The sequence below is a fragment of the Carcharodon carcharias genome, chromosome 5 (genome assembly GCF_017639515.1).
Source record: "Carcharodon carcharias isolate sCarCar2 chromosome 5, sCarCar2.pri, whole genome shotgun sequence".
Lineage (NCBI taxonomy): Eukaryota > Metazoa > Chordata > Chondrichthyes > Lamniformes > Lamnidae > Carcharodon > Carcharodon carcharias.
Genome location: NC_054471.1, coordinates 7,438,004 through 7,579,841, shown reverse-complemented (window position 1 = coordinate 7,579,841; position 141,838 = coordinate 7,438,004).

Below are 141,838 nucleotides of genomic sequence, written 5' to 3'. Positions count from 1 at the left end.
ACTATCTCCCATTGAACCCCATCCCTCTAGATCACTAACTCTCCCATTTAAACCCATCCCTCTAGATCACTAACTCTCCCATTGTGAACAATCCCTCTAGATCACTAACTCCCATTGAATTCATCACTCTAGATCACTAACTCTCCCTTCGAAACCCATCCCTCTAGATCGCTAACTCTCCCATTGTAACCCATCCCTTTAGATCACTAACTCCCTTTGAACAACATCCCTCTAGATCACTAACTCCCCCTTTGAAAGCCATCCCCCTAGATCACTAACTCTCCCATTGTAACCCATCCCTCTAGATCACTAACTCCAATTGAACGCCATCCCTCTAGATCACTAACTCTCCTTTTGAGACCCATCCCTCTAGATCACTAACTCTCCCATTGAAACCCATCCCTCTAGAACACTAACTCTCACATTGTAACCCATCACTCTAGACCACTAACTCCCATTGTGAACCATCCCTCTAGATCACTAACTCTCCCATTGAAACCCGTCCCTCTAGATCACTAACTCCCATTGAAACCCATCCCTCTAGATCACTAACTCTCCCATTGAAACCCATCCCTTTAAATCACTAACTCTCCCATTGAAACCTATCTCTCTAGATCTCTAACTTTCCCATTGAAACCTGTCTCTCTAGATGACTAACTTTCCAATTGAAAACCATCCCTCTAGATCACTAACTCTCCCATTGAAACCCAGCCCTCTAGATCACTAACTCTCCCACTGAAACCCATCACTCTAGATCACTAACTCACATTGAAACCCATCCCTCTAGATCATTAAGTCTCCCATTGAAACCCATCCCTCTAGATCACTAACTCTTCCCTTGGAACCCATCCCTCCATACAACTAAATCTCCCATTTAAACATTTTCTTCTAGATCACTAACTCACATTGAAACCCATCCCTTTAGATGACTAACTCCCATTGAAACACATCCCTATAGATCACTAACTCTCCTATTGTGAACCGTCCCTCTAGATCACTAACTCTCCTATTGTGAACCATCCCTCTAGATCACTAACTCTCCCATTGAAACCCATTCCTCTAGATCATTAACTCTCCCATTGTGAACCATCCCTCTAGATCACTATTCTCCAATTGTGAACCATCCCTCTAGATCACTAACTCTCCCATTGTGAACCATCCCTCTAGCTCACTATCTCCCATTGAACCCCATCCCTCTAGATCACTAACTCTCCCATTTAAACCCATCCCTCTAGATCACTAACTCTCCCATTGTGAACAATCCCTCTAGATCACTAACTCCCATTGAATCACATCACTCTAGATCACTAACTCCCATTGAAACCCATCCCTCTAGATCACTAACTCCCATTGAATCCCATCCCTCTAGATCACTAACTCTTCCCTTGAAACCCATCCCTCTAGACAACTAAATCTCTAATTTAAACCTATTCCTCTAGATCACTAACTCACATTGAAACCCATCCCTTTAGATGACTATCTCCCATTGAAGCACATCCCTCTAGATCACTAGCTCTCCCATTGTGAACCATCCCTCTAGATCACTAACTCTCCCATTGTGAACCCTCCCTCTAGAACACTAACTCTCCTATTGTGAACCATCCCTCTAAATCACTAACTCTCCCATTGAAACCCATCCCGCTAGATCACTAACTCTCCCATTGAATGCCATCCCTCTAGATCACTAACTCTCCCTTTGAAACACATCCCTCTAGATCACTAACTCTCCCATTGTAACCCATCCCTTTAGATCACTAACTCACATTGAACAACATCCCTCTAGATCACTAACTCCCCCTTTGAAACCCATCCCTCTAGATCACTAACTCTCCCATTGTAACCCATCCCTCTAGATCACTAACTACCATTGAACGCCATCCCTCTAGATCAGTAACTCTCCCTTTGAGACCCATCCCTCTAGATCACTAACTCTCCCATTGTAACCCATCCCTCTAGATCAATAACTCTCCCATTGAAACCCATCCCTCTAGATCACTAACTCTACCACTGAAACCAGTCCCTCTTGATCACTAACTCTCCCATTGTAACCCATCCCTCTAGATCAATAATTCCCATTGTGAACCATCCCGCTAGATCACTAACTCCCATTATAAACCATCCCTCTAGATCACTAACTCTCCCATTGAATCCCATCCCTCTAGATCACTAACTCCCCCTTTGAAACCCATCCCTCTAGATCACTAACTCTCCCATTGTAACCCATCCCTCTAGATCACTAACTCCCATTGAACGCCACCCCTCTAGATCAGTAACTCTCCCTTTGAGACCCATCCCTCTAGATCACTAACTCTCCCATTGTAACCCATCCCTCTAGATCACTAACTCTCCCATTGAAACCCATCCCTCTAGATCACTAACTCTACCACTGAAACCAGTCCCTCTTGACCACTAACTCTCCCATTGTAACCCATCCCTCTAGATCAATAATTCCCATTGTGAACCGTCCCGCTAGATCACTAACTCCCATTATATACCATCCCTCTAGATCACTAACTCTCCCATTGAAACCCATCCCTCTAGATCACTAACTCTACCACTGAAACCGATCCCTCTAGATCACTAAATCTCCTTTGGAACCCATCCCTCTAGATCACTAACTCCCATTGAAACCCATCCCTCTAGATCACTAAGTCTCCCATTGAAACCCATCCCTCTAGATCACTAACTCTCCCATTGAAACCCATCCCTCCAGATCACTTACTCTCCCATTGAAACCCATCACTCTAGATCACTAACTCTTCCCTTGGAACCCATCCCTCTATACAACTAAATCTCCCATTTAAACCTTTTCTTCTAGATCACTAACTCACATTGAAACCCATCCCTTTAGATGACTAACTCCCATTGAAACACATCCCTTTAAATCACTAACTCTCCTATTGTGAACCCTCCTTCTAGATCACTAACTCTCCTATTGTGAACCATCCCTCTAGAACACTAACTCTCCTATTGTGAACCATCCCTCTAGATCACTAACTCTCCCAGTGAAACCCATCCCTCTAGATCACTTACTTTCCCATTGAATCCCATCCCTCTAAATCACTAACTCTCCCATTGTGAACCATCCCTCTAGATCACTATCTCCCATTGAACCCCATCCCTCTAGATCACTAACTCTCCCATTTAAACCCATCCCTCTAGATCACTAACTCTCCCATTGTGAACAATCCCTCTAGATCACTAACTCCCATTGAATTCATCCCTCTAGATCACTAACTCTCCCTTCGAAACCCATCCCTCTAGATCGCTAACTCTCCCATTGTAACCCATCCCTTTAGATCACTAACTCCCTTTGAACAACATCCCTCTAGATCACTAACTCCCCCTTTGAAAGCCATCCCTCTAGATCACTAACTCTCCCATTGTAACCCATCCCTCTAGATCACTAACTCCCATTGAACGCCACCCCTCTAGATCAGTAACTCTCCCTTTGAGACCCATCCCTCTAGATCACTAACTCTCCCATTGTAACCCATCACTCTAGATCACTAACTCTCCCATTGAAACCCATCCCTCTAGATCACTAACTCTACCACTGAAACCAGTCCCTCTTGATCACTAACTCTCCCATTGTAACCCATCCCTCTAGATCAATAATTCCCATTGTGAACCATCCCGCTAGATCACTAACTCCCATTATATACCATCCCTCTAGATCACTAACTCTCCCATTGAAACCCATCCCTCTAGATCACTAACTCTACCGCTGAAACCGATCCCTCTAGATCACTAAATCTCCTTTGGAACCCATCCCTCTAGATCACTAACTCCCATTGAAACCCATCCCTCTAGATCACTAAGTGTCCCATTGAAACCCATCCGTCTAGATCACTAACTCTCCCATTGAAACCCAACCCTCCAGATCACTTACTCTCCCATTGAAACCCATCACTCTAGATCACTAACTCTTCCCTTGGAACCCATCCCTCTATACAACTAAATCTCCCATTTAAACCTTTTCTTCTAGATCACTAACTCACATTGAAACCCATCCCTTTAGATGACTAACTCCCATTGAAACACATCCCTTTAAATCACTAACTCTCCTATTGTGAACCCTCCCTCTAGATCACTAACTCTCCTATTGTGAACCATCCCTCTAGAACACTAACTCTCCTAATGTGAACCATCCCTCTAGATCACTAACTCTCCCATTGTGAACCATCCCTCTAGAATACTAACTCTCCTATTGTGAACCATCGCTCTAGATCACTAACTCTCCCATTGAAACCCATCCCTCTAGATCACTAACTTTCCCATTGAATCCCATCCCTCTAAATCACTAACTCTCCCATTGTGAACCATCCCTCTAGATCACTATCTCCCATTGAACCCCATCCCTCTAGATCACTAACTCTCCCATTTAAACCCTTCCCTCTAGATCACTAACTCTCCCATTGTGAACAATCCCTCTAGAACACTAACTCCCATTGAATTCATCACTCTAGATCACTAACTCTCCCTTCGAAACCCATCCCTCTAGATCGCTAACTCTCCCATTGTAACCCATCCCTTTAGATCACTAACTCCCTTTGAACAACATCCCTCTAGATCACTAACTCCCCCTTTGAAAGCCATCCCTCTCTATCACTAACTCTCCCATTGTAACCCATCCCTCTAGATCACTAACTCCAATTGAACGCCATCCCTCTAGATCACTAACTCTCCCTTTGAGTCCCATCCCTCTAGATCACTAACTCTCCCATTGTAACCCATCCCTCTAGATCACTAACTCTCCCATTGAAACCCATCCCTCTAGATCACTAACTCTAACACTGAAACCAGTCCCTCTTGATCACTAACTCTCCCATTGTAACCCATCCCTCTAGGTCATTAATGCCCATTGTGAACCATCCCTATAGGTCACTAACTCTCCCATTGAAACCCATCCATCTAGAACACTAACTCTCACATTGTAACCCATCACTCTAGACCACTAACTCCCATTGTGAACCATCCCTCTAGATCACTAACTCTCCCTTTGAAACCTATCAATCTAGATCACTAACTCTCCCACTGAAACCCATCCCTCTAGATCACTAACTCTCCCATTGAAACCCATCACTCTAGATCACTAAATCCCATTGAAACCCATCCCTCTAGATAACCAGCTCTCCCATTGAAACCCTTCCCTCTAGATCATTAACTCCCATTGAAACCCATCCCTCTAGATCACTAACTCTCCCATTGAAACCCATCCCTTTAAATCACTAACTCTCCCATTGAAACCCATCTCTCTAGATCTCTAACTTTCCCATTGAAACCTGTTTCTCTAGATGACTAACTTTCCAATTGAAAACCATCCCTCTAGATCACTAACTCTCCCATTGAAACCCAGCCCTCTAGATCACTAACTCTCCCACTGAAACCCATCACTCTAGATCACTAACTCACATTGAAACCCATCCCCCTAGATCACTAAGTCTCCGTTTGAAACCCATCCCTCTAGATCACTAACTCTTCCCTTGGAACCCATCCCTCTATACAACTAAATCTCCCATTTAAACCTTTTCTTCTAGATCACTAACTCACATTGAAAACCATCCCTTTAGATGACTAACTCCCATTGAAACACATCCCTATAGATCACTAACTCTCCTATTGTGAACCGTCCCTCTAGATCACTAACTCTCCTATTGTGAACCATCCCTCTAGATCACTAACTCTCCCATTGAAACCCATTCCTCTAGATCATTAACTCTCCAATTGTGAACCATCCCTCTAGATCACTATTCTCCAATTGTGAACCATCCCTCTAGATCACTAACTCTCCCATTGTGAACCATCCCTCTAGCTCATTATCTCCCATTGAACCCCATCCCTCTAGATCACTAACTCTCCCATCTAAACCCATCCCTCTAGATCACTAACTCTCCCATTGTGAACAATCCCTCTAGATCACTAACTCCCATTGAATCACATCACTGTAGATCACTAACTCCCATTGAAACCCATCCCTGTAGATCACTAACTCCCATTGAATCCCATCCCTCTAGATCACTAACTCTTCCCTTGAAACCCATCCCTCTAGACAACTAAATCTCTAATTTAAACCTATTCCTCTAGATCACTAACTCACATTGAAACCCATCCCTTTAGATGATTATCTCCCATTGAAGCACATCCCTCTAGATCACTAGCTCTCCCATTGTGAACCATCCCTCTAGATCACTAACTCTCCCATTGTGAACCCTCCCTCTAGAACACTAACTCTCCTATTGTGAACCATCCCTCTAAATCACTAACTCTCCCATTGAAAACCATCCCGCTAGATCACTAACTCTCCCATTGAATCCCATCCCTCTAGATCACTAACTCTCCCTTTGAAACACATCCCTCTAGATCACTAACTCTCCCATTGTAAACAATCCCTTTAGATCACTAACTCACATTGAACAACATCCCTCTAGATCACTAACTCCCCCTTTGAAACCCATCCCTCTAGATCACTAACTCTCCCATTGTAACCCATCCCTCTAGATCACTAACTCCCATTGAACGCCATCCCTCTAGATCAGTAACTCTCCCTTTGAGACCCATCCCTCTAGATCACTAACTCTCCCATTGTAACCCATCCCTCTAGATCACTAACTCTCCCATTGAAACCCATCCCTCTAGATCACTAACTCTACCACTGAAACCAGTCCCTCTTGATCACTAACTCTCCCATTGTAACCCATCCCTCTAGATCACTAACTCCCATTGAAACACATCCCTATAGATCACTAACTCTCCTATTGTGAACCGTCCCTCTAGATCACTAACTCTCCTATTGTGAACCATCCCTCTAGATCACTAACGCTCCCATTGAAACCCATTCCTCTAGATCATTAACTCTCCCATTGTGAACCATCCCTCTAGATCACTATTCTCCAATTGTGAACCATCCCTCTAGATCACTAACTCTCCCATTGTGAACCACCCCTCTAGCTCACTATCTCCCATTGAACCCCATCCCTCTAGATCACTAACTCTGCCATTTAAACCCATCCCTCTAGATCACTAACTCTCCCATTGTGAACAATCCCTCTAGATCACTAACTCCCATTGAATCACATCACTCTAGATCACTAACTCCCATTGAAACCCATCCCTCTAGATCACTAACTCCCATTGAATCCCATCCCTCTAGATCACTAACTCTTCCCTTGAAACCCATCCCTCTAGACAACTAAATCTCTAATTTAAACCTATTCCTCTAGATCACTAACTCACATTGAAACCCATCCCTTTAGATGACTATCTCCCATTGAAGCACATCCCTCTAGATCACTAGCTCTCCCATTGTGAACCCTCCCTCTAGAACACTAACTCTCCTATTGTGAACCATCCCTCTAAATCACTAACTCTCCCATTGAAACCCATCCCGCTAGATCACTAACTCTCCCATTGAATCCCATCCCTCTAGATCACTAACTCTCCCTTTGAAACACATCCCTCTAGATCACTAACTCTCCCATTGTAACCCATCCCTTTAGATCACTAACTCCCATTGAACAACATCCCTCTAGATCACTAACTCCCCCTTCGAAACCCATCCCTCTAGATCACTAACTCTCCCATTGTAACCCATCCCTCTAATTCACTAACTCCCATTGAACGCCATCCCTCTAGATCAGTAACACTCCCTTTGAGACCCATCCCTCTAGATCACTAACTCTCCCATTGTAACCCATCCCTCTAGATCACTAACTCTCCCATTGAAACCCATCCCTCTAGATCACTAACTCTACCACTGAAACCAGTCCCTCTTGATCACTAACTCTCCCATTGTAACCCATCCCTCTAGATCAATAATTCCCATTGTGAACCATCCTGCTAGATCACTAACTCCCATTATAAACCATCCCTCTAGATCACTAACTCTCCCATTGAAACCCATCCCTCTAGATCACTAACTCTCCCACTGAAACCCATCCCTCTAGATCACTAAATCTCCCATTGGAACCCATCCCTCTAGATCACTAACTCCCATTGAAACCCATCCCTCTAGATCACTAAGTCTCCCATTGAAACCCATCCGTCTAGATCACTAACTATCCCATTGAAACCCATCACTCCAGATCACTTACTCTCCCATTGAAACCCATCACTCTAGATCACTAACTCTTCCCTTGGAACCCATCCCTCTATACAACTAAATCTCCCATTTAAACCTTTTCTTCTAGATCACTAACTCACATTGAAACCCATCCCTTTAGATGACTAACTCCCGTTGAAACACATCCCTTTAAATCACTAACTCTCCTATTGTGAACCCTCCCTCTAGATCACTAACTCTCCTATTGTGAACCCTCCCTCTAGATCACTAACTCTCCTATTGTGAACCATCCCTCTAGAACACTAACTCTCCTATTGTGAACCATCCCTCTAGAACACTAACGCTACTATTGTGAACCATCCCTCTAGATCACTAACTCTCCCATTGAAACCCATCCCTCTAGATCACTAACTTTCCCATTGAATCCCATCCATCTAAATCACTAACTCTCCCATTGTTAACCATCACTCTAGATCACTATCTCCCATTGAACCCCATCCCTCTAGATCACTAACTCTCCCATTTAAACCCATCCCTCTAGATCACTAACTCTCCCATTGTGAACCATCACTCTAGATCACTATCTCCCATTGAACCCCATCCCTCTAGATCACTAACTCTCCCTTTGAAACCCATCCCTCTAGATCACTAACTCTCCCATTGTAACCCATCCCTTTAGATCACTAACTCCCTTTGAACAACATCCCTCTAGATCACTAACTCCCCCTTTGAAAGCCATCCCTCTAGATCACTAACTCTCCCATTGTAACCCATCCCTCTAGATCAATAACTCCAATTGAACGCCATCCCTCTAGATCACTAACTCTCCCTTTGTAACCCACCCCTATGATCACTAACTCTCCCATTGAAACCCATCCCTCTAGATCACTAACTCTACCACTGAAACCAATCCCTCTTGATCACAAACTCTCCCATTGTAACCCATCCCTCTAAATCACTAACTATCCCATTGTGAACCATCCCTCTAGATCACTAACTCCCATTGAACCCCATCCCTCTAGATCACTAACTCTCCCATTTAAACCCATCCATCTAGATCATTAACTCTCCCATTGTGAACAATCCCTCTGGATCACTAACTCTCTTTGAAACCCATCCCTCTAGATGACTAACTCTTCCATTATAACCCATCCCTTTAGATCACTAACTCCCATTGTACACCATCCCTCTAGATCACTAACTCCCATTATGAAACAAAGCCCTATAGATCACTATCTCTCCAATTGTAACCCATCCCTCTAGATCACTAACTCCAATTGAACGCCATCCCTCTAGATCAATAACTCTCCCTTTGAAAACCATCCCTCTAAATCAATAACTCCCCCATTGTAACCCATCCCTCCAGATCAATAATTCCCATTTGGAACCATCCCTCTAGATCACTAACTCTCCCATTGAAACCCATCCCTCTAGAACACTAACTCTCCCATTGTAACAGATCACTCTAGACCACTAACTCCCATTGTGAACCATCCCTCTAGATCACTAACTCCCATTGTTTTCCATCCCTCTAGATCACTAACTCTCCCATTGAAACCTATCACTCTAGATCACTAACTCTCCCACTGAAACCCATCCCTCTAGATCACTAACTCTCCCATTGAAACCCATCCCGCTAGATCACTAACTCTCCCATTGAATCCCATCCCTCTAGATCACTAACTCTCCCTTTGAAACACATCCCTCTAGATCACTAACTCTCCCATTGTAACCCATCCCTTTAGATCACTAACTCCCATTGAACAACATCCCTCTAGATCACTAACTCCCCCTTTGAAACCCATCCCTCTAGATCACTAGCTCTCCCATTGTAACCCATCCCTCTAATTCACTAACTCCCATTGAACGCCATCCCTCTAGATCAGTAACTCTCCCTTTGAGACCCATCCCTCTAGATCACTAACTCTCCCATTGTAACCCATCCCTCTAGATCACTAACTCTCCCATTGAAACCCATCCCTCTAGATCACTAACTCTACCACTGAAACCAGTCCCTCTTGATCACTAACTCTCCCATTGTAACCCATCCCTCTAGATCAATAATTCCCATTGTGAACCATCCTGCTAGATCACTATCTCCCATTATAAACCATCCCTCTAGATCACTAACTCTCCCATTGAAACCCATCCCTCTAGATCACTAACTCTCCCACTGAAACCCATCCCTCTAGATCACTAAATCTCCCATTGGAACCCATCCCTCTAGATCACTAACTCCCATTGAAACCCATCCCTCTAGATCACTAAGTCTCCCATTGAAACCCATCCGTCTAGATCACTAACTATCCCATTGAAACCCATCACTCCAGATCACTTACTCTCCCATTGAAACCCATCACTCTAGATCACTAACTCTTCCCTTGGAACCCATCCCTCTATACAACTAAATCTCCCATTTAAACCTTTTCTTCTAGATCGCTAACTCACATTGAAACCCATCCCTTTAGATGACTAACTCCCATTGAAACACATCCCTTTAAATCACTAACTCTCCTATTGTGAACCCTCCCTCTAGATCACTAACTCTCCTATTGTGAACCATCCCTCTAGAACACTAACTCTCCTATTGTGAACCATCCCTCTAGATCACTAACTCTCCCATTGAAACCCATCCCTCTAGATCACTAACTTTCCCATTGAATCCCATCCATCTAAATCACTAACTCTCCCATTGTTAACCATCACTCTAGATCACTATCTCCCATTGAACCCCATCCCTCTAGATCACTAACTCTCCCATTTAAACCCATCCCTCTAGATCACTAACTCTCCCATTGTGAACCATCACTCTAGATCACTATCTCCCATTGAACCCCATCCCTCTAGATCACTAACTCTCCCTTTGAAACCCATCCCTCTAGATCACTAACTCTCCCATTGTAACCCATCCCTTTAGATCACTAACTCCCTTTGAACAACATCCCTCTAGATCACTAACTCCCCCTTTGAAAGCCATCCCTCTAGATCACTAACTCTCCCATTGTAACCCATCCCTCTAGATCAATAACTCCAATTGAACGCCATCCCTCTAGATCACTAACTCTCCCTTTGTAACCCACCCCTATGATCACTAACTCTCCCATTGAAACCCATCCCTCTAGATCACTAACTCTACCACTGAAACCAATCCCTCTTGATCACAAACTCTCCCATTGTAACCCATCCCTCTAAATCACTAACTATCCCATTGTGAACCATCCCTCTAGATCACTAACTCCCATTGAACCCCATCCCTCTAGATCACTAACTCTCCCATTTAAACCCATCCATCTAGATCATTAACTCTCCCATTGTGAACAATCCCTCTGGATCACTAACTCTCTTTGAAACCCATCCCTCTAGATGACTAACTCTTCCATTATAACCCATCCCTTTAGATCACTAACTCCCATTGTACACCATCCCTCTAGATCACTAACTCCCATTATGAAACAAAGCCCTATAGATCACTATCTCTCCAATTGTAACCCATCCCTCTAGATCACTAACTCAAATTGAACGCCATCCCTCTAGATCAATAACTCTCCCTTTGAAAACCATCCCTCTAAATCAATAACTCCCCCATTGTAACCCATCCCTCCAGATCAATAATTCCCATTTGGAACCATCCCTCTAGATCACTAACTCTCCCATTGAAACCCATCCCTCTAGAACACTAACTCTCCCATTGTAACAGATCACTCTAGACCACTAACTCCCATTGTGAACCATCCCTCTAGATCACTAACTCCCATTGTTTTCCATCCCTCTAGATCACTAACTCTCCCATTGAAACCTATCACTCTAGATCACTAACTCTCCCACTGAAACCCATCCCTCTAGATCACTAACTCTCCCATTGAAACCCATCACTCTAGATCACTAACTCCCAATGAAACCCATCCCTCTAGATCACTAACTCCCATTGAATCCCATCCCTCTAGATCACTAACTCTTCCCTTGAAACCCATCCCTCTAGACAACTAAATCTCTAATTTAAAGCTATTCCTCTAGATCACTAACTCACATTGAAACCCATCCCTTTAGATGACTATCTCCCATTGAAACACATCCCTCTAGATCACTAGCTCGCCCATTGTGAACCATCCCTCTAGATCACTAACTCTCCCATTGTGAACCCTCCCTCTAGAACACTAACTCTCCTATTGTGAACCATCCCTCTAAATCACTAACTCTCCCATTGAAACCCATCCCGCTAGATCACTAACTCTCCCATTGAATCCCATCCCTCTAGATCACTAACTCTCCCTTTGAAACACATCCCTCTAGATCACTAACTCTCCCATTGTAACCCATCCCTTTAGATCACTAACTCCCATTGAACAACATCCCTCTAGATCACTAACTCCCCCTTTGAAACCCATCGCTCTAGATCACTAACTCTCCCATTGTAACGCATCCCTCTAGATCACTAACTACCATTGAACGCCATCCCTCTAGATCAGTAACTCTCTCTTTGAGACCCATCCCTGTAGATCACTAACTCTCCCATTGTAACCCATCCCTCTAGATCACTAACTCTCCCATTGAAACCCATCCCTCTAGATCACTAACTCTACCACTGAAACCAGTCCCTCTTGATCACTAACTCTCCCATTGTAACCCATCCCTCTAGATCAATAATTCCCATTGTGAACCATCCCGCTAGATCACTAACTCCCATTATAAACCATCCCTCTAGATCACTAACTCTCCCATTGAAACCCATCCCTCTAGATCACTAAATCTCCCACTGAAACCGATCCCTCTAGATCACTAAATCTCCTTTGGAACCCATCCCTCTAGATCACTAACTCCAATTGAATGCCATCCCTCTAGATCACTAACTCTCCCTTTGAGACCCATCCCTCTAGATCACTTACTCTCCCATTGTAACCCATTCCTCTAGATCACTAACTCTCCCATTGAAAACCATCCCTCTAGATCACTAACTCTACCACTGAAACCAGTCCCTCTTGATCACAAACTCTCCCATTGTAACCCATTCCTCTAGATCAATAATGCCCATTGTGAACCATCCCTATAGGTCACTAACTCTCCCATTGAAACCCATCCCTCTAGAACACTAACTCTCACATTGTAACCCATCACTTTAGACCACTAACTCCCATTGTGAACCATCCCTCTAGATCACTAACTCCCATTGTGAACCATCCCTCTAGATCACTAACTCTCCCTTTGAAACCTATCACTCTAGATCACTAACTCTCCCACTGAAACCCATCCCTCTAGATCACGAACTCTCCCTTTGAAACCTATCACTCTAGATCACTAAATCGCATTGAAACCCATCCCTCTAGATCACTAAGTCTCCCATTGAAACCCATCCGTCTAGATCACTAACTCTCCCATTGAAACCCATCCCTCCAGATCACTTACTCTCCCATTGAAACCCATCAATCTAGATCACTAACTCTTCCCTTGGAACCCATCCCTCTATACAACTAAATCTCCCATTTAAACCTTTTCTTCTAGATCACTAACTCACATTGAAACCCATCCCTTTAGATGACTAACTCCCATTGAAACACATCCCTTTAAATCACTAACTCTCCTATTGTGAACCTCCCTCTAGATCACTAACTCTCCTATTGTGAACCATCCCTCTAGAACACTAACTCTCCTATTGTGAAACATCCCTCTAGATCACTAACTCTCCCATTGTGAACCATCCCTCTAGAACACTAACTCTCCTATTGTGAACCATCCCTCTAGATCACTGACTCTCCCATTGAAACCCATCCCTCTATATCACTAACTTTCCAATTGAATCCCAACCCTCTAAATCACTAACTCTCCAATTGTGAACCATCCCTCTAGATCACTATCTCCCATTGAACCCCATCCCTCTAGATCACTAACTCTCCCATTTAAACCCATCCCTCTAGATCACTAACTCTCCCATTGTGAACAATCCCTCTAGATCACTAACTCCCATTGAATCCCATCACTCTAGATCACTAACTCTCCCTTTGAAACCCATCCCTCTAGATCACTAACTCTCCCATTGTAACCCATCCCTCTAGATCACTAACTCCAATTGAACGCCATCCCTCTAGATCACTAACTCTCCCTTTGAGACCCATCCCTCTAGATCACTAACTCTCCCATTGTAACCCATTCCTCGAGATCACTAACTCTCCCATTGAAACCCATCCCTCTAGATCACTAACTCTACCACTGAAACCAGTCCCTCCTGATCACAAACTCTCCCATTGTAACCCATCCCTCTAGATCAATAATGCCCATTGTGAACCATCCCTATAGGTCCCTAACTCTCCCATTGAAACCCATCCCTCTATAACACTAACTCTCACATTGTAACCCATCACTCTAGACCACTAACTCCCATTGTGAACTATCCCTCTAGATCACTAACTCCCATTGTGAACCATCCCTCTAGATCACTAACTCTCCCTTTGAAACCTATCAAACTAGATCACTAACTCTCCCACTGAAACCCATCCCTCTAGATCACTAACTCTCCCTTTGAAACCCATCAATCTAGATCACTAAATCCCATTGAAACCCATCCCTCTAGATCACTAGGTCTCCCATTGAAACCCATCCGTCTAGATCACTAACTCTCCCATTGAAACCCATCCCTCCAGATCACTTACTCTCCCATTGAAACCCATCACTCTAGATCACTAACTCTTCCCTTGGAACCCATCCCTCTATACAACTAAATCTCCCATTTAAACCTTTTCTTCTAGATCACTAACTCACATTGAAACCCATCCCTTTAGATGACTAACTCCCATTGAATCACATCCCTTTAAATCACTAACTCTCCTATTGTGAACCCTCCCTCTAGATCACTAACTCTCCTATTGTGAACCATCCCTCTAGAACACTAACTCTCCTATTGTGAACCATCCCTCTAGATCACTAACTCTCCCATTGTGAACCATCCCTCTAGAACACTAACTCTCCTATTGTGAACCATCCCTCTAGATCACTGACTCTCCCATTGAAACCCATCCCTCTAGATCACTAACTTTCCCATTGAATCCCAACCCTCTAAATCACTAACTCTCCAATTGTGAACCATCCCTCTAGATCACTATCTCCCATTGAACCCCATCCCTCTAGATCACTAACTCTCCCATTGTGAACAATCCCTCTAGATCACTAACTCCCATTGAATCCCATCACTCTAGATCACTAACTCTCCCTTTGAAACCCATCCCTCTAGATCACTAACTCTCCCATTGTAACCCATCCCTTTAGATCACTAACTCCCTTTGAACAACATCCCTCTAGATCACTAATTCCCCCTTTGAAACCCATCCCTCTAGATCACTAACTCTCCCATTGTAACCCATCCCTCTAGATCACTAACTCCAATTGAACGCCATCCCTCTAGATCACTAACTCTCCCTTTGAGACCCATCCCTCTAGATCACTAACTCTCCCATTGTAACCCATTCCTCGAGATCACTAACTCTCCCATTGAAACCCATCCCTCTAGATCACTAACTCTACCACTGAAACCATTCCCTCTTGATCACAAACTCTCCCATTGTAACCCATCCCTCTAGATCAATAATGCCCATTGTGAACCATCCCTATAGGTCACTAACTCTCCCATTGAAACCCATCCCTCTATAACACTAACTCTCACATTGTAACCCATCACTCTAGACCACTAACTCCCATTGTGAACCATCCCTCTAGATCACTAACTCCCATTGTGAACCATCCCTCTAGATCACTAACTCTCCCTTTGAAACCTATCACTCTAGATCACTAACTCTCCCACTGAAACCCATCCCTCTAGATCACTAACTCTCCCATTGAAACCCATCACTCTAGATCACTAAATCCCATTGAAACCCATCCCTCTAGATCACTAACTCTCCCATTGAAACCCTTCCCTCTAGATCACTAACTCCCATTGAAACCCATCCCTCTAGATCACTAACTCTCCCATTGAAACCCATCCCTCTAGATCACTAACTCTCCCATTGAAACCCATCCCTTTAAATCACTAACTCTCCCATTGAAACCCAGCCCTCTAGATCACTAACTCTCCCAGTGAAACCCATCACTCTAGATCACTAACTCCAATTGAAACCCATCCCTCTAGATCACTAAGTCTCCCATTGAAACCCATCCGTCTAGATCACTAACTCTTCCCTTGGAACCCATCCCTCTATACAACTAAATCTCCCATTTAAACCTTTTCTTCTAGATCACTAACTCACATTGAAAACCATCCCTTTAGATGACTAACTCCCATTGAAACACATCCCTATAGATCACTAACTCTCCTATTGTGAACCATCCCTCTAGATCACTAACTCTCCCATTGAAACCCATTCCTCTAGATCATTAACTCTCCCATTGTGAACCATCCCTCTAGATCACTATTCTCCCATTGTGAACCATCCCTCTAGATCACTAACTCTCCCATTGTGAACCATCCCTCTAGATCACTATCTCCCATTGCACCCCATCCCTCTAGGTCACTAACTCTCCCATTTAAACCCATCCCTCTAGATCACTAACTTTCCCATTGTGAACCATCCCTCTAGATCACTAACTCCCATTGAATCCCATCACTCTAGATCACTAACTCTCCCTTTGAAACCCATCCCTCTAGATCACTAACTCTCCCATTGTAACCCATCCCTTTAGATCACTAACTCCCTTTGAACAACATCCCTCTAGATCACTAATTCCCCCTTTGAAACCCATCCCTCTAGATCACTAACTCTCCCATTGTAACCCATCCCTCTAGATCACTAACTCCAATTGAACGCCATCCCTCTAGATCACTAACTCTCCCTTTGAGACCCATCCCTCTAGATCACTAACTCTCCCATTGTAACCCATTCCTCGAGATCACTAACTCTCCCATTGAAACCCATCCCTCTAGATCACTAACTCTACCACTGAAACCATTCCCTCTTGATCACAAACTCTCCCATTGTAACCCATCCCTCTAGATCAATAATGCCCATTGTGAACCATCCCTATAGGTCACTAACTCTCCCATTGAAACCCATCCCTCTATAACACTAACTCTCACATTGTAACCCATCACTCTAGAACACTAACTCCCATTGTGAACCATCCCTCTAGATCACTAACTCCCATTGTGAACCATCCCTCTAGATCACTAACTCTCCCTTTGAAACCTATCACTCTAGATCACTAACTCTCCCACTGAAACCCATCCCTCTAGATCACTAACTCTCCCATTGAAACCCATCACTCTAGATCACTAAATCCCATTGAAACCCATCCCTCTAGATCACTAACTCTCCCATTGAAACCCTTCCCTCTAGATCACTAACTCCCATAGAAACCCATCCCTCTAGATCACTAACTCTCCCATTGAAACCCATCCCTCTAGATCACTAACTCTCCCATTGAAACCCATCCCTTTAAATCACTAACTCTCCCATTGAAACCCAGCCCTCTAGATCACTAACTCTCCCAGTGAAACCCATCACTCTAGATCACTAACTCCAATTGAAACCCATCCCTCTAGATCACTAAGTCTCCCATTGAAACCCATCCCTCTAGATCACTAACTCTTCCCTTGGAACCCATCCCTCTATACAACTAAATCTCCCATTTAAACCTTTTCTTCTAGATCACTAACTCACATTGAAAACCATCCCTTTAGATGACTAACTCCCATTGAAACACATCCCTATAGATCACTAACTCTCCTATTGTGAACCATCCCTCTAGATCACTAACTCTCCCATTGAAACCCATTCCTCTAGATCATTAACTCTCCCATTGTGAACCATCCCTCTAGATCACTATTCTCCCATTGTGAACCATCCCTCTAGATCACTAACTCTCCCATTGTGAACCATCCCTCTAGATCACTATCTCCCATTGCACCCCATCCCTCTAGGTCACTAACTCTCCCATTTAAACCCATCCCTCTAGATCACTAACTTTCCCATTGTGAACCATCCCTCTAGATCACTAACTCACATTGAATCCCATCCCTCAAGATCACTAACTCTCCCTTTGAAACCCATCCCTCTAGATCACTAACTCTCCCATTGTAACCCATCCCTTTAGATCACTAACTCCCAATGAACAACATCCCTCTAGATCACAAACTCCCCCTTTGAAACCCATCCCTCTAGATCACTAATTCTCCCATTGTAACCCATCCCTCTAGATCACTAACTCCCATTGAACGCCATCCCTCTAGATCACTAACTCTCCCTTTGAAACCCATCCCTCTAGATCACTAACTCTCCCATTGTAACCCATCCCTCTAGATCACTAACTCTCCCATTGAAACCAATCCCTCTAGATCACTAACTCTCCCATTGAAACCAGTCCCTCTTGATCACTAACTCTCCCATTGTAACCCATCCCTCTAGATCAATAACTCCCATTGTGAACCATCCCTCTAGATCACTAACTCTCCCATTGAACCCCATCCCTCTAGATCACAAACTCTCCCATTGAAACCCATCACTCTAGACCACTAACTCTCATTGTGAACCATTCCTCTAGATCACTAACTCCCATTGTGAACCATCCCTCTAGATCACCTGCTCTCCCATTGAAACCTATCACTCTAGATCACTAACTCTCCCACTGAAACCCATCCCTCTAGATCACTAACTCTCCCATTGAAACCCATTACTCTAGATCACTAACTCCCATTGAAACCCATCCCTCTAGATCACTAACTCTCCCATTGAATCCCATCCCTCTAGATCACTAACTCCCATTGAAACCCATCCCTCTAGATCACTAACTCTCCCATTGAAACCCATCCCTTTAAATCACTAACTCTCCCATTGAAACCCTTCCTTCTAGATCACTAACTCTCCCATTGAAACCCATCTCTCTAGATCTCTAACTTTCCCATTGAAACCTGTCCCTCTAGATGACTAACTGTCCCATTGAAAACCATCCCTCTAGATCACTAAATCTCCCATTGAAACCCAGCCCTCTAGATCATTATCTCTCCCTCTGAAACCCATCACTCTAGATCACTAACTCCCATTGAAACCCATCCCTCTAGATCACTAACTCTCCCATTGTAACCCACCACTCTAGACCACTATCTCCCATTGTGAACCATCCCTCTAGGTCACTAACTCCCATTGTGAACCATCCCTCTAGATCACTAACTCTCCCATTGAAACCCATCCCTCTAGATCACTAACTCTCACATTGAAACCCACCCCTCTAGATCACTAACTCTCCCATTGTGAACCATCCCTCTAGATCACTAACTCTCCCATTGTCAACCATCCCTCCAACTTTTGATCTCTCTCTCGTTCACCTGTCTTGATGCCTATCTCTGCCTGTTTCTCTTCTGATTTACTCTGTGCCTTGTTTGGAGCCTTCCCTCAGATGATCGCTCCTGTTTCTACCATGGGCAGAGGTGTCGACAGTTCGAAGTCTCCCAGCTCTTACTCTGTCACTTTGTACCTTGGGGACCTTCCTCCAGCTGCCACCAGGAGCAGGAGCCAGTCATTGAGCAGCGGGCTTTCAGGATCACACCAGGGACATAACCATATTGTACATCCAACACAAATCCTTCCATTTGGACATCAGGATCTCGAGAGTCTTCCCAGGGCAAGGAATAAATCCATCTTCAAAAAATTCTTTGGGAAGAAGCAGTAAACGCTCTATCTCCCAATGTGGAGTTGAGTGGTGGAACACTTTGTCAGAGATGGAACTTGCGGTGGACAGTGTGAATGGGGTGACAGGTTCTCCTGGAGATGGCAGGGATCGTGTGAGGTGATTTGGGAGGAAGGTGTGAATGAAGGAGGGATTCCCACCTTCCTTAATTCCAGCCCAGATTCTCCCCAGAGTTGTTGGGATCTTGGCACAGTGTTCCACTCCCCCCATACCCAGGGTGTTGAGCCAGGCTGACACTCTCAATGGGATTGTGTTCTTTGCTCTCACCACTGCCCTTGTACCTTCCCTGGTTCCCACCAGCATTGGGGAAGGGGGCTGGAATGACACGGTGGCTCTTTCATCTGTCCTCACTTTCCACTCGCAGTGCCTCCTTCCACTTGGAGACACCTTTCCCTGTTACATTCCCTGAAGCATCTTGGGAAGATTGCCTGAGGCATAAATGCATGTCCGCCTCGCTCCTTAGACAGCTCTCAACCAAAACACTGAACTGGATTAAAACTAAACTCGGACTGTTTACACAGTGGTCTAGTCCAGACTGACCTGTGCTAGCTGTCCTGAATCATGGACTGGGACCAATCTGAGACCATTCCAGACTGACCTGTGCTAGCTGTCCTGAATCATGGACTAGGACCAATCTGAGACCATTCCAGACTGACCTGTGCTAGCTGTCCTGAATCATGGACTGGGACCAATCTGAGACCATTCTAGACTGACCTGTGCTAGCTGTCCTGAATCATGGACTGGGACCAATCTGAGACCATTCCAGACTGACCTGTGCTAGCTGTCCTGAATCATGGATTGGGACCAATCTGAGACCATTCCAGACTGACCTGTGCTAGCTGTCCTGAATCATGGACTGGGACCAATCTGAGACCATTCCAGACTGACCTGTGCTAGCTGTCCTGAATCATGGACTGGGACCAATCTGAAACCATTCCAGACTGACCTGTGCTAGCTGTCCTGAATCATGGACTGTGATCAATTTGGGACCAGCCTAGACTGGGGCCACTTTGGACTAACCCCTGCCAACTGCCCTAACTCCAGATGTTGTGGTAACAGCACCGCTGTGATTTGAACCCTGCCAGATGTGGTGGTAACAGCACCGCTGTGATATGAACCCTGCCGGATGTGGTGATATGAACCCTGTCGGATGTGGTGGTAACAGCACCGCTGTGATATGAACCCTGCCGGATGTTGTGGTAACAGCACCGCTGTGATATGAACCCTGCCGGATGTGGTGGTAACAGCACCGCTGTGATATGAACCCTGCCGGATGTGGTGATATGAACCCTGCCGGATGTGGTGGTAACAGCACCGCTGTGATATGAACCCTGCCGGATGTTGTGGTAACAGCACCGCTGTGATATGAACCCTGCCGGATGTGGTGGTAACAGCACCGCTGTGATATGAACCCTGCCGGATGTTGTGGTAACAGCACCGCTGTGATATGAACCCTGCCGGATGTGGTGGTAACAGCACCGCTGTGATATGAACCCTGCCGGATGTTGTGGTAACAGCACCGCTGTGATATGAACCCTGCCGGATGTTGTGGTAACAGCACCGCTGTGATATGAACCCTGCCGGATGTGGTGGTAACAGCACCGCTGTGATATGAACCCTGCCGGATGTGGTGGTAACAGCACCGCTGTGATATGAACCCTGCCGGATGTGGTGGTAACAGCACCGCTGTGATATGAACCCTGCCGGATGTGGTGGTAACAGCACCGCTGTGATATGAACCCTGCCGGATGTTGTGGTAACAGCACCGCTGTGATATGAACCCTGCCGGATGTTGTGGTAACAGCACCGCTGTGATATGAACCCTGCCGGATGTGGTGGTAACAGCACCGCTGTGATATGAACCCTGCCGGATGTGGTGGTAACAGCACCGCTGTGATATGAACCCTGCCGGATGTGGTGGTAACAGCACCGCTGTGATATGAACCCTGCCACATGTGGAAGTCCCTATTACAAGCTCCACTCTGGAGTGAGTCACCTTCTGCAGCATCAGTCACTTGGGATGGGGAAACGGCTAAATTTCCCACTTCTGTCCAGAGACTGTGACTGGGAAGTAGATACAAACATACACATTAGGAGCAGGGTTAGGCCATTCAGCCCCTCAAGTCTCCTCTGCCATGCAATAGCATCATGACTGATCTGTTTGTGTTCCGATTTCCACATTCCCATCTAACCCCGATAACCTTCGATTCCTTTCCTAACATCAATCTATCTACCTCTGCCTTAAAAGTATTCACTGACCCTGCCTCCTCCACCTCCTGAGGCAGAGAGTTCCAATGTCGCACAAAATTCCTCCTCATCTCAGTCCTAAAAGTGTGACCCCTGATTTTAAACAGTGTCCCCGAGTTCTGGACTCACCCACAAGAGGAAATATCCTTTCCACATCCACCTTGTCAAGGCCGTTTGGGATCTTGTAAACTTCAATCAAATCACCCCTCACTCTTCTAAACTCCAGTGGAAACAAGCCCAGTCTGTCCAACCTTTCCTCATAAGACAACCCACTCATTCCAGCTATCAATCTAGTAAACCTCCTCTGAACCGCCTCCAATGCATTTACATCCTTCCTTAAATAAGATCAAAACTGCACACAATATTCGAGGTCTCACCAATGCCCTGTATAACTGAAGCTTAACATCCTTACTTTTATGTTCAATCCCTCTCATAATAAAGGATTACATTCCATTAATCTTCTTAATTACTTGCTGTACCTGCATACTAACTTATTGTGACTCATGGACTAGAATTTAGCACCCATTCTCCATTTAAATAATACTCTGCTTTTTTGTTCTTCCTGCCAAAGTGAACAACTTCACATTTTCCCACATTACACTCCAATTGTCAGATCTTTGCCCCCTCACTCAACCTATCTATGTCCATCTGCAACTTCCTCATATCCTCTTCACAACATACTTATCTACTTATCTTTGTGTCATCTGCAAATTTAGCTACCATGTCTTCACTCCCCTCATCTAAGTCATTGATGTAAATCGTAAAAAGTTGAGGTCCCATTACAGACCCCTGTGGGACTCCATACATCACATCCTGCCCATCAGGTAAAGACCCATTTATACATACTCTCTGCTTTCTGCCAGCCAGCCAATCTTCTATCCATGCTAACATGACCTGGAGACTTGCCAGCCCACAGCTCCATCAATTTGCCCAGTACCATTTCCTTGGTGACTTCAATTTCACCAAGTTCCTTTCTCCCGTTCACCTCCTGATTTGCAACTATTACTGGAATGTTTTTTGTATCCTCTATAGTGAACACAGAAGCAAAATACTTGTTCATTTCTTCTGCCATTTCCTTATTATCTACTATTAACTCCCCACTGTCACTCTCTAAAGGACCAACACTCACTTTACTTACTCTTTTCCATTTTAAATACCTGTAGAAACACTTGCTATCCACTTTTACATTTCTAGCTAGCTTCCTCTCATACTCTAATTTCTTTCTCCTGATTAACCCTTTAGCCATTCTCTGCCATTCTTTATATTCTGTCCCATCATCTATCCTGCCACTCATCTTTGCAGAGTTTGTATGCTTTTTCCTTAAGTTTGATGTTTTCCTTAACATCTCTAGTTAACCACAAATGGTGGGTCCTCCCCTTAGAATTTTTATTTACAGTAGGAAAGTACTTATTCTGAGTATTCTGGAATAATTTAATAATCTTTCAATGTTCCCTAGATTCGGGGGAGGTGCCAGGGGACTGGAGAATTGTTCAAAATATGTTGTAAAGATCTGCCCTGCAATTACAGACCAATCAGTTTAACTTTGGTGGTGGGGAAACTTCTAGAAACAATTATTCGGGATAGAATCAATAGTCACATGGAAAAATGTGGATTGATTCAGAAGAGTCAGCACGGATTTGTTGTCGGAAAATTGTGTTTAACTAACTTGCTGGAGTTTTTTGAAGAGGTAACAGAGATGGTTAGTGAGGGAAAGCCCGTTGATGTGGTGTATATGGACTTCCAAAAGGCTGTCGATACAGTCCACACAACAGACTTGTGAGGAAAGTTATAGGTCATGGAATAAAAGGGACAGTAGCAATGTGGTTACAAAATTGACTGAGGGACAGGAAACAGAGTAATGGTTATTTTTTCGGGCTGGAGGAAGGTTTGTAGTGGAGTTCCCCAGGAGTCAGTATTGGGACCCTTGCTCTTCCTAATATATATAAATGATCTAGATCTTGGTGTGCGGGGACAATTTCAAAGTTTGCGAATCTCACAAAAGTTGGGAGAATTGTAAACTGTGAGGAGGACAGTGTGGAACTTCAAAAGGACGTAGAGACATTGGTGGAGTGGGCAGATAGGTGGCAGATGAAGTTCAGTGTGGAGAAGTGTGAGGTACAAAGAACATGAAGAGACAGTATAAAATAATGGATATTATTGTAAAGGGTGTACAGGAGCAGAGAGACCTGGGTGTATCTGTAAATAAGTCATTAAAGGTGGCAGGACAGGTAGAGAGCTGTTTCTAAAGCATGCAGTATTCTAGGCTTCATTAATAGGGGCATAGAGTATAAAGGCAGGGAGGGTATGATGAACTTACATAAGACACTGGTTAGACCTCAGCTGGAATATTGCGTACAGTTCTGGGTGCCACGCTATAGGAAGGATGTGAACACATTGGAGGGAGTGCAGAAGAGGTTTACGAGAATGGTTCCAGGGATGAGAAACTTCAGTTATGAGGAAAGATTGGAGAGGTTGGGACTGTTTTCCTTGGAGAGGAGAAGGCTGAGAGGGGACTTGATAGAAGTTTTCAAAATAATGCAGAGTCTGGACAGAGTGGATAGGGAGAAACTGTTCCTGCTTGTAAACAGATCGAGAACCAGAGGGGACAGATTAAAAGCGCTTTGCAAAAGAAGCAAATGAAAGGTGAGAAAATTTTTATTCACACAGCGAGTAGTTAGGATTTGGAATGCATTCCCTGGAAGTGTGGTGGAGGCAGTTCGATTGAGGCATTCAAGAGGGCATTGGATGGTTATTTAAACAGAAACAATATGCAGGGTTATGGGGAAAAGGCAGGAGATTGGCACTAAGTTAAAATGGTCAGCGAGCCGGTGCAGACATGATGGGCTGAATGGCTTCCTTCTACACCGTAGCAATTCTGTGATATCCCCTTAAATGTCTGGCACTGCTTCTCTATTGATCTATCCTCTAATCTGGTATCCCAGTTCACATCAGTTCACTCAGCTTTCATCCCCACATAGCTCCCCTTATTTAAGTTTAAGATACTAGTCTTAGACCCACTCTTCTCCCTCCCAAACGGGATGTAGTAAAATTCAATCAGGTGGAGGGAGTCCAGAGGCCACCGACCTTAAGGGGACAGGAGTTTCCCAACTTCAGAAGGGGGCTGAAGACATAACCCTGTTATTTTTCAGGCTTCCCCACGGATGTTCTATCTACCCACCAAGCTAAAAATTGAGCCTGGGCAGGAAATGGCCCTTAAGAAGCTAATAATTGGGGTAAGGGGGAGCTTTCCATCCAAGGCCCTGCCCGCCCAGTGTAACATGGCTGTGTGATTGGGGCGGGCAGGAACACAGAGGGCATCCCACCCCTTCCATTTCATGCTGCCCCCACCATGCCCCCCCCCCCCCCACCACCACCACCACCCCCCACCCCCCACCCCCCCCCCCCCCCCCCCCCCCCACCCCCCACACCCAGCCTGATCAGCCACCAGCAGGGTAGTGTAAAATTCTGGCCCATACTGTGGTTGCTGCTGCCTGGGGGGTGGGTGCCTTTACTCGGAGGTTATTAATTAATCCTGGCACGTTACACAATCACAAGTCTAATCTAACCTGCTCTCTGGTTGGTTCCCGAACATGCTGCTCTGAGAAACTATCTCGAAAGCATTCTAAGAACTCCTCAACCAGGCTATTACTGCCAATCTGATTTTTCCAGTTTATGTGTAGATTAAAATCACCCATGATTATTGCCATCCCTTTATCACAAGCACACAATATTTTCTCTTGAATACTTTGTACTACATTGTGGCCACTGTTAGAGGGCCTGTAGAACACTCCCACTAATGACTTCTATCCCCTGCTATTCCTCATTTCCACCCAAACCCATTCTACATCCTGATCTCCTGAACCAAGATCATCTCTAACTAATAAACCAACGCCCTCTTTGATTAACAATGCTACCCCTCCACCTTTACCAAGCTTCCTATTCTTCTTGAATGTCATGTACCCTTCAATATTATGGACCCAATCTTTGTTGTCCTGCAGCTACATCTCCATAATGCCTATCAGATTATATTGATTTACTTCAATGTGCGCAATCGATTCATTTACTTTATTATGAGTGCGATGTGCATTCAGATAGAGAGCCTTCAGTTTTGTCACTTTGTTACCTTTGTAACATCTAGCCTTGACTGTTGATGTATTCTTAGTTTTTTTTCTCTGTCCCTTCCTGCTATTCTCTGACCCTCATTTCTCATATTACTGTTCTGCTCTCCTGTCTTGACTCTACACCTTGAATTGCTACCTCTACCCAAGCTTGATCCCTCACTCCTCTTGTTTAGTTTAAAGCCCCTCTCTACTTCCCTAGTTATGCAGTTCACAAGAACACTCATCCCAGCACAGTTCAGGTGTAAACCGTCCCAATGGTACAGCCCCCACTTTCCCCAATACTGATGCCAGTGACCCATGAACCGGAACCCACTTCTCCCACACCAGCCTTTGAGCCACACGTTCATCTCTCTAAGCTTCTTTGTCCTATGCTGATTTGTGAGGAGTGTTGGCTGAGAGCAAGTTAGGGCTCAGCTGTGACACTCTTCATAGTCAATTATTCCCTCACCATTCCCTCCCTATGCTCAGGCCTAAAGAGTGGGTACATGGGGATAGGTACCGGAGAGTGGCTGGTACTTGTGAAATTTCAAATGAAACCAGAAAATGCTCAGTGTCTTCAGGGGTGGAGAAAGGGTTAATGTTTCAGATCAATGGCTTTTCATCAGAACTGCAGTTTCGAATACGATTGGCTACCAATGCCCCTCCAGATCCTTCTTCCCCTTGACTTTGCTCTGACACATCTCTCCTACAAACCTCACCCTTGTTGTGATTTCACTGTCCCCTCTGACATTCCCTTTCCTGACCCCTGAACAAACAGCCCTCAGGAAGGGCTCAGCTTCATCCCCTGACGCTCCCCCCCCGCCTCATGCTGCTGATATCTTCTAGTATCAAACTCACCTCCCTGTCCACTTCTTTGGCTAGGAGTTTTTGCCACCTCAGCAGCCGTGTTGACATGACTCCAGTATTCACCCTCCACCTGGAGCCCTCCCTCTAGTTTCGCCCCCTCCCTTGATCAAACCTGCTGCTGGTGTAGTTATCGTCGGGGAAACCGATCTCCACCTTGCATAGGCCTGACGCTAACCCTCTGACACTCCTTCCTACCTCCCCCTTGGACCATGACCCCACCGCCAAACATCAAGCCAACACCTCCACTACAGCTGCCTGGAGATGTTACCTCTGTGGCCTCCATCCTCAGTTCCCTAACCTCCAGCAGTCCACTCCTACCTTCCTCCCAAGGTCCAGAAACAAAGCTGCTCCGGCGGGCCCATTGTTTCAGCCTATTCCTGCTGCGCTGAACTGAGTTCTTCCTATCTCACCCCTTTGTCCCCCTTTTCCAGTCTCTCCACATCTCCATCCATGACTCTCCCAATGCCGTCCGCCACTTTAATGATTCCAGCTCCCTCGCCCTGACGGATCTTCTCTCCATCATGGACATCCAATCGCTCTACACCTCCCCTCCCCCACCCAGACCAGCCTGAGGGCCCTCCACCTCTCCCTTGATTGGAGACTCAGTCAATTCTCTATCTATCACCATCTCCTCTGCTTGGCTGGACTTATTCTCGCACTGGGCAAGTTTTTACACCCAGTGTCTTCAAATAGAAGGTGTTGCCATGGGAACCCATGTGGGCCAGAGCGAGGCCTGCCACTTTGATGGGCTATATGAAACATTCTTTATGAAACATCCAGTCCGACTCAGCCCTCGCCTCTTCTCCTGGTCTTGGAATGGAGCCATCATTGATTCGAATACAATCCTGGGAGCGAGAAGAGTTTAAGTTGAGTTAGCAGAAGTCGGAGAGTGGATTCTCAGGTGGGACAACGCTTATTTAGCTTTCTGATCAAACGAAAGAAAGATCAGCAGGTTCTCCTTCTTCAGAAAGGTGATTCCCGTCTCATGAGGTTTGTGCTGAGCCCTGGAGGTAACCAGAGACCCTGATTTCTCTAACAACACTGCAAAAAACCCAGGAGGAAGATCATTTCTGTCACCGCTCACTCAGCCACTCCCCTCCCAGAAGCACTGATCCGCTTCTTTATCCTGAACCCGTCCCCTAATCATGGTCCCCATTCCCTCATCCGACTCTGTCACCCCACATCCCTCTCCCCCATGCCCCGCGCCCCTGCTTCTCTCAGCCTGTTAGTTTTCTGTGGGACGTGCAAGGGTGAGAGGTAGATGTCAGCCCTGCAGCAAGGGCCTTGGAGAACCTTCACTGTCTCCAAACATGAACTAGGTTCAGACATATTTTTCGAATTGCCTGTCTGTTGAATTATTCTTTCCTTAATCGAGAGTGGTGTGAAAAATATAAGGATTAAATAAAGCCCTTTCCATTTACCAACACAATGTGTAAATAAAGTTCTGTTGCATTGATTTAAAATCGCTTTGACTGCTGGGGGTGTTGGAAGAGTTGATGGGTTTGGAGTGAAATTGAGAAAATGGGTTTGATGTGTAATCAGCTATCATCCGATGGGGCAGCCTTGATGGGCTGAATGGACTCTTCCTGTTCCTGTGTAACAGGCTCGAGGGGGCTGAATGGCCTCTTCCTGTGTAGCAGGCTGGAGGGGCTGAATGGCCTCCTCCAGTTCCTGTGTAACAGTTTCAATGGGCTGAATGGCCTCCTCCAGTTCCTGTATAACTGTTTCAATGGGCTGACTGGCCTCCGTTCTCTCCTGTGCAGGAATGTGGAAGGGGTTTACAGGAGCCTGATAGTTAATGGGCTCAGGGTTGGATTGTTGGATGTCCTCAGGTCCACACGGAGTTCACAGCAGCCAAGGAACCAGACGGTGATACGGAGGTTCTGAACGTGTGTCCTGCAGGTTAGCTGTTCTCTGCCGACAGTGCGGACAGAGCACACCCTGGTTACCTCCCAGGCGAAACATTAATCAACTTGGACGCTCTCCGAGGGTTGAACTGAGAATAGAGAGGTTTGTTTAAAAACTCCCATCCCTGTTTAGAAATCCCTCCGTGGTCTCACCTCTTCCTTTTCTCTGTCGTCTCCTCCAAACTCACAACCTGCTGAAACACCAGCATCCTCAAACCCTGCCCTCCTCAACATTCCCAGGTTTCAATTATTCCACCATGCCTGCAGCTACCCGAGTCTTCAGCTCTGGAATGACTTCCCTAATACTCTCCGTCCTTCTCTCCTCTAAGGTATTCCTTAAAAACTATCCAGTATTGTTTTTCCTTCATGGGATGTGGGTGTCACTGGCTGGACCAGCATTTATTGCCCATCCCTAGTTGCCCATTGAGAAGGTGGTGGTGAGCTGCCTTCTTGAACAGCTGCAGTCCATGTGGTGTAGGTACACCCACTGTGCTGTTAGGGACTGGGCCAGAGACAGGGAAGGAACAGTAATATCATAGGATGAAAGAATGACAGGTTGGTTACAGCACATAGGGAGGATATTAAGACTATCATGGCCCTAACAGACATCTGAGGCAGCTATTCACCTCTTACCTCCCCGCAAGCTTTTCCCTGCAGCACTCCAAATGGTTCCTTTTCTGATAAAGTTCCAAACCCCTCTGTAATGTCTCCACCACACTCTCAGACAGTGCATTCCAGATCCTAACCACTCGATTGACCCTGTCTCCACCACACTCTCAGACAGTGTGTTCCAGATCCTAACCAGTCGATTGACCCTGTCTCCACCACACTCTCAGACAGTGTATTCCAGATCCTAACCACTCGATTGACCCTGTCTCCACCACACTCTCAGACAGTGTATTCCAGGTACTAACCACTCGATTGACCCTGTCTCCACCATACTCTCAGACAGTGCATTCCAGATCCTAACCACTCGATTGACCCTGTCTCCAGCAGACTCACAGACAGCGCGTTCCAGATCCTAACCACTCGATTGACCCTGTCTCCACCACACTCTCAGACAGTGCATTCCAGATCCTAACCACTCGATTGACCCTGTCTCCACCACACTCTCAGACAGTGTATTCCAGGTACTAACCACTCGATTGACCCTGTCTCCACCATACTCTCAGACAGTGCATTCCAGATCCTAACCACTCGCTATGTGATGATGTTTTTCCCCTTGTTTCCCTTGTGTCTGCTACCCTTACTGAAAATCTCTTCCCTCTGCTTCTCATTCCTTCCACCAATGGGCACTGTTTGTGCCTATAGTCTCTGCCCATACCTCTTGTGATCTATCGAACCTATCAAATATCCTCTCAACCTCCTCTTCTCCAAGGAGAACAGTTCCAACTTCTCCAATCTATCTACATAACTCAATATTCTCATCCTAGGAGCCATTCTCGAAATCTTTCCTCTACTCTCTCTAAAGCTTTCACAGTCTTCCTAACATGTCATGCCCAGAAATGGACACAATACTCTTGCTGAAGTTGAAGCAGTGTTTTAGAAAGGTTTATCACAACTTCCTTGCTCTCGTTCTTTATATCTCTGTATGTGTTATTAACTACTCTCTCAGCCTGTCCTGCCTCCTTCAATGATTCATGTGTATGTACACCCAGGTGCCTCTGCTCCTGCACCCCCTTTCGATTTGCACCTCTCATTTTACAGTGCCTCTCTCCATTCTTCCCACCAAAGTGAATCACCACAAACTCCGTTGTCTTCAATTTAACCTGCCACCTGTCCACCCATCACACCAGCCTTTCAATGTTCTTATGAAGCTGTGCACTATGCTCCTCGCAGTTCACAATACTTCTCAATTTTACATCATCTACAATTTTTGAAATTGCGCACCAAGGTCTTTAATATATTAGAGGATGAGTAGGGCTCGGAAGACTGGTCCCTGGGGAATTCCACAATATATCTTTCTCCAGTCCGAGAAACACCCATTAACCACCACTCTCTGTTTCCTGTCTCGTTCACATCCCTAAAATTTCATATCCATGTCCCTACAGTCCCTCTTACTCCGGAAGTTCTAACTGTTCTCACTAGTCTGTTGTGCAGCACCTTATCAAATGCCTTTTGGAAGCCCATGTACATCAACAGTCAGAACGGCCAGTGACTTGCAGACGGTGGTGTCCCTGTGCCTCTGCTCTCTTTGACCTTCGAGGTGGGAGAGGTTGTGGGTTTGGAAGGTGCTGTTGAAGGGCCCTTAATGAGTTACCCAAGCTCTGGTTACTTGTCTTATAATCAACACTACTATAAACAGGTTATGCTGTCATTATCACCCTGTTGAATGTGGGAGCTGGCTGAATGCAAATTGGCTGCCAAGTATCCTATATTACAGCAGCAGCAACAGTTCCAAAGTAATTCATTAATCGTAAAGAGTTTTGAGATGTGCTGAGATTGTGAAAGGCACTGTGTCGAACTGCAAGTCTTTCTTTGAATGGCTCTGGGACAAATGTTGGTGTTGTTCCTGTGAGGCATTTTGATCCATTTTACTAGATTAAGGACTTGGTATAAATGCAAGTTGTCGTTGAGGTGTGAGAGAGAATGAGAGTTTGGGCAGACAGGGTTAGGGAGTGAGATAGGGAGAGGATTGGAGGAGAGGGGGATGTTTAGGAGTGAGGGTTTGAGAGAGGTTTAGGGAGTGAGGGTTTGAGAAAGAGGGTGGGGAAGAGGTGAGTTGGCTCCCATGCGTTTGCTGTCCTTCTCCCTTCAAGAGCCCCTGTAATAATGGGCCAGTCCGGGTGAGGCCTTCCCATAGTCCTAAGCCTTACCCCTGAGGGCTGAAACCCAGAGCAGACAACTCAGCACAGGAAACACCCACAGCAGGGATCACTGACCCCACCGGCAGCATCGCCCCAGCCAAGGATTCTGTGGAATTGGATGGCCATGGGAAACATGGAAAAATATCCAGGACCTTTGACAAAAAAAATCTTTGTTCCAACTTCTTCAAGGTGGTCTCTTTATCTTATTTTCTTTAGAAGTGTTTGTCAAACAAAATGTGTCAGGCAATATGTCAAAGTTGAAGGCTGTGTCAAAATCAGCCCACCCAGACACCATGGAATGTGCAGCTTTCCCCTTTGGACAGGTGAGGAGCAGTTCAGATTCACGCTCCTGTAACAGCGTTCATGCAAAACTCACCCCTTCCACCAGCCCCAATACAGATTTACAGTCCTGAGGAACTGCAAACAAACACCAGATTGAAAAAATCTGACCCCCTTTCATCGATCAAATCCACCAACTCCCCGAGTCACTCCATCCCACGGACCCGTCTTCTCCCCATATCCCTCAATCCCACTGACTCGTCTTCTCCCCATATCCCTCAATCCCACTGACCCGGCTTCTCCACATATCCCTCAATCCCACTGACCCGGCTTCTCCACATATCCCTTAATCCCACTGACCCGGCTTCTCCCTATATCCCTCACTCCCATTGACCAGCCTTCTCCCCATATCCCTCAATCCCACTGACCCATCACCTCCCCATATCCCTCATTCCCACTGACCCACCATCGCCCCATATCCCTCACTCCCACTGACCAACAATCTCCCACTTCCCTCAATCCCACTGACCAACAATCTCCCCATATCCGTCAATCCCACTGACCAACAATCTCCCCATATCCCTCAATCCCGCTGACCAACAATCTCCCCATATCCCTCAATCCCGCTGACCAACAATCTCCCCATATGCCTCAATCTCACTGACCCACCTTCTCCCCATATCCCTCAATCCCACTGACCTACCATCTCTCCATATCCCTCACTCCCACTGACCAACAATCTCCTCATATCCCTCAATCCCACTGACCAACAATCTCCCCATATCCCTCAATCCCACTGACCAACAATCTCCCCATATCCCTCAACCCCACTGACTCACCTTCTCCCTCCATATCACTCAATCTCATTGATTTACCATATCCAAATATCCCACAAAACCACTGACCCAGTATCTCCATATATCCCTCAATCCCATTAACCCACCTTCTCCCCCCATATCCCACAATCCCACATTAACCACCGTCTCCACATATCTTTAGATTCCGCTGACCTGTTTTCTTCCCAATCCCTCATCCCCACTAACAAACAATCTTCCCATTTCCCTCAATCCCACTGATCCTCCATCTCCCCATACCCCTCAATCCCACTGACCCTCCATCTCCCCATATCCCTCAATCCCACTGACCCACCATCTCCCTATATCCTTCAATCACACTGATCCACCATTTCCCCATATCCCTCAATCCCACTGACCCACCATCTCCCCATATCCCTCAATCCCACTGACCTACCATCTCTCCATATCCCACAATCTCACTCACCCACCATTTCCCCATTTCCCTCAATCCCACTGACCCACCATCTCCCCATATCCCTCAATCCGACTGACCTACCATCTCAACATATCCCTCAATCCCACTGAACTACCATCTCCCCATATCCCTCAATCCCACTGACCTACCATCTCTCCATATCCCACAATCTCACTCACCCACCATCTCCCCATATCCATCAATCCCACTGACCTACCATCTCTCCATATCCCACAATCTCACTCACCCACCATCTCCCCATATCTCTCAATCCCACTGACCCTCCATCTCCCCATATCCCCCAATCCACACCCCCACCATCTCCCAATATTACTGAATCCAATTTACCCATCTTTTGGCCATATCGCTCAATCCCACTGTCCCACCATTTTTCCATATCCCTCAATCGCACTGACCAACAATCTCCCCACATCCTTCGATCCCACTGACCTACCAGCTCCCCATATGCCTCAATCTTTCTGACCAGCATGGCCCCATATCCCTCAGAATCACTGAATCACACAGTGCAGAAGAGGCCCTTCAGCCCATCGGGTCTGCACCGGCACGTGAGAAACACCTGACCTACCTACCTAATCCCATTTACCAGCACTTGGCCCATAGCCTTGAATGTTATGAGGTGCCAAGTGCTCATCCAGGTACTTTTTAAAGGATGTGAGGCAACCCGCCTCCACCACCCCCCCAGGCAGTGCATTCCAGACTGTCACCACCCTCTGGGTAAAAAAGTTTTTCCTCACATCCCCCCTAAACCTCCTGCCTCTCACCTGGAACTTATGCCCCCTTGTGACTGACCCTTCAACTAAGGGGAACAGCTGCTCCCTATCCACCCTGTCCATGCCCCTCATAATCTTGTACACCTCGATCAGGTCACCCCTCAGTCTTCTCTGCTCCAACGAAAACAATCCAAGTCTATCCAACCTCTCTTCATAACTTAAATGTTTCATCCCAGGCAACATCCTGGTGAATCTCCTCTGCACCCCCTCCAGTGCAATCACATCCTTCCTATAATGTGGTGACCAGAACTGCACACAGTACTCCAGCTGTGGCCTCACCAAGGTTCTATACAACTCCAACATGATCTCCCTACTTTTGTAATCTATGCCTCGATTGATAAAGGCAAGTGTCCCATATGCCTTTTTCACCACCCCACAAACATGCCTCTCCGCCTTCAGAGATCTATGGACACACACGCCAAGGTCCCTTTGTTCCTCACAACTTCCTAGTGTCATGCCGTTCATTGAATACTTCCTTGTCAAATTACTCCTTCCAAAGTGTATCACCTCACACTTTTCAGGGTTAAATTCCATCTGCCACTTATCTGCCCATTTGACCATCCCGTCTATAACTTCCTGTAGCCCAAGACACTCAACCTCACTGTTAACCACCCGGCCAATCTTTGTGTCACCGCCTACATAGTCATCCATGTTGTTTATACATCTGACATGATCCAAATTCTCCACATATCCCAAAATCCCACCGATCTGCCTTCTCCCCAATCCCTCATTTTGACTAACACACAACCTTCCCAAATCCCTCAATCTCACTGACCCACCATAGCCAAATATCCCACAAACCCACTGACCCAGCATTTCCATACATCCCTCAATCCCACTAACCCACCATCTCCCCATATACCCCAATCCCTCTCACCCATTGTCTCTCCCAATCCTCAATCCCACTAACCCACCATCTCCCCATATACCCCAATCCCTCTCACCCATTGTCTCTCCCAATCCTCAATCCCACTAATCCACCATCTCCCCATATACCCCAATCCCTCTCACCCATTGTCTCTCCCAATCCTCAATCCCACTAACCCATCATCTCCCCCATCCCTCAATCCAACTAACATGCCATCTCCAAATAATCCTCCATCCCTCTGACTCCCTTATTCATCAATCCCACGTGACCCACCACTTCCCATAACACTCAATCCCACGTGACCCACCACTTCCCATAACACTCAATCCCATGTGACCCTCCTTCTCTGCATATGCCACATTTTCCACTGACCCTCCATCTCCCCATATCCCTCAATCCCTCTCACCCACCATCTCCCCGTAAACTGGTTACAATCCGATCAGACATGATTTTATTGAAGGGGCTGAGTGGCCTAATCGTGCTCCTAATTCTTATGTTCTTATTTATATCCCTCAATCCCACTCACCTGCCTCCTACGCATATCCTTTAATCTCACTGACCCACCTTCTCCCCATATCCCTAAATCCCACTGACCCATCTTCTCCCCATGTGCCTCAACCCCTCCATGCAGCCTCTTTCCTATAACTGTCTTTACCAACTACACACCTACTCCCCAAATCATCCAAACTCACCCAACCACCTTCTCCCCATTACGCTCCATCCAACCTTTTCCCCACATTCATCAATCCCCACCTAAATACCTTCTCCCCATATCCCCCAACACCACCCACTAACCTCCCAATATAGCCCAATCCCACCTACCCCATATCTTCATGTTCCTCAACCCACCTTCTACCCATATGCCACAACCTGATCTACAAATTATCTCCCTAATCCCACCTATCCCCTTCTCCCCATATCCCTCCAGCCCCATCAACCCACCAGTCCCACATATCCATTAATCTTCCCTACCCACCATCCCTCCATATCTGTCAATCCCACCTAACCATCATCTCTCCATATCTGTCAATCCCACCTACCCATCATCTCCCCATATCTGTCAATCCCACCTACCCATCATCTCCCTATATCTGTCAATCCCACCTACCCACCATACCTCCATATCTGTCAATCCCACCTACCCACCATCTCCCCATAAAACTCAACCCCACTTACGCACCATATCCCCATAATCCCTAAATCTCACCTACCCACATTCTCCACATATCTCTCAATCCCACCGAAACACCCTTTCCCCATATTGCTCAATCACACCTTTTTAAAGCTCATTCACAGGATGTGGGCTTCGCTGGTTGGACCAGCATTTATTGCCCATCCCTAGTTGCCCTTGAGAAGGTGGTGGTGAGCTGCCTTCTTGAACCACTGCAGTCCATGTGGTGTAGGTACACCCAGAGTGCTGTTAGGGAGGGAGTTCCAGGAATTTGACCCAGCGACAGGGAAGGAACGGCGATATATTCCCAAGTCAGGATGGTGAGTGACTTGGAGGGGAACTTCCAGGTGGTGATGTTCCCATCTGTCTGCTGCCCTTGTCCTTCTCGATAATTGTGGTTGTGGGTTTGGAAGGTGCTGTCTAAGGATCCTTGGTGAGTTCCTGCAGTGCATCTTGTAGATGGTACACACACTGCTGCTACTGTGCGTTGGTGGTGGAGGGAGTGAATGTTTGTGAATGTGGTGCCAATCAAGCGGGGCTGCTTTGTCCTGGAGGGTGTTAAGCTTCTTGAGTGTTGTGGGAGCTGCACTCATCCAGGCAAGTGGAGAGTATTCCATCACACCCCTGACTTGTGCCTTGTAGATGGTGGACAGGCTTTGGGGAGTCAGGAGGTGAGTTACTCACTGCAGGATTCCCAGACTCTGATCTGCTTTTATAGCCACAATATTTATATGGCTGGTCCAGTTCAGTTTCTGGTCAATGGTAATCCCCAGGATGTTGATAGTGGGGGATTCATTGATGGTAATGCCATTGAACATCAAGGGGTAATGGTTGGATTCTCTCTTGTTGGAGATGGTCATTGACTGACACTTGTGTGGTGTGAATGTTACTTGCCACTTGTCAGCCCAAGCCTGAATATTGTCCAGGTCTTGCTGCATTTGGACATGGACTGCTTCAGTATCTGAGGAGTCATGAATGGTGCTGAACATTGTGCAATCATCAGCGAACATACCCACTTCTGACCTTATGATGGAAGGAAGGTCATTGATGAAGCAGCTGAAGATGGTTGGGCCGAGGACACTACCCTGAGGAGCTCCTGCAGTGATGTCCTGGAGCTGAGATGACTGACCTCCAACAACCACAACCATCTTCCTTTGTGCTAGGTATGACCCCAACCAGCGGAGAGTTTTCCCCCTGATACCCACTGACTCCAGTTTTGCTGGTGCTCCTTGATGTCACACCTACCCACCTTCTCCCGATATCCCTCAACCCCCACCCTACCCACAATCTCCACATATGCTTCAACACATCTCCCATCCCACACACACTGAACCCCAGAATACATACCGAGCACAATTACACACACAATTTAGCAGTGTTTGATTCTCACTTATCTGCCTGTGATTGTCCTCTTTATCAGTGTCCTTGCAAACATTTACCTTGAGTGTGTAAAGGAACTGAAATGGCACTGAGCTAGGCATGCTCGGGTGTGGGTGGGAACTCCAGCGCTCTGGGCCATATTTCTGAACTAGTGGGATGAAAGGGAGGATCTGTATCAAAGTGCTGGAAGCTGACTGCTGACTCACCTCAAGGGAGCTGTATGTTGGGAACTTGCACAAGCAAATGTCAGGGAGGGAAGGGTTAAGGACAGAAAATGAAGTGAGCAATAGGATAGACGGCAGGATGTTGCAGCAGCTGGAACAGAGCAGGAGAAAATGTAGAAGAACAGATCTTTGTAAACTGCAGGAGACAGTGAGGTGCAGATTTAAAAATTCACGGGATTTTGGGAATAAGGGAGTTGGAGTTGGAGATGCAATGGGAGTCTCAGTTAAACACCGGGATAAGAGGGAGTTGTATGGCTTGCGATCTGGAAGAGATAAAGAAGGACAAAGTTTAAATTGAACGAATGAAGCCACACATGGAGAAAGGCATCCAGGGGTAGAGAAGGCTGATCTGAGGGAGTTCAGTCCAGGGTTAGAGAAGGCTGATCTGAGGGAGTCCAGTCCAGGGTTAGAGAAGGCTAATCTGACGGAGGTCAGTCCTGGGGTAGAGAAGGCTGATCTGAGGGAGTTCAGTCCAGGGTTAGAGAAGGATAATCTGAGGGAGGTCACTCCTGGAGTAGAGAAGGCTGATCTGAAGGAGTTCAGTCGAGGGTTAGAGAAGGCTAATTTGAGGGAGGTCACTCCTGGGGAAGAGAAGGCGGATTGGAGGGAGGTGACTCCTGGGGTAGAGAAGGCTGATCTGAGGAAGGTCAGACCTGGTTTAGAGAAGACTGATCTGAGAGAAGTCAATCCTGGGTTAGAGAAGGCAGATCTGAGGGAGGTCAGACCTGGGTTAGAGAAGCCTGATCTGAGGGAGGTCATTCGTGAGTTAGAGCAGGCTGATCTGAGGGAGATCAGTCCTGGGTGAGAGAAGGCTGATCTGAATGCGGTGACTCCTGGGTTAGAGAGTCTGATCTGAGGGAGCACAGTCTTGAGTTAGATAAGGCTGATCTGAGGAAGTTCAGTCGTGGGTTAGAGAAGGCTGATCTGAGGGAGGTCACCTCTAGGGTAGAGAAGGCTGATCTGAGGGAGGTCACACCTGGGTTAGAGAAAGTTGATCTGAGGGAGGTCAGTCCTAGGGTAGAGAAGGCTGATCTGAGGGAGGTCAGTCCTGGAATAGAGAAGGCTATTGTGAGGGAGGTCACTACTGGGTTAGAGCAGAATGATCTGAGGAAGGTGTCTCCTGGGTTAGAGAAGGCTGATCTGAGGGAGGCCACGCCTGGGTTAGAGAAGGCTGATCTGAGGGAGGTCAGTCCTGGGTTAGGGAAGGCTGATCTGGGAGAATTCAGTATTGAGTTAGAGAAGGCTGATCTGAGGGAGGTCACTCCTGGGTTAGAGAAGACAGATCTGAGGGAGGTCACGCCTGAGATAGAGAAGAATGATCTGAGGCATGTCACTCCTGGGAAAGAGAAGGCTGATCTGAGGGAGGTCACACCTGGGTTAGCGAAGGCGGATCTGAGGGATGTCAGTCCTGGTGTAGAAAAGGCTGACCTGAGGGAGGTCACTCCTGTGTTAGAGAAGACTGATCTGAGGAAGGTCACTCCAGGGTTAGAGAAGGCTAATCTGAGGGAGTTCAGTCCTAGGTTAGAGAAGGCTGATCTGAGGGAGGTCATTCATGGGGTAGAGAAGGCTGATCTGAAGGAGGTGACTCCTGGGTTAGAGAAGGCATATCTGAGGGAGTTCAGTCCTGGGATAGAGAAGACAGATCTGAGGGAGGTCACTCCAGGGTTAGAGAAGAATGATCTGAGGGAGGTCACTCCTGGGATAGAGATGGCTGATCTGAGGGAGGTGTGTCCTGGATTAGAGAAGGCTGATCTGAGGAAGTTCAGTCGTGGGTTAGAGAAGGCTGATCTGAGGGAGGTCACCTCTAGGGTAGAGAAAGCTGATCTGAGGGAGGTCACTCCTGGGTTAGAGAAGACTGATCTGAGGGAGGTCACACCTGGGGTAGAAAAGGTTGATCTGAGGGAGGTCAGTCCTTGGGTAGAGAAGGCTGATCTGAGGGAGGTCACTTCTGGGAATGAGATGGCTGATATGAGGCCGGTCAATCCTAGGTTAGAGAAGGCAGATCTGAGGGAGTTCAGTCGTAGGTTAGAGAGGACTGATCTGAGTTAGGACACTCCAGGGTTAGAGAAGGCTGATCTGAGAGAGAACAATCATGGGTTAGAGAAGCCTGATCTGAGGGAGGTCACTTCTGGGATAGAGAAGGCTGATCTGAGGCCGGTCAATCCTGGGTGAGAAAAGGCTGATCTGAGGGAGGTCAGTCCTGGGTTAGAGAAGGCAGATCTGAGGGAGGTCAGTCCTGGGAGAGAGAAGACTGATCTGAGGGAGGTCACTACTGGGTTAGAGAAGAATGCTCTGAGGGAGGTCTGTCCTGGATTAGAGAAGGCTGATCTGAGGGAGGTTACTCCTGGGTTAGCGAAGGCTGATCTGAGGAAGGTCACTCCTGGGTTAGAGAAGGCTGATTTGAGGGAGATCACTCCTGGGATAGAGAAGACTGATCTGAGGGAGGTTAGTCCGTGGGTAGAGAAGACTGATCTGAGGGAGGTCACTCCTGGGTTAGTGAAGACTGATCTGAGGGAGCTCAGTCCTGGGTTAGAAAAGGCTGATCTGAGGGAATTCAGTCCTGGGTTAGAGCAGGCTGATATGAAGGAGTTCAGTCCTGGGTTAGAGAAGGCTGATCTGAAGGAGGTCACTCCTGGGTTAGAGAAGGCTGGTCTGAGGGAATTCAGCCCTGGGTTAGATAAGGCTGATCTGAGAGAATTCAGTATTGAGCTGGAGAACGCTGATCTGAGGGAGTTCAGTCCTGAGTTAGAGAAGGCCGATCTGAGGCTGTTCTGTCATGGGTTAGAGATGGCTGGTCTGAGGGAGGTCACTCCTGGGTTAGAGAAGGCTGATCTGAGGGAGGTCAGTCCTGGGTTAGAGAAGGCTGATCTGAAGGAGGTCAGACCTTGGTTAGAGAAATCTGATCTGAGGGATGTCAGTTCTGGGTTAGAGAAGACTGATCTGTGGGACTTCATTCCTGGGGTAGAAAAGGCTGATCTGAGGGAGGTAACCTCTGGGGTAGGGAAGGCTGATCTGAGGGAAGTCACTAATGGGTTAGAGAAGACAGATCTGAGGGAGGTCACTCCTGGGTTAGAGAAGGCTGATCTGAGGGAGGTCAGTCCTAGGATAGAGAAGACTGATCTGAGGGAGGTCACTACTGGGTTAGAGAAGAATGCTCTGAGGGAGGTCTGTCCTGGATTAGAGAAGGCTGATCTGAGGGAGGTCACTCCTGGGTTAGCGAAGTCTGATCTGAGGGAGGTCACTCCTGGGTTAGAGAAGGCTGATCTGAGGGAGATCCCTCCTGTGATAGAGGAGACTGATCTGAGGGAGGTCACTCCTGGGTTAGAAAAGGCTGATCCGAGGGAGTTCAGTCCTGGGTTAGAGTAAGCTGATATGAGGGAGTTCAATCCTGGCTCAGAGAAGGCTGATCTGAGGGAGCTCAGTCCGGGGTTAGAGAAGGCTGGTCTGAGGGCGTTCAGTCCTGGGTTAGATAAGGCTGATGTGAGAGAATTCAGTATTGAGCTGGAGATGGCTGCTCTGAGGGAGTAGAGTCCTGAGTTAGAGAAGGCTGATCTGAGGGAGTTCAGTCATCAGTTAGAGAAGGCCGATCTGAGGGTGATCTGTCATGGGTTAGAGATGGCTGGTCTGAGGGAGGTCAGTCCTGGGTTAGAAAAACCTGATCTGAGGGATGTCTGTCCTGGGTTAGTGCAGGCTGATCTGAGGGATGTCAGTTCTGGGTTAGAGAAGAAGGATCTGAGGGAGTTCATTCCGGGGGTAGAAAAGGCTGATCTGATGGAGGTCACCTCTGGGGTAGGGAAGGATGATCTGAGGGAAGTCACTCCTGGGTTAGAGAAGAAGATCTGAGGGAGGTCACTCCTGGCTTTGAGAAGGCTGATCTGAGGGTGGTCTGTCCTGGATTAGAGAAAACTGATCTGAAGGAGGTTAGTCCTGTGTTAGAGAAGGCTGATCTGAGAGAGTACTTTCCTGGATTAGGGAAGACTGATCTGAGGCAGATCAGTCCAGGGTTAGAGTAGGCTGATCTGAGGGAGGTCACTCCAGGGTTAGAGAAGGCTAATCTGAGGGAGTTCAGTCCTAGGTTAGAGAAGGATGTTCTGAGGGAGGTCAGTCCTGGGTTAAAGAAGGCATATCTGAGGAAGGTCAGACCTGGTTTAGAGAAGGCTGATGGGAGGGAGGTCACTCCAGGGTTAGAGAAGAATGATCTGAGAGAGGTCAATCCTGGGTTATAGAAGGCTGATCTGAGGGAGGTCAGTCCTGGGATAGAGAAGACTGATCTGAGGGAGATCACTAATGGGTTAGAGAAGAATGCTCTGAGGAAGGTCTGTCCTGGATTAGAGAAGGCTGATATGAGGGGGGTCACTCCTGGGTTAGGGAAGGCTGATCTGAAGGAGATCACTCCTGGGTTAGAGAAAGCTGATCTTGGGACTTCACTCCTGGGTTAGAGAAGGCTGATCTGAGGGAGTTCACTCCTGGGATAGAGAAAGCTGATCTGCGGGAGCTCAGTTCTGGGTTAGAGAAGGCTGATCTGAAAGAGGTGACTCCTGGGTTAGAGAATGCATATCTGAGGGAGTTCAGTCCTGGTTTAGAGAAGACTGATCTGAGGGAGGTCAGGTGTGTGTTAGAGAAGGCTGATCTGAGGGAGTTCACTCCTGGTTTAGAGAATGCTGATCTGAGGGAGGTCAGTCCTGGGTTAGAGAAGGCTGATCTAATGGAGATCACTCCTGGGATAGAGAAGGCTGAACTGAGGGAGGTCAGCATGTGTTAGCGAAGACTGATCTGAGGGAGGTCACTCCAGGGTTAGAGAACGATAATCTGAGGGATTTCATTGAGAGGTTAGAGAAGGCTGATCTGAGGGAGTGCACTCCTGTGTTAGAGAAGGCGGATTTGAGGGAGGTCACTCCTGGTTTAGAGAAGGCTGATCTGTGGGAGTTCACTACTGGGTTAGAGAAGGCTGATCTGTGGGTGCTCAGTCCTGGGTTAGAGAAGGCTGATCTGAAGGAGGTGAATCCTGGGTTAGAGAAGGCTGATCTGAGGGAGGTCACTCCTGGGTTAGAGAAGGCTGATCTGAGGGAGGTCAGTCCTGGTATAGAGAAGAATGATCTGAGGGAGGGCACTCCTGGGATAGAGATGGCTGATCTGAGGGAGGTCTGTCCTGGATTGGGAAGACTGATCTGAGGAAGTTCAGTCGTGGGTTAGAGAAGGCTGATCTGAGGGAGGTCACTCATGGGTTAGAGAAGACTGATCTGAGGGAGGTCACACCTGTGGTAGAGAAGGTTGATCTGAGGGAGGTCAGTCCTGGGATAGAGAAGGCTATTCTGAGGGAGGTCACCATGTGTTAGAGAAGACTGATCTGAGGGAGGTCACTCCAGGGTTAGAGAATGCTAATCTGAGGGAGTTCAGTCCTAGGTTAGAGAAGGCTGATTTGAGGGAGGTCAGTCCTGGGTTAGAGAAGGCAGCTCAGAGGGAGGTCATTCCTGGGGTACAGAAGGCAGATCTGAGGGAGGTCACTCCTGGGTTAGAGAAGGCTGATCTGAGGGTGCTCAATCCTTTGTAAGAGAAGGCTGATCTGAAGGAGGTGACTCCTGGGTTAGATAAGGCTAATCTGAGGGAGTTCAGTCGTGGGTTAGAGAGGACTGGTCTGAGGGAGGTCACTCCAGGGTTAGAGAAGGCTGATCTGAGAGAGGACAATCCTGGGTTAGAGAAGCCTGATCTGAGGGAGGTCATTCCTGGGAGAGAGATGGCTGATATGAGCAAGGCCAGTCCTGGGTTACAGAAGACTGATCTGAGGGAGGTCACTCCGGGTTAAAGAAGGCTGATCTGAGGCCGGTCAATCCTGGGTTAGAAAAGGCTGATCTGAGGGAGGTCAGTCCTGGGTTAGAGAAGGCTGATCTCAGGGAGGTCAGTCCTGGGTTAAAGAAGGTAGATCTGAGGAAGGTCAGACCAGGGTTAGAGAAGGTTGATCTGAGGGAGGTCACTCCAGGGTTAGAGAAGGCGAATCTGGGAGAAGTCAATCCTGGGTTAGAGAAGGCTTATCTGAGGGAGGTTAGTCCTGGGAGAGAGAAGACTGATCTGAGGGAGGTCACTACTGGGTTAGAGAAGAATGCTCTGAGGGAGGTCTGTCATGGATTAGAGAAGGCTGATCTGAGGGAGGTTACTCCTGGGTTAGCGAAAGCTGCTCTGAGGGAGGTCAATCCTGGGTTAGAGAAGGCTGATTTGAGGAAGATCACTCCTGGGATAGAGAAGACTGATCTGAGGGAGGTCACTCCTGGGGTAGAGAAGGCTGATCTGAGGGAGATCAGTCCTGGGGTAGAGAAGGCTGATCTGAGGGAGGTCAGTCCTTGGGTAGAGAAGGCTGATCTGAAGGAGGTCAGTCCTGGGATAGAGAAGGCTGAACTGAGGGAGGTCAGCATGTGTTAGCGAAGACTGATCTGAGGGAGGTCACTCCAGGGTTAGAGAACGATAATCTGAGGGATTTCATTCCTAGGTTAGAGAAGGCTGATCTGAGGGAGGTCACTCCTGTGTTAGGGAAGGCTGATCTGAGGGAGCTCAGTCCTGTGTTAGAAAAGGCTGATCTGAAGGAGTTCAGTCCTGTGTTAGAGAAGGCTTATCTGAGGGATTCAGTCTTGGGTTAGATAAGGATGATCTGAGAGAATTCAGTATTGAGCTGGAGAAGGCTTATCTGAGGGAGTACAGTCCTACGTTAGAGAAGGTCGATCTGAGGGTGTTCTGTCATGGGTTAGAGATGGCTGGTCTGAGGGAGGTCAGTCCTGGGTTAGAGAAGGCTGATCTGAGGGAGGTCAGCCCGTGGGTAGAGAAGGCTGATGTGAAGGAGGTCAGACCTTGGTTAGAGAAACCTGATCTGGGGGAAATCTGTCCTGGGTTAGAGAAGGGAGATCTGAGGGAGCTCAGTCCTGAGTTAGAGAAGGCTGATCTGAGGGATGTCAGTTCTGGGTTAGAGAAGACTGATGTGAGGGAGTTCATTCCTGGGGATGAAAAGGCTGATCTGAGGGAAGTCACTCCGGGGTTAGAGAAGACACATCTGAGGGAGGTCACTCCTGGCTTAGAGAAGGCTGATCTGAGGGTGGTCTGTCCTGGATGAGAGAAGACAGATCTGAAGGAGGTCAGTCCAGTGTTAGAGAAGGCTGATCTGAGGGAGATCAGTCCTGGATTAGGGAAGACTGATCTGAGGGAGATCAGTCCTGGGTTAGAGAACAATGATCTGAGGGAGATCACTCCTGGGATAGAGATGGCTAATCTGAGGGATTTCATTCCTGGGTTAGAGAAGGCTGATCTGAGGGAGTTCAGTCCTGGGTTAGAGAAGGCTGATCTGAGAGAATTCAGTATTGAGCTGGAGAAGGCTGATCTGAGGGAGTTCTGTCCTGAGTTAGAGAAGGCCGATCTGAGGGTGTTCTGTCATGGGTTAGAGATGGCTGTTCTGAGGGAGGTTAATCCAGGGTTAGAGAAGGCTGATCTGAGGGAGGTCAGTCCTGGGAGAAATAAAACTGATCTGAGGGAGGTCACTACTCTGTTAGAGAAGAATTCTCTGAGGGACGTCTGTCCTGGATTAAAGAAGGCTGATCTGAGGGAGGTCTGTCCTGGATTAGAGAAGGCTGATCTGAGGGAGGTTACTCCTGGGTTAGCAAAGGATGATCTGAGGGAGGTCACTCCTGGTTTAGAGAAGGCTGATAGGAGGGAGATCATTCCTGTGATAGAGAAGACTTATCTGAGGGAGGTCACTCCTGGGTGAGGGAAGGCTGATCTGAGGGAGCTCAGTCCTGGTTTAGAAAAGCCTGATCTGAGGGAGTTCAGTCCTGGGTTAGAGCTGGCTGATATGAGGGAGTTCAGTCCTGGGTTAGAGAAAGCTGATCTGAGGGAGCTCAGTCCTGGGTTAGAGAAGGCGGATCTGAGGGAGGTCACTCCTGGGTTAGAGAAGTCTGGTCTGAGGGAGTTCAGTCCTGGGTTAGATAAGGCTGATCTGAGAGAATTCAGTATTGAGCTGGAGAAGGCTGGTCTAAGGGAGTTCAGTCCTGGGTTAGATAAGGCTGATCTCAGAGAATTCAGTATTGAGCTGGAGAAGGCTGATCTGAGGGTGGTCACTCCTGGGTTAGAGAACGCTGGTCTAAGGGAGTTCAGTCCTAGGTTAGATAAGGCTGATCTGAGAGAATTCACTACTGAGCTGGAGAAGGCTGATCTGAGGGAGTTCAGTCCTGAGTTAGAGAAGGCCGATCTGAGGGTGTTCTGTCATGGGTTAGATATGGCTGGTCTGAGGGAGGTCACTCCTGGGTTAGCGAAGGCTGATCTGAGGGAGGTCAGTCCGTGGGTAGAGAAGGCTGATCTGAAGGAGGTCAGACCTTGGTTCGAGTAACCTGATATGAGGGATGTCAATTCTGGGTTAGAGAAGACTGATCTGAGGGAATTCATTCCTGGGTTAGAGAAGGCTGATTTGAGGGAGGTCAGTCCTGGGTTAAAGAAGGCAGATCTGAGGAAGGTCAGACCTGGGTTAGAGAAGGCTAATCTGAGGGAGGTCACTCAAGGGTTAGAGAAGGATGATCTGAAAGAGGTCAATCCTAGGTTAGAGAAGACTGGTCTGAGGGAGGTCAGTCCTGGGATAGAGAAGACTGATCTGAGGGTCGTCACTACTGGGTTAGAGAAGAATGCTCTAAGGGAGGTTGTCCTGGATTAGAGAAGGCTGATCTGAGGGAGGTCACTACTGGGTTAGCGATGGCTGATCTGAGGGAGGTCACTCCTGGGTTAGAGAAGGCTGATTTGAGGGAGATCACTCCTGGGTTAGAAAAGGCTGATCCGAGGGAGTTCAGTCCTGGGTTAGAGAAGGCTGATCTGAGGGAGGTCACTCCTGGGTTAGAGAAGGCTGGTCTGAGGGACTTCAGTCCTGGGTTAGATAAGGTGGATCTGAGAGAATTCAGTATTGAGCTGGAGAAGGTTGATCTGAGGGAGTTCAGTCCTGAATTAGAGAAGGACGATCTGAGGGTGTTCTGTCATGGGTTAGAGATGGCTGGTCTGAGGGAGGTCACTCCTGGTTTAGAGAAGGCTGATATGAGGGAGGTCAGTGATGGGTTATTGAAGGCTGATCTGAGGGAGGTCAGTCCGTGGGTAGAGAAGGCTGACCTGAGGGAGTTCATTCCTGGGGTAGAAAAGGCTGATCTGATGGAGGTCACCTCTGGGGTAGGGAAGGCTGATCTGAGGGAGGTCACTCCTGTGTTAGAGAAGACAGATCTGAGGGAGGTCACTCCTGGCTTAGAGAAGGCAGATCTGAGGGTTGGTCTGTCCTGGATTAGAGAAGACTGATCTGAAGGAGGTTAGTCCTGTGTTAGAGAAGGCTGATCTGAGGGAGTTCTTTCCCGGATTAGGGAAGACTGATCTGAGGCAGCTGAGTCCTGTGTTAGTTAAGGCTGATCTGAGGGAGGTCACCCCAAGGTTAGAGAAGGCTAATCTGAGGGAGTTCAGTCCTGGGTTAGAGAAGGCTGATCTGAGGAAGGTCAGACCTGGGTTAGAGAAGGCTGATCTGAGGAAAGTCACTTCAGGGTTAGAGAAGGATGATCTGAAAGAGGTCAATCATGGGTTAGAGAAGGCTGATCTGAGGGCGGTCACGAATGGGTTAGAGAAGAATGCTCTGAGGGAGGTCTGTCCTGGATTAGAGAAGGCTGATCTGAGGGAGGACACTCCTGGGTTAGGGAAGGCTGATTTGAGGGAGGTCATTCCTGGGGTAGAGAAGGGTGATCTGAGGGAGGTCACTGCTGGGTTAGAGAAAGCTGATCTTAGGGACTTCACTCCTGGTTTAGAGTAGGCTGATCTGAGGGAGTTCACTCCTGGGATAGAGAAGGCTGATCTGCGGGAGCACAGTCCTGGGTTAGAGAAGGCTGATCTGAAGGAGGTGACTCCTGGGTTAGAGAAGGCATATCTGAGGGAGTTCAGTCCTGGTTTAGAGAAGACTGATCTGAGGGAGGTCACTCCAGGGTTAGAGAAGGCTGATCTGAGAGAGGTCAATCCTGGGTTAGAGAAGGCTGATCTGAGAGAGTTCAGGTGTGTGTTAGAGAAAGCTGATCTGAGGGAGTCCACTCCTGGGTTAGAGAAGACTGATCTGAGGGAGGTCAGTCCTGGGGTAGAGAAGAATGATCTGAGGGAGGTCACTCATGGGATAGAGATGGCTGATCTGAGGGATGTCTGTCCTGGATTAGAGAAGGCTAATCTGAGGGCGGACAGTCCTGGGATAGAGATGGCTATTCTGAGGGAGGTCACAATGTGTTAGCGAAGACTGATCTGAGGGAGGTCACTCCAGGGTTAGAGAAGTCTGATCTGAGAGAGGTCAATCCTGGGTAAGAGAAGGCTGATCTGAGGGAGGTCAGTCTTTGGTTAGGGAATGCTGATCTGAGGGAGTTCAGGTGTGTGTTAGAGAAGGCTGATCTGAGGGAGTTAACTCCTGGTTTAGAGACGGCTTATCTGAGGGAGGTCAGTCCTGGGGTAGAGAAGATTGATCTGAGGGAGGTCACTCCTGGGATAGAGATGGCTGATCTGAGGGATGTCTGTCCTGGATTAGAGAAGGCTGATCTGAGGGAGTTCAGTCCTTGGGTAGAGAAGGTTGATCTGAGGGAGGTCAGTCCTGGGATAGAGAACGCTATTCTGAGGGAGGTCACCATGTGTTAGCGAAGACTGATCTGAATGAGGTCACTCCAGGGTTAGAGAACGATAATCTGAGGCAGTTCATTCCTAGGTTAGAGCAGGCTGATCTGAGGGAGTTCACTCCTGTGTTAGAGAAGGCTGATCTGAGGGAGGTCAATCCTGGGTTAGAGAAGGCTGATCTGTGGGAGTTCACTACTGGGTTAGAGAAGGCTGATCTGAGGGTGCTCAGTCCTGGGTTAGAGAAGGCTGATCTGAAGGAGGTGACTCCTGGGATAGAGAAGGCTGATCTGAGGGAGTTCAGTCGTGCATTAGAGAGGTCTGATCTGAGGGAGGTCACTCCAGGGTTAAAGAAGGCTGATCTGAGTGAGGTAAATCCTGGGTTAGAGAAGGCTGATCTGAGGGAGTTCACTCCTGGGTTAGAGAAGGCTGATCTGAGGGAGGTCAGTCCTGGTATAGAGAAGAATGATCTGAGGGAGGTCACTCCTGGGATAGAGATGGCTGATCTGAGGGAGGTCTGTCCTGGATTAGAGAAGACTGATCTGAGGAAGTTCAGTCGTGGGTTAGAGAAGGCTGATCTGAGGGAGGTCACCTCTAGGGTAGAGAAGGCTGATCTGAGGGAGGTCACTCCTGGGTTAGAGAAGACTGATCTGAGGGAGGTCACACCTGGGGTAGAGAAGGTTGATCTCAGGGAGGTCAGTCCTGGAATAGAGAAGGCTTTTCTGAGGGAGGTCACTATGTTTTAGAGAAGACTGATCTGAGGGAGGTCACTCCAGGGTTAGTGAACGCTAATCTGAGGGAATTCAGTCCTAGGTTAGAGAAGGCTGATCTGAAGGAGGTCAGTCCTGGGTTAGAGAAGGCAGCTCAGAGGGAGGTCATTCCTGGGGTAGAGAAGGCTGATCTGAGGGAGGTCACACCTAGCTTAGAGAAGGCTGATTTGAGGGAGGTCACTCCTGGGTTAGAGAAGGCTGATCTGTGGGAGGTCACTCCTGGGATAGAGATGGCTGATATGAGGGAGGTCAGTCCTGGGTTAGAGAAAACTGATCTGAGGGAGGTCACACCAGTGTTAAAGAAGGCTGATCTGAGGCCGATCAATCCTGGGTTAGGGAATACTGATCTGAGGGAGGTCAGTCCTGGGTTAAAGAAGGCAGATCTGAGGAAGGTCAGACCTGGGTTAGAGAAGGCTGATCTGAGGGAGGTCACTCCTGGGTTAGAGAAGGCTGATCTGAGAGAGGTCAATCCTGGGTTAGAGAAGGCTGATCTGAGGGAGGTCAGTCCTGGGAGAGAGAATACTGATCTGAGGGAGGTCACTACTGGGTTAGAGAAGGCTGATCTGAGGGAGGTTACTCCTGGGTTAGCGAAGGCTGATTTGAGGGAGGTCACTCCTGGGTTAGAGAAGGCTGATTTGAGGGAGATCACGCCTGGGATAGAGAAGACTGATCTGAGGGAGGTCAATCCAGGGTGAGGGAAGGCTGATCTGAGGGAGCTCAGTCCTGGGTTAGAAAAGGCTGAACTGAGGGAGATCAGTCCTGGGTTAGAGCTGGCTGATATGAGGGAGTTCAGTCCTGAGTTAGAGAAGGCCGATCTGAGGGTGTTCTGTCATGGGTTAGAGATGGCTGGTCTGAGGGAGGTCACTCCTGGGTTAGAGAAGGCTGTTCTGAGGGAGGTCAGTCCTGGTTTAGAGAAGGCTGATATGAGGGAGGTCAGTCCGTGGGTAGAGAGGGTTGATATGAAGGAGGTGAGACCTTGGTTAGAGAAACCTGATCTGAGTGATGTCTATCCTGAGTTAGAGAAGGCTGATCTGAGGGAGATCAGTCCTGATTTAGAGAAGGCCTATCTGAGGGATGTCAGTTCTGGGTTAGATAAGACTGATCTGAGGGAGTTCATTCCTGGGGAAGAAAAGGCTGATCTGAGGGAGGTTACCTCTGGGGTAGGGAAGGCTGATCTGAGGTAAGTCACTCCTGGGTTAGAGAAGACAGATCTGAGGGAGGTCACTCCTGGCTTAGAGAAGGCTGATCTGAGGGTGGTCTGTGCTGGATTAGAGAAGACTTATCTGAAAAAGTTCAGTCCTGTTTTAGAGAAGGCTAATCTGAGGGAGGTCACTCCAGGGTTAGAGAAGGCTGATCTGAGGGAGCTCAGTCCTGGGTTAGAGAAGGCCGATCTGAAGGCGGTGACTACTGGGTTAGAGAAGGCTGATCTGAGTGAGGGCACTCCAGGGTTAGAGAAGGCTGATCTGAGGGAGGTCAGTCCTGGGAGAGAGAAGACTGATCTGGGGGAGGTCAATACTGGGTTAGAGAAGAATGCTCTGAGGAAGGTCTGTCCTGCATTAGAGAAGGCTGATCTGAGGGAGGTCTGTCCTGGATTAGAGAAGGCTGATCTGAGGGAGGTTACTCCTGGGTTAGCGAATGTTTATCTGAGGGAGGTCACTCCTGGGTTAGAGAAGGCTGATTTGATTGAGATCACTCCTGGGATAGAGAAGACTGATCTGAGGGAGGTCACTCCTGGGTAAGGGATGGCTGATCTGAGGGAGCTCAGTCCTGGGTTAGAAAAGGCTGATCTGAGGGAGTTCAGTCCTGTGTTAGAGGAGGCTGATATGAGGGAGTTCAGTCCTGGGTTAGAGAAGGCTGATCTGAGGGAGGTCACTCCTGGGTTAGAGAAGGCGGATCTGAGGAAGGTCACTCCTGGGTTAGAGAAGGCTGGTCTGAGGGAGTTCAGTCCTGGGTTAGAAAAGGCTGATCTGAGGGAGTTCAGTCCTGTGTTAGAGGAGGCTGATATGAGGGAGTTCAGTCCTGGGTTAGAGAAGGCTGATCTGAGGGAGGTCACTCCTGGGTTAGAGAAGGCGGATCTGAGGAAGGTCACTCCTGGGTTAGAGAAGGCTGGTCTGAGGGAGTTCAGTCCTGGGTTAGATAAGGCTGATCTGAGAGAATTCAGTATTGAGCTGGAGAAGGCTGGTCTAAGGGAGTTCAGTCCTGGGTTAGATAAGGCTGATCTGAGAGAATTCAGTATTGAGCTGGAGAAGGCTGATCTGAGGGAGTTCAATCCTGAGTTAGAGGAGGCCGATCTGAGGGTGTTCTGTCATGGGTTAGAGATGGCTGTTCTGAGGGAGGTCACTCCTGGGTTAGAGAAGGCTGATCTGAGGGAGGTCAGTCCTGGGTTAGAGAAGGCTGATCTGAGGGAGGTTAGTCCTGGGTTAGAGAAGGCTGATTTGAGGGAGGTCACAACTGGGTTAGAGAAGGCTGGTCTGAGGGAGCTAAGTCCTGAGTTAGAGAAGGCTGATCTGAAGGAGGTTACTCCTGGGTTAGAGAAGCCTGGTCTGAGGGAGTTCAGTCCTGGGTTAGAGAAGGCCGATCTGAGGCTGTTCTGTCATGGGTTAGAGAAGGCTGATCTAAGGGAGGTCAGTCCTGGGTTAGAGAAGGCTGATCTGAGGGAGGTTAGTCCGTGGGTAGAGAAGTCTGATCTGAGGGAGGTCACTCCAGCATTAGAGAAGGCGGATTTGAGGGAGGTCACAACTGGGTTAGAGAAGGCTGATCTGAGGTTGCTCAGTCCTGGGTAAGGGAAGGCTGATCTGGAAGTAGGTGACTCCTGGGTTAGAGAAGGCTGATCTGAGGGAGTTCAGTCGTGGGTTAGACAGGACTGATCTGAGGGAGGTCCCTCCAGGGTTAGAGAAGGCTGATCTGAGAGAGGACAATCCTGGGTTAGAGAAGCCTGATCTGAGGGAGGTCACTCCTGGGATAGAGATGGCTGATATGAGGTAGGTCAGTCCTGGGTTAGAGAAGACTGATCTGAGGGTGGTCACTCCAGGGTTAAAAAAGGCTGATCTGAGGCCGGTCAATCCTGGGTTAGATAAGGCTGATCTGAGAGAATTCAGTATTGAGCTGGAGAAGGCTGATCTGAGGGAGTTCAGTCCTGAGTTAGAGAAGGCCGATCTGAGGGAGTTCTGTCATGGGTTAGAGATGGCTGTTCTGAGGGAGGTCACTCCTGGGTTAGAGAAGGCTGATCTGAGGGAGGTCAGTCCTGGGTTAGAGAAGGCTGATCTGAGGGAGGTCACAACTGGGTTAGAGAAGGCTGGTCTGAGGGAGCTAAGTCCTGAGTTAGAGAAGGCTGATCTGAAGGAGGTTACTCCTGGGTTAGAGAAGGCTTGTCTGAGGGAGTTCAGTCCTGGGTTAGAGAAGGCCGATCTGAGGCTGTTCTGTCATGGGTTAGAGATGGCTGTTCTGAGGGAGGTCACTCCTGGGTTAGAGAAGGCTGATCTAAGGGAGGTCAGTCCTGGGTTAGAGAAGGCTGATCTGAGGGAGGTTAGTCCGTGGGTAGAGAAGTCTGATCTGAGGGAGGTCACTCCTGGGTTAGAGAAGGCTGATTTGAGGGAGGTCACAACTGGGTTAGAGAAGGCTGATCTGAGGTTGCTCAGTCCTGGGTAAGGGAAGGCTGATCTGGAAGTAGGTGACTCCTGGGTTAGAGAAGGCTGATCTGAGGGAGTTCAGTCGTGGGTTAGACAGGACTGATCTGAGGGAGGTCCCTCCAGGGTTAGAGAAGGCTGATCTGAGAGAGGACAATCCTGGGTTAGAGAAGCCTGATCTGAGGGAGGTCACTCCTGGGATAGAGATGGCTGATATGAGGTAGGTCAGTCCTGGGTTAGAGAAGACTGATCTGAGGGTGATCACTCCATGGTTAAAAAAGGCTGATCTGAGGCCGGTCAATCCTGGGTTAGAGAAGGCTGATCTGGGGGAGGTCAGTCCTGGGTTGAAGAAGGCAGATCTGAGGAAGGTCAGACCTGGGTTAGAGAAGGCTGATCTGAGGGAGGTCAGTCCAGGGAGAGAGAAGACTGATCTGAGGGAGGTCACTCCTGGGTTAGAGAAGGCTGATTTGAGGGAGATCACTCCTGGGATAGAGAAGACTGATCTGAGGGAGTTCACTCCTGGGTGAGGGAAGGCTGATCTGAGGGAGCTCAGTCCTGGGTTAGAGATGGCTGGTCTGAGGGAGGTCACTCCTGGGTTAGAGAAGGCTGATCTGAGGGCGGTCAGTCCGTGGGTAGAGAGGGCTGATCTGAAGGAGGTCAGACCTTGGTTAGAGAAACCTGATCTGAGAATTGTCTATCCGGGGTTAGAGAAGGCTGATCTGACGGAGCTCAGTCCTGAGTTAGAGAAGGCTGATCTGAGGGATGTCAGTTCTGGGTTAGAGAAGACTGATCTGAGGGAGCTCCGTCCTGAGTTAGAGAAGATTAATCTGTGGGATGTCAGTTCTGGGTTAGAGAAGACTGATCTGAGGGAGTTCATTCCAGGGGAAGAAAAGGCTGGTCTGAGGGAGGTTACCTCTGGGGTAGGGAACGCTGATCTGAGGGAAGTCACTCCTGGGTTAGAGAAGACAGTTCTGAGGGAGGTCACTCCTGGCTTAGAGAAGGCTGATCTGAGGGTGGTCTGTCCTGGATTAGAGAAGACTGATCTGAAGGAGGTCAGTCCTGTGTTAGAGAAGGCTGATCTGAGGGTATTCAGTCCTGGATTAGGGAAGACTGATCTGAGGGAGATCAGTCCTGGGTTAGAGAAGGCTGATCTGAGTGAGGTCACTCCAGGGTTAGAGAAGGCTGATCTGAAGGAGGTGACTCCTGGCTTAGAGAAGGCTGATCTGAGGGAGGTCAGTCCTGGGTTAGAGAAGGCTGATCAGAAGGAGGTGACTCCTGGGTTAGAGAAGGATGATCTGAGTGAGGTCACTCCAGGGTTAGAGAAGGCTGATCTGATGGAGGTCAGTCGTGGGAGAGAGAAGACTGATCTGAGGGAGGTCACTAATGGGTTAGAGAAGAATGCTCTGAGGGAGGTCTGTCCTGGATTAGAGAAGGCTGATCTGAGGGAGGTCTGTCCTGGATTAGAGAAAGCTGATCTGAGGGAAGTTACTCCTGGGTTAGCGAAGGCTGATCTGAGGGACGTCACTCCTGGGTTAGAGAAGGCTGATCTGAGGGAGGTCACTCCTGGGTTAGGGAAGGCTGATCTGAGGGAGTGAAGTCCTGTTTTAGAGCAGGCTGATATGCGGGAGTTCAGTCCTGGGTTAGAGAAGGCTGATCTGAGGGAGCTCAGTCCTGGGTTAGAGAAGGCTGATTTGAGGGAGATCACTCCTGGGATAGAGAAGACTGATCTGAGGGTGGTCACTCCTGGGTTAGAGAAGGCTGGTCTAAGGGAGTTCAGTCCTGGCTTAGATAAGGCTGATCTGAGAAATTCAGTATTGAGCTGGAGAAGGCCGATCTGAGGGAGTTCAGTCCTGAGTTAGAGAAGGCCGATCTGAGGGTGTTCTGTCATGGGTTAGAGATGGCTGTTCTGAGGGAGGTCACTCCTGGGTTAGAGATGGCTGTTCTGAGGGAGGTCACTCCTGGGTTAGAGAAGGCTGATCTGAGGGAGGTCAGTCCTGGGTTAGAGAAGTCTGATCTGAGGGAGGTCAGTCCGTAGGTAGAGAAGGCTGATCTGAGGGAGGTCAGACCTTGGTTAGAGAAACCTGATCTGACGGTAGTCTGTCCTAGGTTAGAGAAGGCTGATCTGAGGGAGTTCAGTCGTGGGTTAGAGGGGACTGATCTGAGGGAGGTCACTCCAGGGTTAGAGATGGCTGATATGAGGTAGGTCAGTCCTGGGTTAGAGAAGACTGATCTGAGGGAGGTCACTCCAGGGTTAAAAAAGGCTGTACTGAGGCCGGTCAATCCTGGGTTAGAGAAGGCTGATCTGGGGGAGGTCAGTCCTGGGTTAAAGAAGGCAGATCTGAGGAAGGTCAGACCTGGGTTAGAGAAGGCTGATCTGAGGGAGGTCACTCCAGGGTTAGAGAAGGCTGATCTGAGAGAGGTCAATCCTGGTTTAGAGAAGGCTGATCTGAGGGAGGTCAGTCCAGGGAGAGAGAAGACTGATCTGAGGGAGGTCACTCCTGGGTTAGAGAAGAATGCTCTGAGGGAGGTCTGTCCTGGATTAGAGAAGGCTGATCGAAGGGAGGTTACTCCTGGGTCAGCGAAGTCTGATCTGAGGGAGGTCACTCCTGGGTTAGAGAAGGCTGATTTGAGGGAGATCACTCCTGGGATAGAGAAGACTGATCTGAGGGAGTTCACTCCTGGGTGAGGGAAGGCTGTTCTGAGGGAGCTCAGTCCTGGTTTAGAAAAGGCTGATCTGAGGGAGTTCAGTCCTGGGTTAGAGCTGGCTGGTCTGAGGGACTTCAGTCCTGGGTTAGATTACGCTGATCAGAGAAATTCAGTATTGAGCTGGAGAAGGCCGATCTGAGGGAGTTCAGTCCTGAGTTAGAGAAGGCCGATCTGAGGGTGTTCTGTCATGGGTTAGAGATGGCTGTTCTGAGGGAGGTCACTCCTGGGATAGAGAAGGCTGATCTGAGGGAGGTCAGTCCTGGGTTAGAGAAGGCTGATCTGAGCGAGGTCACTACTGGGTTAGGGAAGGCTGATCTGAGGGATGTCAGACCTTGGTTAGAGAAGGCTGATCTGAGGGAGGTCAGTCCTGGGTTAGAGAAGGCTGATCTGAGCGAGGTCACTACTGGGTTAGAGATGGCTGATCTGTGGGAGGTTAGTCCGTGGGTAGAGAAGGCTGATCTGAGGGAGGTCACTCCTGGGTTAGGGAAGGCTGATCTGAGGGAGGTCAGTCCTGGGTTAGAGAAACCTGATCTGAGGGAAGTCTGTCCTGGGTTAGAGAAGGCTGAACGGAGGGAGCTCAGTCCTCAGTTAGAGAAGGCTGATCTGAGGGATGTCAGTTCTGGGTTAGAGAAGACGGATCTGAGAAAGGTCACTCCTGGGTTAGAGAAGGCTGGTCTGAGGGAGTTCAGTCCTGGGTTAGATAAGGCTGATCTGAGAGAATTCAGTATTGAGCTGGAGAAGGCTGATCTGAGGGAGTTCAGTCCTGAGTTAGAGAAGGCCGATCTGAGGGTGTTCTGTCATGGGTTAGAGATGGCTGTTCTGAGGGAGGTCAGTCCTGGGTTAGAGAAGGCTGATCTGAGGGAGGTTAGTCCGTGGTTAGAGAAGGCTGATCTGAGGGAGGTCACTCCTGGGTTAGGGAAGGCTGATTTGAGGGAAGTCACTACTGGGTTAGAGAAGGCTGATCTGAGGTTGCTCAGTCCTGGGTTAGAGAAGAATGCTCTGAGGGAGGTCTGTCCTGGATTAGAGAAGGCTGATCTAAGGGAGGTTACTCCTGGGTCAGCGAAGTCTGATCTGAGGGAGGTCACTCCTGGGTTAGAGAAGGCTGATGCGAGGGAGATCACTCCTGGGATAGAGAAGACTGATCTGAGGGAGGTCACACCTGGGTTAGAGAAGGCTGAACGGAGGGAGCTCAGTCCTCAGTTAGAGAAGGCTGATCTGAGGGATGTCAGTTCTGGGTTAGAGAAGACGGATCTGAGAAAGGTCACTCCTGGGTTAGAGAAGGCTGGTCTGAGGGAGTTCAGTCCTGGGTTAGATAAGGCTGATCTGAGAGAATTCAGTATTGAGCTGGAGAAGGCTGATCTGAGGGAGTTCAGTCCTGAGTTAGAGAAGGCCGATCTGAGGGTGTTCTGTCATGGGTTAGAGATGGCTGTTCTGAGGGAGGTCAGTCCTGGGTTAGAGAAGGCTGATCTGAGGGAGGTTAGTCCGTGGTTAGAGAAGGCTGATCTGAGGGAGGTCACTCCTGGGTTAGGGAAGGCTGATTTGAGGGAAGTCACTACTGGGTTAGAGAAGGCTGATCTGAGGTTGCTCAGTCCTGGGTTAGAGAAGAATGCTCTGAGGGAGGTCTGTCCTGGATTAGAGAAGGCTGATCTAAGGGAGGTTACTCCTGGGTCAGCGAAGTCTGATCTGAGGGAGGTCACTCCTGGGTTAGAGAAGGCTGATGCGAGGGAGATCACTCCTGGGATAGAGAAGACTGATCTGAGGGAGGTCACACCTGGGTGAGGGAAGGCTGATCTGAGGGAGCTCAGTCCTGTGTTAGAAAAGGCTGATCTGAGGGAGCTCAGTCCTGGTTTAGAGAAGGCTGATATGAGGGAGTTCCGTCCTGGGTTAGAGAAGGCTGATCTGAGGGAGCTAAGTCCTGAGTTAGAGAAGGCTGATCTGAAGGAGGTTACTCCTGGGTTAGAGAAGGCTGGTCTGAGGGAGTTCAGTCCTGGGTTAGAGAAGGCCGATCTGAGGCTGTTCTGTCGTGGGTTAGAGATGGCTGGTCTGAGGGAGGTCAGTCCTGGGTTAGAGAAGGCTGATTTGAGGGAGATCACTCCTGGGATAGAGAAGGCTGATCTGAGGGAGGTCAGTCCTGGGTTAGAGAAGGCTGATCTGAGGGAGGTCAGTCCGTGGGTAGAGAAGGCTGATCTGAGGGACATCAGACCTTGGTTAGAGAAACCTGATCTGAGAATTGTCTATCCGGGGTTAGAGAAGGCTGATCTGAGGGAGCTCAGTCCTGAGTTAGAGAAGACTGATCTGAGGGATGTCAGTTCTGGGTTAGAGAAGACTGATCTGAAGGAGTTCATTCCTGGGGAAGGAAAGGCTGGTCTGAGGGAGGTTACCTCTGGGGTAGGGAACGCTGATCTGAGGGAGGTCACTCCTGGGTTAGAGAGGACAGATCTGAGGAAGTTCACTCCTGGCTTAGAGAAGGCTGATCTGAGGGTGTTCTGTCATGGGTTAGAGATGGCTGTTCTGAGGGAGGTCACTCCTGGGATAGAGAAGGCTGATCTGAGGGAGGTCAGTCCTGGGTTAGAGAAGGCTGATCTGAGCGAGGTCACTACTGGGTTAGGGAAGGCTGATCTGAGGGATGTCAGACCTTGGTTAGAGAAGGCTGATCTGAGGGAGGTCAGTCCTGGGTTAGAGAAGGCTGATCTGAGCGAGGTCACTACTGGGTTAGAGATGGCTGATCTGTGGGAGGTTAGTCCGTGGGTAGAGAAGGCTGATCTGAGGGAGGTCACTCCTGGGTTAGGGAAGGCTGATCTGAGGGAGGTCAGTCCTGGGTTAGAGAAACCTGATCTGAGGGAAGTCTGTCCTGGGTTAGAGAAGGCTGAACGGAGGGAGCTCAGTCCTCAGTTAGAGAAGGCTGATCTGAGGGATGTCAGTTCTGGGTTAGAGAAGACGGATCTGAGAAAGGTCACTCCTGGGTTAGAGAAGGCTGGTCTGAGGGAGTTCAGTCCTGGGTTAGATAAGGCTGATCTGAGAGAATTCAGTATTGAGCTGGAGAAGGCTGATCTGAGGGAGTTCAGTCCTGAGTTAGAGAAGGCCGATCTGAGGGTGTTCTGTCATGGGTTAGAGATGGCTGTTCTGAGGGAGGTCAGTCCTGGGTTAGAGAAGGCTGATCTGAGGGAGGTTAGTCCGTGGTTAGAGAAGGCTGATCTGAGGGAGGTCACTCCTGGGTTAGGGAAGGCTGATTTGAGGGAAGTCACTACTGGGTTAGAGAAGGCTGATCTGAGGTTGCTCAGTCCTGGGTTAGAGAAGAATGCTCTGAGGGAGGTCTGTCCTGGATTAGAGAAGGCTGATCTAAGGGAGGTTACTCCTGGGTCAGCGAAGTCTGATCTGAGGGAGGTCACTCCTGGGTTAGAGAAGGCTGATGCGAGGGAGATCACTCCTGGGATAGAGAAGACTGATCTGAGGGAGGTCACACCTGGGTTAGAGAAGGCTGAACGGAGGGAGCTCAGTCCTCAGTTAGAGAAGGCTGATCTGAGGGATGTCAGTTCTGGGTTAGAGAAGACGGATCTGAGAAAGGTCACTCCTGGGTTAGAGAAGGCTGGTCTGAGGGAGTTCAGTCCTGGGTTAGATAAGGCTGATCTGAGAGAATTCAGTATTGAGCTGGAGAAGGCTGATCTGAGGGAGTTCAGTCCTGAGTTAGAGAAGGCCGATCTGAGGGTGTTCTGTCATGGGTTAGAGATGGCTGTTCTGAGGGAGGTCAGTCCTGGGTTAGAGAAGGCTGATCTGAGGGAGGTTAGTCCGTGGTTAGAGAAGGCTGATCTGAGGGAGGTCACTCCTGGGTTAGGGAAGGCTGATTTGAGGGAAGTCACTACTGGGTTAGAGAAGGCTGATCTGAGGTTGCTCAGTCCTGGGTTAGAGAAGAATGCTCTGAGGGAGGTCTGTCCTGGATTAGAGAAGGCTGATCTAAGGGAGGTTACTCCTGGGTCAGCGAAGTCTGATCTGAGGGAGGTCACTCCTGGGTTAGAGAAGGCTGATGCGAGGGAGATCACTCCTGGGATAGAGAAGACTGATCTGAGGGAGGTCACACCTGGGTGAGGGAAGGCTGATCTGAGGGAGCTCAGTCCTGTGTTAGAAAAGGCTGATCTGAGGGAGCTCAGTCCTGGTTTAGAGAAGGCTGATATGAGGGAGTTCCGTCCTGGGTTAGAGAAGGCTGATCTGAGGGAGCTAAGTCCTGAGTTAGAGAAGGCTGATCTGAAGGAGGTTACTCCTGGGTTAGAGAAGGCTGGTCTGAGGGAGTTCAGTCCTGGGTTAGAGAAGGCCGATCTGAGGCTGTTCTGTCGTGGGTTAGAGATGGCTGGTCTGAGGGAGGTCAGTCCTGGGTTAGAGAAGGCTGATTTGAGGGAGATCACTCCTGGGATAGAGAAGGCTGATCTGAGGGAGGTCAGTCCTGGGTTAGAGAAGGCTGATCTGAGGGAGGTCAGTCCGTGGGTAGAGAAGGCTGATCTGAGGGACATCAGACCTTGGTTAGAGAAACCTGATCTGAGAATTGTCTATCCGGGGTTAGAGAAGGCTGATCTGAGGGAGCTCAGTCCTGAGTTAGAGAAGACTGATCTGAGGGATGTCAGTTCTGGGTTAGAGAAGACTGATCTGAAGGAGTTCATTCCTGGGGAAGAAAAGGCTGGTCTGAGGGAGGTTACCTCTGGGGTAGGGAACGCTGATCTGAGGGAGGTCACTCCTGGGTTAGAGAGGACAGATCTGAGGAAGTTCACTCCTGGCTTAGAGAAGGCTGATCTGAGGGTGGTCTGTCCTGGATTAGAGAAGACTGATCTGAAGGAGGTCAGTCCTGTGTTAGAGAAGGCTGGTCTGAGGGAAATCAGTCCTGGATTAGGGAAGACTGATCTGAGCAAGATCAGTCCTGGGTTAGAGAAGGCTGATCTGAGGGAGGTCACTACTGGCTTAGAGAAGACTGATCTGAGGGAGGTCAGTCCTGGGTTAGAGAAGGCTGATCTGAGGGAGGTCACTCCAGGGTTAGAGAAGGCTGATCTGAGGGAGGTCAGTCCTGGGAGAGAGAAGACTGATCTGAGGGAGGTCACTAATGAGTTAGAGAAGAATGCTCTGAGGGAGGACTGTCCTGGATTAGAGAAGGCTGATTGGAGGGAGGTCTGTCCTGTGTTAGGGAAGGCTGATCTGAGGGAGTGAAGTCCTGTTTTAGAGCAGGCTGATATGACGGAGTTCAGTCCTGGTTTAGAGAAGGCTGATCTGAGGGAGCTCAGTCCTGGGTTAGAGAAGGCAGATCTGATGGAATTCAGTCCTGGATTAGGGAAGACTGATCTGAGGGAGCTCAGTCCTGGGTTAGAGAAGGCTGATTTGAGGGAGATCACTCCTGGGATAGAGAAGACTGATCTGAGGGAGGTCACTCCTGGGTTAGAGAACGCTGGTCTAAGGGAGTTCAGTCCTGGGTTAGATAAGGCTGATCTGAGAAATTCAGTATTGAGCTGGAGAAGGCCGATCGAGGGAGTTCTGTCCTGAGTTAGAGAAGGCCGATCTGAGGGTGTTCTGTCATGGGTTAGAGATGGCTGATCTGAGGGAGGTCAGTCCTGGGTTAGAGAAGGCTGATCTGAGGGAGGTCAGTCCGTGGGTAGCGAAGGCTGATCTGAGGGAGGTCAGACCTTGGTTAGAGAAACCTGATCTGAGGGAAGTCTGTCCTGGGTTAGAGAAGGCTGAACGGAGAGAGCTCAGTCCTCAGTTAGAAAAGGCTGATCTGAGGGATGTCAGTTCTGGGTTAGAGAAGACTGATTTGAGGGAGTTCATTCCTGGGGAAGAAAAGGCTGATCTGAGGGATGTCACCTCTTGGTTAGGGAAGGCTGATCTGAGGGAAGTTACTCCTGGGTTATAGAAGACAGATCTGAGGGAGATCAGTCTTGGGATAGAGAAGGCTGATCTGAGGGAGGTCACTCCAGGGTTAGAGAAGGCTGTTCTGAGGGAGGTCAGTCCTGGGTTAAAGAAGGTAGATCTGAGGAAGGACAGACCTGGGTTAGAGAAGGCTGATCTGAGGGAGGTCAGTCCTGGGATAGAGAAGACTGATCTGAGGAACGTCACTACTGGTTTAGAGAAGAATGCTCTGAGGGAGGTCACTCCTGGGTTAGGGAAAGCTCATCTGAGGGAGGTCACTCCTGGGTTAGAGAAGGCTGATTTGAGGGAGATCACTCCTGGGATAGAGAAGGCTGATATGAGGGAGGTCAGTCCGTGGGTAGAGAAGGCTGATCTGAGGGAATCCACTCCAGGTTTAGAGAAGGCTCATCTGATGGCGTTCAGTCCTAGGTTAGAGAAGGCTGATCTGAGGGAGGTCAATCCTGGGTTAAAGAAGGCAGATCTGAGGAAGGTCAGACCTGGGTTAGAGAAGGCTGATCTGAGGGAGGTCACTCCAGCGTTAGAGAAGGATGATCTGAAAGAGGTCAATCCTGGGTTAGAGAAGGCTGATCTGACGGAGGTCAGTCCTGGGATAGAGAGGACTGATCTGAGGGAAGTAACTAATGGGTTAGAGAAGAATGCTCTGAGGGAGGTCAGTCCTGGATTAGAGAAGGCTGATCTGTGGGAGGTCAGTCCTCGGTAAGGGAAGGCTGTTCTGAGGGAGGTCATTCCTGGGGCAGAGAAGGCTGATCTGAGGGAGGTCACTGCTGGGTTAGAGAAAGCTGATCTGAAGGAGTTCACTCCTGGGATAGAGAAGGCTGATCTACGGGTGCTCAGTCCTGGGTTAGAGAAGTGTGATCTGAAGGAGGTGACTCCTGGGATAGAGAAGGCATATCTGAGGGAGTTCAGTCCTGGTTTAGAGAAGGCTGATCTGAGGGAGGTCACTCCAGGGTTGGAGAAGGCTGATCTGAGGGAGGTCAGTCTTTGGTTAGAGAAAGCTGATCTTAGGAAGGTCAGGTGTGTGTTAGGGAAGCCTGATCTGAGGGAGTTCACTCCTGGGTTAGAGAAAACTGATTTGAGGGAGGTCAGTCCTGGGGTAGAGAAGAATGATCTGAGGGAGGTCACTCCTGGGATAGAGATGGCTGATCTGAGGGATGTCTGTCCAAGATTAGAGAAGGCTGATCTGAGGGAGGTCAGTCCTTGGGTAGAGAAGGCTGATCTGAGGGAGGTCAGTCCTGGGATAGAGAAGACTGATCTGAGGAACGTCACTACTGGTTTAGAGAAGAATGCTCTGAGGGAGGTCACTCCTGGGTTAGGGAAAGCTCATCTGAGGGAGGTCACTCCTGGGATAGAGAAGGCTGATTTGAGGGAGATCACTCCTGGGATAGAGAAGGCTGATCTGAGGGAGGTCAGTCCTGGGTTAGAGAAGGCTGATCTGAGGGAGGTCAGTCCGTGGGTAGAGAAGGCTGATCTGAGGGACATCAGACCTTGGTTAGAGAAACCTGATCTGAGGGAAGTCTGTCCTGGGTTAGAGAAGGCTGAACGGAGGGAGTTCAGTCCTCAGTTAGAGAAGGCCGATCTGAGGGATGTCAGTCCTGGGTTAGAGAAGAATGTTCTGAGGGAGGTCACTCCAGAAATAAAGAAGGCTGATCTGAGGGCGGTCAATCCTGGGTTAGAGAAGTCTGATCTGAGGGACATCACTACAGGGTTAGAGAAGAATGCTCTGAGGGAGGTCTGTCCTGGATTAGAGAAGGCTGATCTGAGGGAGGTCACTCCTGGGTTAGGGAAGGCTGATCTGAGGGAGGTCACTCCTAGGTTAGAGAAGGCTGATCTGAGGGAGATCGCTCCTGTGACAGAGAAGGCTGATCTGAGGGTGGTCTCTCCTGGGTTAGGGAAGGCTGATTTGAGGGAGATCACTACTGGGTTAGAAAAGGCTGATCTGAGGGAGTTCAGTCCTGGGTTAGAGAAGGGTGATCTGAGGGAGGTCACTCCTTGTTTAGAGAAGGCTGGTCTGAGGGAATTCAGTCCTGGGTTAGATAAGGCTAATCTGAGAGAATTCAGTATTGAGCTGGAGATGGCGGATCTGAGGGAGTTCAGTCCTGAGTTAGAGAAGTCCGATCTGAGGGTGTTCTGTCATGGGTTAGAGATGGCTGGTCTGAGGGAGGTCAGTCCTGGGTTAGAGAAGGCTGATCTGAGGGATGTCAGACCTTGGATAGAGAAACCTCATCTGAGGGAGCTCAGTCCTGAGTTAGAGAAGGCTGATCTGAGGGATGTCAGTTCTGGGTTAGAGAAGACGGATCTGAGGGAGTTAATTCCTGGGGTAGAAAAGGCTGATCTGATGGAGGTCACCTCTGGGGTATGGAGGGCTGATCTGAGTGAAGTCACTCCTGGGTTAGAGAAGACTGATCTGAGGGAGGTCACTCCTCGCTTAGAGAAGGCTGATCTAAGGGTGGTCTGTCCTGGATTAGAGAAGACTGATCTGAAGGAGGCCAGTCCTGTGTTAGAGAAGGCTGATCTGAGGGAGGTCACACCTGGGGTAGAGAAGGTTGATCTGAGGGAGGTCAGTCCTTGGGTAGAAAAACTGATCTGAGTAAGGTCAGTCCTGGGATAGAGAATGCTATTCTGAGGGAGGTCTTTCCCGGATTAGGGAAGACTGATCTGAGGGAGATCAGTCCTGTGTTAGAGAAGGATGATCTGAGGGAATCCACTCCAGGTTTAGAGAAGGCTCATCTGATGGCGTTCAGTCCTAGGTTAGAGAAGGCTGATCTGAGGGAGGTCAATCCTGGGTTAAAGAAGGCAGATCTGAGGAAGGTCAGACCTGGGTTAGAGAAGGCTGATCTGAGGGAGGTCACTCCAGCGTTAGAGAAGGATGATCTGAAAGAGGTCAATCCTGGGTTAGAGAAGGCTGATCTGACGGAGGTCAGTCCTGGGATAGAGAAGACTGATCTGAGGGAAGTAACTAATGGGTTAGAGAAGAATGCTCTGAGGGAGGTCAGTCCTGGATTAGAGAAGGCTGATCTGTGGGAGGTCAGTCCTCGGTTAGGGAAGGCTGATCTGAGGGAGGTCATTCCTGGGGCAGAGAAGGCTGATCTGAGGGAGGTCACTGCTGGGTTAGAGAAAGCTGATCTGAAGGAGTTCACTCCTGGGATAGAGAAGGCTGATCTACGGGTGCTCAGTCCTGGGTTAGAGAAGTGTGATCTGAAGGAGGTGACTCCTGGGATAGAGAAGGCATATCTGAGGGAGTTCAGTCCTGGTTTAGAGAAGACTGATCTGAGGGAGGTCACTCCAGGGTTGGAGAAGGCTGATCTGAGGGAGGTCAGTCTTTGGTTAGAGAAAGCTGATCTTAGGAAGGTCAGGTGTGTGTTAGGGAAGCCTGATCTGAGGGAGTTCACTCCTGGGTTAGAGAAAACTGATTTGAGGGAGGTCAGTCCTGGGGTAGAGAAGAATGATCTGAGGGAGGTCACTCCTGGGATAGAGATGGCTGATCTGAGGGATGTCTGTCCAAGATTAGAGAAGGCTGATCTGAGGGAGGTCAGTCCTGGGATAGAGAAGACTGATCTGAGGAACGTCACTACTGGTTTAGAGAAGAATGCTCTGAGGGAGGTCACTCCTGGGTTAGGGAAAGCTCATCTGAGGGAGGTCACTCCTGGGTTAAAGAAGGCTGATTTGAGGGAGATCACTCCTGGGATAGAGAAGGCTGATCTGAGGGAGGTCAGTCCTGGGTTAGAGAAGGCTGATCTGAGGGAGGTCAGTCCGTGGGTAGAGAAGGCTGATCTGAGGGACATCAGACCTTGGTTAGAGAAACCTGATCTGAGGGAAGTCTGTCCTGGGTTAGAGAAGGCTGAACGGAGGGAGTTCAGTCCTCAGTTAGAGAAGGCCGATCTGAGGGATGTCAGTCCTGGGTTAGAGAAGAATGTTCTGAGGGAGGTCACTCCAGAAATAAAGAAGGCTGATCTGAGGGCGGTCAATCCTGGGTTAGAGAAGTCTGATCTGAGGGACATCACTACAGGGTTAGAGAAGAATGCTCTGAGGGAGGTCTGTCCTGGATTAGAGAAGGCTGATCTGAGGGAGGTCACTCCTGGGTTAGGGAAGGCTGATCTGAGGGAGGTCACTCCTAGGTTAGAGAAGGCTGATCTGAGGGAGATCGCTCCTGTGACAGAGAAGACTGATCTGAGGGTGGTCTCTCCTGGGTTAGGGAAGGCTGATTTGAGGGAGATCACTACTGGGTTAGAAAAGGCTGATCTGAGGGAGTTCAGTCCTGGGTTAGAGAAGGGTGATCTGAGGGAGGTCACTCCTTGTTTAGAGAAGGCTGGTCTGAGGGAATTCAGTCCTGGGTTAGATAAGGCTAATCTGAGAGAATTCAGTATTGAGCTGGAGATGGCTGATCTGAGGGAGTTCAGTCCTGAGTTAGAGAAGTCCGATCTGAGGGTGTTCTGTCATGGGTTAGAGATGGCTGGTCTGAGGGAGGTCAGTCCTGGGTTAGAGAAGGCTGATCTGAGGGATGTCAGACCTTGGATAGAGAAACCTCATCTGAGGGAGCTCAGTCCTGAGTTAGAGAAGGCTGATCTGAGGGATGTCAGTTCTGGGTTAGAGAAGACGGATCTGAGGGAGATAATTCCTGGGGTAGAAAAGGCTGATCTGATGGAGGTCACCTCTGGGGTATGGAGGGCTGATCTGAGTGAAGTCACTCCTGGAATAGAGAAGACTGATCTGAGGGAGGTCACTCCTCGCTTAGAGAAGGCTGATCTAAGGGTGGTCTGTCCTGGATTAGAGAAGACTGATCTGAAGGAGGCCAGTCCTGTGTTAGAGAAGGCTGATCTGAGGGAGGTCACACCTGGGGTAGAGAAGGTTGATCTGAGGGAGGTCAGTCCTTGGGTAGAAAAACTGATCTGAGTAAGGTCAGTCCTGGGATAGAGAATGCTATTCTGAGGGAGGTCTTTCCCGGATTAGGGAAGACTGATCTGAGGGAGATCAGTCCTGTGTTAGAGAAGGCTGATCTGAGGGAGGTCACTCCAGCTTTAGAGAAGGCTCATCTGATGGCGTTCAGTCCTAGGTTAGAGAAGGCTGATCTGAGGGAGGTCAATCCTGGGTTAAAGAAGGCAGATCTGAGGAAGGTCAGACCTGGGTTAGAGAAGGCTGATCTGAGGGAGGTCACTCCAGCGTTAGAGAAGGATGATCTGAAAGAGGTCAATCCTGGGTTAGAGAAGGCTGATCTGACGGAGGTCAGTCCTGGGATAGAGAAGACTGATCTGAGGGAAGTAACTAATGGGTTAGAGAAGAATGCTCTGAGGGAGGTCAGTCCTGGATTAGAGAAGGCTGATCTGTTGGAGGTCAGTCCTCGGTTAGGGAAGGCTGATCTGAGGGAGGTCATTCCTGGGGCAGAGAAGGCTGATCTGAGGGAGGTCACTGCTGGGTTAGAGAAAGCTGATCTGAAGGAGTTCATTCCTGGGATAGAGAAGGCTGATCTGCGGGTGCTCAGTCCTGCGTTAGAGAAGGGTGATCTGAAGGAGGTGACTCCTGGGTTAGAGAAGGCATATCTGAGGGAGTTCAGTCCTGGTTTAGAGAAGACTGATCTGAGGGAGGTCACTCCAGGGTTGGAGAAGGCTGATCTGAGGGAGGTCAGTCTTTGGTTAGAGAAAGCTGATCTTAGGAAGGTCAGGTGTGTGTTAGGGAAGCCTGACCTGAGGGAGTTCACTCCTGGGTTAGAGAAAACTGATGTGAGGGAGGTCAGCCCTGGGGTAGAGAAGAATGATCTGAGGGAGGTCACTCCTGGGATAGAGATGGCTGATCTGAGGGATGTCTGTCCAAGATTAGAGAAGGCTGATCTGAGGGAGGTCAGTCCTTGGGTAGAGAAGGCTGATCTGAGGGAGGTCAGTCCTGGGATAGAGAAGACTGATCTGAGGGAAGTAACTAATGGGTTAGAGAAGAATGCTCTGAGGGAGGTCAGTCCTGGATTAGAGAAGGCTGATCTGTGGGAGGTCAGTCCTCGGTTAGGGAAGGCTGATCTGAGGGAGGTCATTCCTGGGGCAGAGAAGGCTGATCTGAGGGAGGTCACTGCTGGGTTAGAGAAAGCTGATCTGAAGGAGTTCATTCCTGGGATAGAGAAGGCTGATCTGCGGGTGCTCAGTCCTGCGTTAGAGAAGGGTGATCTGAAGGAGGTGACTCCTGGGTTAGAGAAGGCATATCTGAGGGAGTTCAGTCCTGGTTTAGAGAAGACTGATCTGAGGGAGGTCACTCCAGGGTTGGAGAAGGCTGATCTGAGGGAGGTCAATCTTTGGTTAGAGAAAGCTGATCTTAGGAAGGTCAGGTGTGTGTTAGGGAAGCCTGATCTGAGGGAGTTCACTCCTGGGTTAGAGAAAACTGATGTGAGGGAGGTCAGCCCTGGGGTAGAGAAGAATGATCTGAGGGAGGTCACTCCTGGGATAGAGATGGCTGATCTGAGGGATGTCTGTCCAAGATTAGAGAAGGCTGATCTGAGGGAGGTCAGTCCTTGGGTAGAGAAGGCTGATCTGAGGGAGGTCAGTCCTGGGATAGAGAAGGCTATTCTGAGGGAGTTCACCATGTGTTAGCGAAGACGTATCTGAGGGAGGTCACTCCAGGGTTAGAGAATGATAATCTGAGGGAGTTCATTCCTAGGTTAGAGAATGCTGATCTGAGGGTGCTCAGTCCTGGGCTAGAGAAGGCTGATCTGAGGGTGCTCAGTCCTGGGTTAGAGAAGGCTGATCTGAGGTCGGTCACTCGAGGGTTAGAGAAGGCTGATCTGAGAAAGTTCAATCCTGCGTTAGAGAAGGCTGATCTGACGGAGTTCAGTCCTGGGTTAGAGAATGCTGATCTGAGGTAGGTCAGTCCTGGTATAGAGAAGAATAATCTGAGGGAGGTAACTCCTGGGATATAGATGGCTGATCTGAGGGAGGTCTGTCCTGCATTGGGGAAGACTGATCTGAGGAAGTTCAGTCGTGGGTTAAAGAAGGCTGATCTGAGGGAGGTCACTCCTGGGTTAGAGAAGGGTGATCGAGGGAGGTCAGTCCTGGGATAGAGAAGGCTGATCTGAGGGAGGTCAGTCCTGGGGTAGAGAAGGCTGATCTGAGGGAGCTCAGTCCTGGGATAGAGAAGGCTATTCTGAGGGGGGTCACCATGTGTTAGAGAAGGCAGATCTGAGGGAGGTCACTCCAGGGTTAGAGAATGCTAATCTGAGAGAGTTCAGTCCAAGGTTAGAGAAGGCTAATCTCAGGGAGGTCAGTCGTGGGTTAGAGAGGACTGATCTGAGGGAGGTCACTCCAGGGTTAGAGAAGGCTGATCTGAGAGAGGACAATCTGGGTTAGAGAAGCCTGATCTGAGGGAGGTCACTCCTGGGATAGAGATGGGTGATATGAGGGAGCTCAGTCCTGAGTTAGATGAGACTGATCTGAGTGAGGTCACTCCAGGGTTAAAGAAGGCTGATCTGAGGCCGGTCAATCCTGGGTAAGAGAATGCTGATCTGAGGGAGGTCAGTGCTGGGTTAAGAAGGCAGGTCTGAGGAAGGTCAGACCTGGGTTAGAGAAGGCTGATCTGAGGGAGGTCACTCCAGGGTTTGAGAAGGCTGATCTGAGGGAGGTCAGTCCTGGGAGAGAGAAGACTGATCTGAGGGAGGTCACTACTGGGTTAGAGAAGAATGCTCTGAGGGATTTCTGTCCTGGATTAGAGAAGGATGATCTGAGGGAGGTCACTCCTGGGTTAGCGAAGGCTGTTCTGAGGGAGGTCACTCCTGGGTTAGAGAAGGCTGATCTGAGGGAGTTCACTACTGGGTTAGAGAAGGCAGATTTGAGGGTGCTCAGTCCTGGGTAAGAGAAGGCTGATCTGAAGGAGGTGACTCCTGGGTTAGAGAAGGCTGATCTGAGGGAGTTCAGTCGTGGCTTAGAGAAGACTGATCTGAGGTAGGTCACTCCAGGGTTAGAGAAGGCTGATCTGAGAGAGGTCAATCCTGGGTTAGAGAAGCCTGATCTGAGGGAGGTCACTCCAGGGTTATTGAAGGCTGATCTGAGGGCGGTCAATCCTGGGTTAAAGAAGGCTGATCTGAGGGTGGTCAGTATTGGGTTAAAGAAGGCAGATCTGAGGAAGGTCAGACCTGGGTTAGAGAAGGCTGATCTGAGGGAGGTCACTGCAGGGTTAGAGAAGAATGCTCTGAGGGAGGTCTATCCTGGATTAGAGAAGGCTGATCTGAGGGATGTCACTCCGGGGTTAGGGAAGTCTGATCTGAGGGAGGTCACTCGTGGGTTAGCGAAGGCTGATCTGAGGGAGATCACTCCTGGGATAGAGAAGACAGATCTGAGAGAGGTCACTCCTGGGTTAGGGAAGGCTGATCTGAGGGAGCTCAGTCCTGGGTTAGAAAAGCTGATCTGAGGGAGATCAGTCCTGGGTTAGATAAGGCTGGTCCGAGGGAGTTCAGTCCAGGGTTAGATAACGCGGATCTGAGAGAATTCAGTATTGAGCTGGAGATGGCTGATCTGAGGGAGTTAATTCCTGAGTTAGAGAAGGCCGATCTGAGGGTGTTCCGTCATGGGTTAGGGATGGCTGGTCTGAGGGAGATCACTCCTGGTTTAGAGAAGGCTGATAGGAGGGAGGTCAGTCCTGGGTTAGACATGGCTGATCTGAGGGAGGTCAGTCCGTGGGTAGATAAGGCTGATATGAGGGAGGTCAGTCCTTGGTTAGAGAAATCTGATCTGATGGAAGTCTGTCCTGGGTTAGAGAAGGCTGAACTGAGGGAGGTCACTCCTGGGTTAGAGAAGACTGATCTGAGTGAGGTCACACATGGGGTAGAGAAGGTTGATCTGAGGGAGGTCAGTACTTGGGTAGAGAAGGCTGATCTGAGGGAGTTCACTCCTGGGTTAGAGAAGGCTGATCTGAGAGAGGACAATCCTGGGTTAGAGAAGCCTAATCTTAGGGAGGTCACTCCTGGGATAGAGATGGCTGATATGAGGTAAGTCAGTCCTGGGTTAGAGAAGACTGATCTGAGGGAGGTCACTCCAGGGTTAAAAAAGGCTGATCTGAGGCCGGTAAATCCTGGGTTAGAGAGGCTGATCTGGGGGAGGTCAGTACTGGGTTAAAGAAGGCAGATCTGAGGAAGGTCAGACCTGGGTTAGAGAAGGCTGATCTGAGGGAGGTCACTCGAGGGTTAGAGAAGGCTGATCTGAGAGAGCTCAATCCTGGTTTAGAGAAGGCTGATCTGAGGGAGGTCAGTCCAGGGAGAGAGAAGACTGATCTGAGGGAGGTCACTCCTGGGTTAGAGAAGAATGCTCTGAGGGAGGTCTGTCCTGGATTAGAGAAGGCTGATCTAAGGGAGGTTACTCCTGGGTCAGCGAAGGCTGATCTGAGGGAGGTCACTCCTGGGTTAGAGAAGGCTGATTTGAGGGAGATCACTCCTGGGATAGAGAAGACTGATCTGAGGGAGGTCACTCCTGGGTGAGGGAAGGCTGATCTGAGGCAGCTCAGTCCTGGTTTAGAAAAGGCTGATCTGAGGGAGTTCAGTCCTGGGATAGAGCTGGCTGATATGAGTGAGTTCCGTCATGGGTTAGAGAAGGCTGATCTGAGGGAGCTCAGTCCTGAGTTAGAGAAGGCTGATCTGAAGGATGTTACTCCTGGGTTAGAGAAGGCTGGTCTGAGGGAGTTCAGTCCTGGGTTAGATAAGGCTGATCTGAGAGAATTCAGTATTGAGCTGGAGAAGGCTAATCTGAGGGAGATCAGTCCTGGGTTAGAGAAGGCTGATCTGAGGGAGGTCACTCTAGGGTTAGAGAAGGCTGATCTGAAGGAGGTGACTCCTGGCTTAGAGAAGGCTGATCTGAGGGAGGTCAGTCCTGGGTTAGAGAAGGCTGATCAGAAGGAGGTGACTCCTGGGTTAGAGAAGGATGATCTGAGTGAGGTCACTCCAGGGTTAGAGACGGCTGATCTGAGGGAGGTCAGTCGTGGGAGAGAGATGACTGATCTGAGGGAGGTCACTAATGAGTTAGAGAAGAATGCTCTGAGGGAGGACTGTCCTGGATTAGAGAAGGCTGATCGGAGGGAGGTCTGTCCTGGATTAGAGAAGGCTGATCTGAGGGAGGTTACTCCTGGGTTAGCGAAGGCAGATCTGAGGGAGGTCACTCCTGGGTTAGCGAAGGCTGATCTGAGAGAGGTCAATCCTGGCTTACAGAAGCCAGATCTGAGGGAGGTCACTCCTGGGATAGAGATGGCTGATATGAGGGAGTATAGTCCTGGGTTAGAGAAGAATGTTCTGAGGGAGGTCACTCCAGACTTAAAGAAGGCTGATCTGAGGGCGGTCAATCCTGGGTTAGAGAAGGCTGATCTGATGGAAGTCAGTCCTGGGTTAAAGAAGGTAGATCTGAGGAAGGTCAGACCTGGGTTATAGAAGTCTGATATGAGGGATGTCTGTCCTGGATTAGAGAAGGCTGATCTGAGGGAGGTCAGTCCTGGGATAGGGAAGACTGATCTGAGGGACGTCACTACTGGTTTAGAGAAGAATGCTCTGAGGGAGGTCTGTCCTGGAATAGAGAAGGCTGATCTGAGGGAGGTAACTTCTGGGTTAGGGAAAGCTCATCTGAGGAAGGTAATTCCTGGCTTAGAGAAGGCTGGTTTGAGGGATATCACTCCTGGGATAGAGAAGAATGATCTGAGGGAGGTCACTCCTGGATTAGGGAAGGCTGATATGAGGGAGTTCAGTCCTGGGTTAGAGAAGGCTGATCTGAGGGACCTCAGTACTGGGTTAGAGAAGGCTGATTTGAGGGAGATCACTCCTGGGATAGAGAAGACTGATCTGAGGGAGGTCACTCCTGGGTTAGAGGAGGCTGGTCTGAGGGACTTCCGTCCTGGGTTAGAAAAGGCTGATCTGAGAAATTCAGTTTTGAGCTGGAGAAGGCCGATCTGAGGGAGTTCAGTCCTGAGTTAGAGAAGGCCGATCTGAGGGTGTTCTGTCATGGGTTAGAGATGGCTGTTCTGAGGGAGGTCACTCCTGGGTTAGAGAAGGCCGATCTGAGGGTGTTCTGTCATGGGTTAGAGAAGGCTGATCTGAGGGAGGTCAGTCCTGGGTTAGGGAAGGCTGATCTGAGGGAGGTCAGTCCGTGGGTAGAGAAGGCTGATCTGAGGGAGATCAGACCTTGGTTAGAGAAACCTGATCTGAGGGAAGTCTGTCCTGAGTTAGAGAAGGCTGAACGGAGGGAGCTCAGTCCTCAGTTAGAGAAGGCCGATCAGAGGGATGTCAGTTCTGGGTTAGAGAAGACTGATCTGAGGGAGTTCATTCCTGGGGACGAAAAGGCTGATCTGAGGGATGTCACCTCTGGGTAGGGAAGGCTGATCTGAGGGAAGTCACTACTGGGTTAGAGAAGGCCGATCTGAGGGAGGTCACTCCAGGGTTAGAGAAGGCTGATCTGAGGGAGGTCTGTCCAGGGTTAGAGTAGGCTGATCTGAAGGAGGTGACCCCTGGGTTAGTGAAGGCTGATCTGTGGGTGTTCAGTCGTGGATTAGAGAGGACTGATCTGAGGGAGGTCACTCCAGGATTAGAGAAGGCTGATCTGAGAGAGGTCAATCCTGGCTTACAGAAGCCTGATCTGAGGGAGGTCACTCCTGGGATAGAGATGGCTGTTATGAGGGAGGTTAGTCCTGGGATAGAGAAGAATGTTCTGAGGGAGGTCACTCCAGAAATGAAGTAGGCTGATCTGGGGGTGGTCAATCCTGGGTTAGAGAAGGCTGATCTGAGGGAGGTCAGTCCTGGGTTAAAGAAGGTAGATCTGAGGAAGGTCAGACCTGGGTTAGAGAAGGCCGATCTGCGGGAGGTCAATCCTGGGTAAGAGAAGGCTGATCTGAGGGAGGTCAGTCCTGGGAGCGAGAAGACTGATCTGAGGGACGTCACTACTGGTTTAGAGAAGAATGCTCTGAGGGAGGACTGTCCTGGATTAGAGAAGGCTGATCTGAGGGAGTTCAGTCCTGTGTTAGAGAAGCCTGATCTGAGGGAGGTCACTCCTGGGTTAGGGAAGGCTGATCTGAGGGAGGTCACTCCTAGGTTAGAGAAGGCTGATCTGTGGGAGATCACTCCTGTGACAGAGAAGACTGATCTGAGGGAGGTCTTTCCTGGGTTAGGGAAGGCTGATTTGAGGGAGATCACTACTGGGTTAGATAAGGCTAATCTGAGAGAATTCAGTATTGAGCTGGAGATGGCTGATCTGAGGGAGTTCAGTCCTGAGTTAGAGAAGTCCGATCTGAGGGTGTTCTGTCATGGGTTAGAGATGGCTGGTCTGAGGGAGGTCAGTCCTGGGTTAGAGAAGGCTGATCTGAGGGAGGTCAGTCCGTGGGTAGAGAAGGCTGATCTGAGGGATGTCAGACCTTGGATAGAGAAACCTGATCTGAGGGAGCTCAGTCCTGAGTTAGAGAAGGCTGATCTGAGGGAGTTCATTCCTGGGGTAGAAAAGGCTGATCTGATGGAGGTCACCTCTGGGGTATGGAGGGCTGATGTGAGTGAAGTCACTCCTGGGTTAGAGAAGACTGATCTGAGGGAGGTCACTCCTCACTTAGAGAAGGCTGATCTAAGGGTGGTCTGTCCTGGATTAGAGAAGACTGATCTGAAGGAGGCCAGTCCTGTGTTAGAGAAGGCTGATCTGAGGGAGGTCACACCTGGGGTAGAGAAGGTTGATCTGAGGGAGGTTTGTCCTTGGGTAGAGAAACTGAACTGAGGAAGGTCAGTCCTGGGATAGAGAAGGCTATTCTGAGGGAGGTCTTTCGCGGATTAGGGAAGACTGATCTGAGGGAGATCAGTCCTGTGTTAAAGAAGGCTGATCTGAGGGAGGTCACTCCAGGGTTAGAGAAGGCTGATCCGATGGCGTTCAGTCCTAGGTTAGAGAAGGCTGATCTGAGGGAGGTCAGTCCTGGGTTAAAGAAGGCAGATCTGAGGAAGGTCAGACCTGGGTTAGAGAAGGCTAATCTGAGGGAGGTCAGTCCTGGGATAGAGAAGACTGATCTGAGGGAGGTAACTAATGGGTTAGAGAAGAATGCTCTGAGGGAGGTCAGTCCTGGATTAGAGAAGGCTCATCTGAGGGTGCTCAGTCCTGGGTTAGAGAAGGCTGATCTGAAGGAGGTGACTCCTGGGTTAGAGAAGGCTTATCTGAGGGAGTTCAGTCCTGGTTTAGAGAAGACTGATCTGAGGGAGGTCACTCCAGGATTGGAGAAGGCTGATCTGAGAGAGGTCAATCCTGGGTTAGAGAAGGCTGATCTGAGGGAGGTCAGTCTTTGGTTAGAGAAAGCTGATCTTAGGAAGGTCAGGTGTGTGTTAGGGAAGGCTGATCTGAGGGAGTTCACTCCTGGGTTAGAGAAAACTGATTTGAGGGAGGTCAGCCCTGGGGTAGAGAAGAATGATCTGAGGGAGGTCACTCCTGGGATAGAGATGGCTGATCTGAGGGATGTCTGTCCAAGATTAGAGAAGGCTGATTTGAGGGAGGTCAGTCCTGGGTTAGAGAAGGCTGATCTGAGGGAGGTCAGTCCTTGGGTAGAGAAGGCTGATCTGAGGGAGGTCAGTCCTGGGATAGAGAAGGCTATTCTGAGGGAGGTCACCATTTGTTATCGAAGACTTATCTGAGGGAGGTCACTCCAGGGTTAGAGAACGATAATCTGAGGGAGTTTATTCCTAGGTTAGAGAGGACTGATCTGAGGTAGGTCACTCGAGGGTTAGAGAAGGCTGATCTGAGAGAGTTCAATCCTGTGTTAGTGAAGGCTGATCTGACGGAGTTCAGTCCTGGGTTAGAGAATGCTGATCTGAGGTAGGTCAGTCCTGGTATAGAGAAGAATAATCTGAGGGAGGTCACTCCTGGGACATAGATGGCTGATCTGAGGGAGGTCTGTCCTGGATTAGGGAAGACTGATCTGAGGAAGTTCAGTCGTGGGTTAAAGAAGGCTGATCTGAGGGAGGTCACCTCTAGGGGAGAGAAGGCTGATCTGAGGGAGGTCAGTCCTGGGATAGAGAAGGCTATTCTGAGGGGGGTCACCATGTGTTAGAGAAGACTGATCTAAGGGAGGTCACTCCAGGGTTAGAGATCGCTGATCTGAGCGAGGTCACTCCTTGGTTAGAGAAGGCTGATCTGAGGGAGTTCAGTCGTGGGTTAGCGAATGCTGATCTGAGGGAGGTCACTCCTGGGTTAGAGAAGACTGATCTGAGGGAGGTCACTACTGGCTTAGAGAAGGCTAATCTGAGGGAGGTCAGTCCTGGGATAGAGAAGCCTGATCTGAGGGAGATCACTTCTGGGTTAGTGAAGGCTGTTCTGTGGGAGTTCACTACTGGGTTAGAGAAGGCTGTTCTGAGGGTGCTCAGTCCTGGGTAAGAGAAGGCTGATCTGAAGGAGGTGACTCCTGGGTTAGAGAAGGCTGATCTGAGGGAGTTCAGTCGTGGGTTTGAGAGGACTGATTTGAGGGAGGTCACTCCAGGGTTAGAGAAGGCTGATCTGAGAGAGGGCAATCTGGGTTAGAGAAGCCTGATCTGAGGGAGGTCACTCCTGGGATAGAGATGGATGATATGAGGGAGGTCAGTTTTGGGTTAGAGGAGACTGATCTGAGGGAGGTCACTCCAGGGTTAAAGAAGGCTGATCTGAGGCCAGTCAATCCTGGGTTAGAGAAGGCTGATCTGAGGGAGGTCAGCGCTGGGTTAAGAAGGCAGATCTGAGGAAGGTCAGACCTGGGTTAGAGAAGGCTGATCTGAGGGAGGTCACTCCAGGGTTTGAGAAGGCTGATCTGAGGGAGGTCAGTCCTGGGAGAGAGAAGACTGATCTGAGGGAGGTCACTACTGGGTTAGAGAAGAATGCTCTGAGGGATTTCTGTCCTGGATTAGAGTAGGATGATCTGAGGGAGGTCACTCCTGTGTTAGCGAAGGCTGTTCTGAGGGAGGTCACTCCTGGGTTAGAGAAGGCTGATCTGAGGGAGTTCACTACTGGGTTAGAGAAGGCAGATTTGAGGGTGCTCAGTCCTGGGTAAGAGAAGGCTGATCTGAAGGAGGTGACTCCTGGGTTAGAGAAGGCTGATCTGAGGGAGTTCAGACATGGGTTAGAGAAGACTGATCTGAGGTAGGTCACTCCAGGGTTAGAGAAGGCTGATCTGAGAGAGGTCAATCCTGGGATAGAGATGGCTGATATGAGGGAGGTCAGTCCTAGGTTAGAGAAGACTGATCTGAGGGAGGTCACTACAGGTTTATTGAAGGCTGATCTGAGGGCGGTCAATCCTGGGTTAAAGAAGGCTGATCTGATGGTGGTCAGTATTGGGTTAAAGAAGGCTGATCTGAGGGAGGTCACTCCAGGGTTAGAGAAGGCTGATCTGAGAGAGGTCAATCCTGGCTTACAGAAGCCTGATCTGAGGGAGGTCACTCCTGGGATAGAGATGGCTGTTATGAGGGAGGTTAGTCCTGGGATAGAGAAGAATGTTCTGAGGGAGGTCACTCCAGAAATGAAGAAGGCTGATCTGGGGGCGGTCAATCCTGGGTTAGAGAAGGCTGATCTGAGGGAGGTCAGTCCTGGGTTAAAGAAGGTAGATCTGAGGAAGGTCAGACCTGGGTTAGAGAAGGCCGATCTGCGGGAGGTCAATCCTGGGTAAGAGAAGGCTGATCTGAGGGAGGTCAGTCCTGGGATAGAGAAGACTGATCTGAGGGACGTCACTACTGGTTTAGAGAAGAATGCTCTGAGGGAGGTCTGTCCTGGATTAGAGAAGGCTGATCTGAGGGAGTTCAGTCCTGTGTTAGAGAAGCCTGATCTGAGGGAGGTCACTCCTGGGTTAGAGAAGGCTGATCTGAGGGAGGTCACTCCTAGGTTAGAGAAGGCTGATCTGTGGGAGATCACTCCTGTGACAGAGAAGACTGATCTGAGGGAGGTCTTTCCTGGGTTAGGGAAGGCTGATTTGAGGGAGATCACTACTGGGTTAGAAAAGGCTGATCTGAGGGAGTTCAGTCCTGGGTTAGAGAAGGGTGATCTGAGGGAGGTCACTCCTGGGTTAGAGAAGGCTGGTCTGAGGGAATTCAGTCCTGGGTTAGATAAGGCTAATCTGAGAGAATTCAGTATTGAGCTGGAGATGGCTGATCTGAGGGAGTTCAGTCCTGAGTTAGAGAAGTCCGATCTGAGGGTGTTCTGTCATGGGTTAGAGATGGCTGGTCTGAGGGAGGTCAGACCTGGGTTAGAGAAGGCTGATCTGAGGGAGTTCAGTCCTGGGTTAGAAAAGGCTGATCTGAGGCTGTTCTGTCATGGGTTAGAGATGGCTGGTCTGAGGGAGGTCAGACCTGGGTTAGAGAAGGCTGATCTGAGGGAGGTCAGTCCGTGGGTAGAGAAGGCTGATCTGAGGGATGTCAGACCTTGGATAGAGAAACCTGATCTGAGGGAGCTCAGTCCTGAGTTAGAGAAGGCTGATCTGAGGGAGTTCATTCCTGGGGTAGAAAAGGCTGATCTGATGGAGGTCACCTCTGGGGTATGGAGGGCTGATGTGAGTGAAGTCACTCCTGGGTTAGAGAAGACTGATCTGAGGGAGGTCACTCCTCACTTAGAGAAGGCTGATCTAAGGGTGGTCTGTCCTGGATTAGAGAAGACTGATCTGAAGGAGGCCAGTCCTGTGTTAGAGAAGGCTGATCTGAGGGAGGTCACACCTGGGGTAGAGAAGGTTGATCTGAGGGAGGTCAGTCCTTGGGTAGAGAAACTGATCTGAGGAAGGTCAGTCCTGGGATAGAGAAGGCTATTCTGAGGGAGGTCTTTCCCGGATTAGGGAAGACTGATCTGAGGGAGATCAGTCCTGTGTTAAAGAAGGCTGATCTGAGGGAGGTCACTCCAGGGTTAGAGAAGGCTAATCTGATGGCGTTCAGTCCTAGGTTAGAGAAGGCTGATCTGAGGGAGGTCAGTCCTGGGTTAAAGAAGGCTAATCTGAGGGAGGTCAGTCCTGGGATAGAAAAGACTGATCTGAGGGAGGTAACTAATGGGTTAGAGAAGAATGCTCTGAGGGAGATCAGTCCTGGATTAGAGAAGGCTCATCTGAGGGTGCTCAGTCCTGGGTTAGAGAAGGCTGATCTGAAGGAGTTCACTCCTGGGATAGAGAAGGCTGATCTGCGGGTGCTCAGTCCTGGGTTAGAGAAGGCTGATCTGAAGGAGGTGACTCCTGGGTTAGAGAAGGCATATCTGAGGGAGTTCAGTCCTGGTTTAGAGAAGACTGATCTGAGGGAGGTCACTCCAGGATTGGAGAAGGCTGATCTGAGAGAGGTCAATCCTGGGTTAGAGAAGGCTGATCTGAGGGAGGTCAGTCTTTGGTTAGAGAAAGCTGATCTTAGGAAGGTCAGGTGTGTGTTAGGGAAGGCTGATCTGAGGGAGTTCACTCCTGGGTTAGAGAAAACTGATTTGAGGGAGGTCAGCCCTGGGGTAGAGAAGAATGATCTGAGGGAGGTCACTCCTGGGATAGAGATGGCTGATCTGAGGGATGTCTGTCCAAGATTAGAGAAGGCTGATTTGAGGGAGGTCAGTCCTGGGTTAGAGAAGGCTGATCTGAGGGAGGTCAGTCCTTGGGTAGAGAAGGCTGATCTGAGGGAGGTCAGTCCTGGGATAGAGAAGGCTATTCTGAGGGAGGTCAACATTTGTTAGCGAAGACTTATCTGAGGAAGGTCACTCCAGGGTTAGAGAATGATAATCTGAGGGAGTTTATTCCTAGGTTAGAGAGGACTGATCTGAGGTAGGTCACTCGAGGGTTAGAGAAGGCTGATCTGAGAGAGTTCAATCCTGGGTTAGTGAAGGCTGATCTGACGGAGGTCAGTCCTGGGTTAGAGAATGCTGATCTGAGGTAGGTCAGTCCTGGTATAGAGAAGAATAATCTGAGGGAGGTCACTCCTGGGACATAGATGGCTGATCTGAGGGAGGTCTTTCCAGGATTAGGGAAGACTGATCTGAGGAAGTTCAGTCGTGGGTTAAAGAAGGCTGATCTGAGGGAGGTCACCTCTAGGGGAGAGAAGGCTGATCTGAGGGAGGTCAGTCCTGGGATAGAGAAGGCTATTCTGAGGGGGGTCACCATGTGTTAGAGAAGACTGATCTAAGGGAGGTCACTCCAGGGTTAGAGATCGCTGATCTGAGCGAGGTCACTCCTTGGTTAGAGAAGGCTGATCTGAGGGAGTTCAGTCGTGGGTTAGCGAATGCTGATCTGAGGGAGGTCACTCCTGGGTTAGAGAAGACTGATCTGAGGGAGGTCACTACTGGCTTAGAGAAGGCTAATCTGAGGGAGGTCAGTCCTGGGATAGAGAAGCCTGATCTGAGGGAGATCACTTCTGGGTTAGTGAAGGCTGTTCTGTGGGAGTTCACTACTGGGTTAGAGAAGGCTGTTCTGAGGGTGCTCAGTCCTGGGTAAGAGAAGGCTGATCTGAAGGAGGTGACTCCTGGGTTAGAGAAGGCTGATCTGAGGGAGTTCAGTCGTGGGTTTGAGAGGACTGATTTGAGGGAGGTCACTCCAGGGTTAGAGAAGGCTGATCTGAGAGAGGGCAATCTGGGTTAGAGAAGCCTGATCTGAGGGAGGTCACTCCTGGGATAGAGATGGATGATATGAGGGAGGTCAGTTTTGGGTTAGAGGAGACTGATCTGAGGGAGGTCACTCCAGGGTTAAAGAAGGCTGATCTGAGGCCAGTCAATCCTGGGTTAGAGAAGGCTGATCTGAGGGAGGTCAGTGCTGGGTTAAGAAGGCAGATCTGAGGAAGGTCAGACCTGGGTTAGAGAAGGCTGATCTGAGGGAGCTCACTCCAGGGTTTGAGAAGGCTGATCTGAGGGAGGTCAGTCCTGGGAGAGAGAAGACTGATCTGAGGGAGGTCACTACTGGGTTACAGAAGAATGCTCTGAGGGAGGTCTTTCCTGGATTAGTTAAGGATGATCTGAGGGAGGTCACTCCTGGGTTAGCGAAGGCTGTTCTGAGGGAGGTCACTCCTGGGTTAGAGAAGGCTGATCTGAGGGAGTTCACTACTGGGTTAGAGAAGGCAGATTTGAGGGTGCTCAGTCCTGGGTAAGAGAAGGCTGATCTGAAGGAGGTGACTCCTGGGTTAGAGAAGGCTGATCTGAGCGAGTTCAGTCATGGGTTAGAGAAGACTGATCTGAGGTAGGTCACTCCAGGGTTAGAGAAGGCTGATCTGAGAGAGGTCAATCCTGGGATAGAGATGGCTGATATGAGGGAGGTCAGTCCTAGGTTAGAGAAGACTGATCTGAGGGAGGTCACTCCAGGTTTATTGAAGGCTGATCTGAGGGCGGTCAATCCTGGGTTAAAGAAGGCTGATCTGATGGTGGTCAGTATTGGGTTAAAGAAGGCAGATCTGAGGAAGGTCAGACCTGGGTTAGAGAAGGCTGATCTGAGGGAGGTCACTGCAGGGTTAGAGAAGAATGCTCTGAGGGAGGTCTGTCCTGGATTAGAGTAGGCTGATCTGAAGGAGGTGACCCCTGGGTTAGTGAAGGCTGATCTGAGGGAGTTCAGTCGTGGATTAGAGAGGACTGATCTGAGGGAGGTCACTCCAGGGTTAGAGAAGGCTGATCTGAGAGAGGTCAATCCTGGCTTACAGAAGCCTGATCTGAGGGAGGTCACTCCTGGGATAGAGATGGCTATTATGAGGGAGGTTAGTCCTGGGATAGAGAAGAATGTTCTGAGGGAGGTCACTCCAGAAATGAAGAAGGCTGATCTGGGGGCGGTCAATCCTGGGTTAGAGAAGGCTGATCTGAGGGAGGTCAGTCCTGGGTTAAAGAAGGTAGATCTGAGGAAGGTCAGACCTGGGTTAGAGAAGGCCGATCTGCGGGAGGTCAATCCTGGGTAAGAGAAGGCTGATCTGAGGGAGGTCAGTCCTGGGAGAGAGAAGACTGATCTGAGGGACGTCACTACTGGTTTAGAGAAGAATGCTCTGAGGGAGGTCTGTCCTGGATTAGAGAAGGCTGATCTGAGGGAGTTCAGTCCTGTGTTAGAGAAGCCTGATCTGAGGGAGGTCACTCCTGGGTTAGGGAAGGCTGATCTGAGGGAGGTCACTCCTAGGTTAGAGAAGGCTGATCTGTGGGAGATCACTCCTGTGACAGAGAAGACTGATCTGAGGGAGGTCTTTCCTGGGTTAGGGAAGGCTGATTTGAGGGAGATCACTACTGGGTTAGAAAGGGCTGATCTGAGGGAGTTCAGTCCTGGGTTAGAGAAGGGTGATCTGAGGGAGGTCACTCCTGGGTTAGAGAAGGCTGGTCTGAGGGAATTCAGTCCTGGGTTAGATAAGGCTAATCTGAGAGAATTCAGTATTGAGCTGGAGATGGCTGATCTGAGGGAGTTCAGTCCTGAGTTAGAGAAGTCCGATCTGAGGGTGTTCTGTCATGGGTTAGAGATGGCTGGTCTGAGGGAGGTCAGACCTGGGTTAGAGAAGGCTGATCTGAGGGAGGTCAGTCCGTGGGTAGAGAAGGCTGATCTGAGGGATGTCAGACCTTGGATAGAGAAACCTGATCTGAGGGAGCTCAGTCCTGAGTTAGAGAAGGCTGATCTGAGGGAGTTCATTCCTGGGGTAGAAAAGGCTGATCTGATGGAGGTCACCTCTGGGGTATGGAGGGCTGATGTGAGTGAAGTCACTCCTGGGTTAGAGAAGACTGATCTGAGGGAGGTCACTCCTCACTTAGAGAAGGCTGATCTAAGGGTGGTCTGTCCTGGATTAGAGAAGACTGATCTGAAGGAGGCCAGTCCTGTGTTAGAGAAGGCTGATCTGAGGGAGGTCACACCTGGGGTAGAGAAGGTTGATCTGAGGGAGGTTTGTCCTTGGGTAGAGAAACTGAACTGAGGAAGGTCAGTCCTGGGATAGAGAAGGCTATTCTGAGGGAGGTCTTTCGCGGATTAGGGAAGACTGATCTGAGGGAGATCAGTCCTGTGTTAAAGAAGGCTGATCTGAGGGAGGTCACTCCAGGGTTAGAGAAGGCTGATCCGATGGCGTTCAGTCCTAGGTTAGAGAAGGCTGATCTGAGGGAGGTCAGTCCTGGGTTAAAGAAGGCAGATCTGAGGAAGGTCAGACCTGGGTTAGAGAAGGCTAATCTGAGGGAGGTCAGTCCTGGGATAGAGAAGACTGATCTGAGGGAGGTAACTAATGGGTTAGAGAAGAATGCTCTGAGGGAGGTCAGTCCTGGATTAGAGAAGGCTCATCTGAGGGTGCTCAGTCCTGGGTTAGAGAAGGCTGATCTGAAGGAGTTCACTCCTGGGATAGAGAAGGCTGATCTGCGGGTGCTCAGTCCTGGGTTAGAGAAGGCTGATCTGAAGGAGGTGACTCCTGGGTTAGAGAAGGCTTATCTGAGGGAGTTCAGTCCTGGTTTAGAGAAGACTGATCTGAGGGAGGTCACTCCAGGATTGGAGAAGGCTGATCTGAGAGAGGTCAATCCTGGGTTAGAGAAGGCTGATCTGAGGGAGGTCAGTCTTTGGTTAGAGAAAGCTGATCTTAGGAAGGTCAGGTGTGTGTTAGGGAAGGCTGATCTGAGGGAGTTCACTCCTGGGTTAGAGAAAACTGATTTGAGGGAGGTCAGCCCTGGGGTAGAGAAGAATGATCTGAGGGAGGTCACTCCTGGGATAGAGATGGCTGATCTGAGGGATGTCTGTCCAAGATTAGAGAAGGCTGATTTGAGGGAGGTCAGTCCTGGGTTAGAGAAGGCTGATCTGAGGGAGGTCAGTCCTTGGGTAGAGAAGGCTGATCTGAGGGAGGTCACTCCTAGGTTAGAGAAGGCTGATCTGTGGGAGATCACTCCTGTGACAGAGAAGACTGATCTGAGGGAGGTCTTTCCTGGGTTAGGGAAGGCTGATTTGAGGGAGATCACTACTGGGTTAGAAAGGGCTGATCTGAGGGAGTTCAGTCCTGGGTTAGAGAAGGGTGATCTGAGGGAGGTCACTCCTGGGTTAGAGAAGGCTGGTCTGAGGGAATTCAGTCCTGGGTTAGATAAGGCTAATCTGAGAGAATTCAGTATTGAGCTGGAGATGGCTGATCTGAGGGAGTTCAGTCCTGAGTTAGAGAAGTCCGATCTGAGGGTGTTCTGTCATGGGTTAGAGATGGCTGGTCTGAGGGAGGTCAGACCTGGGTTAGAGAAGGCTGATCTGAGGGAGGTCAGTCCGTGGGTAGAGAAGGCTGATCTGAGGGATGTCAGACCTTGGATAGAGAAACCTGATCTGAGGGAGCTCAGTCCTGAGTTAGAGAAGGCTGATCTGAGGGAGTTCATTCCTGGGGTAGAAAAGGCTGATCTGATGGAGGTCACCTCTGGGGTATGGAGGGCTGATGTGAGTGAAGTCACTCCTGGGTTAGAGAAGGCTGATCTAAGGGTGGTCTGTCCTGGATTAGAGAAGACTGATCTGAAGGAGGCCAGTCCTGTGTTAGAGAAGGCTGATCTGAGGGAGGTCACACCTGGGGTAGAGAAGGTTGATCTGAGGGAGGTCAGTCCTTGGGTAGAGAAACTGATCTGAGGAAGGTCAGTCCTGGGATAGAGAAGGCTATTCTGAGGGAGGTCTTTCCCGGATTAGGGAAGACTGATCTGAGGGAGATCAGTCCTGTGTTAAAGAAGGCTGATCTGAGGGAGGTCACTCCAGGGTTAGAGAAGGCTAATCTGATGGCGTTCAGTCCTAGGTTATAGAAGGCTGATCTGAGGGAGGTCAGTCCGGGGTTAAAGAAGGCAGATCTGAGGAAGGTCAGACCTGGGTTAGAGAAGGCTAATCTGAGGGAGGTCAGTCCTGGGATAGAGAAGACTGATCTGAGGGAGGTAACTAATGGGTTAGAGAAGAATGCTCTGAGGGAGGTCAGTCCTGGATTAGAGAAGGCTGATCTGAGGGTGCTCAGTCCTGGGTTAGAGAAGGCTGATCTGAAGGAGTTCACTCCTGGGATAGAGAAGGCTGATCTGCGGGTGCTCAGTCCTGGGTTAGAGAAGGCTGATCTGAAGGAGGTGACTCCTGGGTTAGAGAAGGCATATCTGAGGGAGTTCAGTCCTGGTTTAGAGAAGACTGATCTGAGGGAGGTCACTCCAGGATTGGAGAAGGCTGATCTGAGAGAGGTCAATCCTGGGTTAGAGAAGGCTGATCTGAGGGAGGTCAGTCTTTGGTTAGAGAAAGCTGATCTTAGGAAGGTCAGGTGTGTGTTAGGGAAGGCTGATCTGAGGGAGTTCACTCCTGGGTTAGAGAAAACTGATTTGAGGGAGGTCAGCCCTGGGATAGAGAAGAATGATCTGAGGGAGGTCACTCCTGGGATAGAGATGGCTGATCTGAGGGATGTCTGTCCAAGATTAGAGAAGGCTGATTTGAGGGAGGTCAGTCCTGGGTTAGAGAAGGCTGATCTGAGGGAGGTCAGTCCTTGGGTAGAGAAGGCTGATCTGAGGGAGGTCAGTCCTGGGATAGAGAAGGCTATTCTGAGGGAGGTCACCATTTGTTATCGAAGACTTATCTGAGGGAGGTCACTCCAGGGTTAGAGAACGATAATCTGAGGGAGTTTATTCCTAGGTTAGAGAAGGCTGATCTGAAGGAGTTCACTCCTGGGTTAGAGCAGGCTGATCTGAGGGTGCTCAGTCCTGGGTTAGAGAGGACTGATCTGAGGTAGGTCACTCGAGGGTTAGACAAGGCTGATCTGAGAGAGTTCAATTCTGGGTTAGTGAAGGCTGATCTGACGGAGTTCAGTCCTGGGTTAGAGAATGCTGATCTGAGGTAGGTCAGTCCTGGTATAGAGAAGAATAATCTGAGGGAGGTCACTCCTGGGACATAGATGGCTGATCTGAGGGAGGTCTGTCCTGGATTAGGGAAGACTGATCTGAGGAAGTTCAGTCGTGGGTTAAAGAAGGCTGATCTGAGGGAGGTCACCTCTAGGGGAGAGAAGGCTGATCTGAGGGAGGTCAGTCCTGGGATAGAGAAGGCTATTCTGAGGGGGGTCACCATGTGTTAGAGAAGACTGATCTAAGGGAGGTCACTCCAGGGTTAGAGATCGCTGATCTGAGCGAGGTCACTCCTTGGTTAGAGAAGGCTGATCTGAGGGAGTTCAGTCATGGGTTAGCGAATGCTGATCTGAGGGAGGTCACTCCTGGGTTAGAGAAGACTGATCTGAGGGAGGTCACTACTGGCTTAGAGAAGGCTAATCTGAGGGAGGTCAGTCCTGGGATAGAGAAGCCTGATCTGAGGGAGATCACTTCTGGGTTAGTGAAGGCTGTTCTGTGGGAGTTCACTACTGGGTTAGAGAAGGCTGTTCTGAGGGTGCTCAGTCCTGGGTAAGAGAAGGCTGATCTGAAGGAGGTGACTCCTGGGTTAGAGAAGGCTGATCTGAGGGAGTTCAGTCGTGGGTTTGAGAGGACTGATTTGAGGGAGGTCACTCCAGGGTTAGAGAAGGCTGATCTGAGAGAGGGCAATCTGGGTTAGAGAAGCCTGATCTGAGGGAGGTCACTCCTGGGATAGAGATGGATGATATGAGGGAGGTCAGTTTTGGGTTAGAGGAGACTGATCTGAGGGAGGTCACTCCAGGGTTAAAGAAGGCTGATCTGAGGCCAGTCAATCCTGGGTTAGAGAAGGCTGATCTGAGGGAGGTCAGCGCTGGGTTAAGAAGGCAGATCTGAGGAAGGTCAGACCTGGGTTAGAGAAGGCTGATCTGAGGGAGGTCACTCCAGGGTTTGAGAAGGCTGATCTGAGGGAGGTCAGTCCTGGGAGAGAGAAGACTGATCTGAGGGAGGTCACTACTGGGTTAGAGAAGAATGCTCTGAGGGATTTCTGTCCTGGATTAGAGTAGGATGATCTGAGGGAGGTCACTCCTGTGTTAGCGAAGGCTGTTCTGAGGGAGGTCACTCCTGGGTTAGAGAAGGCTGATCTGAGGGAGTTCACTACTGGGTTAGAGAAGGCAGATTTGAGGGTGCTCAGTCCTGGGTAAGAGAAGGCTGATCTGAAGGAGGTGACTCCTGGGTTAGAGAAGGCTGATCTGAGGGAGTTCAGACATGGGTTAGAGAAGACTGATCTGAGGTAGGTCACTCCAGGGTTAGAGAAGGCTGATCTGAGAGAGGTCAATCCTGGGATAGAGATGGCTGATATGAGGGAGGTCAGTCCTAGGTTAGAGAAGACTGATCTGAGGGAGGTCACTACAGGTTTATTGAAGGCTGATCTGAGGGCGGTCAATCCTGGGTTAAAGAAGGCTGATCTGATGGTGGTCAGTATTGGGTTAAAGAAGGCTGATCTGAGGGAGGTCACTCCAGGGTTAGAGAAGGCTGATCTGAGAGAGGTCAATCCTGGCTTACAGAAGCCTGATCTGAGGGAGGTCACTCCTGGGATAGAGATGGCTGTTATGAGGGAGGTTAGTCCTGGGATAGAGAAGAATGTTCTGAGGGAGGTCACTCCAGAAATGAAGAAGGCTGATCTGGGGGCGGTCAATCCTGGGTTAGAGAAGGCTGATCTGAGGGAGGTCAGTCCTGGGTTAAAGAAGGTAGATCTGAGGAAGGTCAGACCTGGGTTAGAGAAGGCCGATCTGCGGGAGGTCAATCCTGGGTAAGAGAAGGCTGATCTGAGGGAGGTCAGTCCTGGGATAGAGAAGACTGATCTGAGGGACGTCACTACTGGTTTAGAGAAGAATGCTCTGAGGGAGGTCTGTCCTGGATTAGAGAAGGCTGATCTGAGGGAGTTCAGTCCTGTGTTAGAGAAGCCTGATCTGAGGGAGGTCACTCCTGGGTTAGAGAAGGCTGATCTGAGGGAGGTCACTCCTAGGTTAGAGAAGGCTGATCTGTGGGAGATCACTCCTGTGACAGAGAAGACTGATCTGAGGGAGGTCTTTCCTGGGTTAGGGAAGGCTGATTTGAGGGAGATCACTACTGGGTTAGAAAAGGCTGATCTGAGGGAGTTCAGTCCTGGGTTAGAGAAGGGTGATCTGAGGGAGGTCACTCCTGGGTTAGAGAAGGCTGGTCTGAGGGAATTCAGTCCTGGGTTAGATAAGGCTAATCTGAGAGAATTCAGTATTGAGCTGGAGATGGCTGATCTGAGGGAGTTCAGTCCTGAGTTAGAGAAGTCCGATCTGAGGGTGTTCTGTCATGGGTTAGAGATGGCTGGTCTGAGGGAGGTCAGACCTGGGTTAGAGAAGGCTGATCTGAGGGAGTTCAGTCCTGGGTTAGAAAAGGCTGATCTGAGGCTGTTCTGTCATGGGTTAGAGATGGCTGGTCTGAGGGAGGTCAGACCTGGGTTAGAGAAGGCTGATCTGAGGGAGGTCAGTCCGTGGGTAGAGAAGGCTGATCTGAGGGATGTCAGACCTTGGATAGAGAAACCTGATCTGAGGGAGCTCAGTCCTGAGTTAGAGAAGGCTGATCTGAGGGAGTTCATTCCTGGGGTAGAAAAGGCTGATCTGATGGAGGTCACCTCTGGGGTATGGAGGGCTGATGTGAGTGAAGTCACTCCTGGGTTAGAGAAGACTGATCTGAGGGAGGTCACTCCTCACTTAGAGAAGGCTGATCTAAGGGTGGTCTGTCCTGGATTAGAGAAGACTGATCTGAAGGAGGCCAGTCCTGTGTTAGAGAAGGCTGATCTGAGGGAGGTCACACCTGGGGTAGAGAAGGTTGATCTGAGGGAGGTCAGTCCTTGGGTAGAGAAACTGATCTGAGGAAGGTCAGTCCTGGGATAGAGAAGGCTATTCTGAGGGAGGTCTTTCCCGGATTAGGGAAGACTGATCTGAGGGAGATCAGTCCTGTGTTAAAGAAGGCTGATCTGAGGGAGGTCACTCCAGGGTTAGAGAAGGCTAATCTGATGGCGTTCAGTCCTAGGTTATAGAAGGCTGATCTGAGGGAGGTCAGTCCGGGGTTAAAGAAGGCAGATCTGAGGAAGGTCAGACCTGGGTTAGAGAAGGCTAATCTGAGGGAGGTCAGTCCTGGGATAGAGAAGACTGATCTGAGGGAGGTAACTAATGGGTTAGAGAAGAATGCTCTGAGGGAGGTCAGTCCTGGATTAGAGAAGGCTGATCTGAGGGTGCTCAGTCCTGGGTTAGAGAAGGCTGATCTGAAGGAGTTCACTCCTGGGATAGAGAAGGCTGATCTGCGGGTGCTCAGTCCTGGGTTAGAGAAGGCTGATCTGAAGGAGGTGACTCCTGGGTTAGAGAAGGCATATCTGAGGGAGTTCAGTCCTGGTTTAGAGAAGACTGATCTGAGGGAGGTCACTCCAGGATTGGAGAAGGCTGATCTGAGAGAGGTCAATCCTGGGTTAGAGAAGGCTGATCTGAGGGAGGTCAATCTTTGGTTAGAGAAAGCTGATCTTAGGAAGGTCAGGTGTGTGTTAGGGAAGGCTGATCTGAGGGAGTTCACTCCTGGGTTAGAGAAAACTGATTTGAGGGAGGTCAGCCCTGGGATAGAGAAGAATGATCTGAGGGAGGTCACTCCTGGGATAGAGATGGCTGATCTGAGGGATGTCTGTCCAAGATTAGAGAAGGCTGATTTGAGGGAGGTCAGTCCTGGGTTAGAGAAGGCTGATCTGAGGGAGGTCAGTCCTTGGGTAGAGAAGGCTGATCTGAGGGAGGTCAGTCCTGGGATAGAGAAGGCTATTCTGAGGGAGGTCACCATTTGTTATCGAAGACTTATCTGAGGGAGGTCACTCCAGGGTTAGAGAACGATAATCTGAGGGAGTTTATTCCTAGGTTAGAGAAGGCTGATCTGAAGGAGTTCACTCCTGGGTTAGAGCAGGCTGATCTGAGGGTGCTCAGTCCTGGGTTAGAGAGGACTGATCTGAGGTAGGTCACTCGAGGGTTAGACAAGGCTGATCTGAGAGAGTTCAATCCTGGGTTAGTGAAGGCTGATCTGACGGAGTTCAGTCCTGGGTTAGAGAATGCTGATCTGAGGTAGGTCAGTCCTGGTATAGAGAAGAATAATCTGAGGGAGGTCACTCCTGGGACATAGATGGCTGATCTGAGGGAGGTCTGTCCTGGATTAGGGAAGACTGATCTGAGGAAGTTCAGTCGTGGGTTAAAGAAGGCTGATCTGAGGGAGGTCACCTCTAGGGGAGAGAAGGCTGATCTGAGGGAGGTCAGTCCTGGGATAGAGAAGGCTATTCTGAGCGGGGTCACCATGTGTTAGAGAAGACTGATCTAAGGGAGGTCACTCCAGGGTTAGAGATCGCTGATCTGAGCGAGGTCACTCCTTGGTTAGAGAAGGCTGATCTGAGGGAGTTCAGTCATGGGTTAGCGAATGCTGATCTGAGGGAGGTCACTCCTGGGTTAGAGAAGACTGATCTGAGGGAGGTCACTACTGGCTTAGAGAAGGCTAATCTGAGGGAGGTCAGTCCTGGGATAGAGAAGCCTGATCTGAGGGAGATCACTTCTGGGTTAGTGAAGGCTGTTCTGTGGGAGTTCACTACTGGGTTAGAGAAGGCTGTTCTGAGGGTGCTCAGTCCTGGGTAAGAGAAGGCTGATCTGAAGGAGGTGACTCCTGGGTTAGAGAAGGCTGATCTGAGGGAGTTCAGTCGTGGGTTTGAGAGGACTGATTTGAGGGAGGTCACTCCAGGGTTAGAGAAGGCTGATCTGAGAGAGGGCAATCTGGGTTAGAGAAGCCTGATCTGAGGGAGGTCACTCCTGGGATAGAGATGGATGATATGAGGGAGGTCAGTTTTGGGTTAGAGGAGACTGATCTGAGGGAGGTCACTCCAGGGTTAAAGAAGGCTGATCTGAGGCCAGTCAATCCTGGGTTAGAGAAGGCTGATCTGAGGGAGGTCAGTGCTGGGTTAAGAAGGCAGATCTGAGGAAGGTCAGACCTGGGTTAGAGAAGGCTGATCTGAGGGAGGTCACTCCAGGGTTTGAGAAGGCTGATCTGAGGGAGGTCAGTCCTGGGAGAGAGAAGACTGATCTGAGGGAGCTCACTACTGGGTTAGAGAAGAATGCTCTGAGGGATTTCTGTCCTGGATTAGAGTAGGATGATCTGAGGGAGGTCACTCCTGTGTTAGCGAAGGCTGTTCTGAGGGAGGTCACTCCTGGGTTAGAGAAGGCTGATCTGAGGGAGTTCACTACTGGGTTAGAGAAGGCAGATTTGAGGGTGCTCAGTCCTGGGTAAGAGAAGGCTGATCTGAAGGAGGTGACTCCTGGGTTAGAGAAGGCTGATCTGAGGGAGTTCAGTCATGGGTTAGAGAAGACTGATCTGAGGTAGGTCACTCCAGGGTTAGAGAAGGCTGATCTGAGAGAGGTCAATCCTGGGATAGAGATGGCTGATATGAGGGAGGTCAGTCCTAGGTTAGAGAAGACTGATCTGAGGGAGGTCACTCCAGGTTTATTGAAGGCTGATCTGAGGGCGGTCAATCCTGACTTAGAGAAGGCTGATCTGAGGGAGATCAGTCCTGATTTAGAGAAGGCCTATCTGAGGGATGTCAGTTCTGGGTTAGATAAGACTGATCTGAGGGAGTTCATTCCTGGGGAAGAAAAGGCTGATCTGAGGGAGGTTACCTCTGGGGTAGGGAAGGCTGATCTGAGGTAAGTCACTCCTGGGTTAGAGAAGACAGATCTGAGGGAGGTCACTCCTGGCTTAGAGAAGGCTGATCTGAAGGTGGTCTGTGCTGGATTAGAGAAGACTGATCTGAAAAAGTTCAGTCCTGTTTTAGAGAAGGCTAATCTGAGGGAGGTCACTCCAGGGTTAGAGAAGGCTGATCTGAGGGAGCTCAGTCCTGGGTTAGAGAAGGCTGATCTGCAGGCGGTGACTACTGGGTTAGAGAAGGCTGATCTGAGTGAGGGCACTCCAGGGTTAGAGAAGGCTGATCTGAGGGAGGTCAGTCCTGGGAGAGAGAAGACTGATCTGGGGGAGGTCAATACTGGGTTAGAGAAGAATGCTCTGAGGAAGGTCTGTCCTGCATTAGAGAAGGCTGATCTGAGGGAGGTCTGTCCTGGATTAGAGAAGGCTGATCTGAGGGAGGTTACTCCTGGGTTAGCGAATGTTTATCTGAGGGAGGTCACTCCTGGGTTAGAGAAGGCCTAATTTGATTGAGATCACTCCTGGGATAGAGAAGACTGATCTGAGGGAGGTCACTCCTGGGTAAGGGATGGCTGATCTGAGGGAGCTCAGTCCTGGGTTAGAAAAGGCTGATCTGAGGGAGTTCAGTCCTGTGTTAGAGGAGGCTGATATGAGGGAGTTCAGTCCTGGGTTAGAGAAGGCTGATCTGAGGGAGGTCACTCCTGGGTTAGAGAAGGCGGATCTGAGGAAGGTCACTCCTGGGTTAGAGAAGGCTGGTCTGAGGGAGTTCAGTCCTGGGTTAGATAAGGCTGATCTGAGAGAATTCAGTATTGAGCTGGAGAAGGCTGGTCTAAGGGAGTTCAGTCCTGGGTTAGATAAGGCTGATCTGAGAGAATTCAGTATTGAGCTGGAGAAGGCTGATCTGAGGGAGTTCAGTCCTGAGTTAGAGATGGCCGATCTGAGGGTGTTCTGTCATGGGTTAGAGATGGCTGTTCTGAGGGAGGTCACTCCTGGGTTAGAGAAGGCTGATCTGAGGGAGGTCAGTCCTGGGTTAGAGAAGGCTGATCTGAGGGAGGTTAGTCCTGGGTTAGAGAAGGCTGATTTGAGGGAGGTCACAACTGGGTTAGAGAAGGCTGGTCTGAGGGAGCTAAGTCCTGAGTTAGAGAAGGCTGATCTGAAGGAGGTTACTCCTGGGTTAGAGAAGGCTGGTCTGAGGGAGTTCAGTCCTGGGTTAGAGAAGGCCGATCTGAGGCTGTTCTGTCATGGGTTAGAGATGGCTGTTCTGAGAGAGGTCACTCCTGGGTTAGAGAAGGCTGATCTAAGGGAGGTCAGTCCTGGGTTAGAGAAGGCTGATCTGAGGGAGGTTAGTCCGTGGGTAGAGAAGTCTGATCTGAGGGAGGTCACTCCAGCGTTAGAGAAGGCGGATTTGAGGGAGGTCACAACTGGGTTAGAGAAGGCTGATCTGAGGTTGCTCAGTCCTGGGTAAGGGAAGGCTGATCTGGAAGTAGGTGACTCCTGGGTTAGAGAAGGCTGATCTGAGGGAGTTCAGTCGTGGGTTAGACAGGACTGATCTGAGGGAGGTCCCTCCAGGGTTAGAGAAGGCTGATCTGAGAGAGGACAATCCTGGGTTAGAGAAGCCTGATCTGAGGGAGGTCACTCCTGGGATAGAGATGGCTGATATGAGGTAGGTCAGTCCTGGGTTAGAGGGGTCTGATCTGAGGGAGGTCACTCCAGGGTTAAAAAAGGCTGATCTGAGGCCGGTCAATCCTGGGTTAGAGAAGGTTGATCTGGGGGAGGTCAGTCCTGGGTTGAAGAAGGCAGATCTGAGGAAGGTCAGACCTGGGTTAGAGAAGGCTGATCTGAGGGAGGTCACTCCAGCGTTAGAGAAGGCTGATCTGAGAGAGGTCAATCCTGGTTTAGAGAAGGCTGATCTGAGGGAGGTCAGTCCAGGGAGAGAGAAGACTGATCTGAGGGAGGTCACTCCTGGGTTAGAGAAGAATGCTCTGAGGGAGGTCTGTCCTGGATTAGAGAAGGCTGATCTAAGGGAGGTTACTCCTCGGTCAGCGAAGTCTGATCTGAGGGAGGTCACTCCTGGGTTAGAGAAGGCTGATTTGAGGGAGATCACTCCTGGGATAGAGAAGACTGATCTGAGGGAGGTCACTCCTGGGTGAGGGAAGGCTGATCTGAGGGAGCTCAGTCCTGGGTTAGAGATGGCTGGTCTGAGGGAGGTCACTCCTGGGTTAGAGAAGGCTGATCTCAGGGAGGTCAGTCCGTGGGTAGAGAGGGCTGATCTGAAGGAGGTCAGACCTTGGTTAGAGAAACCTGATCTGAGAATTGTCTATCCGGGGTTAGAGAAGGCTGATCTGAGGGAGCTCAGTCCTGAGTTAGAGGAGGCTGATCTGAGGGATGTCAGTTCTGGGTTAGAGAAGACTGATCTGAGGGAGCTCCGTCCTCAGTTAGAGAAGACTGATCTGTGGGATGTCAGTTCTGGGTTAGAGAAGACTGATCTGAGGGAGTTCATTCCAGTGGATGAAAAGGCTGGTCTGAGGGAGGTTACCTCTGGGGTAGGGAACGCTGATCTGAGGGAAGTCACTCCTGGGTTAGAGAAGACAGTTCTGAGGGAGGTCACTCCTGGCTTAGAGAAGGCTGATCTGAGGGTGGTCTGTCCTGGATTAGAGAAGAAAGATCTGAAGGAGGTCAGTCCTGTGTTAGAGAAGGCTGATCTGAGGGTATTCAGTCTTGGATTAGGGAAGACTGATCTGAGGGAGATCAGTCCTGGGTTAGAGAAGGCTGATCTGAGGGAGGTCACTCCAGGGTTAGAGAAGGCTGTTCTCAAGGAGGTGAATCCTGGCTTAGAGAAGGCTGATCTGAGGGAGGTCAGTCCTGGGTTAGAGAAGGCTGATCAGAAGGAGGTGACTCCTGGATTAGAGAAGGATGATCTGATTGAGGTCACTCCAGGGTTAGAGAAGGCTAATCTGATGGAGGTCAGTCGTGGGAGAGAGAAGACTGATCTGAGGGAGGTCACTAATGGGTTAGAGAAGAATGCTCTGAGGGAGGTCTGTCCTGGATTAGAGAAGGCTGATCTGAGGGAGGTCTGTCCTGGATTAGAGAAAGCTGATCTGAGGGAGGTTACTCCTGGGTTAGCGAAGGCTGATCTGAGGGACGTCACTCCTGGGTTAGAGAAGGCTGATCTGAGGGAGGTCACTCCTGGGTTAGGGAAGGCTGATCTGAGGGAGTGAAGTCCTGTTTTAGAGAAGGCTGATATGCGGGAGTTCAGTCCTGGGTTAGAGAAGGCTGATCTGAGGGAGCTCAGTCCTGGGTTAGAGAAGGCTGATTTGAGGGAGATCACTCCTGGGATAGAGAAAACTGATCTGAGGGTGGTCACTCCTGGGTTAGAGAAGGCTGGTCTAAGGGAGTTCAGTCCTGGCTTAGATAAGGCTGATCTGAGAAATTCAGTATTGAGCTGGAGAAGGCCGATCTGAGGCAGTTCAGTCCTGAGTTAGAGAAGGCCGATCTGAGGGTGTTCTGTCATGGGTTAGAGATGGCTGTTCTGAGGGAGGTCAATCCTGGGTTAGAGATGGCTGTTCTGAGGGAGGTCACTCCTGGGTTAGAGAAGGCTGATCTGAGGGAGGTCAGTCCTGGGTTAGAGAAGGCTGATCTGAGGGAGGTCAGTCCGTAGGTAGAGAAGGCTGATCTGAGGGAGGTCAGACCTTGGTTAGAGAAACCTGATCTGACGGTAGTCTGGCCTAGGTTAGAGAAGGCTGATCTGAGGGAGTTCAGTCGTGGGTTAGAGGGGACTGATCTGAGGGAGGTCAGTCCTGGGTTAGAGAAGACTGATCTGAGGGAGGTCACTCCTGGGTTAAAAAAGGCTGAACTGAGGCCGGTCAATCCTGGGTTAGAGAAGGCTGATCTGGGGCAGGTCAGTCCTGGGTTAAAGAAGGCACATCTGAGGAAGGTCAGACCTGGGTTAGAGAAGGCTGATCTGAGGGAGGTCACTCCAGGGTTAGAGAAGGCTGATCTGAGAGAGGTCAATCCTGGTTTAGAGAAGGCTGATCTGAGGGAGGTCAGTCCAGGGAGAGAGAAGACTGATCTGAGGGAGGTCACTCCTGGGTTAGAGAAGAATGCTCTGAGGGAGGTCTGCCCTGGATTAGAGAAGGCTGATCGAAAGGAGGTTACTACTGGGTCAGCGAAGTCTGATCTGAGGGAGGTCACTCCTGGGTTAGAGAAGGCCGATTTGAGGGAGATCACTCCTGGGATAGAGAAGACTGATCTGAGGGAGTTCACTCCTGGGTGAGGGAAGGCTGATCTGAGGGAGCTCAGTCCTGGGTTAGAAAAGGCTGATCTGAGGGAGTTCAGTCCTGGGTTAGAGCTGGCTGGTCTGAGGGACTTCAGTCCTGGGTTAGATTATGCTGATCAGAGAAATTCACTATTGAGCTGGAGAAGGCCGATCTGAGGGAGTTCAGTCCTGAGTTAGAGAAGGCCGATCTGAGGGTGTTCTGTCATGGGTTAGAGATGGCTGTTCTGAGGGAGGTCACTCCTGGGTTAGAGAAGGCTGATCTGAGGGAGGTCTCTCCTGGGTTAGAGAAGGCTGATTTGAGCGAGGTCACTACTGGGTTAGAGAAGGCTGATCTGAGGGAGGTTAGTCCGTGGGTAGAGAAGGCTGATCTGAGGGAGGTCACTCCTGGGTTAGGGAAGGCTGATCTGAGGGAGGTCAGTCCTGGGTTAGAGAAACCTGATCTGAGGGAAGTCTGTCCTGGGTTAGAGAAGGCTGATCTGAGGGAGGTCACTCCTGGGTTAGGGAAGGCTGATCTGAGGGAGGTCAGTCCGTGGGTAGAGACGGCTGATCTGAGGGATGTCAGACCTTGGTTAGAGAAGGCAGATCTGAGGGAGGTCAGTCCTGGGTTAGAGAAGGCTGATCTGAGCGAGGTCACTACTGGGTTAGAGATGGCTGATCTGTGGGTGGTTAGTCCGTGGGTAGAGAAGGCTGATCTGAGGGAGGTCACTCCTGGGTTAGGGAAGGCTGATCTGAGGGAGGTCAGTCCTGGGTTAGAGAAACCTGATCTGAGGGAAGTCTGTCCTGGGTTAGAGAAGCCTGATCTTAGGGAGGTCACTCCTGGGATAGAGATGGCTGATATGAGGTAGGTCAGTCCTGGGTTAGAGAAGACTGATCTGAGGGAGGTCACTCCAGGGTTAAAAAAGGCTGAACTGAGGCCGGTCAATCCTGGGTTAGAGAAGGCTGATCTGGGGGAGGTCAGTCCTGGGTTAAAGAAGGCAGATCTGAGGAAGGTCAGACCTGGGTTAGAGAAGGCTGATCTGAGGGAGGTCACTCCAGGGTTAGAGAAGGCTGATCTGAGAGAGGTCAATCCTGGTTTAGAGAAGGCTGATCTGAGGGAGGTCAGTCCAGGGAGAGAGAAGACTGATCTGAGGGAGGTCACTCCTGGGTTAGAGAAGAATGCTCTGAGGGAGGTCTGTCCTGGATTAGAGAAGGCTGATCGAAAGGAGGTTACTACTGGGTCAGCGAAGTCTGATCTGAGGGAGGTCACTCCTGGGTTAGAGAAGGCTGATTTGAGGGAGATCACTCCTGGGATAGAGAAGACTGATCTGAGGGAGTTCACTCCTGGGTGAGGGAAGGCTGTTCTGAGGGAGCTCAGTCCTGGGTTAGAAAAGGCTGATCTGAGGGAGTTCAGTCCTGGGTTAGAGCTGGCTGGTCTGAGGGACTTCAGTCCTGGGTTAGATTATGCTGATCAGAGAAATTCACTATTGAGCTGGAGAAGGCCGATCTGAGGGAGTTCAGTCCTGAGTTAGAGAAGGCCGATCTGAGGGTGTTCTGTCATGGGTTAGAGATGGCTGTTCTGAGGGAGGTCACTCCTGGGTTAGAGAAGGCTGATCTGAGGGAGGTCAGTCCTGGGTTAGAGAAGGCTGATCTGAGCGAGGTCACTACTGGGTTAGAGAAGGCTGATCTGAGGGAGGTTAGTCCGTGGGTAGAGAAGGCTGATCTGAGGGAGGTCACTCCTGGGTTAGGGAAGGCTGATCTGAGGGAGGTCAGTCCGTGGGTAGAGACGGCTGATCTTAGGGATGTCAGACCTTGGATGGAGAAGGCTGATCTGAGGGAGGTCAGTCCTGGGTTAGAGAAGGCTGATCTGAGCGAGGTCACTACTGGGTTAGAGATGGCTGATCTGTGGGAGGTTAGTCCGTGGGTAGAGAAGGCTGATCTGAGGGAGGTCACTCCTGGGTTAGGGAAGGCTGATCTGAGGGAGGTCAGTCCTGGGTTAGAGAAACCTGATTTGAGGGAAGTCTGTCCTGGGTTAGAGAAGGCTGAACGGAGGGAGCTCAGTCCTCAGTTAGAGAAGGCTGATCTGAGGGAGGTCAGTCCTGGGTTAGAGAAGGCTGATCTGAGGGAGGTTAGTCCGTGGGTAGAGAAGGCTGATCTGAGGGAGGTCACTCCAGGGTTAGAGAAGGCTAATCTGATGGAGGTCAGTCGTGGGAGAGAGAAGACTGATCTGAGGGAGGTCACTAATGGGTTAGAGAAGAATGCTCTGAGGGAGGTCTGTCCTGGATTAGAGAAGGCTGATCTGAGGGAGGTCTGTCCTGGATTAGAGAAAGCTGATCTGAGGGAGGTTACTCCTGGGTTAGCGAAGGCTGATCTGAGGGACGTCACTCCTGGGTTAGAGAAGGCTGATCTGAGGGAGGTCACTCCTGGGTTAGGGAAGGCTGATCTGAGGGAGTGAAGTCCTGTTTTAGAGAAGGCTGATATGCGGGAGTTCAGTCCTGTGTTAGAGAAGGCTGATCTGAGGGAGCTCAGTCCTGGGTTAGAGAAGGCTGATTTGAGGGAGATCACTCCTGGGATAGAGAAGACTGATCTGAGGGTGGTCACTCCTGGGTTAGAGAAGGCTGGTCTAAGGGAGTTCAGTCCTGGCTAAGATAAGGCTGATCTGAGAAATTCAGTATTGAGCTGGAGAAGGCCGATCTGAGGGAGTTCAGTCCTGAGTTAGAGAAGGCCGATCTGAGGGTGTTCTGTCATGGGTTAGAGATGGCTGTCCTGAGGGAGGTCACTCCTGGGTTAGAGATGGCTGTTCTGAGGGAGGTCACTCCTGGGTTAGAGAAGGCTGATCTGAGGGAGGTCAGTCCTGGGTTAGAGAAGGCTGATCTGAGGGAGGTCAGTCCGTAGGTAGAGAAGGCTGATCTGAGGGAGGTCAGACCTTGGTTAGAGAAACCTGATCTGACGGTAGTCTGTCCTAGGTTAGAGAAGGCTGATCTGAGGGAGTTCAGTCGTGGGTTAGAGGGGACTGATCTGAGGGAGGTCACTCCAGGGTTAGAGAAGCCTGATCTTAGGGAGGTCACTCCTGGGATAGAGATGGCTGATATGAGGTAGGTCAGTCCTGGGTTAGAGAAGACTGATCTGAGGGAGGTCACTCCAGGGTTAAAAAAGGCTGAACTGAGGCCGGTCAATCCTGGGTTAGAGAAGGCTGATCTGGGGGAGGTCAGTCCTGGGTTAAAGAAGGCAGATCTGAGGAAGGTCAGACCTGGGTTAGAGAAGGATGATCTGAGGGAGGTCACTCCAGGGTTAGAGAAGGCTGATCTGAGAGAGGTCAATCCTGGTTTAGAGAAGGCTGATCTGAGGGAGGTCAGTCCAGGGAGAGAGAAGACTGATCTGAGGGAGGTCACTCCTGGGTTAGAGAAGAATGCTCTGAGGGAGGTCTGTCCTGGATTAGAGAAGGCTGATCGAAAGGAGTTTACTACTGGGTCAGCGAAGTCTGATCTGAGGGAGGTCACTCCTGGGTTAGAGAAGGCTGATTTGAGGGAGATCACTCCTGGGATAGAGAAGACTGATCTGAGGGAGTTCACTCCTGGGTGAGGGAAGGCTGTTCTGAGGGAGCTCAGTCCTGGGTTAGAAAAGGCTGATCTGAGGGAGTTCAGTCCTGGGTTAGAGCTGGCTGGTCTGAGGGACTTCAGTCCTGGGTTAGATTACGCTGATCAGAGAAATTCAGTATTGAGCTGGAGAAGGCCGATCTGAGGGAGTTCAGTCCTGAGTTAGAGAAGGCCGATCTGAGGGTGTTCTGTCATGGGTTAGAGATGGCTGTTCTGAGGGAGGTCACTCCTGGGTTAGAGAAGGCTGATCTGAGGGAGGTCAGTCCTGGGTTAGAGAAGGCTGATTTGAGCGAGGTCACTACTGGGTTAGAGAAGGCTGATCTGAGGGAGGTTAGTCCGTGGGTAGAGAAGGCTGATCTGAGGGAGGTCACTCCTGGGTTAGGGAAGGCTGATCTGAGGGAGGTCAGTCCGTGGGTAGAGACGGCTGATCTGAGGGATGTCAGACCTTGGTTAGAGAAGGCTGATCTGAGGGAGGTCAGTCCTGGGTTAGAGAAGGCTGATCTGAGCGAGGTCACTACTGGGTTAGAGATGGCTGATCTGTGGGAGGTTAGTCCGTGGGTAGAGAAGGCTGATCTGAGGGAGGTCACTCCTGGGTTAGGGAAGGCTGATCTGAGGGAGGTCAGTCCTGGGTTAGAGAAACCTGATCTGAGGGAAGTCTGTCCTGGGTTAGAGAAGGCTGAACGGAGGGAGCTCAGTCCTCAGTTAGAGAAGGCTGATCTGAGGGATGTCAGTCCTGGGTTAGAGAAGGCTGATCTGAGGGAGGTTAGTCCGTGGGTCGAGAAGGCTGATCTGAGGGAGGTCACTGCTGGGTTAGGGAAGGCTGATTTGAGGGAAGTCACTACTGGGTTAGAGAAGGCTGATCTGAGGTTGCTCAGTCCTGGGTAAGAGAAGGCTGATCTGAGGGAGGTCACTCGAGGGTTAGAGAAGGCTGATCTGAGAGAGGTCAATTCTGGTTTAGAGAAGGCTGATCTGAGGGAGGTCAGTCCAGGGAGAGAGAAGACTGATCTGAGGGAGGTCACAACTGGGTTAGAGAAGAATGCTCTGAGGGAGGTCTGTCCTGGATTAGAGAAGGCTGATCTGAGGGAGGTCTGTCCTGGATTAGAGAAGGCTGATCTGAGGGAGGTCACTGCTGGGTTAGAGAAGGCTGATCTGAGAGAGGTCAATCCTGGTTTAGAGAAGGCTGATCTGAGGGAGGTCAGTCCAGGGAGAGAGAAGACTGATCTGAGGGAGGTCACTACTTGGTTAGAGAAGAATGCTCTGAGGGAGGTCTGTCCTGGATTAGAGAAGGCTGATCTAAGGGAGGTTACTCCTGGGTCAGCGAACTCTGATCTGAGGGAGGTCACTCCTGGGTTAGAGAAGGCTGATGTGACGGAGATCACTCCTGGGATAGAGAAGACTGATCTGAGGGGGGTCACACCTGGGTGAGGGAAGGCTGATCTGAGGGAGCTCAGTCCTGTGTTAGAAAAGGCTGATCTGAGGGAGCTCAGTCGTGGTTTAGACAAGGCTGATATGAGGAAGTTCCGTCCTGGGTTAGAGAAGGCTGATCTGAGGGAGCTACGTCCTGAGTTAGAGAAGGCTGATCTGAAGGAGGTTACTCCTGGGTTAGAGAAGGCTGGTCTGAGGGAGTTCAGTCCTGGGTTAGAGAAGGCCGATCTGAGGCTGTTCTGTCGTGGGTTAGAGATGGCTGTTCTGAGGGATGTCAGTCCTGGGTTAGAGAAGGCTGATCTGAGGGCGGTCAGTCCGTGGGTAGAGAAGGCTGATCTGAAGGAGGTCAGACCTTGGTTAGAGAAACCTGATCTGAGAATTGTCTATCCGGGATTAGAGAAGGCTGATCTGAGGGAGCTCAGTCCTGAGTTAGAGAAGACTGATCTGAGGGATGTCAGTTCTGGGCTAGAGAAGACTGATCTGAGGGAGTTCATTCCTGGGGAAGAAAAGGCTGGTCTGAGGGAGGTTAGTCCGTGGGTAGAGAAGTCTGATCTGAGGGATGTCACTCCTGGGTTAGAGAAGGCTGATTTGAGGGAGGTCACAACTGGGTTAGAGAAGGCTGATCTGAGGTTGCTCAGTACTGGGTAAGGGAAGGCTGATCTGGAAGTAGGTGACTCCTGGGTTAGAGAAGGCTGATCTGAGGGAGTTCAGTCGTGGGTTAGAGAGGACTGATCTGAGGGAGGTCCCTCCAAGGTTAGAGAAGGCTGATCTGAGAGAGGACAATCCTGGGTTAGAGAAGCCTGATCTGAGGGAGGTCACTCCTGGGATAGAGATGGCTGATATGAGGTAGGTCAGTCCTGGGTTAGCGAAGACTGATCTGAGGGTGGTCACTCCAGGTTTAAAAAAGGCTGATCTGAGGCCGGTCAATCCTGGGTTAGAGAAGGCTGATCTGATGGAGGTCACTCCTGGGTTAGAGAAGAATGCTCTGAGTGAGGTCTGTGCTGGATTAGAGAAGGCTGAGCTAAGGGAGGTTACTCCTCGGTCAGCGAAGTCTGATCTGAGGGAGGTCACTCCTGGGTTAGAGAAGGCTGATTTGAGGGAGATCACTCGTGGGATAGAGAAGACTGATCTGAGGGAGTTCACTCCTGGGTGAGGGAAGGCTGATCTGAGGGAGCTCAGTCCTGGGTTAGAGATGGCTGGTCTGAGGGAGGTCACTCCTGCGTTAGAGAAGTCTGATCTGAGGGAGGTCAGTCCGTGGGTAGAGAGGGCTGATCTGAAGGAGGTCAGACCTTGGATAGAGAAACCTGATCTGAGAATTGTCTATCCGGGGTTAGAGCAGGCTGATCTGAGGGAGCTCAGTCCTGAGTTAGAGAAGGCTGATCTGAGGGATGTCAGTTCTGGGTTAGAGAAGACTGATCTGAGGGAGCTCCGTCCTGAGTTAGAGAAGACTGATCTGTGGGATGTCAGTTCTGGGTTAGAGAAGACTGATCTGAGGGAGTTCATTCCTGGGGAAGAAAAGGCTGGTCTGAGGGAGGTTACCTCTGGGGTAGGGAACGCTGATCTGAGGGAAGTCACTCCTGGGTTAGAGAAGACAGTTCTGAGGGAGGTCACTCCTGGCTTAGAGAAGGCTGATCTGAGGGTGGTCTGTCCTGGATTAGAGAAGACTGATCTGAAGGAGGTCAGTCCTGTGTTAGAGAAGGCTGATCTGAGGGTATTCAGTCCTGGATTAGGGAAGACTGATCTGAGGGAGATCAGTCCTGGGTTAGAGAAGGCTGATCTGAGGGAGGTCACTCCAGGGTTAGAGAAGGCTGATCTGAAGGAGGTGACTCCTGGCTTAGAGAAGGCTGATCTGAGGGAGGTCAGTCCTGGGTTAGAGAAGGCTGATCAGAAGGAGGTGACTCCTGGGTTAGAGAAGGATGATATGATTGAGGGCACTCCAGGGTTAGAGAAGGCTGATCTGATTGAGGTCAGTCGCGGGAGAGAGAAGACTGATCTGAGGGAGGTCACTAATGGGTTAGAGAAGATTGCTCTGAGGGAGGTCTGTCCTGGATTAGAGAAGGCTGATCTGAGGGAGGTCTGTCCTGGATTAGAGAAAGCTGATCTGAGGGAGGTTACTCCTGGGTTAGCGAAGGCTGATCTGAGGGACGTCACTCCTGGGTTAGAGAAGGCTGATCTGAGGGAGGTCACTCCTGGGTTAGGGAAGGCTGATCTGAGGGAGTGAAGTCCTGTTTTAGAGCAGGCTGATATGCGGGAGTTCAGTCCTGGGTTAGAGAAGGCTGATCTGAGGGAGCTCTTTCCTGGGTTAGAGAAGGCTGATTTGAGGGAGATCACTCCTGGGATAGAGAAGACTGATCTGAGGGTGGTCACTCCTGGGTTAGAGAAGGCTGGTCTAAGGGAGTTCAGTCCTGGCTTAGATAAGGCTGATCTGAGAAATTCAGTATTGAGCTGGAGAAGGCCGATCTGAGGGAGTTCAGTCCTGAGTTAGAGAAGGCCGATCTGAGGGTGTTCTGTCATGGGTTTAAATGGCTGTTCTGAGGGAGGTCACTCCTGGGTTAGAGATGGCTGTTCTGAGGGAGGTCACTCCTGGGTTAGAGAAGGCTGATCTGAGGGAGGTCAGTCCTGGGTTAGAGAAGGCTGATCTGAGGGAGGTCAGTCCGTAGGTAGAGAAGGCTGATCTGAGGGAGGTCAGACCTTGGTTAGAGAAACCTGATCTGACGGTAGTCTGACCTAGGTTAGAGAAGGCTGATCTGAGGGATTTCAGTCGTGGGTTAGAGGGGACTGATCTGAGGGAGGTCACTCCAGGGTTAGAGAAGCCTGATCTTAGGGAGGTCACTCCTGGGATAGAGATAGCTGATATGAGGTAGGTCAGTCCTGGGTTAGAGAAGACTGATCTGAGGGAGGTCACTCCAGGGTTAAAAAAGGCTGAACTGAGGCCGGTCAATCCTGGGTTAGAGAAGGCTGATCTGGGGGAGGTCAGTCCTGGGTTAAAGAAGGCAGATCTGAGGAAGGTCAGACCTGGGTTAGAGAAGGCTGATCTGAGGGAGGTCACTCCAGGGTTAGAGAAGGCTTATCTGAGGGCGGTCAGTCCGTGGGTAGAGAGGGCGATCTGAAGGAGGTCAGACCTTGGTTAGAGAAACCTGATCTGAGAATTGTCTATCCGGGGTTAGAGAAGGCTGATCTGAGGGAGCTCAGTCCTGAGTTAGAGAAGACTGATCTGAGGGATGTCAGTTCTGGGTTAGAGAAGACTGATCTGAGGGAGTTCATTCCTGGGGAAGAAAAGGCTGGTCTGAGGGAGGTTAGTCCGTGGGTAGAGAAGTCTGATCTGAGGGATGTCACTCCTGGGTTAGAGAAGGCTGATTTGAGGGAGGTCACAACTGGGTTAGAGAAGGCTGATCTGTGGTTGCTCAGTACTGGGTAAGGGAAGGCTGATCTGGAAGTAGGTGACTCCTGGGTTAGAGAAGGCTGATCTGAGGGAGTTCAGTCGTGGGTTAGAGAGGACTGATCTGAGGGAGGTCCCTCCAGGGTTAGAGAAGGCTGATCTGAGAGAGGACAATCCTGGGTTAGAGAAGCCTGATCTGAGGGAGGTCACTCCTGGGATAGAGATGGCTGATATGAGGTAGGTCAGTCCTGGGTTAGCGAAGACTGATCTGAGGGTTGTCACTCCAGGGTTAAAAAAGGCTGATCTGAGGCCGGTCAATCCTGGGTTAGAGAAGGCTGATCTGGGGGAGGTCAGTCCTGGGTTGAAGAAGGCAGATCAGAGGAAGGTCAGACCTGGGTTAGAGAAGGCTGATCTGAGGGAGGTCACTCCAGCGTTAGAGAAGGCTGATCTGAGAGAGGTCAATCCTGGTTTAGAGAAGGCTGATCTGAGGGAGGTCAGTCCAGGGAGAGAGAAGACTGATCTGAGGGAGCTCACTCCTGGGTTAGAGAAGAATGCTCTGAGTGAGGTCTGTGCTGGATTAGAGAAGGCTGATCTAAGGGAGGTTACTCCTGGGTCAGCGAAGTCTTATCTGAGGGAGGTCACTCCTGGGTTAGAGAAGGCTGATTTGAGGGAGATCACTCCTGGGATAGAGAAGACTGATCTGAGGGAGGTCACTCCTGGGTGAGGGAAGGCTGATCTGAGGGAGCTCAGTCCTGGGTTAGAGATGGCTGGTCTGAGGGTGGTCACTCCTGCGTTAGAGAAGTCTGATCTGAGGGAGGTCAGTCCGTGGGTAGAGAGGGCTGATCTGAAGGAGGTCAGACCTTGGATAGAGAAACCTGATCTGAGAATTGTCTATCCGGGGTTAGAGCAGGCTGATCTGAGGGAGCTCAGTGCTGAGTTAGAGAAGGCTGATCTGTGGGATGTCAGTTCTGGGTTAGAGAAGACTGATCTGAGGGATTTCATTCCTGGGGAAGAAAAGGCTGGTCTGAGGGAGGTTACCTCTGGGGTAGGGAACGCTGATCTGAGGGAAGTCACTCCTGGGTTAGAGAAGACAGTTCTGAGGGAGGTCACTCCTGGCTTAGAGAAGGCTGATCTGAGGGTGGTCTGTCCTGGATTAGAGAAGACTGATGTGAAGGAGGTCAGTCCTGTGTTAGAGAAGGCTGATCTGAGGGTATTCAGTCCTGGATTAGGGAAGACTGATCTGAGGGAGATCAGTCCTGGGTTAGAGAAGGCTGATCTGAGGGAGGTCACTCCAGGGTTAGAGAAGGCTGATCTGAAGGAGATGACTCCTGGCTTAGAGAAGGCTGATCTGAGGGAGGTCAGTCCTGGGTTAGAGAAGGCTGATCAGAAGGAGGTGACTCCTGGGTTAGAGAAGGATGATCTGAGTGAGGTCACTCCAGGGTTAGAGAAGGCTGATCTGATTGATGTCAGTCGTGGGAGAGAGAAGACTGATCTGAGGGAGGTCACTAATGGGTTAGAGAAGATTGCTCTGAGGGAGGTCTGTCCTGGATTAGAGAAGGCTGATCTGAGGGAGGTCTGTCCTGGATTAGAGAAAGCTGATCTGAGGGAGGTTACTCCTGGGTTAGCGAAGGCTGATCTGAGGGACGTCACTCCTGGGTTAGAGAAGGCTGATCTGAGGGAGGTCACTCCTGGGTTAGGGAAGGCTGATCTGAGGGAGTGAAGTCCTGCTTTAGAGCAGGCTGATATGCGGGAGTTCAGTCCTGGGTTAGAGAAGGCTGATCTGAGGGAGCTCTTTCCTGGTTTAGAGAAGGCTGATTTGAGGGAGATCACTCCTGGGATAGAGAAGACTGATCTGAGGGTGGTCACTCCTGGGTTAGAGAAGGCTGGTCTGAGGGAGTTCAGTCCTGGGTTAGATAAGGCTGATCTGAGAAATTCAGTATTGAGCTGGAGAAGGCCGATCTGAGGGAGTTCAGTCCTGAGTTAGAGAAGGCCGATCTGAGGGTGTTCTGTCATGGGTTAGAGATGGCTGTTCTGAGGGAGGTCACTCCTGGGTTAGAGATGGCTGTTCTGAGGGAGGTCACTCCTGGGTTAGAGAAGGCTGATCTGAGGGAGGTCAGTCCTGGGTTAGAGAAGGCTGATCTGAGGGAGGTCAGTCCGTAGGTAGAGAAGGCTGATCTGAGGGAGGTCAGACCTTGGTTAGAGAAACCTGATCTGACGGTAGTCTGTCCTAGGTTAGAGAAGGCTGATCTGAGGGAGGTCACTCCTGGGTTAGAGAAGGCTGATTTGAGGGAGATCACTCCTGGGATAGAGAAGACTGATCTGAGGGAGTTCACTCCTGGGTGAGGGAAGGCTGTTCTGAGGGAGCTCAGTCCTGGGTTAGAGAAGGCTGATCTGAGGGAGTTCAGTCCTGGGTTAGAGCTGGCTGGTCTGAGGGACTTCAGTCCTGGGTTAGATTATGCTGATCAGAGAAATTCAGTATTGAGCTGGAGAAGGCCGATCTGAGGGAGTTCAGTCCTGAGTTAGAGAAGGCCGATCTGAGGGTGTTCTGTCATGGGTTAGAGATGGCTGTTCTGAGGGAGGTCACTCCTGGGTTAGAGAAGGCTGATCTGAGGGAGGTCAGTCCTGGGTTAGAGAAGGCTGATCTGAGCGAGGTCACTACTGGGTTAGAGAAGGCTGATCTGAGGGAGGTTAGTCCGTGGGTAGAGAAGGCTGATCTGAGCGAGGTTACTCCTGGGTTAGGGAAGGCTGATCTGAGGGAGGTCAGTCCGTGGGTAGAGACGGCTGATCTGAGGGATGTCAGACCTTGGTTAGAGAAGGCTGATCTGAGGGAGGTCAGTCCTGGGTTAGAGAAGGCTGATCTGAGCGAGGTCACTACTGGGTTAGAGATGGCTGATCTGTGGGAGGTTAGTCCGTGGGTAGAGAAGGCTGATCTGAGGGAGGTCACTCCTGGGTTAGGGAAGGCTGATCTGAGGGAGGTCAGTCCTGGGTTAGTGAAACCTGATCTGAGGGAAGTCTGTCCTGGGTTAGAGAAGGCTGAACTGAGGGAGCTCAGTCCTCAGTTAGAGAAGGCTGATCTGAGGGATGTCAGTTCTGGGTTAGAGAAGACGGATCTGAGAAAGGTCACTCCTGAGTTAGAGAAGGCTGGTCTGAGGGAGTTCAGTCCTGTGTTAGATAAGGCTGATCTGAGATAATTCAGTATTGAGCTGGAGAAGGCTGATCTGAGGGAGTTCAGTCCTGAGTTAGAGAAGGCCGATCTGAGGGTGTTCTGTCATGGGTTAGAGATGGCTGTTCTGAGGGAGGTCAGTCCTGGGTTAGAGAAGGCTGATCAGAAGGAGGTGACTCCTGGGTTTGAGAAGGATGATCTGAGTGAGGTCACTCCAGGGTTAGAGAAGGCTGATCTGTTTGAGGTCAGTCGTGGGAGAGAGAAGACTGCTCTGAGGGAGGTCACTAATGGGTTAGAGAAGATTGCTCTGAGGGAGGTCTGTCCTGGATTAGAGAAGGCTGATCTGAGGGAGGTCTGTCCTGGATTAGAGAAAGCTGATCTGAGGGAGGTTACTCCTGGGTTAGCGAAGGCTGATCTGAGGGACGTCACTCCTGGGTTAGAGAAGGCTGATCTGAGGGAGGTCACTCCTGGGTTAGGGAAGGCTGATCTGAGGGAGTGAAGTCCTGTTTTAGAGCAGGCTGATATGCGGGAGTTCAGTCCTGGGTTAGAGAAGGCTGATCTGAGGGAGCTCTTTCCTGGGTTAGAGAAGGCTGATTTGAGGGAGATCACTCCTGGGATAGAGAAGACTGATCTGAGGGTGGTCACTCCTGGGTTAGAGAAGGCTGGTCTAAGGGAGTTCAGTCCTGGCTTAGATAAGGCTGATCTGAGAAATTCAGTATTGAGCTGGAGAAGGCCGATCTGAGGGAGTTCAGTCCTGAGTTAGAGAAGGCCGATCTGAGGGTGTTCTGTCATGGGTTAGAGATGGCTGTTCTGAGGGAGGTCACTCCTGGGTTAGAGATGGCTGTTCTGAGGGAGGTCACTCCTGGGTTAGAGAAGGCTGATCTGAGGGAGGTCAGTCCTGGGTTAGAGAAGGCTGATCTGAGGGAGGTCAGTCCGTAGGTAGAGAAGGCTGATCTGAGGGAGGTCAGACCTTGGTTAGAGAAACCTGATCTGACGGTAGTCTGTCCTAGGTTAGAGAAGGCTGATCTGAGGGAGTTCAGTCGTGGGTTAGAGGGGACTGATCTGAGGGAGGTCACTCCAGGGTTAGAGAAGCCTGATCTTAGGGAGGTCACTCCTGGGATAGAGATGGCTGATATGAGGTAGGTCAGTCCTGGGTTAGAGAAGACTGATCTGAGGGAGGTCACTCCAGGGTTAAAAAAGGCTGAATTGAGGCCGGTCAATCCTGGGTTAGAGAAGGCTGATCTGGGGGAGGTCAGTCCTGGGTTAAAGAAGGCAGATCTGAGGAAGGTCAGACCTGGGTTAGAGAAGGCTGATCTGAGGGAGGTCACTCCAGGGTTAGAGAAGGCTGATCTGAGAGAGGTCAATCCTGGTTTAGAGAAGGCTGATCTGAGGGAGGTCAGTCCAGGGAGAGAGAAGACTGATCTGAGGGAGGTCACTCCTGGGTTAGAGAAGAATGCTCTGAGGGAGGTCTGTCCTGGATTAGAGAAGGCTGATCGAAGGGAGGTTACTCCTGGGTCAGCGAAGTCTGATCTGAGGGAGGTCAGTCCTGGGTTAGAGAAGGCTGATTTGAGGGAGATCACTCCTGGGATAGAGAAGACTGATCTGAGGGAGTTCACTCCTGGGTGAGGGAAGGCTGTTCTGAGGGAGCTCAGTCCTGGGTTAGAAAAGGCTGATCTGAGGGAGTTCAGTCCTGGGTTAGATTATGCTGATCAGAGAAATTCAGTACTGAGCTGGAGAAGGCCGATCTGAGGGAGTTCAGTCCTGAGTTAGAGAAGGCCGATCTGAGGGTGTTCTGTCATGGGTTAGAGATGGCTGTTCTGAGGGAGGTCACTCCTGGGTTAGAGAAGGCTGATCTGAGGGAGGTCAGTCCTGGGTTAGAGAAGGCTGATCTGAGCGAGGTCACTACTGGGTTAGAGAAGGCTGATCTGAGGGAGGTTAGTCCGTGGGTAGAGAAGGCTGATCTGAGGGAGGTCACTCCTGGGTTAGGGAAGGCTGATCTGAGGGAGGTCAGTCCGTGGGTAGAGACGGCTGATCTGAGGGATGTCAGACCTTGGTTAGAAAAGGCTGATCTGAGGGAGGTCAGTCCTGGGTTAGAGAAGGCTGATCTGAGCGAGGTCACTACTGGGTTAGAGATGGCTGATCTGTGGGAGGTTAGTCCGTGGGTAGAGAAGGCTGATCTGAGGGAGGTCAGTCCTGGGTTAGAGAAACCTGATCTGAGGGAAGTCTGTCCTGGGTTAGAGAAGGCTGAACGGAGGGAGCTCAGTCCTCAGTTAGAGAAGGCTGATCTGAGGGATGTCAGTTCTGGGTTAGAGAAGACGGATCTGAGAAAGGTCACTCCTGGGTTAGAGAAGGCTGGTCTGAGGGAGTTCAGTCCTGTGTTAGATAAGGCTGATCTGAGAGAATTCAGTATTGAGCTGGAGAAGGCTGATCTGAGGGAGTTCAGTCCTGAGTTAGAGAAGGCCGATCTGAGGGTGTTCTGTCATGGGTTAGAGATGGCTGTTCTGAGGGAGGTCAGTCCTGGGTTAGAGAAGGCTGATCTGAGGGAGGTTAGTCCGTGGGTAGAGAAGGCTGATCTGAGGGAGGTCAGTCCTGGGTTAGGGAAGGCTGATTTGAGGGAAGTCACTACTGGGTTAGAGAAGGCTGATCTGAGGTTGCTCAGTCCTGGGTAAGAGAAGGCTGATCTGAGGGAGGTCACTCGAGGGTTAGAGAAGGCTGATCTGAGAGAGGTCAATCCTGGTTTAGAGAAGGCTGATCTGAGGGAGGTCACTGCTGGGTTAGAGAAGGCTGATCTGAGAGAGGTCAATCCTGGTTTAGAGAAGGCTGATCTGAGGGAGGTCAGTCCAGGGAGAGAGAAGACTGATCTGAGGGAGGTCACTACTGGGTTAGAGAAGAATGCTCTGAGGGAGGTCTGTCCTGGATTAGAGAAGGCTGATCTAAGGGAGGTTACTCCTGGGTCAGCGAAGTCTGATCTGAGGGAGGTCACTCCTGGGTTAGAGAAGGCTGATGTGAGGGAGATCACTCCTGGGATAGAGAAGACTGATCTGAGGGAGGTCACACCTGGGTGAGGGAAGGCTGATCTGAGGGAGCTCAGTCCTGGGTTAGAGAAGGCTGATCTGAGGGAGCTCAGTCCTGGGTTAGAGAAGCCTGATCTGAGGGTGTTCCGTCCTGGGTTAGAGAAGGCTGATCTGAGGTAGCTAAGTCCTGAGTTAGAGAAGGCTGATCTGAAGGAGGTTACTCCTGGGTTAGAGAAGGCTGGTCTGAGGGAGTTCAGTCCTGGGTTAGAGAAGGCCGATCTGAGGGCGGTCAGTCCTTGGGTAGAGAGGGCTGATCTGAAGGAGGTCAGACATTGGTTAGAGAAACCTGATCTGAGAATTGTCTATCCGGGGTTAGAGAAGGCTGATCTGAGGGAGCTCAGTCCTGAGTTAGAGAAGACTGATCTGTGGGAGGTCCGTCCTGAGTTAGAGAAGACTGATCTGAGGGATGTCAGTTCTGGGTTAGAGAAGACTGATCTGAGGGAGTTCATTCCTGGGGAAGAAAAGGCTGGTCTGAGGGAGGTTACCTCTGGGGTAGGGAACGCTGATCTGAGGGAGGTCACTCCTGGGTTAGAGAGGACAGATCTGAGGCAGGTCACTCCTGGCTTAGAGAAGGCTGATCTGAGGGTGGTCTGTCCTGGATTAGAGAAGACTGATCTGAAGGAGGTCAGTCCTGTGTTAGAGAAGGCTGATCTGAGGGAATTCAGTCCTGGATTAGGGAAGACTGATCTGAGCGAGATCAGTCCTGGGTTAGAGAAGGCTGATCTGAGGGAGGTCACTACTGGCTTAGAGAAGACTGAACTGAGGGAGGTCAGTCCTGGGTTAGAGAAGGCTGATCTGAGGGAGGTCACTCCAGGGTTAGAGAAGGCTGATCTGAGGGAGGTCAGTCCTGGGAGAGAGAAGACTGATCTGAGGGAGGTCACTAATGGGTTAGAGAAGAATGCTCTGAGGGAGGACTGTCCTGGATTAGAGAAGGCTGATCGGAGGGAGGTCTGTCCTGTGTTAGGGAAGGCTGATCTGAGGGAGTGAAGTCCTGTTTTAGAGCAGGCTGATATGACGGAGTTCAGTCCTTGTTTAGAGAAGGCTGATCTGAGGGAGCTCAGTCCTGGGTTAGAGAAGGCAGATCTGATGGAATTCAGTCCTGGATTAGGGAAGACTGATCTGAGGGAGCTCAGTCCTGGGTTAGAGAAGGCTGATTTGAGGGAGATCACTCCTGGGATAGAGAAGACTGATCTGAGGGAGGTCACACCTGGGTTAGAGAAGGCTGGTCTAAGGGAGTTCAGTCCTGGGTTAGATAAGGCTGATCTGAGGGTGGTCTGTCCTGGATTAGAGAAGACTGATCTGAAGGAGGTCAGTCCTGTGTTAGAGAAGGCTGATCTGAGGGTATTCAGTCCTGGATTAGGGAAGACTGATCTGAGGGAGATCAGTCCTGGGTTAGAGAAGGCTGATCTGAGGGAGTTCAGTCCTGTGTTAGAGGAGGCTGATATGAGGGAGTTCAGTCCTGGGTTAGAGAAGGCTGATCTGAGGGAGGTCACTCCTGGGTTAGAGAAGGCGGATCTGAGGAAGGTCACTCCTGGGTTAGAGAAGGCTGGTCTGAGGGAGTTCAGTCCTGGGTTAGATAAGGCTGATCTGAGAGAATTCAGTATTGAGCTGGAGAAGGCTGGTCTAAGGGAGTTCAGTCCTGGGTTAGATAAGGCTGATCTGAGGGAGGTCACTCCTGGGTTAGAGAAGGCGGATCTGAGGAAGGTCACTCCTGGGTTAGAGAAGGCTGATCTGAGGGAGGTCAGTCCTGGGTTAGAGAAGGCTGACCAGAAGGAGGTGACTCCTGGGTTAGAGAAGGATGATCTGAGTGAGGTCACTCCAGGGTTAGCGAAGGCTGATCTGAGGGAGGTCAGTCGTGGGAGAGAGAAGACTGATCTGAGGGAGGTCACTAATGGGTTAGAGAAGAATGCTCTGAGGGAGGTTTGTCCTGGATTAGAGAAGGCTGATCTGAGGGAGGTCTGTCCTGGATTAGAGAAAGCTGATCTGAGGGAGGTTACTCCTGGCTTAGCGAAGGCTGATCTGAGGGACGTCACTCCTGGGTTAGAGAAGGCTGATCTGAGGGAGGTCACTCCTGGGTTAGGGAAGACTGATCTGAGGGAGTGAAGTCCTGTTTTAGAGCAGGCTGATATGCGGGCGTTCAGTCCTGGGTTAGAGAAGGCTGATCTGAGGGAGCTCAGTCCTGGGTTAGAGAAGGCTGATTTGAGGGAGATCACTCCTGGGATAGAGAAGACTGATCTGAGGGTGGTCACTCCTGGGTTAGAGAAGGCTGGTCTAAGGGAGTTCAGTCCTGGCTTAGATAAGGCTGATCTGAGAAATTCAGTATTGAGCTGGAGAAGGCCGATCTGAGGGAGTTCAGTCCTGAGTTAGAGAAGGCCGATCTGAGGGTGTTCTGTCATGGGTTAGAGATGGCTGTTCTGAGGGAGGTCACTCCTGGGTTAGAGATGGCTGTTCTGAGGGAGGTCACTCCTGGGTTAGAGAAGGCTGATCTGAGGGAGGTCAGTCCTGGGTTAGAGAAGGCTGATCTGAGGGAGGTCAGTCCGTAGGTAGAGAAGGCTGATCTGAGGGAGGTCAGACCTTGGTTAGAGAAACCTGATCTGACGGTAGTCTGTCCTAGGTTAGAGAAGGCTGATCTGAGGGAGTTCAGTCGTGGGTTAGAGGGGTCTGATCTGAGGGAGGTCACTCCAGGGTTAAAAAAGGCTGAACTGAGGCCGGTCAATCCTGGGTTAGAGAAGGCTGATCTGGGGGAGGTCAGTCCTGGGTTAAAGAAGGCAGATCTGAGGAAGGTCAGACCTGGGTTAGAGAAGGCTGATCTGAGGGAGGTCACTCCAGGGTTAGAGAAGGCTGATCTGAGAGAGGTCAATCCTGGTTTAGAGAAGGCTGATCTGAGGGAGGTCAGTCCAGGGAGAGAGAAGACTGATCTGAGGGAGGTCACTCCTGGGTTAGAGAAGAATGCCCTGAGGGAGGTCTGTCCTGGATTAGAGAAGGCTGATCGAAGGGACGTTACTCCTGGGTCAGCGAAGTCTGATCTGAGTGAGGTCAGTCCTGGGTTAGAGAAGGCTGATTTGAGGGAGATCACTCCTGGGATAGAGAAGACTGATCTGAGGGAGTTCACTCCTGGGTGAGGGAAGGCTGTTCTGAGGGAGCTCAGTCCTGGGTTAGAAAAGGCTGATCTGAGGGAGTTCAGTCCTGGGTTAGAGCTGGCTGGTCTGAGGGACTTCAGTCCTGGGTTAGATTATGCTGATCAGAGAAATTCAGTATTGAGCTGGAGAAGGCCGATCTGAGGGAGTTCAGTCCTGAGTTAGAGAAGGCCGATCTGAGGGTGTTCTGTCATGGGTTAGAGATGGCTGTTCTGAGGGAGGTCACTCCTGGGTTAGAGAAGGCTGATCTGAGGGAGGTCAGTCCTGGGTTAGAGAAGGCTGATCTGAGCGAGGTCACTACTGGGTTAGAGAAGGCTGATCTGAGGAGGTTAGTCCGTGGGTAGAGAAGGCTGATCTGAGGGAGCTCACTCCTGGGTTAGGGAAGGCTGATCTGAGGGAGGTCAGTCCGTGGGTAGAGACGGCTGATCTTAGGGATGTCAGACCTTGGTTAGAGAAGGCTGATCTGAGGGAGGTCAGTCCTGGGTTAGAGAAGGCTGATCTGAGCGAGGTCACTACTGGGTTAGAGATGGCTGATCTGTGGGAGGTTAGTCCGTCGGTAGAGAAGGCTGATCTGAGGGAGGTCACTCCTGGGTTAGGGAAGGCTGATCTGAGGGAGGTCAGTCCTGGGTTAGAGAAACCTGATCTGAGGGTAGTCTGTCCTGGGTTAGAGAAGGCTGAACGGAGGGAGCTCAGTCCTCAGTTAGAGAAGGCTGATCTGAGGGATGTCAGTTCTGGGTTAGAGAAGACGGATCTGAGAAAGGTCACTCCTGGGTTAGAGAAGGCTGGTCTGAGGGAGTTCAGTCCTGTGTTAGATAAGGCTGATCTGAGAGAAATCAGTATTGAGCTGGAGAAGGCTGATCTGAGGGTGTTCTGTCATGGGTTAGAGATGGCTGTTCTGAGGGAGGTCAGTCCTGGGTTAGAGAAGGCTGATCTGAGGGAGGTTAGTCCGTGGGTAGAGAAGGCTGATCTGAGGGAGGTCACTCCTGGGTTAGGGAAGGCTGATTTGAGGGAAGTCACTACTGGGTTAGAGAAGGCTGATCTGAGGTTGCTCAGTCCTGGGTAAGAGAAGGCTGATCTGAGGGAGGTCACTCGAGGGTTAGAGAAGGCTGATCTGAGAGAGGTCAATCCTGGTTTAGAGAAGGCTGATCTGAGGGAGGTCAGTCCAGGGAGAGAGAAGACTGATCTGAGGGAGGTCACTACTGGGTTAGAGAAGAATGCTCTGAGGGAGGTCTGTCCTGGATTAGAGAACGCTGATCTAAGGGAGGTTACTCCTGGGTCAGCGAAGTCTGATCTGAGGGAGGTCACTCCTGGGTTAGAGAAGGCTGATGTGAGGGAGGTCACCCCAGGGATAGAGAAGACTGATCTGAGGGAGGTCACACCTGGGTGAGGGAAGGCTGATCTGAGGGAGCTCAGTCCTGTGTTAGAAAAGGCTGATCTGAGGGAGCTCAGTCCTGGTTTAGAGAAGGCTGATATGAGGGAGTTCCGTCCTGGGTTAGAGAAGGCTGATCTGAGGGAGCTAAGTCCTGAGTTAGAGAAGGCTGATCTGAAGGAGGTTACTCCTGGGTTAGAGAAGGCTGGTCTGAGGGAGTTCAGTCCTGGGTTAGAGAAGGCTGATCTGAGGGCGGTCAGTCCTTGGGTAGAGAAGGCTGATCTGAAGGAGGTCAGACCTTGGTTAGAGAAACCTGATCTGAGAATTGTCTATCCGGGGTTAGAGAAGGCTGATCTGAGGGAGCTCAGTCCTGAGTTAGAGAAGACTGATCTGTGGGAGGTCCGTCCTGAGTTAGAGAAGACTGATCTGAGGGATGTCAGTTCTGGGTTAGAGAAGACTGATCTGAGGGAGTTCATTCCTGGGGAAGAAAAGGCTGGTCTGAGGGAGGTTACCTCTGGGGTAGGGAAGGCTGATCTGAGGGAGGTCACTCCTGGGTTAGAGAGGACAGATCTGAGGAAGGTCACTCCTGGCTTAGAGAAGGCTGATCTGAGGGTGGTCTGTCCTGGATTAGAGAAGACTGATCTGAAGGAGGTCAGTCCTGTGTTAGAGAAGGCTGATCTGAGGGAATTCAGTCCTGGATTAGGGAAGACTGATCTGAGCGAGATCAGTCCTGGGTTAGAGAAGGCTGATCTGAGGGAGGTCACTCCAGGGTTAGAGAAGGCTGATCTGAGGGAGGTCAGTCGTGGGAGAGAGAAGACTGATCTGAGGGAGGTCACTAATGGGTTAGAGAAGAATGCTCTGAGGGAGGTCTGTCATGGGTTAGTGATGGCTGTTCTGAGGGAGGTCACTCCTGGGTTAGAGATGGCTGTTCTGAGGGAGGTCACTCCTGGGTTAGAGAAGGCTGATTTGAGGGAGATCAGTCCTGGGTTAGAGAAGTCTGATCTGAGGGAGGTCAGTCCGTAGGTAGAGAAGGCTGATCTGAGGGAGGTCAGACCTTGGTTAGAGAAACCTGATCTGACGGTAGTCTGTCCTAGGTTAGAGAAGGCTGATCTGAGGGAGTTCAGTCGTGGGAAGAGGGGACTGATCTGAGGGAGGTCACTCCAGGGTTAGAGAAGGCTGCTCTAAGGGAGTTCAGTCCTGGCTTAGATAAGGCTGATCTGAGAAATTCAGTATTGAGCTGGAGAAGGCCGATCTGAGGGAGTTCAGTCCTGAGTTAGAGAAGGCCGATCTGAGGGTGTTCTGTCATGGGTTAGAGATGGCTGTTCTGAGGGAGGACACTCCTGGGTTATAGATGGCTGTTCTGAGTGCGGTCACTCCTGGGTTAGAGAAGGCTGATCTGAGGGAGGTCAGTCCTGGGTTAGAGAAGGCTGATCTGAGGGAGGTCAGTCCGTAGGTAGAGAAGGCTGATCTGAGGGAGGTCAGACCTTGGTTAGAGAAACCTGATCTGACGGTAGTCTGTCCTATGTTAGAGAAGGCTGATCTGAGGGAGTTCAGTCGTGGGTTAGAGGGGACTGATCTGAGGGAGGTCACTCCAGGGTTAGAGAAGCCTGATCTTAGGGAGGTCACTCCTGGGATAGAGATGGCTGATATGAGGTAGGTCAGTACTGGGTTAGAGAAGACTGATCTGAGGGAGGTCACTCCAGGGTTAAAAAAGGCTGAACTGAGGCCGGTCAATCCTGGGTTAGAGAAGGCTGATCTGGGGGAGGTCAGTCCTGGGTTAAAGAAGGCAGATCTGAGGAAGGTCAGACCTGGGTTAGAGAAGGCTCATCTGAGGGAGGTCACTCCAGGGTTAGAGAAGGCTGATCTGAGAGAGGTCAATCCTGGTTTAGAGAAGGCTGATCTGAGGGAGGTCAGTCCAGGGAGAGAGAAGACTGATCTGAGGGAGGTCACTCCTGGGTTAGAGAAGAATGCTCTGAGGGAGGTCTGTCCTGGATTAGAGAAGGCTGATCGAAGGGAGGTTACTCCTGGGTCAGCGAAGTCTGATCTGAGGGAGGTCACTCCTGGGTTAGAGAAGGCTGATTTGAGGGAGATCACTCCTGGGATAGAGAAGACTGATCTGAGGGAGTTCACTCCTGGGTGAGGGAAGGCTGTTCTGAGGGAGCTCAGTCCTGGGTTAGAAAAGGCTGATCTGAGGGAGTTCAGTCCTGGGTTAGAGCTGGCTGGTCTGAGGCACTTCAGTCCTGGGTTAGATTATGCTGATCAGAGAAATTCAGTATTGAGCTGGAGAAGGCCGATCTGAGGGAGTTCAGTCCTGAGTTAGAGAAGGCCGATCTGAGGGTGTTCTGTCATGGGTTAGAGATGGCTGTTCTGAGGGAGGTCACTCCTGGGTTAGAGAAGGCTGATCTGAGGGAGGTCAGTCCTGGGTTAGAGAAGGCTGATCTGAGCGAGGTCACTACTGGGTTAGAGAAGGCTGATCTGAGGGAGGTTAGTCCGTGGGTAGAGAAGGCTGATCTGAGGGAGGTCACTCCTGGGTTAGGGAAGGCTGATCTGAGGGAGGTCAGTCCGTGGGTAGAGACGGCTGATCTGAGGGATGTCAGACCTTGGTTAGAGAAGGCTGATCTGAGGGAGGTCAGTCCTGGGTTAGAGAAGGCTGATCTGAGCGAGGTCAGTACTGGGTTAGAGATGGCTGATCTGTGGGAGGTTAGTCCGTGGGTAGAGAAGGCTGATCTGAGGGAGGTCACTCCTGGGTTAGGGAAGGCTGATCTGAGGGAGGTCAGACCTTGGTTAGAGAAACCTGATCTGAGGGAAGTCTGTCCTGGGTTAGAGAAGGCTGAACGGAGGGAGATCAGTCCTCAGTTAGAGAAGGCTGATCTGAGGGATGTCAGTTCTGGGTTAGAGAAGACGGATCTGAGAAAGGTCACTCCTGGGTTAGAGAAGGCTGGTCTGAGGGAGTTCAGTCCTGTGTTAGATAAGGCTGATCTGAGAGAATTCAGTATTGAGCTGGAGAAGGCTGATCTGAGGGAGTTCAGTCCTGAGTTAGAGAAGGCCGATCTGAGGGTGTTCTGTCATGGGTTAGAGATGGCTGTTCTGAGGGAGGTCAGTCCTGGGTTAGAGAAGGCTGATCTGAGGGAGGTTAGTCCGTGGGTAGAGAAGGCTGATCTGAGGGAGGTCACTCCTGGGTTAGGGAAGGCTGATTTGAGGGAAGTCACTACTGGGTTAGAGAAGGCTGATCTGAGGGAGTTCAGTCCTGCGTTAGATAAGGCTGATCTGAGGGTGGTCTGTCCTGGATTAGAGAAGACTGATCTGAAGGAGGTCAGTCCTGTGTTAGAGAAGGCTGATCTGAGGGTATTCAGTCCTGGATTAGGGAAGACTGATCTGAGGGAGATCAGTCCTGGGTTAGAGAAGGCTGATCTGAGGGAGGTCACTCCAGGGTTAGAGAAGACTGATCTCCAGGAGGTGACTCCTGGCTTAGAGAAGGCTGATCTGAGGGAGGTCAGTCCTGGGTTAGAGAAGGCTGATCAGAAGGAGGTGACTCCTGGGTTAGAGAAGGATGATCTGAGTGAGGTCACTCCAGGGTTAGAGAAGGCTGATCTGAGGGAGGTCAGTCGTGGGAGAGAGAAGACTGATCTGAGGGAGGTCACTAATGGGTTAGAGAAGAATGCTCTGAGGGAGGTCTGTCCTGGATTAGAGAAGGCTGATCTGAGGGAGGTCTGTCCTGGATTAGAGAAAGCTGATCTGAGGGAGGTTACTCCTGGGTTAGCGAAGGCTGATCTGAGGGACGTCACTCCTGGGATAGAGAAGGCTGATCTGAGGGAGGTCAGTCCTGGGTTAGGGAAGGCTGATCTGAGGGAGTGAAGTCCTGTTTTAGAGCAGGCTGATATGCGGGAGTTCAGTCCTGGGTTAGAGAAGGCTGATCTGAGGGAGATCACTCCTGGGATAGAGAAGACTGATCTGAGGGTGGTCACTCCTGGGTTAGAGAAGGCTGGTCTAAGGGAGTTCAGTCCTGGCTTAGATAAGGCTGATCTGAGAAATTCAGTATTGAGCTGGAGAAGGCCGATCTGAGGGAGTTCAGTCCTGAGTTAGAGAAGGCCGATCTGAGGGTGTTCTGTCATGGGTTAGAGATGGCTGTTCTGAGGGAGGTCACTCCTGGGTTAGAGATGGCTGTTCTGAGGGAGGTCACTCCTGGGTTAGAGAAGGCTGATCTGAGGGAGGTCAGTCCTGGGTTAGAGAAGGCTGATCTGAGGGAGGTCAGTCCGTAGGTAGAGAAGGCTGATCTGAGGGAGGTCAGACCTTGGTTAGAGAAACCTGATCTGACGGTAGTCTGTCCTAGGTTAGAGAAGGCTGATCTGAGGGAGTTCAGTCGTGGGTTAGAGGGGACTGATCTGAGGGAGGTCACTCCAGGGTTAGAGAAGCCTGATCTTAGGGAGGTCACTCCTGGGATAGAGATGGCTGATATGAGGTAGGTCAGTCCTGGGTTAGAGAAGACTGATCTGAGGGAGGTCACTCCAGGGTTAAAAAAGGCTGAACTGAGGCCGGTCACTCCTGGGTTAGAGAAGGCTGATCTGGGGGAGGTCAGTCCTGGGTTAAAGAAGGCAGATCTGAGGAAGGTCAGACCTGGGTTAGAGAAGGCTGATCTGAGGGAGGTCACTCGAGGGTTAGAGAAGGCTGATCTGAGAGAGGTCAATCCTGGTTTAGAGAAGGCTGATCTGAGGGAGGTCAGTCCAGGGAGAGAGAAGACTGATCTGAGGGAGGTCACTACTGGGTTAGAGAAGGCTGATCTGAGGTTGCTCAGTCCTGGGTAAGAGAAGGCTGATCTGAGGGAGGTCACTCGAGGGTTAGAGAAGGCTGATCTGAGAGAGGTCACTCCTGGTTTAGAGAAGGCTGATCTGAGGGAGGTCACTCCTGGGTTAGAGAAGGCTGATGTGAGGGAGATCACTCCTGGGATAGAGAAGACTGATCTGAGGGAGGTCACACCTGGGTGAGGGAAGGCTGATCTGAGGGAGCTCAGTCCTGTGTTAGAAAAGGCTGATCTGAGGGAGTTCAGTCCTGAGTTAGAGAAGGCTGATCTGAAGGAGGTTACTCCTGGGTTAGAGAAGGCTGGTCTGAGGGAGTTCAGTCCTGGGTTAGAGAAGGCCGATCTGAGGCTGTTCTGTCGTGGGTTAGAGATGGCTGGTCTGAGGGAGGTCAGTCCTGGGTTAGAGAAGGCTGATCTGAGGGCGGTCAGTCCTTGGGTAGAGAGGGCTGATCTGAAGGAGGTCAGACCTTGGTTAGAGAAACCTGATCTGAGAATTGTCTATCCGGGATTAGAGAAGGCTGATCTGAGGGAGCTCAGTCCTGAGTTAGAGAAGACTGATCTGAGGGATGTCAGTTCTGGGTTAGAGAAGACTGATCTGAGGGAGTTCATTCCTGGGGAAGAAAAGGCTGGTCTGAGGGAGGTTAGTCCGTGGGTAGAGAAGTCTGATCTGAGGGATGTCACTCCTGGGTTAGAGAAGGCTGATTTGAGGGAGGTCACAACTGGGTTAGAGAAGGCTGATCTGTGGTTGCTCAGTACTGGGTAAGGGAAGGCTGATCTGGATGTAGGTGACTCCTGGGTTAGAGAAGGCTGATCTGAGGGAGTTCAGTCGTGGGTTAGAGAGGACTGATCTGAGGGAGGTCCCTCCAGGGTTAGAGAAGGCTGATCTGAGGGAGCTAAATCCTGTGTTAGAAAAGGCTGATCTGAGGGAGTTCAGTCTTGGTTTAGAGAAGGATGATATGAGGGAGTTCCGTCCTGAGTTAGAGAAGGCTGATCTGAAGGAGGTTACTCCTGGGTTAGAGAAGGCTGGTCTGAGGGAGTTCAGTCCTGGGTTAGAGAAGGCCGATCTGAGGCTGTTCTGTCGTGGGTTAGAGATGGCTGGTCTGAGGGAGGTCAGTCCTGGGTTAGAGAAGGCTGATCTGAGGGCGGTCAGTCCTTGGGTAGAGAGGGCTGATCTGAAGGAGGTCAGACCTTGGTTAGAGAAACCTGATCTGAGAATTGTCTATCCGGGGTTAGAGAAGGCTGATCTGAGGGAGCTCAGTCCTGAGTTAGAGAAGACTGATCTGAGGGAGTTCATTCCTGGGGAAGAAAAGGCTGGTCTGAGGGAGGTTACCTCTGGGGTAGGGAACGCTGATCTGAGGGAGGTCACTCCTGGGTTAGAGAAGGCTGATCTGAGGGAGGTCACTCCAGGGTTAGAGAAGGCTGATCTGAGGGAGGTCAGTCCTGGGAGAGAGAAGACTGATCTGAGTGAGGTCACTAATGGGTTAGAGAAGAATGCTCTGAGGGAGGACTGTCCTGGATTAGAGAAGGCTGATCGGAGGGAGGTCTGTCCTGTGTTAGGGAAGGCTGATCTGAGGGAGTGAAGTCCTGTTTTAGAGCAGGCTGATATGACGGAGTTCAGTCCTGGTTTAGAGAAGGCTGATCTGAGGGAGCTCAGTCCTGGGTTAGAGAAGGCAGATCTGATGGAATTCAGTCCTGGATTAGGGAAGACTGATCTGAGGGAGCTCAGTCCTGGGTTAGAGAAGGCTGATTTGAGGGAGATCACTCCTGGGATAGAGAAGACTGATCTGAGGGAGGTCACTCCTGGGTTAGAGAACGCTGGTCTAAGGGAGTTCAGTCCTGGGTTAGATAAGGCTGATCTGAGAAATTCAGTATTGAGCTGGAGAAGGCCGATCGAGGGAGTTCTGTCCTGAGTTAGAGAAGGCCGATCTGAGGGTGTTCTGTCATGGGTTAGAGATGGCTGTTCTGAGGGAGGTCACTCCTGGGTTAGAGAAGGCTGATCTGAGGGAGGTCAGTCCTGGGTTAGAGAAGGCTGATCTGAGGGAGGTCAGTCCGTGGGTAGCGAAGGCTGATCTGAGGGAGGTCAGACCTTGGTTAGAGAAACCTGATCTGAGGGAAGTCTGTCCTGGGTTAGAGAAGGCTGAACGGAGAGAGCTCAGTCCTCAGTTAGAAAAGGCTAATCTGAGGGATGTCAGTTCTGGGTTAGAGAAGACTGATTTGAGGGAGTTCATTCCTGGGGAAGAAAAGGCTGATCTGAGGGATGTCACCTCTTGGTTAGGGAAGGCTGATCTGAGGGAAGTTACTCCTGGGTTATAGAAGACAGATCTGAGGGAGATCAGTCTTGGGTTAGAGAAGGCTGATCTGAGTGAGGTCACTCCAGGGTTAGAGAAGGCTGTTCTGAGGGAGGTCAGTCCTGGGTTAAAGAAGGTAGATCTGAGGAAGGACAGACCTGGGTTAGAGAAGGCTGATCTGAGGGAGGTCAGTCCTGGGATAGAGAAGACTGATCTGAGGAACGTCACTACTGGTTTAGAGAAGAATGCTCTGAGGGAGGTCACTCCTGGGTTAGGGATAGCTCATCTGAGGGAGGTCACTCCTGGGTTAGAGAAGGCTGATTTGAGGGAGATCACTCCTGGGATAGAGAAGGCTGATCTGAGGGAGGTCAGTTCTGGGTTAGAGAAGGCTGATCTGAGGGACATAAGACCTTGGTTAGAGAAACCTGATCTGAGGGAAGTCTGTCCTGGGTTAGAGAAGGCTGAACGGAGGGAGTTCAGTCCTCAGTTAGAGAAGGCCGATCTGAGGGATGTCAGTCCTGGGTTAGAGAAGAATGTTCTGAGGGAGTTCACTCCAGAAATAAAGAAGGCTGATCTGAGGGCGGTCAATCCTGGGTTAGAGAAGTCTGATCTGAGAGACGTCACTACTGGGTTAGAGAAGAATGCTCTGAGGGAGGTCTGTCCTGGATTAGAGAAGAATGATCTGAGGGAGGTCACTCCTGGGATAGAGATGGCTGATCTGAGGGATGTCTGTCCAAGATTAGAGAAGGCTGATCTGAGGGAGGTCAGTCCTTGGGTAGAGAAGGCTGATCTGAGGGACGTCACTACTGGGTTAGAGAAGAATGCTCTGAGGGAGGTCTGTCCTGGATTAGAGAAGGCTGATCTGAGGGAGGTCACTCCTGGGTTAGGGAAGGCTGATCTGAGGGAGGTCACTCCTAGGTTAGAGAAGGCTGATCTGAGGGAGATCGCTCCTGTGACAGAGAAGACTGATCTGAGGGTGGTCTCTCCTGGGTTAGGGAAGGCTGATTTGAGGGAGATCACTATTGGGTTAGAAAAGGCTGATCTGAGGGAGTTCAGTCCTGGGTTAGAGAAGGGTGATCTGAGGGACGTCACTCCTTGTTTAGAGAAGGCTGGTCTGAGGGAATTCAGTCCTGGGTTAGATAAGGCTAATCTGAGAGAATTCAGTATTGAGCTGGAGATGGCTGATCTGAGGGAGTTCAGTCCTGAGTTAGAGAAGTCCGATCTGAGGGTGTTCTGTCATGGGTTAGAGATGGCTGGTCTGAGGGAGGTCAGTCCTGGTTTAGAGAAGGCTGATCTGAGGGATGTCAGACCTTGGATAGAGAAACCTCATCTGAGGGAGCTCAGTCCTGAGTTAGAGAAGGCTGATCTGAGGGATGTCAGTTCTGGGTTAGAGAAGACGGATTTGAGGGAGTTAATTCCTGGGGTAGAAAAGGCTGATCTGATGGAGGTCACCTCTGGGGTATGGAGGGCTGATCTGAGTGAAGTCACTCCTGGGTTAGAGAAGACTGATCTGAGGGAGGTCACTCCTCGCTTAGAGAAGGCTGATATAAGGGTGGTCTGTCCTGGATTAGAGAAGACTGATCTGAAGGAGGCCAGTCCTGTGTTAGAGAAGGCTGATCTGAGGGAGGTCACACCTGGGGTAGAGAAGGTTGATCTGAGGGAGGTCAGTCCTTGGGTAGAAAAACTGATCTGAGTAAGGTCAGTCCTGGGATAGAGAATGCTATTCTGAGGGAGGTCTTTCCCGGATTAGGGAAGACTGATCTGAGGGAGATCAGTCCTGTGTTAGAGAAGGCTGATCTGAGGGAGGTCACTCCAGGTTTAGAGAAGGCTCATCTGATGGCGTTCAGTCCTAGGTTAGAGAAGGCTGATCTGAGTGAGGTCAATCCTGGGTTAAAGAAGGCAGATCTGAGGAAGGTCAGACCTGGGTTAGAGAAGGCTGATCTGAGGGAGGTCACTCCAGCGTTAGAGAAGGATGATCTGAAAGAGGTCAATCCTGGGTTAGAGAAGGCTGATCTGACGGAGGTCAGTCCTGGGATAGAGAAGACTGATCTGAGGGAAGTAACTAATGGGTTAGAGAAGAATGCTCTGAGGGAGGTCAGTCCTGGATTAGAGAAGGCTGATCTGTGGGAGGTCAGTCCTCGGTAAGGGAAGGCTGATCTGAGGGAGGTCATTCCTGGGTTAGAGAAGGCTGATCTGAGGGAGGTCAGTCTTTGGTGAGAGAAAGCTGATCTTAGGAAGGTCAGGTGTGTGTTAGGGAAGGCTGATCTGAGGGAGTTCACTCCTGGGTTAGAGAAAACTGATTTGAGGGATGTCAGCCCTGGGGTAGAGAAGAATGATCTGAGGGAGGTCACTCCTGGGATAGAGATGGCTGATCTGAGGGAGGTCAGTCCTTGGGTAGAGAAGGCTGATCTGAGGGAGGTCAGTCCTGGGATAGAGAAGGCTATACTGAGGGAGGTCACCATGTGTTAGCGAAGACTTATCTGAGGGAGGTCACTCCAGGGTTAGAGAATGATAATCTGAGGGAGTTCATTCCTAGGTTAGAGAATGCTGATCTGAGGGTGCTCAGTCCTGGGTTAGAGAAGGCTGATCTGAGGGTGCTCAGTCCTGGGTTAGAGAAGGCTGATCTGAGGTCGATCACTCAAGGGTTAGAGAAGGCTGATCTGAGAAAGTTCAATCCTGGGTTAGAGAAGGCTGATCTGACGGAGTTCAGTCCTGGTTTAGAGAATGTTGATCTGCGGTAGGTCAGTCCTGGTATAGAGAAGAATAATCTGAGGGAGGTAACTCCTGGGATATAGATTGCTGATCTGAGGGAGGTCTGTCCTGCATTAGGGAAGACTGATCTGAGGAAGTTCAGTCGTGGGTTAAAGAAGGCTGATCTGAGGGAGGTCACTCCAGGGTTAGAGAATGCTAATCTGAGAGAGTTCAGTCCAAGGTTAGAGAAGGCTAATCTCAGGGAGGTCAGTCGTGGGTTAGAGAGGACTGATCTGAGGGAGGTCACTCCAGGGTTAGAGAAGGCTGATCTGAGAGAGGACAATCTGGGTTAGAGAAGCCTGATCTGAGGGAGGTCACTCCTGGGATAGAGATGGTGATATGAGGGAGCTCGGTCCTGGGTTAGAGGAGACTGATCTGAGGGAGGTCACTCCAGGGTTAAAGAAGGCTGATCTGAGGCCGGTCAATCCTGGGTAAGAGAATGCTGATCTGAGGGAGGTCAGTGCTGGGTTAAGAAGGCAGGTCTGAGGAAGGTCAGACCTGGGTAGGAGAAGGCTGATCTGAGGGAGGTCACTCCAGGGTTTGAGAAGGCTGATCTGAGGGAGGTCAGTCCTGGGAGAGAGAAGACTGATCTGAGGGAGGTCACTACTGGGTGAGAAAAGAATGCTCTGAGGGATTTCTGTGCTGGATTAGAGAAGGATGATCTGAGGGAGGTCACTCCTGGGTTAGCGAAGGCTGTTCTGAGGGAGGTCACTCCTGGGTTAGAGAAGGCTGATCTGAGGGAGTTCACTACTGGGTTAGAGAAGGCAGATTTGAGGGTGCTCAGTCCTGGGTAAGAGAAGGCTGATCTGAAGGAGGTGACTCCTGGGTTAGAGAAGGCTGATCTGAGGGAGTTCAGTCGTGGCTTAGAGAAGACTGATCTGAGGTAGGTCACTCCAGGGTTAGAGAAGGCTGATCTGAGGGAGGTCACTCCAGGGTTATTGAAGGCTGATCTGAGGGCGGTCAATCCTGGGTTAAAGAAGGCTGATCTGAGGGTGGTCAGTATTGGGTTAAAGAAGGCAGATCTGAGGAAGGTCAGACCTGGGTTAGAGAAGGCTGATCTGAGGGAGGTCACTGCAGGTTTAGAGAAGAATGCTCTGAGGGAGGTCTATCCTAGATTAGAGAAGGCTGATCTGAGGGAGGTCACTCCGGGGTTAGGGAAGTCTGATCTGAGGGAGCTCACTCGTGGGTTAGCGAAGGCTGATCTGAGGGAGATCACTCCTGGGATAGAGAAGACAGATCTGAGAGAGGTCACTCCTGGGTTAGGGAAGGCTGATCTGAGGGAGCTCAGTCCTGGGTTAGAAAAGCTGATCTGAGGGAGATCAGTCCTGGGTTAGATAAGGCTGGTCTGAGGGAGTTCAGTCCAGGGTTAGATAACGCGGATCTGAGAGAATTCAGTATTGAGCTGGAGATGGCTGATCTGAGGGAGTTAATTCCTGAGTTAGAGAAGGCCGATCTGAGGGTGTTCCGTCATGGGTTAGGGATGGCTGGTCTGAGGGAGATCACTCCTGGTTTAGAGAAGGCTGATAGGAGGGAGGTCAGTCCTGGGTTAGACATGGCTGATCTGAGGGAGGTCAGTCCTGAGTTAGACATGGCTGATCTGAGGGAGGTCAGTCCGTGGGTAGATAAGGCTGATATGAGGGAGGTCAGTCCTTGGTTAGAGAAATCTGATCTGATGGAAGTCTGTCCTGGGTTAGAGAAGGCTGAACTGAGGGAGGTCACTCCTGGGTTAGAGAAGACTGATCTGAGTGAGGTCACACATGGGGTAGAGAAGGTTGATCTGAGGGAGGTCAGTACTTGGGTAGAGAAGGCTGATCTGAGGGAGTTCACTCCTGGGTTAGAGAAGGCTGATCTGAGGGAGTTCAGTCGTGGGTTAGAGAGGACTGATCTGAGGGAGGTCACTCCAGGGTTAGAGAAGGCTGATCTGAGAGAGGACAATCCTGGGTTACAGAAGCCTGATCTTAGGGAGGTCACTCCTGGGATAGAGATGGCTGATATGAGGTAGGTCAGTCCTGGGTTAGAGAAGACTGATCTGAGGGAGGTCACTCCAGGGTTAAAAAAGGCTGATCTGAGGCCGGTAAATCCTGGGTTAGAGAGGCTGATCTGGGGGAGGTCAGTACTGGGTTAAAGAAGGCAGATCTGAGGAAGTTCAGACCTGGGTTAGAGAAGGCTGATCTGAGGGAGGTCACTCGAGGGTTAGAGAAGGCTGATCTGAGAGAGCTCAATCCTGGTTTAGAGAAGGCTGATCTGAGGGAGGTCAGTCCAGGGAGAGAGAAGACTGATCTGAGGGAGGTCACTCCTGGGTTAGAGAAGAATGCTCTGAGGGAGGTCTGTCCTGGATTAGAGAAGGCTGATCTAAGGGAGGTTACTCCTGGGTCAGCGAAGGCTGATCTGAGAGAGGTCACTCCTGGGTTAGAGAAGGCTGATTTGAGGGAGATCACTCCTGGGATAGAGAAGACTGATCTGAGGGAGTTCACTCCTGGGTGAGGGAAGGCTGATCTGAGGGAGCTCAGTCCTGGTTTAGTAAAGGCTGATCTGAGGGAGTTCAGTCCTGGGTTAGAGCTGGCTGATATGAGTGAGTTCCGTCATGGGTTAGAGAAGGCTGATCTGAGGGAGCTCAGTCCTGAGTTAGAGAAGGCTGATCTGAAGGAGGTTACTCCTGGGTTAGAGAAGGCTGGTCTGAGGGAGTTCAGTCCTGGGTTAGATAAGGCTGATCTGAGAGAATTCAGTATTGAGCTGGAGAAGGCTGATCTGAGGGAGATCAGTCCTGGGTTAGAGAAGGCTGATCTGAGGGAGGTCACTCCAGGGTTAGAGAAGGCTGATCTGAAGGAGGTGACTCCTGGCTTAGAGAAGGATGATCTGAGTGAGGTCACTCCAGGGTTAGAGACGGCTGATCTGAGGGAGGTCAGTCGTGGGAGAGAGATGACTGATCTGAGGAAGGTCACTAATGAGTTAGAGAAGAATGCTCTGAGGGAGGACTGTCCTGGATTAGAGAAGGCTGATCGGAGGGAGGTCTGTCCTGGATTAGAGAAGGCTGATCTGAGGGAGGTTACTCCTGGGTTAGCGAAGGCAGATCTGAGGGAGGTCACTCCTGGGTTAGCGAAGGCTGATCTGAGAGAGGTCAATCCAGGCTTACAGAAGCCTGATCTGAGGGAGGTCACTCCTGGGATAGAGATGGCTGATATGATGGAGGATAGTCCTGGGTTAGAGAAGAATGTTCTGAGGGAGGTCACTCCAGACTTAAAGAAGGCTGATCTGAGGGCGGTCAATCCTGGGTTAGAGAAGGCTGATCTGATGGAGGTCAGTCCTGGGTTAAAGAAGGTAGATCTGAGGAAGGTCAGACCTGGGTTATAGAAGTCTGATCTGAGGGATGTCTGTCCTGGATTAGAGAAGGCTGATCTGAGGGAGGTCAGTCCTGGGATAGGGAAGACTGATCTGAGGGACGTCACTACTGGTTTAGAGAAGAATGCTCTGAGGGATGTCTGTCCTGGAATAGAGAAGGCTGATCTGAGGGAGGTCACTTCTGGGTTAGGGAAAGCTCATCTGAGGAAGGTAACTCCTGGGTTAGAGAAGGCTGATTTGAGGGATATCACTCCTGGGATAGAGAAGAATGATCTGAGGGAGGTCACTCCTGGATTAGGGAAGGCTGATATGAGGGAGTTCAGTCCTGGGTTAGAGAAGGCTGATCTGAGGGAGCTCAGTCCTGGGTTAGAGAAGGCTGATTTGAGGGAGATCACTCCTGGGAGAGAGAAGACTGATCTGAGGGAGGTCACTCCTGGGTTAGAGGAGGCTGGTCTGAGGGACTTCCGTCCTGGGTTAGATAAGGCTGAACTGAGAAATTCAGTTTTGAGCTGGAGAAGGCCGATCTGAGGGAGTTCAGTCCTGAGTTAGAGAAGGCCGATCAGAGGGTGTTCTGTCATGGGTTAGAGATGGCTATTCTGAGGGAGGTCACTACTGGGTTAGAGAAGGCTGATCTGAGGGAGGTCAGTCCTGGGTTAGAGAAGGCTGATCTGAGGGAGGTCAGTCCGTGGGTAGAGAAGGCTGATCTGAGGGAGATCAGACCTTGGTTAGAGAAACCTGATCTGAGGGAAGTCTGTCCTGAGTTAGAGAAGGCTGAACGGAGGGAGCTCAGTCCTCAGTTAGAGAAGGCCGATCAGAGGGATGTCAGTTCTGGGTTAGAGAAGACTGATCTGAGGGAGTTCATTCCTGGGGACGAAAAGGCTGATCTGAGGGATGTCACCTCTGGGTAGGGAAGGCTGATCTGAGGGAAGTCACTACTGGGTTAGAGAAGGCCGATCTGAGGGAGGTCACTCCAGGGTTAGAGAAGGCTGATCTGAGGGAGGTCTGTCCAGGGTTAGAGTAGGCTGATCTGAAGGAGGTGACCCCTGGGTTAGTGAAGGCTGATCTGAGGGAGTTCAGTCGTGGATTAGAGAGGACTGATCTGAGGGAGGTCACTCCAGGGTTAGAGAAGGCTGATCTGAGAGAGGTCAATCCTGGCTTACAGAAGCCTGATCTGAGGGAGGTCACTCCTGGGATAGAGATGGCTGTTATGAGGGAGGTTAGTCCTGGGATAGAGAAGAATGTTCTGAGGGAGGTCACTCCAGAAATGAAGAAGGCTGATCTGGGGGCGGTCAATCCTGGGTTAGAGAAGGCTGATCTGAGGGAGGTCAGTCCTGGGTTAAAGAAGGTAGATCTGAGGAAGGTCAGACCTGGGTTAGAGAAGGCCGATCTGCGGGAGGTCAGTCCTGGGATAGAGAAGACTGATCTGAGGAACGTCACTACTGGTTTAGAGAAGAATGCTCTGAGGGAGGTCACTCCTGGGTTAGGGATAGCTCATCTGAGGGAGGTCACTCCTGGGTTAGAGAAGGCTGATTTGAGGGAGATCACTCCTGGGATAGAGAAGGCTGATCTGAGGGAGGTCAGTTCTGGGTTAGAGAAGGCTGATCTGAGGGACATAAGACCTTGGTTAGAGAAACCTGATCTGAGGGAAGTCTGTCCTGGGTTAGAGAAGGCTGAACGGAGGGAGTTCAGTCCTCAGTTAGAGAAGGCCGATCTGAGGGATGTCAGTCCTGGGTTAGAGAAGAATGTTCTGAGGGAGGTCACTCCAGAAATAAAGAAGGCTGATCTGAGGGCGGTCAATCCTGGGTTAGAGAAGTCTGATCTGAGGGACGTCACTACTGGGTTAGAGAAGAATGCTCTGAGGGAGGTCTGTCCTGGATTAGAGAAGAATGATCTGAGGGAGGTCACTCCTGGGATAGAGATGGCTGATCTGAGGGATGTCTGTCCAAGATTAGAGAAGGCTGATCTGAGGGAGGTCAGTCCTTGGGTAGAGAAGGCTGATCTGAGGGACGTCACTACTGGGTTAGAGAAGAATGCTCTGAGGGAGGTCTGTCCTGGATTAGAGAAGGCTGATCTGAGGGAGGTCACTCCTGGGTTAGGGAAGGCTGATCTGAGGGAGGTCACTCCTAGGTTAGAGAAGGCTGATCTGAGGGAGATCGCTCCTGTGACAGAGAAGACTGATCTGAGGGTGGTCTCTCCTGGGTTAGGGAAGGCTGATTTGAGGGAGATCACTATTGGGTTAGAAAAGGCTGATCTGAGGGAGTTCAGTCCTGGGTTAGAGAAGGGTGATCTGAGGGACGTCACTCCTTGTTTAGAGAAGGCTGGTCTGAGGGAATTCAGTCCTGGGTTAGATAAGGCTAATCTGAGAGAATTCAGTATTGAGCTGGAGATGGCTGATCTGAGGGAGTTCAGTCCTGAGTTAGAGAAGTCCGATCTGAGGGTGTTCTGTCATGGGTTAGAGATGGCTGGTCTGAGGGAGGTCAGTCCTGGTTTAGAGAAGGCTGATCTGAGGGATGTCAGACCTTGGATAGAGAAACCTCATCTGAGGGAGCTCAGTCCTGAGTTAGAGAAGGCTGATCTGAGGGATGTCAGTTCTGGGTTAGAGAAGACGGATTTGAGGGAGTTAATTCCTGGGGTAGAAAAGGCTGATCTGATGGAGGTCACCTCTGGGGTATGGAGGGCTGATCTGAGTGAAGTCACTCCTGGGTTAGAGAAGACTGATCTGAGGGAGGTCACTCCTCGCTTAGAGAAGGCTGATATAAGGGTGGTCTGTCCTGGATTAGAGAAGACTGATCTGAAGGAGGCCAGTCCTGTGTTAGAGAAGGCTGATCTGAGGGAGGTCACACCTGGGGTAGAGAAGGTTGATCTGAGGGAGGTCAGTCCTTGGGTAGAAAAACTGATCTGAGTAAGGTCAGTCCTGGGATAGAGAATGCTATTCTGAGGGAGGTCTTTCCCGGATTAGGGAAGACTGATCTGAGGGAGATCAGTCCTGTGTTAGAGAAGGCTGATCTGAGGGAGGTCACTCCAGGTTTAGAGAAGGCTCATCTGATGGCGTTCAGTCCTAGGTTAGAGAAGGCTGATCTGAGTGAGGTCAATCCTGGGTTAAAGAAGGCAGATCTGAGGAAGGTCAGACCTGGGTTAGAGAAGGCTGATCTGAGGGAGGTCACTCCAGCGTTAGAGAAGGATGATCTGAAAGAGGTCAATCCTGGGTTAGAGAAGGCTGATCTGACGGAGGTCAGTCCTGGGATAGAGAAGACTGATCTGAGGGAAGTAACTAATGGGTTAGAGAAGAATGCTCTGAGGGAGGTCAGTCCTGGATTAGAGAAGGCTGATCTGTGGGAGGTCAGTCCTCGGTAAGGGAAGGCTGATCTGAGGGAGGTCATTCCTGGGTTAGAGAAGGCTGATCTGAGGGAGGTCAGTCTTTGGTGAGAGAAAGCTGATCTTAGGAAGGTCAGGTGTGTGTTAGGGAAGGCTGATCTGAGGGAGTTCACTCCTGGGTTAGAGAAAACTGATTTGAGGGATGTCAGCCCTGGGGTAGAGAAGAATGATCTGAGGGAGGTCACTCCTGGGATAGAGATGGCTGATCTGAGGGATGTCTGTCCAAGATTAGAGAAGGCTGATCTGAGGGAGGTCAGTCCTTGGGTAGAGAAGGCTGATCTGAGGGAGGTCAGTCCTGGGATAGAGAAGGCTATACTGAGGGAGGTCACCATGTGTTAGCGAAGACTTATCTGAGGGAGGTCACTCCAGGGTTAGAGAATGATAATCTGAGGGAGTTCATTCCTAGGTTAGAGAATGCTGATCTGAGGGTGCTCAGTCCTGGGTTAGAGAAGGCTGATCTGAGGGTGCTCAGTCCTGGGTTAGAGAAGGCTGATCTGAGGTCGGTCACTCAAGGGTTAGAGAAGGCTGATCTGAGAAAGTTCAATCCTGGGTTAGAGAAGGCTGATCTGACGGAGTTCAGTCCTGGTTTAGAGAATGTTGATCTGCGGTAGGTCAGTCCTGGTATAGAGAAGAATAATCTGAGGGAGGTAACTCCTGGGATATAGATTGCTGATCTGAGGGAGGTCTGTCCTGCATTAGGGAAGACTGATCTGAGGAAGTTCAGTCGTGGGTTAAAGAAGGCTGATCTGAGGGAGGTCACTCCAGGGTTAGAGAATGCTAATCTGAGAGAGTTCAGTCCAAGGTTAGAGAAGGCTAATCTCAGGGAGGTCAGTCGTGGGTTAGAGAGGACTGATCTGAGGGAGGTCACTCCAGGGTTAGAGAAGGCTGATCTGAGAGAGGACAATCTGGGTTAGAGAAGCCTGATCTGAGGGAGGTCACTCCTGGGATAGAGATGGTGATATGAGGGAGCTCGGTCCTGGGTTAGAGGAGACTGATCTGAGGGAGGTCACTCCAGGGTTAAAGAAGGCTGATCTGAGGCCGGTCAATCCTGGGTAAGAGAATGCTGATCTGAGGGAGGTCAGTGCTGGGTTAAGAAGGCAGGTCTGAGGAAGGTCAGACCTGGGTAGGAGAAGGCTGATCTGAGGGAGGTCACTCCAGGGTTTGAGAAGGCTGATCTGAGGGAGGTCAGTCCTGGGAGAGAGAAGACTGATCTGAGGGAGGTCACTACTGGGTGAGAAAAGAATGCTCTGAGGGATTTCTGTGCTGGATTAGAGAAGGATGATCTGAGGGAGGTCACTCCTGGGTTAGCGAAGGCTGTTCTGAGGGAGGTCACTCCTGGGTTAGAGAAGGCTGATCTGAGGGAGTTCACTACTGGGTTAGAGAAGGCAGATTTGAGGGTGCTCAGTCCTGGGTAAGAGAAGGCTGATCTGAAGGAGGTGACTCCTGGGTTAGAGAAGGCTGATCTGAGGGAGTTCAGTCGTGGCTTAGAGAAGACTGATCTGAGGTAGGTCACTCCAGGGTTAGAGAAGGCTGATCTGAGGGAGGTCACTCCAGGGTTATTGAAGGCTGATCTGAGGGCGGTCAATCCTGGGTTAAAGAAGGCTGATCTGAGGGTGGTCAGTATTGGGTTAAAGAAGGCAGATCTGAGGAAGGTCAGACCTGGGTTAGAGAAGGCTGATCTGAGGGAGGTCACTGCAGGTTTAGAGAAGAATGCTCTGAGGGAGGTCTATCCTAGATTAGAGAAGGCTGATCTGAGGGAGGTCACTCCGGGGTTAGGGAAGTCTGATCTGAGGGAGCTCACTCGTGGGTTAGCGAAGGCTGATCTGAGGGAGATCACTCCTGGGATAGAGAAGACAGATCTGAGAGAGGTCACTCCTGGGTTAGGGAAGGCTGATCTGAGGGAGCTCAGTCCTGGGTTAGAAAAGCTGATCTGAGGGAGATCAGTCCTGGGTTAGATAAGGCTGGTCTGAGGGAGTTCAGTCCAGGGTTAGATAACGCGGATCTGAGAGAATTCAGTATTGAGCTGGAGATGGCTGATCTGAGGGAGTTAATTCCTGAGTTAGAGAAGGCCGATCTGAGGGTGTTCCGTCATGGGTTAGGGATGGCTGGTCTGAGGGAGATCACTCCTGGTTTAGAGAAGGCTGATAGGAGGGAGGTCAGTCCTGGGTTAGACATGGCTGATCTGAGGGAGGTCAGTCCTGAGTTAGACATGGCTGATCTGAGGGAGGTCAGTCCGTGGGTAGATAAGGCTGATATGAGGGAGGTCAGTCCTTGGTTAGAGAAATCTGATCTGATGGAAGTCTGTCCTGGGTTAGAGAAGGCTGAACTGAGGGAGGTCACTCCTGGGTTAGAGAAGACTGATCTGAGTGAGGTCACACATGGGGTAGAGAAGGTTGATCTGAGGGAGGTCAGTACTTGGGTAGAGAAGGCTGATCTGAGGGAGTTCACTCCTGGGTTAGAGAAGGCTGATCTGAGGGAGTTCAGTCGTGGGTTAGAGAGGACTGATCTGAGGGAGGTCACTCCAGGGTTAGAGAAGGCTGATCTGAGAGAGGACAATCTGGGTTAGAGAAGCCTGATCTGAGGGAGGTCACTCCTGGGATAGAGATGGTGATATGAGGGAGCTCGGTCCTGGGTTAGAGGAGACTGATCTGAGGGAGGTCACTCCAGGGTTAAAGAAGGCTGATCTGAGGCCGGTCAATCCTGGGTAAGAGAATGCTGATCTGAGGGAGGTCAGTGCTGGGTTAAGAAGGCAGGTCTGAGGAAGGTCAGACCTGGGTAGGAGAAGGCTGATCTGAGGGAGGTCACTCCAGGGTTTGAGAAGGCTGATCTGAGGGAGGTCAGTCCTGGGAGAGAGAAGACTGATCTGAGGGAGGTCACTACTGGGTGAGAAAAGAATGCTCTGAGGGATTTCTGTGCTGGATTAGAGAAGGATGATCTGAGGGAGGTCACTCCTGGGTTAGCGAAGGCTGTTCTGAGGGAGGTCACTCCTGGGTTAGAGAAGGCTGATCTGAGGGAGTTCACTACTGGGTTAGAGAAGGCAGATTTGAGGGTGCTCAGTCCTGGGTAAGAGAAGGCTGATCTGAAGGAGGTGACTCCTGGGTTAGAGAAGGCTGATCTGAGGGAGTTCAGTCGTGGCTTAGAGAAGACTGATCTGAGGTAGGTCACTCCAGGGTTAGAGAAGGCTGATCTGAGGGAGGTCACTCCAGGGTTATTGAAGGCTGATCTGAGGGCGGTCAATCCTGGGTTAAAGAAGGCTGATCTGAGGGTGGTCAGTATTGGGTTAAAGAAGGCAGATCTGAGGAAGGTCAGACCTGGGTTAGAGAAGGCTGATCTGAGGGAGGTCACTGCAGGTTTAGAGAAGAATGCTCTGAGGGAGGTCTATCCTAGATTAGAGAAGGCTGATCTGAGGGAGGTCACTCCGGGGTTAGGGAAGTCTGATCTGAGGGAGCTCACTCGTGGGTTAGCGAAGGCTGATCTGAGGGAGATCACTCCTGGGATAGAGAAGACAGATCTGAGAGAGGTCACTCCTGGGTTAGGGAAGGCTGATCTGAGGGAGCTCAGTCCTGGGTTAGAAAAGCTGATCTGAGGGAGATCAGTCCTGGGTTAGATAAGGCTGGTCTGAGGGAGTTCAGTCCAGGGTTAGATAACGCGGATCTGAGAGAATTCAGTATTGAGCTGGAGATGGCTGATCTGAGGGAGTTAATTCCTGAGTTAGAGAAGGCCGATCTGAGGGTGTTCCGTCATGGGTTAGGGATGGCTGGTCTGAGGGAGATCACTCCTGGTTTAGAGAAGGCTGATAGGAGGGAGGTCAGTCCTGGGTTAGACATGGCTGATCTGAGGGAGGTCAGTCCTGAGTTAGACATGGCTGATCTGAGGGAGGTCAGTCCGTGGGTAGATAAGGCTGATATGAGGGAGGTCAGTCCTTGGTTAGAGAAATCTGATCTGATGGAAGTCTGTCCTGGGTTAGAGAAGGCTGAACTGAGGGAGGTCACTCCTGGGTTAGAGAAGACTGATCTGAGTGAGGTCACACATGGGGTAGAGAAGGTTGATCTGAGGGAGGTCAGTACTTGGGTAGAGAAGGCTGATCTGAGGGAGTTCACTCCTGGGTTAGAGAAGGCTGATCTGAGGGAGTTCAGTCGTGGGTTAGAGAGGACTGATCTGAGGGAGGTCACTCCAGGGTTAGAGAAGGCTGATCTGAGAGAGGACAATCCTGGGTTACAGAAGCCTGATCTTAGGGAGGTCACTCCTGGGATAGAGATGGCTGATATGAGGTAGGTCAGTCCTGGGTTAGAGAAGACTGATCTGAGGGAGGTCACTCCAGGGTTAAAAAAGGCTGATCTGAGGCCGGTAAATCCTGGGTTAGAGAGGCTGATCTGGGGGAGGTCAGTACTGGGTTAAAGAAGGCAGATCTGAGGAAGTTCAGACCTGGGTTAGAGAAGGCTGATCTGAGGGAGGTCACTCGAGGGTTAGAGAAGGCTGATCTGAGAGAGCTCAATCCTGGTTTAGAGAAGGCTGATCTGAGGGAGGTCAGTCCAGGGAGAGAGAAGACTGATCTGAGGGAGGTCACTCCTGGGTTAGAGAAGAATGCTCTGAGGGAGGTCTGTCCTGGATTAGAGAAGGCTGATCTAAGGGAGGTTACTCCTGGGTCAGCGAAGGCTGATCTGAGAGAGGTCACTCCTGGGTTAGAGAAGGCTGATTTGAGGGAGATCACTCCTGGGATAGAGAAGACTGATCTGAGGGAGTTCACTCCTGGGTGAGGGAAGGCTGATCTGAGGGAGCTCAGTCCTGGTTTAGTAAAGGCTGATCTGAGGGAGTTCAGTCCTGGGTTAGAGCTGGCTGATATGAGTGAGTTCCGTCATGGGTTAGAGAAGGCTGATCTGAGGGAGCTCAGTCCTGAGTTAGAGAAGGCTGATCTGAAGGAGGTTACTCCTGGGTTAGAGAAGGCTGGTCTGAGGGAGTTCAGTCCTGGGTTAGATAAGGCTGATCTGAGAGAATTCAGTATTGAGCTGGAGAAGGCTGATCTGAGGGAGATCAGTCCTGGGTTAGAGAAGGCTGATCTGAGGGAGGTCACTCCAGGGTTAGAGAAGGCTGATCTGAAGGAGGTGACTCCTGGCTTAGAGAAGGATGATCTGAGTGAGGTCACTCCAGGGTTAGAGACGGCTGATCTGAGGGAGGTCAGTCGTGGGAGAGAGATGACTGATCTGAGGAAGGTCACTAATGAGTTAGAGAAGAATGCTCTGAGGGAGGACTGTCCTGGATTAGAGAAGGCTGATCGGAGGGAGGTCTGTCCTGGATTAGAGAAGGCTGATCTGAGGGAGGTTACTCCTGGGTTAGCGAAGGCAGATCTGAGGGAGGTCACTCCTGGGTTAGCGAAGGCTGATCTGAGAGAGGTCAATCCAGGCTTACAGAAGCCTGATCTGAGGGAGGTCACTCCTGGGATAGAGATGGCTGATATGATGGAGGATAGTCCTGGGTTAGAGAAGAATGTTCTGAGGGAGGTCACTCCAGACTTAAAGAAGGCTGATCTGAGGGCGGTCAATCCTGGGTTAGAGAAGGCTGATCTGATGGAGGTCAGTCCTGGGTTAAAGAAGGTAGATCTGAGGAAGGTCAGACCTGGGTTATAGAAGTCTGATCTGAGGGATGTCTGTCCTGGATTAGAGAAGGCTGATCTGAGGGAGGTCAGTCCTGGGATAGGGAAGACTGATCTGAGGGACGTCACTACTGGTTTAGAGAAGAATGCTCTGAGGGATGTCTGTCCTGGAATAGAGAAGGCTGATCTGAGGGAGGTCACTTCTGGGTTAGGGAAAGCTCATCTGAGGAAGGTAACTCCTGGGTTAGAGAAGGCTGATTTGAGGGATATCACTCCTGGGATAGAGAAGAATGATCTGAGGGAGGTCACTCCTGGATTAGGGAAGGCTGATATGAGGGAGTTCAGTCCTGGGTTAGAGAAGGCTGATCTGAGGGAGCTCAGTCCTGGGTTAGAGAAGGCTGATTTGAGGGAGATCACTCCTGGGAGAGAGAAGACTGATCTGAGGGAGGTCACTCCTGGGTTAGAGGAGGCTGGTCTGAGGGACTTCCGTCCTGGGTTAGATAAGGCTGAACTGAGAAATTCAGTTTTGAGCTGGAGAAGGCCGATCTGAGGGAGTTCAGTCCTGAGTTAGAGAAGGCCGATCAGAGGGTGTTCTGTCATGGGTTAGAGATGGCTATTCTGAGGGAGGTCACTACTGGGTTAGAGAAGGCTGATCTGAGGGAGGTCAGTCCTGGGTTAGAGAAGGCTGATCTGAGGGAGGTCAGTCCGTGGGTAGAGAAGGCTGATCTGAGGGAGATCAGACCTTGGTTAGAGAAACCTGATCTGAGGGAAGTCTGTCCTGAGTTAGAGAAGGCTGAACGGAGGGAGCTCAGTCCTCAGTTAGAGAAGGCCGATCAGAGGGATGTCAGTTCTGGGTTAGAGAAGACTGATCTGAGGGAGTTCATTCCTGGGGACGAAAAGGCTGATCTGAGGGATGTCACCTCTGGGTAGGGAAGGCTGATCTGAGGGAAGTCACTACTGGGTTAGAGAAGGCCGATCTGAGGGAGGTCACTCCAGGGTTAGAGAAGGCTGATCTGAGGGAGGTCTGTCCAGGGTTAGAGTAGGCTGATCTGAAGGAGGTGACCCCTGGGTTAGTGAAGGCTGATCTGAGGGAGTTCAGTCGTGGATTAGAGAGGACTGATCTGAGGGAGGTCACTCCAGGGTTAGAGAAGGCTGATCTGAGAGAGGTCAATCCTGGCTTACAGAAGCCTGATCTGAGGGAGGTCACTCCTGGGATAGAGATGGCTGTTATGAGGGAGGTTAGTCCTGGGATAGAGAAGAATGTTCTGAGGGAGGTCACTCCAGAAATGAAGAAGGCTGATCTGGGGGCGGTCAATCCTGGGTTAGAGAAGGCTGATCTGAGGGAGGTCAGTCCTGGGTTAAAGAAGGTAGATCTGAGGAAGGTCAGACCTGGGTTAGAGAAGGCCGATCTGCGGGAGGTCAATCCTGGGTAAGAGAAGGCTGATCTGAGGGAGGTCAGTCCTGGGATAGAGAAGACTGATCTGAGGGACGTCACTACTGGTTTAGAGAAGAATGCTCTGAGGGTGGTCTGTCCTGGATTAGAGAAGGCTGATCTGAGGGAGTTCAGTCCTGTGTTAGAGAAGCCTGATCTGAGGGAGGTCACTCCTGGGTTAGGGAAGGCTGATCTGAGGGAGGTCACTCCTAGGTTAGAGAAGGCTGATCTGTGGGAGATCACTCCTGTGACAGAGAAGACTGATCTGAGGGAGGTCTTTCCTGGGTTAGGGAAGGCTGATTTGAGGGAGATCACTACTGGGTTAGAAAAGGCTGATCTGAGGGAGTTCAGTCCTGGGTTAGAGAAGGGTGATCTGAGGGAGGTCACTCCTGGGTTAGAGAAGGCTGGTCTGAGGGAATTCAGTCCTGGGTTAGATAAGGCTAATCTGAGAGAATTCAGTATTGAGCTGGAGATGGCTGATCTGAGGGAGTTCAGTCCTGAGTTAGAGAAGTCCGATCTGAGGGGGTTCTGTCATGGGTTAGAGATGGCTGGTCTGAGGGAGGTCAGTCCTGGGTTAGAGAAGGCTGATCTGAGGGAGGTCAGTCCGAGGGTAGAGAAGGCTGATCTGAGGGATGTCAGACCTTGGATAGAGAAACCTCATCTGAGGGAGCTCAGTCCTGAGTTAGAGAAGGCTGATCTGAGGGAGTTCATTCCTGGGGTAGAAAAGGCTGATCTGATGGAGGTCACCTCTGGGGTATGGAGGGCTGATGTGAGTGAAGTCACTCCTGGGTTAGAGAAGACTGATCTGAGGGAGGTCACTCCTCACTTAGAGAAGGCTGATCTAAGGGTGGTCTGTCCTGGATTAGAGAAGACTGATCTGAAGGAGGCCAGTCCTGTGTTAGAGAAGGCTGATCTGAGGGAGGTCACACCTGGGGTAGAGAAGGTTGATCTGAGGGAGGTCAGTCCTTGGGTAGAGAAACTGATCTGAGGAAGGTCAGTCCTGGGATAGAGAAGGCTATTCTGAGGGAGGTCTTTCCCGGATTAGGGAAGACTGATCTGAGGGAGATCAGTCCTGTGTTAAAGAAGGCTGATCTGAGGGAGGTCACTCCAGGGTTAGAGAAGGCTAATCTGATGGTGTTCAGTCCTAGGTTAGAGAAGGCTGATCTGAGGGAGGTCAGTCCTGGGTTAAAGAAGGCAGATCTGAGGAAGGTCAAACCTGGGTTAGAGAAGGCTAATCTGAGGGAGGTCAGTCCTGGGATAGAGAAGACTGATCTGAGGGAGGTAACTAATGGGTTAGAGAAGAATGCTCTGAGGGAGGTCAGTCCTGGATTAGAGAAGGCTGATCTGAGGGTGCTCAGTCCTGGGTTAGAGAAGGCTGATCTGAAGGAGTTCAGTCCTGGGATAGAGAAGGCTGATCTGCAGGTGCTCAGTCCTGGGTTAGAGAAGGCTGATCTGAAGGAGTTCACTCCTGGGTTAGAGAAGGCTGATCTGAAGGAGTTCACTCCTGGGTTAGAGAAGGCTGATCTGAATGAGGTGACTCCTGGGTTAGAGAAGGCATATCTGAGGGAGTTCAGTCCTGGTTTAGAGAAGACTGATCTGAGGGAGGTCACTCCAGGATTGGAGAAGGCTGATCTGAGAGAGGTCAATCCTGGGTTAGAGAAGGCTGATCTGAGGGAGGTCAGTCTTTGGTTAGAGAAAGCTGATCTTAGGAAGGTCAGGTGTGTGTTAGGGAAGGCTGATCTGAGGGAGTTCACTCCTGGGTTAGAGAAAACTGATTTGAGGGAGGTCAGCCCTGGGGTAGAGAAGAATGATCTGAGGGAGGTCACTCCTGGGATAGAGATGGCTGATCTGAGGGATGTCTGTCCAAGATTAGAGAAGGCTGATTTGAGGGAGGTCAGTCCTGGATTAGAGAAGGCTGATCTGAGGGAGGTCAGTCCTTGGGTAGAGCAGGCTGATCTGAGGGAGGTCAGTCCTGGGATAGAGAAGGCTATTCTGAGGGAGGTCACCATTTGTTAGCGAAGACTTATCTGAGGGAGGTCACTCCAGGGTTAGAGAACGATAATCTGAGGGAGTTTATTCCTAGGTTAGAGAAGGCTGATCTGAAGGAGTTCACTCCTGGGTTAGAGCAGGCTGATCTGAGGGTGCTCAGTCCCGGGTTAGAGAGGACTGATCTGAGGTAGGTCACTCAAGGGTTAGAGAAGGCTGATCTGAGAGAGTTCAATCCTGGGTTAGTGAAGGCTGATCTGACGGAGTTCAGTCCTGCGTTAGAGAATGCTGATCTGAGGGAGGTCAGTCCTGGGATAGAGAAGACTATTCTGAGGGGGGTCACCATGTGTTAGAGAAGACTGATCTAAGGGAGGTCACTCCAGGGTTAGAGATCGCTGATCTGAGCGAGGACACTCCTTGGTTAGAGAAGGCTGATCTGAGGGAGTTCAGTCGTGGGTTAGCGAATGCTGATCTGAGGGAGGTCACTCCTGGGTTAGAGAAGACTGATCTGAGGGAGGTCACTACTGGCTTAGAGAAGGCTAATCTGAGGGAGGTCAGTCCTGGGATAGAGAAGCCTGATCTGAGGGAGATCACTTCTGGATTAGTGAAGGCTGTTCTGTGGGAGTTCACTACTGGGTTAGAGAAGGCTGTTCTGAGGGTACTCAGTCCTGGGTAAGAGAAGGCTGATCTGAGGGAGTTCAGACGTGGGTTAGAGAGGACTGATTTGAGGGAGGTCACTCCAGGTTTAGAGAAGGCTGATCTGAGAGAGGGCAATCTGGGTTAGCGAAGCCTGATCTGAGGGAGGTCACTCCTGGGATAGAGATGGATGATATGAGGGAGGTCAGTTTTCGGTTAGGGGAGACTGATCTGAGGGAGGTCACTCCAGGGTTAAAGAAGGCTGATCTGAGGCCGGTCAATCCTGGGTTAGAGAAGGCTGATCTGAGGGAGGTCAGTGCTGGGAAAAGAAGACTGATCTGAGGAAGGTCAGACCTGGGTTAGAGAAGGCTGATCTGAGGGAGGTCACTCCAGAGTTTGAGAAGGCTAATCTGAGGGAGGTCAGTCCTGGGAGAGAGAAGACTGATCTGAGGGAGGTCACTACTGGGTTACAGAAGAATGCTCTGAGGGAGTTCTTTCCTGGATTAGAGAAGGATGATCTGAGGGAGGTCACTCCTGGGTTAGCGAATGCTGTTCTGAGGGAGGTCACTCCTGGGTTAGAGAAGGCTGATCTGAGGGAGTTCACTACTGGGTTAGAGAAGGCAGATTTGAGGGTGCTCAGTCCTGGGTAAGAAAGGCTGATCTGAAGGAGGTGACTCCTGGGTTAGAGGAGGCTGATCTGAGGGAGTTCAGTCATGGGTTAGAGAAGACTGATCTGAGGTAGGTCACTCCAGGGTTAGAGAAGGCTGATCTGAGAGAGGTCAATCCTGGGATAGAGATGGCTGATATGAGGGAGGTCAGTCCTAGGTTAGAGAAGACTGATCTGAGGCAGGTCACTCCAGGGTTATTGAAGGCTGATCTGAGGGCGGTCAATCCTGGGTTAAAGAAGGCTAATCTGATGGTGGTCAGTATTGGGTTAAAGAAGGCAGATCTGAGGAAGGTCAGACCTGGGTTAGAGAAGGCTGATCTGAGGGAGGTCACTGCAGGGTTAGAGAAGAATGCTCTGAGGGAGGTCTGTCCTGGATTAGAGAAGGCTGATGTGAGGGAGGTCACTCCAGGGTTAAAGAAGGCTGATCTAAGGCCGGTCAATCCTGGGTTAGAGAAAGCTGATCTGAGGGAGGTCAGTCCTGGTTTAAGAAGGCAGATCTGAGGAAGGTCAGACCTGGGTTAGGGTAGGCTGATCTGAGGGAGGTCACTCGTGTGTTAGCGAAGGCTGATCTGAGGGAGATCACTCCTGGGATAGAGAAGACTGATCTGAGAGAGGTCACTCCTGCGTTAGGGAAGGCTGATCTGAGGGGGCTCAGTCCTGGGTTAGAGAAGACTGATCTGAGGGAGGTCAATCCAGGGTTAAAGAAGGCTGATCTGAGGGCGGTCAATCCTGGGTTAGAGAAGGCGGATCTGAGGGTGGTCAGTATTGGGTTAAAGAAGGCAGATCTGAGGAAGGTCAGACCTGGGTTAGAGAAGGCGGATCTGAGGGAGGTCACTTCAGGGTTAGAGAAGAATGCTCTGAGGGAGGTCTGTCCTGGATTAGAAAAGGCTGATCTGAGGGAG